Genomic DNA, 144,179 nt, shown 5'->3' with positions numbered 1-144,179 from the left:
AGTGGAAACCAAACTAGCCGAGATAGGCTTGGTTGCTAGTGAATGCGCAAATTTATAAGGGATCCATAATGAAGACGCATCTTTCAGCCAGCATTATACAAATTTAGTTGTTTATGCCTGTATGCCAGGAGGGGTTTGCGAAGCCCATCGCCGAAGGCTAGTTTCGTAGATTACAACAGTCCAATTTGCTTAACTTATATCGAAAACATTTTGTATTGTATTATAGGACATAGTAGCCTACAGTCGACTATCATGCGATACCGCTTTAGCATTCACTGCGACTGTCTTCGGCAGTGTTGACATCTAGGTTTTTTTAAAAATAATCTAGATGAAGCTAAAAAAAAGACCAGAATAAACCAAATTGAAGCAGAAATAAACTAAAAAATAAACCAACATACAATACTGATGAAAAATCGCATTACGACCAACGAAGCTAAACAAAAAAGACCAGAATAAGCCAAATTGAAGTAGAAATAAACTAAAAGGATAAACCAACATACAATACTGATGACAAATCGCATTACGACTAGGGATGGTAGAAGTATTTCATCGCGTCCTCTGGGCTTGCCATCTTTTTCCCAGTTCTTCCTATCAACTCTGAAGAAGGTTTGTAGGACTGCTGGATTGACATTGCATGGAAGTCGTCCAACACAGTAATGCAAGAAGTGCTCTCCGCCATGCCGTTAAGTACCCTTACACACTGCTCGATTTCGTGGTTTGAATCTCACATAACATTAGATAAGACGTACCGTACCTTACCTCGCCTGGGCCTATGACAGCTTTGGTCTGTCCCTTAACCAACAATTTCAATGGATAAGTCAACAGACATGGGTTATTTGTTTCAAACTCGAGATTGCAAAGAGCCTATACTACCTGACTTCACATAAAAAGCACGTGCAGCAAGATCGAAGCTGCAAAAAAAACCTCCTTCCTCTAGACAGTGGTCAGCAACCTGCGACTCCGGAGCCGCATGCGGCTCTTTAGCTCCTCTGAAGCGGCTCCTTCCAGATTTGATATGATTTTGTATAGCCTATGCGTTCTTATTCAAATAGAATTCTTTGGTATATATATATATATGTTGCTGTTTATCTTTTTTACTGATTAAAATTGTCGATTAATATCTCTTAAACTCCACTCACAATTAATTCATTCAGTAGCATGGTAAACCTGCTTAGTTTGTTTGCTTTTTTTTTTATTTCCTTTTTTCCTTTTTTGCATAATGAAAACATGTGTAGCCTATCTTTATCACCAAATGCTTGATTTTTTTGTTTATGTGTTTGTGTATTTACTGTATACGTATATGTTATTTAGGCCTACATCACCTAGCTTGAGGTGGCTGCTGACTAGATGACCGTTTGGTCTTTTCGCAGTCTCCTCGTCATATGACACACAACCGATTATTGTATACTTTGTATTCTTTTCATGTTTGTGTTTGTGACAAATAAATGAACTGACTGACTGACTGACTGACGTTCGACTGTGATAATGAAAATAGAAAAAAAACGTCATCAAAGCGTTTACTAGTTGTGCAAGATGATGCAGCAATGAGCCAACTCTGATCGAGTGATACTCTATCAGAAAATAATATACTTTTTTTTACAAATTTGTTATTCAAGTTTTGACTTTATCTGGTCAGTTTACACTGTCTGAATGCTATACTAAATGCTAAAGGCCTGTAAACTTTACAGCTTTTGGCGTGAACACTGAACAGCATACCTTTTTTTATCAGTAGCCATGCGCAAAGAAAAAAGAGAAAAGTTTAGGTGAAAACAGAGATGTTACTCAACATAGACAATTGGACATAAACATGAACTTTGCATTCAATGCAAATGATGTTGGCATATCTGCATGCTTAATAGCCTATGTGGGGAAAAATCCCAAAATAAGTGACTTCAAAAGGCACTGTCAGAACAGCCATAGAGCATCAATTTTGCTGCACATTATCCCATTTTGGAGATTAGTTAAAGTAGGTAGTTGTCACAATCAAGGTGCAAATGCCTCGCGATGGCTTGCTTTGTATCTTCAACGAATGTGCTATTTTCATTATGGAATTCTGGTGCGTTGTGTTATTATCGGTTATGACCTGAAGTAACCTCTGATTGAGAAATTTGTATTATGTAACGTATTTCTAGAATCATCTGTAAGCATGCAAATCTAGAAGGTTCTGTTGTTTTTCATGATTTCTGAGCGTCGTTTGTCATGACGTCATAAGGTTGTTTATCAGTAAATGTCCGATTGCGAAATCGTTATTATGTAAGAATCTTCTTGCGAACGTGACCTTCTAGAGACTTCTGTTGTTTACCTTTTAAATGCTACGTGACCGAACGATGGTTCTTTATGATGTAACCTTCTCGAAGTTACTGGACTGAACAGCCAACTATACATAGTGGTGTAGTTTGTATTTCTGATTATTCTGAGATTATTATTATTCTGAGTATTATGATGATTATTATTGAGTTGGTTATGAGAGTTGTGCTATGAGTTGTGGATTGGTAGTTGATGCAGAAATTATAGTTATTTGAGAAGCCGTTCGTTAAAGTTCTTCAAGAAGTCAGATTATCATTTCGCTAGTAGAATTATTCGACATTTAATTGACTGCTTTTCGGTTTAACCCATTAAACTACGTCATTGAACCTTTCCAAGTCTTTTTCCTGGTAAGAGATAGAAAGAAATCGTGACAGTAGTATTGGAACTTATGCAAAGATCGGAGCAGAGTAAGGAAGCTTTCAATAAATGGAAAACAGCCCCATGCCCCACACCAATGCTGCTAGTTTTGAGGCAGCTCAATAGATTGTAAGCGAGGAAAGCCGTACACAGATAGAGATGACGGCATAAAAAAGAATTGTTCGGTAGCAAAGAAACTGTGGTCTGATCTGCTTGAAACACATATATTACGTTTTGTGGCTCTCAGCTGGTCATTTCTGCCAAAATATGTAACAGAATCGCTCTTTTGTTAAAAAAGGTTGCCGACCACTGCTCTAGAACAAACACAACTAAAGGACTTGCAAAAGTGATTGTCGCTTCGGTCTGACTCCAACTGACGTCATAATCCGCGTGTTGCGCAATGCAATTCGCCATTGCAGGAACGTGGCCAAAAATACAAGCGCGTGGAAAACCGTACCCTTATCTAGAAGCCATGTAGGCTATAGGGTGGGTCGTTTTTCAACTTTTTTTCCTAATCGCTTATTAATAGCGCGGAAAAGCTGTGCACTGACATTGTAAACACAACACAAAAAAAATTTTCAAAAATTTTAATATCTCGGGTTGCCCCAAAGAAGTTGAAATATTAGAAAAAGTGGAAAATTTCCAAAAATTTTATTTTTTGTTTTAGTTTTTAATCGCTTGTTAAGAGCGCGGAAAAGCTGTGCACTGACATTGTAAACACAACACAAAAAAAAAATTCAAAGATTTTAATATCTTGGGTTGCCCCAAAGAAGTTGAAATATTAGAAAAAGTGGAAAATTTCCAAAAATTTTATTTTTTGTTTTAATTTTTAATCGCTTCAGAAAATTTCCGAAAATCAACATTTCCTTCGCATTGCTGATCTCATTGTTGTCTGTATCCTATTTAATAACATGAATATTCACCAACGTTTGCTGCCTTCCCCTTAGTGCGGGCCTTTTGTGTGTTATGTGTAGGTAACACAGTACACACTTGACTTACTGCAGGTTTCAAGCTGTATCTCTCTCACGCAGCTACACGGATCGCAAATCGATCTCATGACGACGACCATAACTCTAATTTCGTCCCACCATACTAGACCACCAGACCTGTAGCGTCTGCTGCATTGCACGACCCCAGTCAGTAAGGGTTCTTAGGGCCCACATGGGATTTCCATGGGCATTCGTGGGCTTGTGGGCTTAAGGTGAGTTTATCTGATGTTTCCGATTAGGCCCCAAGTGCGCGGCCTACTTCATAGTTTTTTCTTTACAACCGATTCCCGACATCTTTTATTGAATTTATCTTAATAATATTATCATATCATGAAAATGTATCTGGGAATTTATTTTCATTTCAATAAACTTTCTGGGCTTTCTGTGGGCATGAAGTGGGCTACCCACCATGATGAAAAATTATAAAATATACGTTCGCACCGGTCCATTATGCTATATTAAAGTGCAATAATCATAAAAATTGAATATATACAACGATACAATGCGACGGCGGTTTACATTTGAATAATGGTTTCATGGTGGGCTGCCCACCCATTAGACGTAGGTGGGCTGCCCTCCTGGGACATTTCTGCAAACCGTGGACACATAGGTACTGGGGCCCACGCAATACAATGTGGGTAACCCATATGCAGCCCAAGTGGACCCCACGAACCTTTGCTGACTGGGACGTAGGTATCGTAATGGTTAGTGCTGATAAAACTGGTATTATTGATAGAAACAAAGTTCGGAGATCAAAAAGTAGAAATCGAGAAGAATTGCAAGAGTCCAGGTCGGACGTTTTACTTGATTTGTATTTTGATGGCAGAAAAGACAAGACACTAAAGATTGAAGTAGACGATCATGGGCTGTCTCACAGAAGATCTGTTGTTGAAGAGAATTTGTGTATTATCACCGAACCTTGATCTCAGTATTTAAGTCCAGCCGCAGGAACAGCCAGAAGCATTGCCGAATCCATAATATCAGTAGTTCATGATAGAGGAACAGACACCAGCTTAATAACAGCCGTGGGGTGTGATGGTACTGTGGTAAATACGGGTCATGCAGGCGGTGTTATCCGACTGTTGGAATTAGAGTTTCAAAAACCGCTGCAATGGTTGGTATATCAACTCCACGCAAACGAATTATCCCTGCGGCATCTTTTTGAGTTTTGGGATGGCTGTACAACTGGTCTTGTGGTTATTCCGGACAGATTGGAAAGGCTTTACTTACATGTGATTAAATGCCTATCCGACAATTTGAGTCAATACCAAGTAGTTTTCCTCATATGGGGGTGACTGATTTAAGCACGGACCTAAGATACCTCTGGGACATTTGTCATTGCGTTTGTAGGCCTACAAGAGAAATGTCCAGTTCACTCGCCACAAGAAGTCCAGGTAAGTTTAATCCCTCACGCTGGCTAACTGCGGGGAATCGCATTCTACGGTTGTACTGTATATAGGGACCACAGAACCCTCTGATAATTGAAAAACGTTGCCTACCTTTGTCATAAAGGTATATGCTCCTGTGTGGTTCGAAACAAAGTGCAATTCACTCTGTAGCAGCAGTGCTGTTCATCTATGGCAAACCATCAGCAAATCTCGCTACCTGTAAGATAAACTAAAGGCCATTGTCGATCCTGTCATTCAAAGAAATGGGTTTTTTGGCCACAGCGGAAACATACTTTTATCAATGCTGTTTGACAAAGAATCACAGGGGTGTGAGCTGGGAATACGCCGTATACTGTTTGCACGAGAAACTCCCGTTTACGCTGAAATCCGGCGCTTCAAACTGCCAAAATTCAATTTTACTACTGTCAGTTATGTTGATAATGATAATATGCTGGCAAACCGATAACGACCACAAATGACAACAGAGAACTTTGGTCGGTCAAAAACATCAACACAAGACAACATTTTCTTAATTTTCCCAGCTACACGCAAGCAGTCGAGCGAGGTATCAAGGTTGTCACGGAGGCCTCTGTTGCAGTATGTGGTGCCGCTAACCAGCACAATGGATTCATCAGAAGTCGGCTACAGTCCAGGAAAGACATGCCGCGTCTTAATACAAAACAAGATTTTAGATTATGTTCTTAAAAGGTTTGCGTATCCTACATGTAGCCTACTTGTAATTCTACTTGTAAATATTCATTTTCTGCGTAAATACAATGATTCGCGGGAGGTAGTGCAGTTGCAAATGTGTAAAAATGAAATTTTTAAAAATTTGCAATTTCTTTTTGAATTTTAAACTTTGTTGGGGCAACCCAAGATATTGATTTTTTTGGAAATTTATTTTTGTGTTGTGCTTACAATGTCAGTGCACAACTTTTCCGCGTTCTTAATAAGCGATTAAAAATTAAAACAAATAATAATTTTTTCAAAACACAAGAAGAACCTTTCGTGCGGAGTTTGATTAGTGGCAGTGCATAGTAATGATCTTACGGAATGTAGAGCGAGAGGTAGAACTTGTTCCCATTGTTCTTCTGGAATGTCATCACAGCGAAGAAGTAATAGTCTTCCATATCGTTTGATTAGTTCTCTCTACCTGTCCATTTCCTTGTGAGTGATAAGGCGACGAGTAGCTAGTGGCTATGCCGCGTGTGGTCAAGTACTGCTTAACCTCTCGGCTGGTAAAGGATGTCCCTCGATCACTGTGAATGTACGAGGGGAAACCGAACAAGCAAAATAGAGATGCCAAGTGGTTGATCACTGTTTCGGACGTCATTGATTTGCAGGGAAATACAAATGGGTATCGGCTAAATTCATCAACAATCACAAGCAGATATGGTCGTGGACCGTTCACTGGGCCTTTAAAGTCCATAGCAAGACGTTCCCATGCCTGTGTGGCTTTGATGAGAGTACCAGGATCTGGACGATGAAACCGAGGCTTCAGTTCAGCGCATACTTGACATTGACGACAGATAAGCTTGATTTCTTCACTCGTGTATGGAAGGTTTCTTGTTCTTATAAAGTGGAACAGTCTGCAATAACCCGGGTGCCCTAGTGACTCACGAAGAGATCGAAGATCCTCGCGAGAGCCTGTGCTTGCGCAAACTCGCGAAAAAGCATCAGCAGCTACGTTGTCGACTCCTGGCTTGTGTCGGATTTCGTAATGATATTGACAGAGTTCGAGTCGCCAAAGCTGTATTTTATTGTTTTTTATTTTTCCTCGTTTGGTTTTGTCAAACATGAAGGAAATCGATCGCTGTTCAGTCACAAACGTGAAGGTCCGACCTTTTAAAAAATGGGCCCATTTTCGGACTGTCTCGATGATGGCAGTCGCCTCTTTTTCGATAGAAGGATACTTTTGCTCACATTGGTTGAGAGTACGAGACATAAAGGCCACAGGTCTTCCTCCTTGTGACAGAATGGCCGCAATCGCATAGTCAGATGCATCACATTCCACTTCGAACGGTATGTGTTCATCAATGCACTTTAAGCTCGCCTTTGCCAGATCCATCTTTAAATTTGCAAATGCGTCGCAGGCAGCTTTTTCCAAAGGAAAATTGGTGGCTTTTATAAGTGGGCCAGCTTTAGCAGAAAAGTTCTCGATCCACTTAGAGTAATAAGCAAACATGCCAACAATTCTTTTCAATTCTTTTGCAGTCTTGGGAAGAGGCATGTTTAAAGGTGGTTGCAGTCTCGAAGAATCTGGTTTTACTTCACCTTGTGAAATTTCATAGCCAAGTACGTGAATGTTACGTTGGCGTATTTTTGATTTTTCTTCATTGAAGATGAGCCCTTCGCAACGAGCAGCTTTTAACAGAGCTTCCAAATTTCGATCGTGCTCTTCTTCATTTTCTCCAGTTACCGTTAAGTCGTCCAGGTAGGCGTATACTTTCTGTAAATTGTTACGCTTTATGAAGTTATCAATCACTCTTTGGAACGCTGAAACTCCATTTGTGACGCCAAAAGGCAGTCTTTTGTATTGGTACAAGCTTCCAAGAGCCTCGAAAGCCGTAAAAGGACGTTCTTCTTCAAGAATGGGAACTTTATGATAAGCAGACCGGAGATCCAAAGAACTATAAACAGAATCCTGGCCCACAAGATTTACGATCTCTTCAATTCGAGGCAAGGGATAAGCATCCAGTAAAGTAAATCGGTTTACAGTTTGCGAATAATCAATTATTACTAATCGTGATTTATTACCTTTAACTACAAATGTTTGTGCTCTCCAAGGTGATCTGGATGACTCAATGATATCAGCGGCCAAAAGTCTTTGGATTTGTTTTCTGATGAAAGATAAGTCTTCTTGGCTGTACCGGCGCGTGTGAGTTGCAATCAGCTTGTGATAGGGCTGCATGAACTCGAATAGGCGAGGGGGTTTTACCTTGGCTGCAGCTGAAGCAGAGATTGTTTTATAGACAGAGGGAACTACCAGACATTCTTCGGAGCCTCCAAATTCGAAAGTAACAGCTTCGTACTTTTTCAAGAATTTTTGTCCCAAAATGACATCAGCACAAGAATCTTGCATCACATCCAAGGAAACATTGGGATAGTCTCTTTTCAGGAGACTAAGAGCTGCGCTTACACAACCATACGTCTTCAACTTTAATCGAGTGGAGGCCATTGTCACATCAGAGATTTCTCCTTCAAGGTTAAGGTTTAGAAGGTCAACAACCTTTTTGTCAATGAAGTTTTCAGATGCCCCTGAGTCCGGTAAAACTTTTACTGGATATCCTTCGAGAGTACCGTCGACAACCGTGCGATGAAGACAGGTCGGAGCTCCAGCTGCGACTTTAGTTTTGTTACTAGAAAGTGAAAGCGTAGTCCTTGGAAATCGTTTATCCAAATCATCCGAGCTATTCGTGGAAGCTGTTTTTGCAATGTGCATTTGACGACAGACTTTCGCAAAATGGCCCCGTTTTCCATAGTTCAAGCACGTCTTAGTTCGAGCTGGGCATAAGTCTCTTCTGTGAAAAGATTTATCACAAAAATAGCACGGTTTAGCGCCAAAATGAGATCTCTCAACTTCAAACCTGGTGGATGTTGCCAAAGAACTTGTTTCTTCATGGTTTGGAAAGCATTGTGCATCAACATTCAGTGACGACGTTGTGGGTTGAGTAGCAGCAATCAAAGGAATAGAGATGTTCTTGCCCATCAAGTTAGACTGAATTTGTGCCTTCTCTAAACTGTCGGCCAGTTCTACAGCACGTCGAAGATTAATAGCGTCGTATTTTAGAAGACGTTGTCTGATAGAAGGAGAAGTGAGACCATTGATGAAAACATCTCGGGTTAGCTCATCTCGGTACGTTGCAGCAGAAACGTTTTGAAATGAACATCCCTTTGCCAGCAAGGTTAGAGCTCTGTAATGAGTCCAGTACATTCTCAGAAGAAGCTTGATGACGGCTGACTAAAAGATGCCTAGCGCGTACACATTGTTCTTCTTTTTGATATATAACTCTTCAAGTGTAGTAACGATAGTATCATATTCTACAGCTTCTTCCACATGAGGATATACTTCTGGTGATAGAAAACTTCGAATAATCCTGGCTTTTTTAAGTGCAGGTGAATGTTCAGTTCGAAGCTCGTCTAACGTAGCGATATAATCTACTTACTTGAATGCTCTAGATGCCTCAATAGAATTCGGGTCGACGTTGAGATCTTTTGGTCGAGGGATGTGCCTATCCATTCTTGATTCTTAAGTTTAATAAATTGAACTGACCATAACAAGCTCAAGAATAACATGCATTAATTAGGCTTTATTAAACTTAGAATTGACACATCCATAACACAGCAGTTCTGAAAATAAGAAAGATATAGATATTAATACAAAACTAAATAACTTACAAACTAATCTGGCAGACGCTCAAGAATTAAGTTAAGCTAAAACTAGCAGTTACTAGGACTGACAAATACACAATAGAACGCTAGCGTTGTAGAACTAAAGCCTGGTCTACACTACAAGCCCGAAAAGCTCAAACGCCTGCGTTGTCCAGCCTCGACTGACTAAAAACTGTCTACACTGGCAAATTTGATCTTGTGACCGTGTGCATTCAAGCGCTAACAACGTCACTTTTTGCTTGGTTATCCATCATTGTGCTGACACAGTGTAATAGGTCAACTGAAAATAATCCAGAATAGTATTGTAGACCTAGAGCTATCCTATAACTTGTTGAGTTGAACCCTGCAATCAATGCAAGGCTAGCAGGTAGGCCAACCCAAGTTTGACCAAAAGCCTGGTGAAGTGCTACCTGAACCTGACCAACAGCTAAAGATAGTTTGAATCAGTCTAAGAGGTAGGACTACCATACTAGCTGGAAGGCCAACTTTAATCATACCAAAAGCCTAGTGAAGTGCCACCTTAACCAAACCAACAGCTAAGTAGGCCTATTGATTGACATTTATTTTTTGTTGCGAGTATAAATACACATATTCAGTAAAGTCGGATAAGACAAACGATAATGTAGAATGTATGGATACTGCAACGGGTGGCTGCGAAGTGACCTGGAAGGTCTTCTAGTCGAGCAGCCACCCTCAACAAAAGAAAAGGTAACAAATTAAGACTATGCAAGACTTTTTTTTAAATCTAACCTTTTAATTTTTATCTACACACACCAACTAACCTATTAAGTGAAACAGAGTAGCCTACCATGCTTTCAAAAAACTAAAACTGCCTTTCCACAAAATGCCAAGACCTGAGCTCAAACTAAATTTTGAGCCAGAACCTTGGTCAAGCGAATCTCTCCAGAGCGTAAAAAAAGCTCGCGATGACCAGACATTTTCAGGCTGACGGCGGCGCTGTTGCCGACAGAAGCTTTGTGTTAAATAAACAAAGAATGAGCCACGCTCAGCTCAAAATATTTTGTAGTGCAGACCAGGCTTTAGAAAGGAAGGCAAAGCGCTGAAAGCACAAACGCGGTGCAATGATTGGGCGTAAACCTACAAGCAGCGCAGTGCTCTATAGCACGAGTTAAATAAGTCACAATTTTACGACAAGCAGATATGAACATAATCCATAGGGGAGACCGGGGCAAGTTGAGCAGGTTTTTTTTTTAAATCTAATTTTTTTTTTTTTATTAACTTTTTCGAAGACTCAAGTATTGCATTTCAAAAACATGCTAATAAGCCAAGTTTCAAGACAAAAACTGGTTGGTTTTATTTGTTATTTTGCACTGTATACAAGTTTAAGTAACGATTGCGCAACTTGCCCCGGATTATTTTTTCGGGGCAAGTTGTGCAACACCATGTTGGGCAAGCTGTGTAGCACCATGGGGTAAGTTGAGCAACACCAGTGCCAGGGGCAAGTTGAGCAACATATTACCACCATATTACAGTTGCACAACTTGCCCCGTCATCAATTGCATAACTTGCCTCATTCACACTTTTTTTTAAAGAACAGAAAATTTCAAGAAAACTAACAAATGTACAAAAAGTTTTTACCTGCAAAAATACAACTACATCACATGTCTACTGACCCCTACTATTGTGCATCCAAAAAATCAAAATTTCGTTTGCATCCGAATTCAAATCCCAAGACCTAAACACCTTATATCGTTGATCAAGCCTAACCTGACCAAAAAACTGATAACTGCAATTCACGTGCTTCAAAGGCATTATAGTTAAAATATAATAATGGCGTTAAAGATTCATTACGCTATTTATTTCCTTACAAACGGGGACTTGCACAACTTGCCCCGTTGCACAACTTGCCCCGGTCTCCCCTACTTGGATGGCGTTGTATCGAGCTTTAAGAAAGCGAGATGCAAAAAGAAACTTCAACACAACAAATCTTCAAACATTTTGGTGCCAACAAATGGAAAGTTATCCTCTTATTACAAAAGTTGCCCTTGAAGTTCTCATGCCATTCGTAACTACTTATTTATGCAAGCATGCGTTTTCTATTCTGGTAGATGTTAAAGCAAAAAAAACGAAACCGCGCGGCTTGCATGCGAAAATGACACGAGAATTACTGTTTCTGAGGTAAGGCTCGAATCTCACTGTTGGTCACAGAAAAAACAACAACTGAAGTCTCATTGACACAATAATGTTTTAGGCTACTATTAGCCTAAATGTGGTAAATTTTTGTTTTTGTGATTCAGCGAAAATTTGGGGTTCAACGAAAGCTTGTAGATTAGCGTAAGGGTTCGGCAGGTTAGTAAAGGTTAAGAACCACTGCAGTAGGCTATAGGCTATTTAGACCCAGCTTCTGCAAAAAAACAATTTACCTTATCATGCAGGTTGAGAATTGGTTGAGAATTGATCGACGCTATCAACGACATAGCATGGTAAACGTTGATTTAATGTTTGATTGATTGGTTTATTTGGTTGATTGGTTTATTTTGTTCTGCAATATTATAACAGCAAAATCATTAAATGATGCAGCACGCTTAACGAACACAATTGAAACAAAGAAAAATACAAATGTACACTGCATAGTCTGCATCTTTGAAGTAAATCACAACGGGAAGCTGCGAAGTGACCATGACGGTCTTCGAGTCAAGCAGCCACCCTCAGCCAAGTCGATGATAAACATCTAATAAACATTACACTAAATTATCTACACTAGCAACAAAGAGTCAAGACAGAAACAAACTTGCATCCATGATATGTCAAAATGTCAAGTTCCAATATTAGGTGTTGATAGTCATAACAATTAAAAACTTAACGAGTATCGATCCACATTAGTAAATTACACTGCATTCAACTTTAACCCTATTCGGACTAACGGGTGGACGGGTTCTGTCCATACCTAAAACTTTCATCGATTACATAAAAGTTACCGGCTCAAATTAGCTGAAGTTTTATGACTTTTCCTAAAAATTATTCATCTTTGTTTTAGTAATAAAATGACATTTTTATGTGGTATAGTTTTTAGTTATCAGCAGTTTTTGACACCCTACTCCTAAAATTGCCAGGTCATCTGAAAAACTTTATCATCTTGTACAAGCAAGTTAGCAAACATTTGTATTGTTTTGTGCCTTCCAAGATTTACTGCGTGACCTACATGACTACTGACCATTTCGGATTACATGCATGACTGGACCGTGTGCCTTTAACGAAGATATTAACGATTTCAAGGAGATTATGACGGAGACATCAGAAAATTTTTAAAAAAAATGACTACTTTTAGCAAAAAAGCAATAGCAAATAACTGGTAGAGTATGTGTGTCCACTTAAAATTTTAACCAGTTTGTCAATAATTTTGCTTTAACTTTGCGAAAAAAGCAACCTCGTACCGTTTTTATATCAAAAGTTATTAGCAAATGAAAGTGTGGATGGAATAAGTCCACACGTCAGGCCATTACCTCACAAAAATAGCTTAGTCCGAATAGGGTTAATATTCTGCAATTAGATAGTTTTTGTAAAGTTTTTTAAATAAGTCAAAAGATTTTTTTTATATCTAGTGGGATTGAGTTCCATATTTTTACTCCACTATACTTGATGCTTCGTTGAAGTTTTGAAGTAGCATACAGAGGTACGAAGTAATTATCATTTTTGATTGAACATCTAGTTGAGCGATTATGAACGTTTGATGTTTTTTTGAAGTAATTCGAAAAAGTACACGGGGATTGATAGTCATAACAAGCATTATGGTTATATTTAAACATTAATTTAGCAATCTCTAGTTTGTAAATGTCTTTTATTTTTAGAACTTTTACCTGCTTGAAGTAAGGCGTAACGTGTTCTGACCACAACCCTCCAGCAACTATTTTTATTGCTTTGTTTTGCAACTTTTGTAGTTTCTCGATATATGCTTTGTGTGTAGAGCCCCAAATGGCTATTCCATTCATAATATGTGGGTGTATGAGCGAATAATACAACTGCAGTCTAGCATTGAAAGGAAGAAAGTGTTTAAGTTTCGACAAAATACCAACAGATCTAGCAAGTTTAGATCTAAGAGCATCAATGTGAGGTTCGAATGAGATCTGTTTATCAATTATTATTCCAAGATACTTAGCGTGGTCAACGGTTTCTAGCTCAACAGCCCTATAGAGAACATGGAATTCATCGAATTTGTTGTAGTCTTTTTTAGGAGGAATTACTAATAGATTGGATTTAGAGGCATTAATGGTCAATTTGTTGGCATTAATCTAACCTTCTACAGCAGCTAATTCAGCATTAAGTTTGGTTTGCAATAAATTTAAGTTATCAGCTTTAACTATGAGACATGTATCGTCCGCAAACAACCTTGGCATTGTCGACATGCTGTTTGGTAGGCATTTATGTAAATTAAAAACAAGAGTGGACCTAGAGTTGAACCTTGAGGAACACCATACTGGATAGATTGCTGTGTGGAAGTATCTTGGTCAATCGCAACATATTGTTTACGGCCATTCAAGTAAGACGAGAGAAGATCGTTTGCAACTCCACGGACACCATAGTGGTCAAGCTTCCGCAAGAGCCGTTTATGGCATACAGTATCAAATGCTTTTTTTAAGTCGAGGAAGGCAAGTCCTGTGAAATCATTGTTCTTTATTTGTTCGTAGGTAGTGCTTATTATGTCAAGGGCAGCATGTGCAGTTGAGTGATTGGAACGAAATCCATATTGTGTGGGTAAGAGTGAAGAATTTTTATTAAGAAAGCTGGAAATCCTTTTGTAGATTAGTTTTTCTATTATTTTTGAAAAACACGATAAAAGCGAAATAGGTCGGTAGTTAGTAATTTCTTGTTTACTGCCAGACTTATAGACAGGTATCACCTTGGAAATCTTTAGTTTTTCCGGAAATATTCCATATAGAAATGAATAATTAATCAATGCTGCAAGCGGAGGGGCAACAATATTAGAAACAGGTCGAAGAAAATACGGGGAAATGTTATCACAGCCAAAAGCTTTATTTATATTTAAAGCATGAAGCTCATTGATAACTTCGTTAATATGGGCTGGTTCCAGGTAGATCGAGGTAGGGACATGGTTCCTTAAGTAACTGAGATAACCGTTCTCGTCCCCAGGTTCAACACTTTCAGCTAACTTTTTACCAATATTACAAAAAAAGTTGTTAAAATTATTGGCAACAAGCTTTGGCTGGGATATTTGCACTCCGTCAACATTAACACTATCGATAACTTGTGTTGACTTGTTTTTGTTGGGTAACAGTGAATTTATGATTTTCCAAGTTTGTCTGGCATCGCTTTTGTTTGTGCTAAGTTCGCGTTCATAATACTGTTTTTTAGCTAAAAATTTCAGTTTGGTTATTTTGTTAGCATATTTCTTATATAGAAGCTTATTTGCTTCGTTGCCTATTAAGAAGTGGGTTTTATACATTTTTGTTTATTTTTTATGGACACGTAAAGTCCTCTAGTTATCCAAGGTTTTCTTTGTAATTTATTATTTTTACGAGAAAGTTTTTTTAGTGGAGCGTGGTTATCAATTACGTTTTTTATTGCATCAATCAGTTACAAAAATTTGTCATTTAAACCTTCGGGGGACACATTCGAAAGAGAATACATGAATTTGTGCATGCTTCCAGTTAATTCCTCACAATAAGCAGCTAAGTCGAGATTCCGTTTATCACGGTAGTAGCATGTTGAATACTTTGTTGGCACCCTAAAGTCTGAAACAAGGCAGAATACCGGCAAGTGGTCTGTGATGTCATAATTAAGAACACCTGGGGTTACGCGGTGGGTAATATTGTTAGTAAGGATGTGATCAATCGTGGTTGAAGAGTTTTCCGTAATTCTTGTGGGTTTGGTTATTAGTGAGTGAACACCATTACTTTCAAGCATGGTGAGATAACTTTTAGAGAGGGTAGAAGGGTCAGAAACATTGATATTAAGATCACCTAGGATGAAATATGTTTTCTTTTCATTGTTGAGTTTAGTCAGAGTAGTGTCAAGAGCTTCAACAAAACCAGATTGATTTGATCGGGGATGCCGATAAACTGCACCTATTATAAGTTTATATTTAGAATTGTTAAGATCAATGGATATCCATAAGTTTTCACAGTCGTCGCTATCGATTTGAAAATTGTTTATGACTTTAAATTTGTAGTCCTTTGAAATATATATTAGAACACCGCCTGCAGAAATACCAGAATTTTCATAGACATAATCGTAGCCCTGTAGCGATATATTAACAAGAGGTTTTTCCTTAATGCGCGTTTCGGTAACACAAATAATATCAGGAGCATTTTCAAAAGTTTCAAGGAATTCATGCAGAGTATCAATATTTTTTTGAATGGACCTAATATTTATATGCAGTGCGAATAGCAGGTTATTTTGATTATCTCTAAACACAGACGAATTAGGTTCGTAATAATCACACAATCTTATATTTGAAGATAAACAGGATGCAAGCGATTCATTCAAATCGAATTCATTTTCAGGATTGAGGGTGACAGCTTGACTCGTTCGCTCAGAATGTAGAACGCAATTATTATTACAATGAGACAATATAGGCCGCTTGTGAATTTGCGCCATAAAACAGACAAGAGGTATCGCAGTAACAATTGGTAAGAAGAGTGAGATAATAAGGGTCTGACACAGATTTTAATCACAGCTTGATTAAGGTCAATAATTCAATAAGCGTCAGTTTATTGAGGAAGCGAAAATCTACCAGACGTCTGGGATGCTCGATTATTCACAGTGTGACCTCGATTAGGTTGACCTCGTTCAACGTTGACTGGCCCAGTTAGCAACAATTGGCTACCTCACACCAATCCATCTTCAGGAGGTGTTGGATCCATGCACTTAGAAACCAACCCCGCCAACCGGGTTTTAAGTAGATATAGACTTCTTAAGATTAGGCATAGACAAAAGACAAACATTTCAACCAAGCTCAGACAAGTAAAATAGAAAAGTCATCATCATCAGCCGTTATCTCCGCCTGCGGCAGATTGCGCATCAACATGGCTTATTTGTTTCCAAGAGTGGCGATTTTGAGCCAACTCGCCCAGTGTCGTCAAGTGGAGTCCGGTCCATGATTGAATGTTGTCTTGCAAATCAATTCGTTTGCCATCCACAATTAGATTTATGTCACCATGCGAATTAACCCACTTAAAAGTTTGCCCGCTTTGTTTGGCTGTTTTTACAAATGGTAACAATTGTTTTTTTTTTGTTATATAACAATTTTGGCAAATGCTCCGAGAAAAACACTCGGCTGTTATTAGAAATATTAAAATTTTTCAAAGATTTTAACGATTTAAATATCATTTCCTTCTGCAGCATGGTTCCAACTTTAAATATAATCGGGCGTGTTGTACTTACACCAGTTGTACGTCCTTTCGTTGTTGATCCCAGACGATGACAATCGACAATGTCTATGTCGTCACATTTTAGTGTATTATTCAGTAGATTCTTAACTTTTTCCACTGTTTTTGCTTTCGTTTCCCATGCTTCTTCTTTGATTCCATGAATGAGAATATTCATTCTTTTGCTGTATTGATCTTTTTCTAGATTCTCCTTTTCGATTTTTTGTTTGAAGTTCTTTAACTCCTCACGAACGTCATCATACTTTTGTTCAAGATTTTTGACAGTATTTTCTTGTCTCTCAACTTTCTTCTCAAGTAGTTCAATCGTAGAATTCAATCTTTCTTCCAAACCGTTTAATTTGGTTTCTAACTGTTCGAACTTGTTGGAGAGTCGATCTTCAATATCTTTTATTGCTTTAAGTATACTTTCCAGAGTAACCTGATTATTAGACGTTGACGTTTGCTTTTTTGAAGGTGACATACTATGATTTACTTGCTAACTGATTCTTATAATCGTTTACCCTTCTCACTGCTCACCAAAGCGTATTACTGCATGCGCTCTAGAAACACGTCCGCTCGGTAGAATGCATTTAAATAGCATTCGCCTGTCTGGCATTGTACCTAGGCAGGGTTGGAAGTAACGACTAGTTATTGTCACTATTCGATAGCGTTATTCGTTGCTTTCACAATATCGAATGCTTATACCCTTTCCTTTTAAAAATAAATATCGAATGCGCGTTATTCACTGCTTTTTATGCAAGCAACGAAATCATTATTCGTTTTTCACTAATCGATATTTAGGAGAGCTGCTGAATCATTTTTTGTTGTTCACTTACCTCGTCGTCAAAACAAATTTACGAGATTTAGTTTTTGGATTACTATTCGAACTTTAAAGGATTAAGGAGAATTTTGCGGCAACTTTTTTCTCGATTTTTCGTATGTTTTTTAGTTTGCAGATTGCTTGTTTTTGGGCTTCTTTTTTGGCCAGTCAATTTTTAGTAATTGCTATTCATTGCTTTTTTTAAGTATCGATAGCGGAAAGTCATTGCTTTTTTGGGCACTATCGAATAGCGAAATAGTCATTGCTTTTTCACTAACGACTTCCAACCCTGTACCTAGGCCTATATACAGTATTTGTGTGGCGTAGTAATTTGTCAAAGCTTTCGCCGCATCCTAAAAGATAGCTCAGCAGTTGGTTAGCGCTTGATTTCTGGAACGAAGAAGTAATTCCCCGGCAACAAGACTTCAACAATCGGAAATTTCTCTCTGTCAATCTCGGTGACCGGTCCACGAATTTTTCTTCCCACCAACTTTTGTCTCATTTGCATATTTCTGTGAGTGTAGCCACTACTGGTTACCGCGAAGCGCGCGTGACTGTTTTTACCGATTCATTTTTGTCTCTCGGTTTTCTAAGTCAGCAGCTAAATTTGAACTTGAAAAATAATGTAGCCTGTTGGAGACACACCTAGTCTAGACAAGTTTAGAAAAGTTGAGAAAAGAAATTGATTCTGGTCACTCTAAAAGTAAGATTTTCCTAATTGATTAGGAATTAACCCTAACCCTAAGAATTAACCCTAACCCTACTTGTTTTGAAAAGCTTTTGTGCACCGCAAAAGTTAATTTAAAGAAAAAAAATTGACTTCGATGGGCGTCGAACCGTTATCCTCACGAACATAAACCAAAAGATGAAACCACTGAACCAAACACGCCAACGAAAGAGGTTTGCATTCACACGGTGCTATACTCGGACCGACAAAGCCTTGATAGGTTATTCCTGGTAGTTTCGCATACTTGTAGAGGCTCTTTGATGCATGGCTGGTTACCGAAATTGGCAGAGTGAAGTTTTCCGATTGTTGAAGTGCTGTTGCGGAGGAATTATTCCATTCACTAAGTGTCGCTGAATGGAGAGCAGTCCTGAAATGCGTTGCTCAAGCGCACACCCCGAGAGTCCAACCAGCGCAGCAGCGCATTGAGGACATATGGGACTTTTAGACCATGACACTTTTCTCGAAAACCAAAAGGAACTGAAAATTAAAATTTATCTTTAAGATCGGAAACCCTGTACTCTTCCAGGTCAGGTTTACCAGGAGGGAAGGAACTTTAACATGCAGATATCCAATCCAACCACGAACCAATGAAATGCTACGTTATTATCTGTACGTTATCTAGGTTATCTGTTATTGTGACCATTCCAGCATTCAGCCAGAGAATTAATTATTACTTTGAACTTTGTTTGGTAATTACAGAAGAAAAAAGAGCTATAGCAGAGGTGGGAATCAAACCCACGTCAATGTAATGACTACCACCGCCCTAACCCAATGCGCCAAGTCAACCGATGGCAAAGCATTGATTTAATTTAGCTAGAATTTGCGTTTTTCTTTTATTCTTTCTAGACGCAACATTGATGACGTCATGAACAGCGTAGCTTCTGATTGGTTCGTGGTTTATTAGAAATCTGCTTGTTAAAGTGCCTACCTACCAGTACCAGGAGGAAGGCACTTTAACATGCAGATATCCAATCCAGCCACGAACCAATCATATGGTACGTTATTATCTGTACGTTATCTTTAAATCACAAATCACTAACGAAGAAGTGTGGAGACGCTCTGGATGCACCCTTGGCGTCCTCATCACAACTATCAAAAAATACAAATGAAATTTATCGGGCATGTCTACCGCAAACGCGGAATTGAACACTCGGCAATGATTTGCGATTTTCTGGTCAGAAACACTAGGGGCGTGCACGCTTGGAAATCTTCAAAAATCTTTCAACATGGACAAACCGAAATTTTGAAACCCTAATCGTCGTCGTCGTCGTCGTGTGAGCCTCTGGGGCCGAGGGTCTATCCTTTTACCACCCCAGATTCACGATGTTCCCGGACTACACTGCAAGACTACTAGAGAGCAGCCAGTCTTTGGTTTCATCATCCATGACACGCAGACCTTCCACTCCGTTAGGTGGCTCGAAGATGGAACAGTCATTAATGATGTGGTCTGCGGTCTGTTCCTCGGCACCACATTCACAAGAGGAGGAAGAGGCCATTCCCCATTGGTGCATGGGTGAGTGGAAAAGCCCGACGCCCGTACGGAGACGGTTGAGGCGCACCCATGCCTGTCTTGGTAGTGTCAGGTCGATGGGGCGCGTGTCGGCGTTGGGGATGAATGAATAGAGTCTGGTGGCGCTTGACTTCCATTCAGAACTCCATTTATGGTCCGCCCAAGTAGCTGCAGAGATGTCTTGTACATCAGCTTCGTTGATGAGAAGTTGAGCGGCTGGCACGAATGGGTGTCTTGATTTCGACGGGGTGCTCGCTAGGGTGGATCGAAAAATCCAAAATTTTTATTTTTCTAAGCTAGTATGTGAAAAAGGTGCGAAATACCCATAATAACATACATGCAAATTTTTTTTTGGTTTTGACAATTTTTTGATCGCCCCCCGTAAGGTTTTAATTTCCCTAATATCGGGTTGGAGAAAGTCTCCCGCAAAATTGGTCAAAAGCATAAATACTGTGTGACTCACTTATGCGCTTTATGATGTCATAATAAGCGACTTGTGTTCAAACAGATAGGCTACAATTGACCGTTTTATCACCATTGCTAAAATACTTGGTTGGGTATCTCAACAATTAGCTGATGTAGTATTTGATTCTTCAAAAGAATTCTAGATATAAAAGAAGCTTTATAGTACAATTATTGGAATTTGCTTGCACTGCAGGTTCCACAAAGTTTAATAAAAGTTATATGCGCTTCTTACAGATTAAAAGGCAGTTTACTTAGACTAGTATGGGTAACTCTTCTGGGCGATGGCCTAGTTTTATTATTACTTGGTACTCCCTTCATCAATCTTCACCATTCAGTTTGACTGCACTGGTGAATGTAGCATTGATCTGGCGATGCGAAACCCAGGATGCTTGAATCCCTCAGACACTCACGATGGCTGACTACAGCTAATTAATAGAAACCTTAGATTATATGTCAGTGATAACAATCCGTATGGGAGACGGCAAGCATTGGTTATGTTCATTATCCGTGTTTATGCTCCAATGTGGTTCACAATAAAATCACATTCATCTTGCAAAGATGGAGCTAGACACATTCACCAAATGATAACCAAATCACGATATCTTTGTCAGAAACACAATAAAATTATCGACCCAGTTATGCACCGCAACTCATACTTTGCTCATCCGGAAAATATAATTTTGGCTATGATAACTTACCATCGACCACATATTCGAGTACTAGGCCTGCGTGGAGTGATGAAAGCTAGAGCTGCAAAACCCAGGGGAAAAATAAAAAAATTTAAAGTTCCCTCAAAGCTTAACTTTGATGCAGTGAAATAGCCTACTTCGAATTGATTAACTGGACAGATCTTCCTATCACGGAGCCTCCTGTAATTAAAACAATGACGGATGCTGAGCTCCTGCAATTCATCATGCTCACTTCAATTTGTAAATGTTTGTAATATTGCTTGCAGTCTTTGTATGCATGAGCGCATAAATTAATAGGAAGTGACTTTGCCAATGGGCCACCTGTCAAATCTATACTCGGCCATCTGATGGTGATGGTTAATAGGCGTTTACCTGTTGGAACCGCGGGTGGTCCATCAGCCAAGTCACTTTAAAATTAATATGCTGAAAGAGGGTGAAGTCAAAACTCTTAAGTACACACATTTTCATTGTATTTGGTGTTACATTAGAACCTTTTGCCATGTCTGCAAAGCGAGTTAAAATCGAAAAAAAATTTGCCATGCAGTTCTTGTATGTATAAGTGCCTAAATTTGTATGTCGCGGGAGGAGATCAAAAACTTGTTCAAACCTCTTCAATTTTTTACATTGTGTTATGGTGATATATTGGCAACTTTTGCCATATCTAGCTAATTAAAATTGAGAAAAAAATTTTTTTTGCCATTTTTGATCCACCCTAGTGCTCGCTTGGGAGAGCAGAGATCTTGTTGTGGAGAAGGTGGTTAGGCTCCAGTGCCCGTCGACCGAGGGACAGAGTGGCTTCTTCGCGACGAAGCTCAGCAGGTTGGATACCAGCGAGAATGGGAAGATTGTCCAATGGTGTGGGACGCAGGCATCCGGTCACTGTGCGCAGGGCGCTGTTTATGGCAGTGTCGATGTTATGGCAGTGAGCACTGCGGCACCAGACAGGTGCACAGTACTCTGCTGAAGAGTAGACAAGGGCTAACGCTGCTATACGCAAAGTATCAGCCCTCTCCCCTCAGCTAGAGCCTGCCAGGCGCTTGAGTAGCGCAGCGCGGGATGTGAGTTTCTTGCGCAGTGACACCAAATGGTGGCGGTATGTGAGCGATCTGTCCAGTGTCACCTCAAGATATCTTGGTTCGGGGCAGAAGGACAGAGATTTTCCGTTGTTCTGGACGTGTAGCTCACGATCAGCTTCCCGATTGTGGAGGTGGAAAGCTGCTGCCACAGTTTTGGTTTCGCTGAGTTTCATTCGCCAGTTCTGGAGATGGGCTGAGAGAGTTTTCATGTCCTGGCTCAAAGTGTCTTCTAGATTTTCCCACGACTTTGTGGAGTGGAGAATTGGCAGGTCGTCCGCATAAGCGTATTTTGCGGAGACCGTAGTTGGCAGGTCGTGGGTGTAGATGTTGAAAAGAAGTGGAGCCAGGACCGATCCCTGTGGGACGCCGTTTTTCAGGCGTCTCAGTCTGCTTCGCCGTGGGATACCGGTGGTGAGGGTGAAGCTTCGATTCCTGACGAGTTCCATAATCATATGTACCATATGTCGGTCAGGAAGCAGGCGAAGCAGCTTGCAAGTAAGGCCGCGATGCCATACGGTGTCATAGACAGCTGTGAGATCTAGAAATACAGCACCGGCCTTCTTTTTTGCCTCAAAGCAATCCTCGGTGTCTTGGGTTAAGAGTGTGACCTGATCTACGGTGGATTTTCCGCGCCGAAACCCAGCTTGCTCTTTTGGAAGGAGCGGGTCGATGATTGGGTTGACGCGGGCATAGATCAGTCTTTCGAGGATCTTGAAAGGAACACAGAGGATGGATATCGGACGATAACTCCTTGGGTCCTCTGGTGGCTTGTGAGGCTTAGGGATTGCAACTACTAAAGCTCTTCTCCAGATTTTTGGGATTGTAAGGTGGTGCAAGCAGGAAGAGAGGAATCTACGTAATCAGGACTTCAAGGCATGGCCAGCATGGAGCACAAGCCCAGGGCAGACCCCATCCGGCCCCGGAGACCTGCGCGGCCTCACCAGGCGGAGGGCGGCGGGGAACCCCCCGGAGCGAATCCCCCAGAGACCGTGTCCTCCCGTGATGCCTCTACACACCACAGGGCAGACACCCCCCGGAAACAAGGCGGGATGCCCCGCGGTCCCCCGTCCCGCACACCCCGCCCCGCACAAGCTGGGAAGCGATATGGCACCAGCAGAAACGGGGAACCGACGAGGGGAGCCCGCCGAGCGCCCAGCGAGGCCGCCGACGAGGCCCCACGCCCCGCCCCACCGCCCATGCCCCCCGCATCCAGCCGCCCAAGCAGTCCGGCGGCGGCGGCGGCGCCAGAAGCAGCACCACCCGCGGCGGCCAGGCAGGAGCGACAGAGAGCCCCACACCCAGAGCCCCAGCACAGTGTGCAGCCGGCCCGACGGCCAGGTGGGATTGTGGCCTTTGCCGCCGTTATTATGGCATTGCAGAAGTCCTGGTATGCCTCGTCTGCGTTGCATGTTTCAGTCGATGGTAACTTTGCAGCAGACTCATTGGTCAGGAGGCTGTATTGATTCCAATCGGCTTTTTTGAAGTTCCATCGCTTTACCGGAGAACTCGGGACAGCAGCCACAAGTTTTGGGGCGATGATGAGGGACAACCGGTGTTGGGACCGCGGGAACTTCTCAAGCGCACGTCTGTCTGGAAGAGAGCTGTCAACACTCGCGAAGGCCAAGTCAGGGTTTGTCCCTGTTCCCCAGCGGCCGGAGTGGAAACTGGCTGGTTTCTTTGGATTGAATAGGAGGGCAAGATGGTTTGTAGAGGCCCAGTCAGCCAGCGATTCTCCGTCGCTGCTTGTGTTGCTGTAGCCGCAGTCGATGTGCTGGCAGTTGAAATCGCCAGCGTAGAGACTGGGGGAGGGGAACGTTGGAAGGGATGGTGGCAACATTCGCGAGGGTGGGGGCTTGTAGATGTTGACGATGTTGTAGTCTGATATACAAATGCACACCCACTCAATCTTAGCATCAGTTGGAGATTGGTCGACAAAGGTCCACTTCAGGCTCTCATGCACAAACGTGGCAATGCCGTGCTTCCTGCGGTAGACCCGGCTAGCGTGTAGTTGGGAATAGCTAGCCTATCTGCAGAGGTGCAGTGGGTCTCTTGGAGGAGGATGACGAGTGCCCGGTTGGTATGGACAATCTGCTCCACAACTTTGATCTTGCTTGTTGTGTAGCCTACTATGTTGAGCTGCAGAATGGTGGGGCGTCTGAACTTGTCCATTGCCCCTTGCAGCTGTGCCGTCCGGGTGGAGGCTCTTTGTTAACAAGTTTCGTTTGGCATCTCTGCTTGGATGCAGATGTTACTCACAGGATGGGGCACGAGGAGCCACTTGTCGTCCATCCCTAATTAGAAGTATGGACAATCGATCGTTGTGGAGACTCACGGTAGCCGATGCCTTATTCAGGTATGGCCGATGATGATGATGATGATCTACGTTATCTGTTATTGTGACCATTCCAGCATTCAGCCAGAGAATTAATTATTACTTTGAACTTTGTTTGGTAATTACAGAAGAAAAAAGAGCTATAGCAGAGGTGGGAATCAAACCCACGTCAATGTAATGACTACCACCGCCCTAACCCAATGCGCCAAGTCAACCGATGGCAAAGCATTGATTTAATTTAGCTAGAATTTGCGTTTTTCTTTTATTCTTTCTAGACGCAACATTGATGACGTCATGAACAGCGTAGTTTCTGTTGGTTCGTGGTTTATTAGAAATCTGCTTGTTAAAGTGCCTACCCTACCAGGAGGATAGGAACTTTGACATAGGACAGTTTTCCTTGCGAATGAGTTGATTTCAGTCATGCGACTCAGCACGTGATATTCTGACCGATCTACTCGAAAGATTTTTGATACAAAGAAAATTAAGTGAATGTGTCGCCACAAGCAGCGTAGCCTAATGGGTTAAGTTTAGGGCAAGGGAATAGTCATTTCGATTGCGTGGGTTCGATTCCCACCCTCTGCTAATGTTCTTTTTTCTTCTGCAACTGAACTGAGTGCAAGAAGGATCTTAGTTGTAATCTTGACCGTAATCAATTGAGTTTATAAGGAAAATTTTCCTACCTTTCTTAACCAATGCGTCGCGGCGCAATGGTGGTAGCTGGTTCGCACGGAAACCTGTCCTATGTTAAAGTGCCTACTTACCAGGAGTGCTTAAAGTGTCACGGCAGAAAATTTGTTTTGACAGCGTAAAAGTAATTTTTTCGGATAGGCTACATTTCAAACTTAACTAGTTCAAAAATGTAGCAAGTACTTTAGATATTTCTATTTTCTTCTCAATTCTCCATCCAAGCATTTGGGATAAGACAGCCACAGACCAGGTCGGGATCTGACCAGATGCTCACAAGGTCTAGGACTCTAGGCCTTGTGAGCATTTGGTCAGATGTGTTCCCCTTACGACCATCAGCACTCTTGATAACGCACCATGGCCGATCTTCATAGCAACTGTCCATACAAATCTTCAATATATCAGCTAAAGCTATGTGGGCTAATAAAGCTATAGCTTAAATATATGTTGTTTATTTGTTGTTTTTTTTTGTAACTTTTTCTTTTTTTATTTTCCCTTTATATCTTAAATTTTTCTGAAGGTGTTGCGACCGTGCCAAATTTCTTTCAACTCAATAACTTACTTCGGTCTCAAGCACGTTTTAACGTTCGCGTTTTGTCGCTTCTACCCTTTTCTCGACCTTTGCTATGTTGACGTGTATTGTTTTGATATGATGGTCAGAAATAAAAAAACAACTGAACTGAAGTGGGCTACCATAGAAATTTGCTACTTTTTGCATAATAACCATCAACATGGGCAGCATATTTACAGTAAAATGCGATTGAAAAATTTTTTTTACCTGATTAAAAACAAATGTTTGCATTATTGAATTCAGCGGAAAAAAATGATTCAATTTAAGAATCAATTAAAACATCTTTATGCTTATCAAAAAAAATTTCAAATGCAGCACAGTGCAATGTGTGCTTCGTCTTACAATGGGGTAGCCTATTTTGGATTGTTTCGTACTCATTAGACCGCGTTCAATTTTCGAGCACGTAGCCTAAAGATTGACTCGCAACCTATGGAATCTCAATGAATTTACAGTGATGGACCTGAGTTGTAGAACTGTTGATATCATATTGTGTGGAATTTGAGTTATCACCAAAAACATGCTGTAGCCCATGAACATGCTGCAGTAGACCACAAACATGTTGTAGTCCGCCCCGATAGCTCAGTGGTTAAGCGCCGGCTCAAGATCACGCGGCGCTGGTTCGACTCTCGGGGTGTGCGCTTGAGCAACGCATTCCAAGGAGTGCTGTCCATTCAGCGACACCTAATGGATGGAATAATTCCTCGACAACAACATTTCAAGAATCGGAAAATTTCACTCTGCCAATCTCGGTAACCAGCCCTGCGTCAAGAGCCTCTACAAGTATGTGAAATTACCAGGAATAAGCTGGGAATCAATTCTGCTATCAAGGCTTTGTCAGTTAGAGGGTAAAGATTCAAAACCAACCAACCATGATGGTTAAAGTCTTCGAGCAAAATTGATTTAAAAAATGGCTTAATTTCGCTACAACACACGCTGGTGTTTGCTTAGAAGTAAAAGACTATACGACGTTGAAAGAACTTCAACTTGCTTAAAATTGATATTTTAAACGTATAGTTCTTCAAGTCATCAGGCTTTTAATTTCAATTCGTCGAACTCTACTTTCACAGTGCCACTCGTGTGTTGGTTGGTTTTGTTTTGTGTGCGAGCTTTGATCTCCAAGGCTGTATGTTGCTGGGATTGTCATAGAGCAGCGTTTTTTAACCGGGGGTGCTAGCACCCCTTGGGGGTGCTGGAATAGACTGTAGGGGGTGCTAAATGCATGCAATATACAGTAATACCAAAAAATTCCATTTTACCTTTCTGCATTTTTTCATCTTTCTGCCAGTATCAGCAGTTGTCATATCAATGATTGCTGTTTCGAAGTAGCCAACTTGATTTGCTGTTATTGTAGTAATCTCCCAGTCAAGTACCCAAATTGATCCTGAGTAGATTGTGCGAACTTACCTGGTGGGTGCTTTTTTGTAATATTGTTGCTCATCTCTCGCTTCTAGAAACCACCATGGCCAAATGCATTCCCACAAATCACTCGCATCCAGAGTGGATACAGCAGCCCTTCTTGGCAGACATGAGTCATGATAATTGATAATAGACTAAAGGAGGAGCTGATTAGCCTGATTGACGTGCAGGTGAATCGGAGTTGTTGGACAAAATTTCGTCCTTCCGCTTGCTGATTTATGGTGTGATCAGTTGACAGCATATCCTGCATTGGCACGTGCAACACTGGAATTGATCATTCCATTTCCGACCACCTACCTGTGTGAAAACGCGTTTTCCACCATGCTCCAAATAAAAACAAAGGAATCGCCTTCAACATGGGTTGCTCCACGATATGAGAGTGGCTTTGACCAACACGAAGCCTCGAATAGAGAAATTGGTCACACAGTCATAAGCAACAACAGAAATCCCATTGATACATGTGTAACTAGTTACCCAGCTGGGTAACTAGTTGTATGCTTAAGTTTGTCCATGTTTTTTCACTATTCTCGGGTTTTCTTATTTCTTTTATCACCAATGACGACAGTAGTTTTGAAGAATAAACAAAATGATCAATTTGTACATCGCTTTCCTTTCAATAGTGCAGGCCAAAGTTTAATGGCGGTGCCGAAATTTTGACATGCTTTTTGATCGCTGGCGGTATATTTTGTATTTTTTTGTCGCCTAACAAACTGTGCTGTTGTTTTAAGAGAGTTGATTCACTTACATATGATTATAATTGAATTTCTGTTGGTGAATGGAAGTCAAATACCAAGTCCTGCACAGTTTGTTAAACAACAAGAGACTTCATTACGAAATATATCACCAGCGATCTGAAGGCATGTCAAAATTTCGGCCTCTACTAAACTTTTGGTCGCACAGTAGCAGTCGTATGTCAAAGATAGTTAGGGGGTGCTAGACTGGTCAGGCCTGTTTACAGGGGTGCTAGAGTCAGAAAAGGTTAAGAAACGCTGTCATAGAGCATAAAGAACACTCCTGTCACAGTCAAGTATAATTTATTGATGCCAAAAGAAGTTCAGCATTTGATGAGGCATACAAGAGAGATGAATAATGAGAAATTGATCAATCACCAATCGGTTGCATCGCCTAAAGTACGATTCAATGGAAATGGATTCTTCTTGAGGCCAGTTTTGAAAATGCAATAAAATGGAGTTGGAATAATCAGTCAGTTTTATGTATGTACTGAATATAGGCTACTTTGAACAAGCTTATAAAATCTTAAACACGTAGGCTACAACAGTAGCGATAACAACAAGGTTATTGAAGCATGAATTAGTGCTGGTTGAAATACAATCCTGATAAATAATAATATTTAAATAAACAATCAAAACAATGCAAAGACGAGGAAGCTCAGGTTTGACGTCCTATTGATCGTGTCAGCAACTGATGGTTCTGTCACAATGATAGGTTAACTAACTTCTTGTGTTAGTGGATTCGTCCTAGTTCTTCAAAATGTGGGAATTGGTTTGCAGAGAATAATCTGCAGAAGCGCTTGATGCCACCTGAAGTGTGGGATTTGCTGGAGCTGGCTTGCACTCGAGTGGTTCCTCCACATAAGGCTCAGTTATGTTGATGGCAGGTATGTAACGTTGTACCTGCAAATTATTACAAACATATTTTAAAATTCGTTTGGTTTTGACAAAATATTTTGTCTTAGCATTAGAGGAAGATTTTATTTTAAGTAGTTTCCATTGTATTTCTTGTGTATTTTGGGTTGTTTTCGTTGAAGCAATGTAGGCTACCTTGCTTTCGTTCCCCCTAGGTCTTCTCTTTTGCATGTTTGTTAATCAGCGCTTCTCTTTTTGTTTCACAGTATATTTTGGGTGCACGCCTTTTGAAAGCATTCTTGCGATTTTGAATACAAGTAGAAAACTTTTGTATGGCCTTTGTTGAATGATTTAAAAACACAACAGTGTTCAATCCTATTAGATTCTCCTTACTGTCGATTGTCTTTAACCCGAATCGCAACCTGACAGACATCCACTAACATCCAGTCCTCCAGGGTTGACAGACCAACTGACCTTGGTGGAGTAAAAATCGGGCACTGGTAAAGGACAGTATATGGTCTGCTGTATGTTCCTTTGTGCCATAGTTGCATGTCGCAGATGTTGATAGGCCTCATTTGTGCACCAAGGATGCAAAGCACCCAGCACCCGTGCGGAGGCAGTTCAGCCCTACCCAGCAGGCAGGTCGGCTGAACTCCTTTCCTGGAGGCATGGGTTAGAATGATTATGGAGCTTGTCTACAACCGTAGCTTCACCTTCACTACCGGTCGCGGACAAACAAGCAGGCCAAGATGCCAAGAATGGCGTCGCCCAGGCATCCGTCCTGGCTTAACTCCTTTTTAATGTTTACATCCATGACCTTCCACGAACAACATTTAAGCTGTAGGCTATGCCTACGGCGACGACCTGGCTATGGTGCATAACGCTTCGGAATGGCCTCCACTGAAAAGGAATGTAACCCACAGGACATGGCTAAGATGACAGACTACCTCCACAAGTGGAGACTCAAGCTCAGCAAAACTAAAACGGTGTCGACTGCTTTCCATCTCAACAACAGGGAAGCAAAGCATGAGTTGAACATCTACATGAAAGACATCTTGCCCTGCTTACCCAGTCGCATTATGACGTCACAAAGACGACGCTATGCTGGATATAATAGATTATGCTTTAAACAAGAGGTGACGAACCTGCGGCCTGCGGGCCGCATGCGGCCCGTCAAAGAATTTTGTGGGGCCCCCAAAACAGTTTGACAATCGCTCATGCATTAAAGACAAAACATCTCAAAGCTGTTTTATGTTTCACTGGTAAGTTATACCTTTCCTTTGCTATTTTCTTGCCCTAAACACTAACATTCAGGGTTTAAAGTTAGAAAATAGGAAAGCTATAATAAGGTTATTGATAGCCTATCCGTCCATTTACCTATTTCAGTATTTCTCTTATAGCGACGAACCATTGTCAGAATTAAATTGTGTAGGCCTACCGGAACAATATAAATGAATGCTGATAAATATTTCAGAATCATGAAGGCTAAAAGAGTTATAAACAAAAATTCAATGAACAGAAGAACCACAGATAATTTGGACTTCTAAAGTCTCATGTAGCCCTAATTCACTGTCTCACTTTGCCCTCTGTCCCACTTTGCCCCAAAGTATAGCCTTTAGAAAATAACATCTCTGCTGAAACCTGTAAAGTTTTAGGTAAAAGTTGCTTTTGTTACCAACAAATACTGTCTCAATGTCTGAGATAAAAACAAAGCCACCAACAAATTCGCATATGCTAACGAATGTGGTAGCTATTTTTCCATCTCTTTCTTATAACAAACCATGCCAAAACACATTTTACTTCCTCACGACACGCGTTGTGCTCTGCCAGTCGTCATTTTTTCGCAGCAAATACAGTTTATAGTTGCCTAACTAGTGCTTCCAGTTAGAGGGAGCCAAAGAATACAAAACGTGAGAAATCGCAATGTCCCGCTTTGCCCCGCGTCCCACTTTGCCCCGTCTTCCCCTAAGATAATTTCAACTGTGTGGGTTTTATTACTTTCATCTGCCGTTTGTTGAATAACATCTTGAGTCGCTTCTAAAAGATTTCACAGTAGGTTACGATTAAAAAGTTGTGTGGCCCGATAACTCATGTGTAATTGACAAAGTGGCTCGCGACCGCAAAAAGGTTCGTCACCCTTGCAACACAGGCTGTCAAAGATTGCGATGCTAATGATATTAATAGTTCTTTTTTGTCAATTTATTACAAAAACAATGGTTGGGCTACCAAGTTTAACAAGAGAAGCGATACGGTCCGATGGGAATCGGTGCCTGAAGACATTGGTAAAGGGTTGAAAAAATTATGGCTAACTTAATCCCATGCAAAACCAAAGTAGCCTACTGTACAAAAGTATGCTCAATAAAACTTTAGAAAATACTTAAAGTGCCTCTGACAGAAAAATAAATTTGCGAAATTTACCTAAGATACCAAAAAGGTGACACTAACAAACTTCCCTGACCAGAAAATCGTAAAAAATATCAACAGGCTACTAAGTTACACGCTTGCAAACTTTCGTTGACATCGGCGAATCTGACACTCATTCTATTGCGAAAATAAAAACGGCAACATCGCTGTGACGTCACAGTAAGCTGGAAGGATACAATCTGTGGTGACTGGTGACTTGGTTAGGTATAGTACGGCTACTGCAAAACGTGAATGTGTGGGGCTCTGTTGGTCTAAAGCATGTGCAAATTAAGAATTACCGAAATAGAAAAGTGAACTTACTATTACTACCAGGTTTTGATCAAATAGGTTGAGTTTATTTTTATCAAACAGCATCTCAATTCAATTGAAATTGCAGTTTCATAGGGCTACAATTTTGATACTTTTTTATTTGTCCTAATCTGGCTATAGCCATTTGCAGTGTAACAACAGTATCTCACAAACAGTGGGCTACCTTTAATTTATGGTTGAGGCAATGCTTAAAAATTGCTGTTCATGTGTATTGTTGTATTTAAAAGTATCTATCCCAAATTTCCTTGCCAACTGAAAGTATTAAATGCAATAATTCTCATTGTTCAGATGCTTCTCATGTTGCCTCAATAGACTCTTTCTATAATATTATAACTGATGCTCTCAAAGCAGCTTCTGATAAAATCTCTGTTGGTGTAAAGAAGAAATGTAACATATTTTCTGTTCCTGGTTGGAATAATCATGTTAAGCAAGCTCATGCTACTGCCAGAGAAAGTTACATCATGTAGGTGAAAAATGGGAAACAGTGAAATGGTTAACTATATGAGTTGATGCAGAGCAAACGAAAAGAGTTTAAAAAAGCCTTTCACCGTTGTAATCATGCCTCTGAACAACATAGAGCAAATGTGCTTGCCTCAGCACTCAACTTGGACAGCTCACATAGGTCATTTTGGCAGAAAGTAAAAAAGTCTACTTGCAAAAAGAGTTCTCTTCCTGTAAATGTTGGTGGAGCACAAGGTCCTGAAGCAATTGCTGAGATGTGAAAACATCATTACAGTTCCTTGCTAAATTCTAGCAAAACCAACACTGAAAAAGAATTTGTTAACTCATGTATTTCTTCTAGGGATAAATATTACAACTTTTGTTGCAACATGGACACAATTGGTTCCTTGCTTGTCAAACTGCCATAAACCGCGCTGCTGGTGCTGACAAAATTTCAGCTGAACATATTGTTTATGCTGATTATTTGTTTTTATATTAGTGTACTTTTTAATATATATGTGTCTTAGTCATGGCACTGTACCAAATTCTTGCTTGAACACTGTCTTAGTCCCGATTGTAAAGAATTTGAATGGCGACATTCAAGATTCAGGTAACTATAGACTTATTGCTCTAGCCACAGTAATCTCAAAACTGTTTGAACGTTTTATGTGAATCATCTATTGCCTTTCTGGAATACCAGTGACAATCAATTTGGGTTTAAGTCTGGTCATAGTACTGAAATGAGTGTTTTTTAATAAAACAACCAGTGTCCTCTTATATCAGTCATGACACTCCTGTATATTCTGTCTTTTTGGATGCTTCAAAAGCCTTCGACAAAGTCAATCATCATTTATTGTTTAAAACGCTTATCACACGTAACGTGCCTACTGCCTATCTATTTTATTCGCTTATTGGAATACTGGTGACCTTTGTGCCTTTATAGTAAAAAAACCATGCAAGTGAGGTGGGAAGGTCACCTGTGCCAATCATTTACTGTGTCCAGCGGAGTCTGACATGGTGGGGTGTTAAGCCCGTATCTTTTTGCCGTATATATATATTGATCAGCTTTCTTATCTCAATAAAACAAAAGTTGGTTGCTATGTTGGCAACTCTTGTCTAAATCATGTTATGTTTCCTGATGACATTTGCTGCATCTCGCCTAGTTTGTGTGGCTTACAAAATTTGTTAGATGTTTGCCACAAGTATGCTGTTGAACATGAAATTACTTTCAATTCTAAAAAGTCATTTGGTATGTTATTCTCCCCAAAAAAACTTTTATCTTTTACGTGCTCCTCTGCTACATCTAGGTAAATCTGAAATTGTGTTCACAGACTCTGTAAAATATCTGGGTGTATTTATTGATAGTTCTCAGATGAAAATTATATTTCAAGGCAAGTACGCTCTCAGTACTGTGCTGCAAATAATGCAAAATCTCAATTTTTCTAAATGCTCACCCGCTGTAAAAAACAGTTTATTTCGTTCTTATTGTATGTCGTTTTACTTATCCCAGTTGTGGAACAAGTTTAGATCTTCTAGTATAAAACGATTACGTGTTGCTTACAATGACTCTTTCAGAATATTGCACAATTTGCCTCGTTAGGTCAGTGCCCGTGAATATCAAGTAATGAATAATGTAACTACGTTTGATGCTTTATTGAGGAAAAAACATGTTTTCGTTTATTAACCGATTGCATACACTCCTCAAATCGCTTTATATCAGACATGATGTCATCTGATTATTTTTATCGTTCTGAATGCTTTCAATTCTTTCAACGCTCATTATATGTAAATTTGTGACAGTAGATAGCCTATTTAGTGAGCTTTTAAACCGACGGCATCCAAGGTGGCTCTCTGTGATCTTTGTGCATTTTCAGTTTGTGTATTACAGTATTTCGTTGTTTTGTTTTCGATGTGGACAGCTTTGTCTGACGCAAATAAATAATAAATAAATATGTGACAGTGTCAGTGACAAAGACCGTGTGGTTTCTTTTTACGCTTTCCCACAAAACAAGGTGCTGAGAAGAAAATGGTAGAAGTTTTCTTCAAGTGTTCGAAAGTAGGATGGGCCATACAAAACTAGTCATATATGTTCTCTTCACTTCATTGAAGATGATTTTGTTAATACCACTCAAGTAAAAATGGGCTTGAGCAAACTTTACATTTTGAAGGAATCTGCCATAGGCTACCATCTATAACAGCAAAAATGCAACCAGTTGCTGATGATGATTTCAGCACTTCTAAACAACAACGTTTACAAAAACGTACCCTTGTACAGGTAAACTAGGCTTTTACATGTATAGACTCTGCTATGTACGTACTGAGGGCACATTATGAGGGAGAGAGAGAGAACTTTTATTTATTATGAATAGTGATGATGAATTAAATATGAATGATGATTCGTACAATTTCTTCATTTTTCACTTCAAGTATATTTTAGGTTTTGTAGGAACGTATCCAGTACAGTTTTATTAAACTGTAAAAAACAACAGATCTTTGAAAAAAGCAACCGCTTGTACCAACTCCGACTAAACTGTGATCCAGCAATCACATCTAGGAAACGTATGTTTCATCTGTCGCTAAGAACGCCGACTTACAATGACGTAATACCACCAAAGTCGTCCCAGAGCAGTGAAATATGGAGTTTCGCCTGTGGTGGCGCTGCGGAGCCGTCGTTTGATGTAAATTACGCCCTAACCAGTCGAGCTACGAGGTTAAGGTTAAAAAGTTTGCTAAGTATGATTCTGCGCAAGGAAATGCTTTAAAAAGTTACTATACTTGGATCCAACCTGTCAGGGGCACTTTAAAACATTATTTTTGAATACAAAACGGCTTTAGAGTTGTATCAAAAGTAAAATCTCACCTGACCAAAACAATATAGCCCGTTCCTGCATCTAAGGGTCAAAACTGAACGACTGCGATGACTACTGAGACTTTTAACGTAGAAACATAACCGAACTAACAATTTTAAAAGGAGAAATGTGATAGTTGGGGAACACATAGTTCTTATTGGAAAAAATAAAAACGATTGTAGTCTTCTAGAGATCCAAACGAGATAGCATGTATTTTTTATGAGGGACAATCTCGTCTTCTTTTTAGCTACATTTCCCCCTTATTCAACTCACCCCAGGTATATGGTTCAATTGACTGACACAGAATTGCTCTCGAGGCATATCGCGCAAGTCTACACTCAACTGATCAGCTGTCACTTGATTCCATTCCATCTGAAATAATATTTTGTTAATAACTAAGTTCCAAACGCTTTCGTATTTTGCTTTCTCTCCAGGCCTACCAGTTCAATCGCAATTTGGTTTCCCTTTTTATTGAGCCACCTACGAGAAGCAACGTCAATGTGGTAAAAGGCAGATATGGTTTGTTGGTACACAGCGCATCTAAAGCATTTAACGCCTCCTAGAAATTACAAAACTTACAGAACAATAAATTTTCCAACGGGACAGTGAGGTTTTCTTCCTGTGCGTGTAATTCATTTAAAAGAAAACATTCTCGGATGAGTAACCAAACAAATTTAGAAAAAGCAACAGTTTCAAAGTTACGAAATAGGCTTCTCACCGAATTTAGGTACTGGCCGAAAGTTTGGCCGGTAATATTTTCAGGACCTGTAATTATAAAGTCATCCAGTTCCTCGTTTATTGTCATTGGATGATACAAAGACCTGGAACAATCGGGTTCAATCACTGAACGGTTTATTTGTTATGAAATTGGGAGTGTAGCCTATGTTACAGCAAATAAGTTGATCGTCTTTTTCCGAGTTTTTTAAAGTCTTAAAAGTTTACAACAAACATATGATAATATGGAACGCAAACGGCTTTATTATCATTATCGTTATTATTATCATTATTATAAAAACAAATTGAAGAAGTTGGAGCTGCACAAATTGCCAACAAAGAAGTCACATGATGTATGACCGTTGGTTATCATGAAGCCCAAAACGAAAACGATTTCTTTAGGGAGAGGGTCATCTTGTCGTGACCACCCCTATGAGTAGAACGAACGCACGAAAGGAAGAACTGCAACGAACCTCGGCTCACAACGTTCAGATTCCTTCATTTCAGATAGCAGCAGTTCCACAGTCAACAAATAACGTTGTTGCGCAGTTCGTTCAACAATAACACGCCGTTTAAAGCGCACAACAGAAGGGAATGAGCTACAAGCATGCGGTTGCTTAGTTAGAGATCGTTACGTTTAATGTGCAGGGAAACTATGCTTTAAAAAAACTTCAGAAAAACGAAAAGTTTAATTCATGAGAAGACTGCAGGGCAAACTATTTTTGGTTTATTTGTCGTTCTGTTGCAAATAAAAACAATAACTAACTTTAATTCGTCGATTCCAAAGTATTTTGCTAAGTTTGCCGTTCGAGGAGCTGCTTGACAAAAAGCCAATGGGATTTTAGGATAATAGAAAACAACACCGAAGCACATCTCTTCAGTAGTCTGAAGTCCTCCCTAGATAAATCAACACAAAATAATGGTTTTTTCCTGATTCACATCACAGGAATATCCAAACATCGTAACAATTCGACATCGTAACAGATTTCATACTTGAAACGTGGAAACTAGTTTGCAAACTGTTGCAAGAACAAAAAGAACTAGAGTTGATTTTTATTGCTATGACCAGATAAGTAGCAACAATTAACGAATGACGATAAAACGTTGAAAAAAAAACTAGGAGGTTAAAATGAAACCATTTTAATCTCAATGTTGTGGTTCAAACATGGTTAGTGAAAATGTGGCTTCAAGCATTGTATTTGTATGTGTTCTATAAGTGTTTGGCGCAGACTACTTGTACGTGTTCATTGCTTGCATGTGTTGGTCGTGCAAAGAGATAAACAAAGAGTGGTGAACACAGCCGCGTATCGAGAGGTTTCGATAAGCAAATAAATTTATGACTGAATCGGGAACCCATTTCAAGTTTGGAATTCAAGCTAATAAGATTCGTAAAATTAATGTATGAACCTCAATGCTTGCATATATTAACGGTATGTCCTCAATAACCGTAGCCAGGGAGGCGAAAGAAAACAAACACTTTGTAGTTCCTTGAAATCAAATATTTGGACTTCTTAAAATATTTGTTTTTCTGGCTAGGCCACTGTAATGCTTGCAAGAGTTTACAATGTGCTTGCATGTATTTTTGTGTGCTTGCATGTGTTCTCCATCTATTCTCCACATGCTTGAAGTGTACATCTTGTTCATGCTTTCAATTTGCTTGCATGTGTTCACTATATGTATTCGCCGCATGCTTGAAGTGTGCATCTTGTTCATGTTTGCGTCGTCGTCGTCGTTCGTATGAAGTTCATGTTTGCAATGTGCTTGCATGTGTTCACTATATGTATTCGCCACATGTTTGAAGTTTACATATTGTTCATGTTTGCAATGTGCTTGCATTTGTTCGCCCAGTGGCTTAGCCAGGAATTTTGAAAGGGAGGGTGGGTTTGACGGCCGATCAGGGGTCTGGGGGCCACATCTAGAAAATTTTGAAAAATTACTTTGAATTTGATGCATTCTGAGAGCATTTTCAACAAAAATGTGGGTATAATTATTCCGGTAAAATGGTGCTGTCCGGTGGCATAGCAAAAGCATAAGATCATGTTTTCTTGGGTATTTTTCGGTGATAAAGCTAAGTCTCTATGTTTTCTTGTTGCTAATTCCTGGCTGAGATATTTGAATGTTTGGTATTGGTAAAACTCGCTCTTTTAATGCAGTTTCGCTTAAAATTAGGCAAAATTTGTTTTAAAGACATAAAGAGACTGAAAGCATCATTCTCAATATCGTGACGTCACACGCGTGCCAAAAGGGGTGGGGGAGTGAAACCCTCTCCCCCTTGGCTACGCCACTGTGTTCACCATGTATTCGCCACATGCTTGAAGTGTACATCTTGTTCATGTTTGCAATTTGCTTCATGTGTTCACTATATGTATTCGCCGCATGCTTGAAGTGTGCATCTTGTTCATGTTTGCAATGTGCTTGAATGTGTTTACCATGTATTCGCCGCATGCTTGAAGTGTACATCTTGTTCATGTTTGCAATGTGCTTGAATGTGTTCACCATGGATTCGCCACATGCTTGAAGTGTACATCTTGTTCATGTTTGCAATGTGTTTCATGTTTTCACCATGTATTCGCCGCATGCTTGAAGTGTGCATCTTGTTCATGTTTGCAATGTGATTGAATGTGTTTACCATATGTTCGCCACATGCTTGAAGTGTACATCTTGTTCATGTTTGCAATTTGCTTGCATGTGTTCACCATGGATTCGCCACATGCTTGAAGTGTACATCTTGTTCATGTTTGCAATGTGCTTCATGTGTTCACCATGTATTCGCTGCATGCTTGAAGTGTACATCTTGTTCATGTTTGCAATGTGCTTCATGTGTTCACCATGTATTCGCTGCATGCTTGAAGTGTACATCTTGTTCATGTTTGCAATGTGCTTCATGTGTTCACCATGTATTCGCTGCATGCTTGAAGTGTACATCTTTTTCATGTTTGCAATGTGCTTCATGTGTTCACCATCTATTCGCTGCATGCTTGAAGTGTGCATCTTGTTCATGTTTGCAATGTGATTGAATGTGTTTACCATATGTTCGCCACATGCTTGAAGTGTACATCTTGTTCATGTTTGCAATTTGCTTGCATGTGTTCACCATGTATTCGCCACATGCTTGAAGTGTACATCTTGTTCATGTTTGCAATGTGCTTCATGTGTTCACCATGTATTCGCTGCATGCTTGAAGTGTACATCTTGTTCATGTTTGCAATGTGCTTCATGTGTTCACCATGTATTCGCCGCATGCTTGAAGTTTACATCTTGCTCATGTTTGCAATGTGCTTGAATGTGTTTACCATGTATTCGCTGCATGCTTGAAGTGTCCATCTTGTTCATGTTTACAATGTGCTTGCATGTGTTTGTTGTATCTCATCAACTGACCGATGTAAATTTGTCTCGAACTCCCTTTGTCTTGAAATTGCAGACTGTTTGCAGGCTATCACCTGGAAGAATGGTTCGTTCTTCAGACAATGCTCGTAATTCTTGGTAATTAAAATCATAACCTTCATCTTTGACCAAATATGGAAGTTCGGTGGTTCCCCTGAGATACAAACAATAATAACGTCATCAATGAAGCAATTATAACTTCACAATGACATGACACTTCTGGTGTGATTTTCCAAAAAAAAGGGGAAAAGTGCAACTGAGATTGTAGTTTACTTCGGTTAATCGGACCACAATCAAAATGGCTTTAGACAACGCCATCATCAATATCTACATGTCCCACCACTACTGCCACCAGATATTCCACCAGTTACACGTTCTAAACGGTAACCAATCCCAATAATTCTTAGTGGCCTCACCTGATGTGTCTCATTGCCATGCCTTGCGCCAGCAAGTGACTGTGAAGAACCACGGCAAAGACGTTGATGTGGTCCACCCCTCCGACATCCATCGCCTGCATAGATGGAACTTTGAGACTTTGTAACAAATACAGCGCTGGGGGGGAAACTTCATGGTTTAAACAAATATTAGGGGAGCCATAACAACATAATGATCTTTATGACATTTTAGTCGTAACAATGCCAAACCCAGCAGTAACTAACAAATTCTTTCAAACTTCTCACAGCTGACAAGCATTGATCAGAACAATCCCCGTAATCATAAAAGGATTCCGCGTTCGGTGGGATGAGGTGTTCTACAATAGTGACAGTGTGTCCGACAACAGTGGCTCCCGCGTCATACTCGCGCAGTTGCTCGGTGTATGTGAACCGAAACCCCGAAGAATCGGTCGCTCCTGGAATAAACAGCACAGTTTAAAACTTTCAAAATTTACAAGATAAAAAGACTCATAGATTAATTTTAAACCTGGACTCAGCAAGTGATGCGCGAGATCACTTCGAGAATGAAAACAGTCTCAACGGAATGACGTCACAATATGGGTAACGTTTTGTGCAATGGAAAATCGGCGAGTAAACTTAACACAAATTTTCTGTGGGTAAAACCCAGGGATATCTAGAACAAGGGATATCTAGAACTTGTTCTAGATATCCCTGATAAAACCAGGGAAGCCCCGGTCAGTATCTTGGCTATCACACATGACGCTGATATATGGCCCAAGTTTGTCTAAAAAAGCAAATCTTCAACAAAGATTGTAACAATCCTTTTGCTTGGCAAAGGCAGTGGCGGGACTAATTCTAGTCGTTCATTCGAAGTTCTATTGACTTTATGTGTTTTTCAATAACATGTATGATGTTACACTGTTCTGGTGCAAACTAAGCTAAACTATCACAAGATGTATAAGGTGATAATCTGCTTTTATTCCGACGGTTTGTCAAGCAGACACAACTGACTTCTTCAGGGGGCTAGATGCTGACTGAACTTCATACAATTTTTAGCACATGTGTGTTATTGTGATTTATGTGTATCAGTGGCATATTACCTTATTTCAACGCATTACCGTCTTTTCCTCTTTTTATTTTATCAGTATTTTCCTTTATCCTATAGATTCAGAAGTAGGCACTTTAACGTAATAAACTTTCCTAAAATAATAACGCAATCATGCGTGACATAGTTTACAATTCCTTGCGAATCAGCTGATTACAGTCATGTGACTCAGCACGTGATATTGTGAGCGCTCTTCTCGAATTTTTTTTTGATACCAACTAAACTAAGTGAACGAATCGCCGTCACCAGCGTAGCATAAGGGATTAAAGTTTGGGAAAGAGATATAGTCATTTCGACTGCTTGGGTTCGATTCTCACCTCCTGTCTTTATTCTTTTCTCTTCTGTAGGCTAACTGAACTAAGCGCAAAAAGAATCTTTGGCTGCAAGTGGTTCCAAACATCACTGATGTCATAAGCCACGCATGATTGCGTTACTACTTTGGGAAATTGCAATACGTTAAAGTGCCTACCATATTCAGACACCATTTAGCAATGCAATAACTCCTATAACATGTGATGCATCATTTCAATAGTCAAATGCGTTAGGTTTTGTGCTTGTACAATGTACATCTAAGTTCAACTTGAAGTACAGTCATAGTGAAGACCAACATGTGCCGTGCCAATAGTGCAGAATTTGATTTATTGACGCGTGAACATGGCACTACTATTTTGTGTGAAGCACTGAAAGTGAGTCGGTAACATTTCGGTCAAATCTAATGTTTAGATTTGACCATATCTTTGCTGTAATAGTTTATGATTCTTTAGTATTTCTTTTAAAAAATATTTTTCTTATGGAGTTGAAAAGGGCTGTATAACTAGCCGAAAACGTTTGCTTATTGTTTTTTGTTTTTATAATGTTAAATTTAGTGTTGTTGCTGAGTTACGTCTGTTTATGGTTTAAAAAGTTACTTTTCTACTCAAATTTCTTCATGAATATGTTTGATGTATAACTAAGATGCCGCAATCGTATTCTTCAAATCTTTCTTCTATCACAATTTTTGTCAAATGACGCATCGCTTTGTTTTGTTATTGATCAAGATTCCATTAAAAAATTTACCTGATATTTCTTCGGGGTTGTTATAATGGGTTTCAATCCTGATGTGTTTTGGCGAGTCTTCCTCACCAAGGGGAAACCCCGCTTTCACAGGATAGTAAAATGCCTAAACAAGAAATCTGAATAAGAAAACAGACCGTCTAGCTAGAAGACAACACAAACAACAACGTTCTGCTTGCGTGCAAAAGATTAGTCTCTGCGATGTTTGGAAATTCTAAATGGCCCATGCGACTTTAAGACAAAAAAGCTTCACCCTTGAAAATAACAATAAGGTCTGCTCAGCACCACAAGACTGTTGGGTGAGGTCCATAACCTCATCGGGGCGTGTCAGCATTAGATCGGCCAACATCTTGAGTTTCTACCAGAGATTTGATTCCTGAGGATCGCACGTGGCTGAGTTGAATTGTTCGAGAAGATTGGAGGTGACTGATGCAAATTGTTCAAGAGGATTGCAAGTGACCGGGATGATATTGTTAAGCTTCAGCCGATGTTGCCAAACATCGCCATGATGCATGAATGACATCACAAATTGCATCGGTAGTTATGTAGTTATGACACCTTTTAACATACAACCTTTATTGAACCGACTTACCCCTCCACCAGTAGCCCAACCGTAGAAGCCCACGTGGCAATTCTCGAAGTCTGCTGGCATGTGGCCATTGTAGCAACGGACGTTTATTCCAATGCTTTCGCTGTGCTGGAAAATCAAACTTCATGTAAACTACAAAATTTTGAATGAAGCACTCGACAAAACAAGACTAGTGAGACTTTTTAATGTTTTTCTGATTATCTTTTTCACTTAGTTAACTTAAAACTGAAAAAAATCAAAAACCAAAAGTTTACAATAGATCCCACATTGCCACAGATGAAGAATACTGAAAAGTTTGGGTGTTCATCAAGATGATTAATTTTCGTTTCTAACAGTAGTTGCAACGTTCATCTGATGAAATTGAAAGTAAAAGCAACAATAAACAAGATGGTTTATTGCTTCACTGACGTTTCGCGCACCATGACAATGCGCATCCTCAGAGCGAATATCATACAAAATAAAATTTCACAATGTTATATACTGCAGTGCGATTGAAGGCAAGAAACAAAAATATAAAATACACACAACATTTTAAAGATTGGCCAATGATGTGTGGGTGGTTACTTTCCACATTAAATTGCCCACACTGCTTCCAACAATGTCTCACCATTTTAGCGTTGGTGCATTGGTAGAGCACCATATGGTGGACAAAGCGCTCATTGCCTGGTGTGATGATGGGCTCGATCTGCAAAGCAACATTAATTCAACTTTCAACAAACTAAAAATATCCCAAAGTTTAGTTTTACTTGAGGGGGGTGCAAGTTTCAAGGTTGATGTGCCGTCATAATGAACGTCATAATTTGATGTGCCGTCATAATGAACAGGAATGTAAATAATTAATTCGCTTTTTGCTTGGCATTGAGCACTTTTTGTAGCCTAGCTTTAATAAGTTTAGTATTTATTGTTTGAATATAAATATTAGATTGTTATTGTAGAATTAGCCCAAATTTTGTAAAGCAACAACTTTTATCGGCACAAATGTCCCGAAATGTTACAAAAGAAACAATTCATCTCAAGGTTAGTAATTTGAAGCGAACATACAGATACTTGCACCACGCGATATTCACATCTAGCTATGTTCACTAACGACACAAGAGGATTTTTCCCATATCACCTTGACGACATGTTGCTTGGTGGTGAATGTCGGGAGCTTGAACAATCTACAGTTGTAATAAGTTTTCTCCGATGGAATCTCAAAATCCGAGTTCAAAAGATCAAAGCTCGAATAAATTTCTCCTTCGGGTAACTCCGGGCCCCCCGAAGGTTCCGCATCCAAAAGAATCAAACTTTTAGTCCCTAGAACACGAAAATATGACTAAGTAGCGACACAGGGGAAGACACATTAAATATTTAACACTATCTGGACGAAACGTAGTTTTTACAGGAAAAAAAAACAAGAAACAAGATGGTGAAGTTTATTGGAAATGTTTTGTTAGGGGCAAACCTGCGCGGAAAATTTCCAAGTAATAAAAAACATTTCAAAATAAACATAAAGTTTATGTAATCCCGACATGAATTTGAATCAATTTTATGAAACAGAATTACTCTGCTCCAGTTTGTGCATCACTTTGGTTTGAAAGTATCAAAAAACCTTCTAAAAAACTACGATCAAAAATCTCTCGAGCCACCTTATGCACTGCGCCTGGCAAAGTGCACCGGACAATCTTCAATTGTGAAACTTCCTGTCAAGTACCGAGATGAGCGACAATACATCGCTTCATTTCGTTGTTGATCGTGCGTCTTCAACAGAGTTTCCTCGCATTTTCCAATCGAACTACCAACAAATCCAACAAACAAAAGATTATCAAGCGGCGCTGGTTCGACTCTCGGGGTGTGCGATTGAGCAACGCATTATAAGAACTGCTTTCCATTCAACGGCACCTAACGGATGGAATAATTCCCCGGTAACAACACTTCAACAATCGGAAACTTCATTCTGTCAATCTCTGTAACCGGCCCTGCGTCAAAAGCCTCTACAAGTATGCGAAACTATCAGGAATAACCTATCAAAGGCTTTGTCAGTCCGAGGATAAAGATTCAAAAACCAAACCAACCGTTCTTCCGTTCCTTTCATTTTTTCCTACCTCTGTTACTTTGATAATAATCGAACTCATCAAGGTCGTCACCTTCTGGATCTTCGTCTCCAAAGGCGTAAATTATCTTCATTGTGTCTTTCTGCATAATTGAATAAATATAATGTTTCACAAGGACCAAGAACCGATGGCTTGTTACGTTCTGCAGCAGAATTTAAGCGATTTGTTTCAGTGGGGGCCAGCATAGATTCGTAGACTACTTGACAGCAGCCAGTCGTTGATCATATCGTTTGAACCGGGTTCGAACATTTGTTGGATGAAAGTTGACACAGTCTGTTAGCTTCAGTCAATTGTAATATTTCAATCCTCATAAACATGTAAACTTCTGCTTTGAAACTGAAACAGATTCAAACAACTTTATAAGTTTATGAATCACAAAGCACTCACAGTGATATCACAAAACACTCACAATGATATCACAAAGCACTCACAGTTATAGGAAGATCGTATCCCGGCTCACAGGAGGCAAGCTGTCTTCTGTACTTGATCATTGTCCATCCATCCTTCTCCTCCCCTGCAAGCAATTCCACATTCTGTTGGGGATCTTTGGAGGGGTACTCGTTGTAATCCGTTTCATATCGATCCTGGAAGCGAAGGGGTTGTTTGATCATAATAATGATAATAATAAGCGGAAGGCTTTCCGTCAAGGATCACAAATCTTAGTAACAACTAGCAAAAAAGTCTCGGAGCGATAAATTCATGAAACGATTTCAAAAAGACATAACAAAAGTTTAGTTTGAAAATATGATACGTTCTTCCATTGTATTCAAAGCTAAACTATCACAAGGTGTTTCAATGGAAAATGTCAGTCGTGTCTGATTGACAAAACGTCGGAATGTAGTAGTAGTCCAGTTTTAATCCGGTGATGTCCCCGTTGCCGAGGGTGGCCGGATTCACCTCAAAGTGGAGCAATCGCCTTTACACCCTGCCTCCACATCGATCTGTCTAACGCGTCCTCTCTTGTCAAGCCCGCTTTGCTGCTTTCCTCCTCAACTTGCCCTTTTCACGTTTTCTTGGGTCTTTTTTGTTTTCTACGACCCTCCACTTGTAGCTCCAGCGCTCTTCTCAAAACATCATCTTCATCCCATCTCAAAACATGCCCAGACCACCTCACTCCATTGTCTTTCGCCAACTTATCAAAACTCTCATTCAACCCAAGCAAGTTCATAAGTTCTTCGGTATTCCTTTTGTCCATCAGCTTCACACCACACATTGCTCTCACCATCTCTCTCTCAGTTCTTCTTAAAATCGCCAATTCGTTTCCTCGTAAGCACCACGTCTCACTTACGTACAGCATTGCAGATCTCACACAACTAGTATAAAATATCGGAATATACGCACATTATCACCTAAAACATTTTGTAATAGTTTGGCTTACTTTACATTATAACGACGTATCATATTATTGAACTAAAGTAAACGTCTGTTTATTTCATTCTGGGTTTAGTCTACAGGTTTAGTCTGTATGATAGAAGCCAGCCATGAAGGTTTTCAAAGATTTGTTTTCAAAACTGCATCATAAGCTGCCTCCTTGTCTGTGGGTTCAATCTTCTTGCAAACTGCGGGTCACATTTTCACCTTTTCTTGTCTTTTCCAACTCGTTACTTTAAAAGGTTCTTGTCTAAAACTAGCCTAGCGGCTGAGAATTGTGAAATTTATAATTATCTACTGCCATCTTACGGTGATATAAGCATTTCCATCTTTCACCCATCCCACCACCATGTCTGACTCCTCCATGCCCCCGTTAGTCGAGATCCCCATTCCCAACCATCCTGTTGTGTTAACGTGGAGCTGGAATGTAACAAAGCATCCTTGAATGAAAATAAATTTATGCCAAACTAAACTTCCCGAACATAAGAGCACAAAATCATGTTGTAAGTTTCCTGCATTAAATTGAAATAAAACGTTTAAACTTAGACGTTAAAATTAGGGTTGCAAAACCTTAACAAGCATCAAAAGTTAAACATAATGTTGAAGAATAAGTTCATGCTCTCTCACCAGGAATTGAACCAAGGACCATCGCATTACCTCAAATGTGATAGTGTAGTCTTCGACTTTCCAATATAACTTCACCATGGAATTTGGATCCAATATGGCGAAGGTGGTGTAAGTTTCAGTTGGGGGGATATCCCCGGCGACAATACTTACCAAGCACAAGGCTAGGGCTAAACTTAACATGGTGGTTTTCCAAATAATAAACAAATTCTGTAAAAAGTTATTTTCTTTTAAATTTTTTTAAACCGGCTGCTTTGGATTAGAAATTTTTAAATCTTCAGATAGTTTCTGTGTCTATTCTCACTTGAAGTCCTAGAATATGCCTTATCTGACCTTGTTCAAACCGAATCCTTCTTGAGAGATCAGAACAAAGATTGAGACAAAAATATCTTTTTAAAATAGTTCTTAAAATAGTTCTTAAAAAATAGAATTTTATTGCAGCTCAAAAGCTGAATACGAAATAACATGACAAAGACTTTGATTGAGAGTCCACTGGGATGTCCAGTTGTTCAGATACAACAAACAACTGTTGAAAGATTGAAAGCATAAACAAGGTTGTTGTGAAAGGAATTGAGAATGTGATCTGGAAATGAGGTTTCACAAACGGAAAGTGGTTGAGGAGATTTTGATTTTTGATTGAAATAATAAGAAGCAACATCCATTTGATTAGTGGCACTCTTCAACATGATGAATCAACAACAAGTACACAGTTGCATGGAAGATAAAGAGAAACGAAAATAAGAATATTAAATTCTGAGATCAAAAGGATTAAATGTGGCGAAACGAAGAGCAAACAAGAAAACAGGGATAAGTGGAAGAATCAAAATCTGTCGAGTAGCAGAGGATTATCTGGTTATACCTTGCTGTAGCGCACCCAGCATGGGGCTAAAGGGGCTCAAGTCTCCCCCCCAAAAAAAAAACCTTTTGCTTACAGGTTAGATATGAATAGGACACAACAATACAACAGGGCTGAGCATTATAACAATATATTTTACATATTTACAAATAGTTTTAACAGTCGAACGTTTTCGGTTTAACTTAAGCCCTCATCAGAAATCTGAAAATATTTATAAAAATCCAATAAATTTCAACTTCTTGAAGGTAAAATTACATTAGGAAAAGGCAACTACATAAATAACTACAAAAAAATTTGCACCACAGGGAACGTGATACATCAAGTAAATGTTGAGGAGAATGGACGCGCCTCCAGCAAATAATTGTTTGCTTAAATTTGGGTTGTAGCGTTTGATTAACAGTGCTTCCTATCATAACAGTGAATTTTGGTGTCAAATTGGGATTTGTTTTTGCGTAAAATTTTAAATGAGTCAGCAGAGAATTTTCGACCAGTGCAAAAAGAACTCTCCATGATATGGTCTTTGATGGCACTTTTCTTTAACTCTCTAAAGTTCAGATGCTCCCGTACTCTCGTGGTCAAATGTCTAGTGGACATACCGATGTACCGTACGTCAATGCCGAATCACACGGACCTGTAAAACTGTATACGACATTTGAGCAGAGAGACGAAGGCGTCTGGGACTTTAGTTGAAAATACGAACTAAATTTGAATGTTTTGTAAGTAGGAAAAACGCCCACATCAAAATATGTAGCCTACTGCTTACAAAATTCGTGTTTTGTTTCAAACTGTTTTTGTGCTAGTTGCTTTTTTCGCACTTATTTGTGTTGGCAAACGGAAAGCTAATTCTATTTTGTCATACATGACAAAAAAGTCGAGATCTATAGAAGATTGCGAGGATGGACGTATGGATGAGGATGCTGATGGTGCTAGTAGCATGGGTAGGCGCAGATTTATGGAGAGGGCCCAAGACCCTCCCAAAATTTTGTGAGAAATTTTTGAAATTGTATGTTTCCGCATCAAATGATTTGATATGCTGCTAAACAGCTGATCTTAGTCCCACGGCGGACTTAAGTTATCCCACGGGGGGGGAGATAATTTTTTGTTATTATTATGGTTGAAATTATCCATCGATCAACTCCGTTATTTTCTTTCGTACAACTTCAAATACACTTTAATGGCAACATTTGTTGAAGATGACACAGCTGACTGAGCTACCAACGTTGAACCAAATGACGTCAGTTGAAACAATCTGAAACCTTGAATGGCTGTTTTATAGTTTTTAGTCTTCATTATAATTTCAATCAATTACCATATAAGCCTGCAAACATACAAATATCCAATTGATCATGGACAATGTATACAGGGTTTTAAACAAGATTTCAAGTTTACTTTGCATGCTTGGCAATTTTTATTCAGGCAAAATTTATTTTTTAAACATTCACAATTGATGAAAATAGCTGTGTCGTAGTATCATTGTTCATATCTGGTTTATCTTTTTCTTTCTTTTTAATTGATTTTTAAATTTTCTGCCCCCGCCCCCCCCGAAAAAAACTCCTAGATCCGCGCCTGAGCATGGGGTTCACTAGGCCAAATTCTATTCTGATTGAGAGAACGCATCCTGATGTATCGGCAACCGGTGGATTGTAAGTGCTTTTAAATACCGCATTAATCAAAGGGATGGGTATTGACCTATTGTCACTGTCACTATTGTCGCAAATCACTCGGCCTGCATTTCTGAATTAGCCCCCCCCCTAAAAAATTTTCTGGGTGCGCTACTGATACCTTGTCTATTGTGACAACATCGTTATACTGTACCTTGTATATTGTGATAGCATCATTATGATTTTTTTTTGTTATTGTGACAACACACAATACAATTTGGTTACGGACGAAACACACCAGACTGCTAGAAGTTGTGTAGTGATCAAATTAATTACTGCTATTTTGTGGTATCTGAACATCTGTGCAACGAATATGAATGATCGTATCTCCATAGCGGAGTACTTCCTGTGATTGCTGCAATTTCTTCCGATTACTCGTTGGAACATAAGGCCAAGAAAGCACTCCCACGACACTTATTGCGGGTTCTATTCATTATCAACATTATTGTAAATCAAACAGTGGCTGTATGAGAATCCATCAGCACATTGTTGTTGTTGTTATGCTCAGTCATTCCATTGCATAAACAAACATTTTATTTTTTGCTGATATGTGAAACAGTTCGGAAATATGCTTGAGGTGGGTTTGGAAAGGTTGGTGTGAACTGTATTTATGCCATGGAGCATAACTTCTCTGAGCTTTGCAAAGTTGTTAGTGTATTTAGTAAATAAGTATATGTTCTGATGTGCATGTGCAGATTTCAAAGATGATGCAAGTGCGAATAGCGGAATTCACAGAGTGTTATTGTTTTTTTTATTAGGCTAATTATTTCTTTTTAGGTTGGAACATGTCATAGTCAATGTGCAAGGCCTCGGGACGGGCTGCTTTGTATCTTGACCGAACGTGCTGTTTTGATTGTGGAACTCTTGAGCGATGTGATATTATAGGGCTACCATATGTCCTCTTTTAAGAGGATTTGTCCTCTTTTTTCAAGAAAAATGAATTGTCCTCCGAGGACACTAAAAAATGATCAAATGTCCTCTTTTTTGACAGTTTGGGTTTTCATGCTTATATTTTCAACGGGATCATATTGCTTGATGACATTTCAGCGACGGCTTGTAGGCTATTTGTTTTCTAAGCACTTTGTATAATGCATAGGCCTACCAGTAATAGCATGCTGATTTATAAATTCTACAAGAAATTGGCGCATTTTATGGAACTGTTGTGGAACGTTCATTGCCTGGTTCACTGTAAGATATTAAACGACATTTTAAAGGCCATGCTCACACTTTCACAAAAATTATTCTTTTACCTACATACGTTTTATATTGATACAACGTTTGTAGACGTTGTTGATTACCAACTCAGTTTGGTACTTGAAACAAAAAGAAACGAATGTCTAAAAGTGCAATGTGTGTAACACTTAACCTATAGTAGAAGAAATCGTGGCATGGATATTGCATATAGGGTACAGCTTAGCAAGGAAAGGAACAGCTTTTAGTTCACGCCATTTTTAGCATCGTAACGGTTATGTGCAGCCCAGCAGTGGCGTAGCCAGAAAAAAAATATGGAGGGGCCAAATATTTGATGAGTTACAAAGTGTTTGTTTTTAAGACACCACCACCTGATGTAGAAGCCTATAGACGCAAAAACTGATAAGGGTTGATTAGTGGGCAAAGTAAGCTGCAAGCTTTTGCAAATTAATTAGTTGTTCAATTCAGACGCACAGTCCATATAAAAATAATTCTATTGCGGAAAAAATGCAAACCAAATTAGGTACCGCTACCACATTTCGGAATGCCCAGCACAAACACTAATACATATTACGCTGAAAGCGCAGAAAAAAAAAACTTGACTGGTGAAACCCATCAACACTTTTGATAAAAACCATCCAAACATACAGCAAACGAAAGATGATTTAAAATCATTCCTTGACCTTGTTAGTATAAAATCGACTTTTTGAGAGATTCAAAAAGTAATTTCAAACATAAAGCAAAATGTATTTATTGCATAATCAGAAAATGACAACATCGCGATTAAAAGTCTATTCGTCGCCTCCGCCAGCCATATGTGTAACAACTCAATTGATCTTCTTCTCACTGATCCTTTCGCGATGGCAATGAAGTACCGTATACTGTCACAAATCTGAGAGGCCATCGGAAGTCATTGTTGAGCGCAGGGGTGTGCAACGTGCGGCCCGCGAAGAAAAATTGTGCGGCCCGCAAAGATGTGCCAATTTTGAATTGTGTGCGGCCTGCAAAACGTCTTTATAATTTAGTTTAGTCTGGTACGTGTGAACAATTCATTGTGGAGTGGATTATTATAGATTTCGCATCTTCTGTTAACCATTTTAGAAATCTCCCACCGGCTACCGCTAATCCATTGTGTTAATTATTTGGAACGTAAAAATGTATGGTCACATAAAAGGCTTTATGAAAAAATTTCGACTTTGGAAAGCTCACATACAGAGATAGAAAATATTTTCCACTTTCCAACTTTGAAAGACTATGCCTATGGAATGCATCCTGAGAAGAAAACTAAATTTGAAAAATTGTTGTATGAATTTTTGGCTCGTTTCAAGGACTTCAAATCTCATGAATATTTGTTTGGTATATTCTCTTCGCCATTCGACACAGTCATTGACAAAGCACCAGCTGATGTCCAACTTGAACTGATTGATTTTCAAGAAAAAACGGATTTGAAAGCAAAGTATTTAGAAATGAATCTTGGCGATTTTTACGGAAAACATCTCAACCAAGATGACTTTCCACATTGGAAAAAATCCATTGCTTCAAAAATGGCTCTTTTTGGCTCAACATATTTGTACGAACAATTTTTTTCTAAAATTGGCGTCATGAAATCTCCCTATCGATCAGTTCTGACAGACGAACACTTGGAAAATGGATTTCGAATTGCGAACACTTCCATTAAAGTACGGTAAATTTGGAAAAAGCGTCGGAAAAAGAAGCCAACTGCAAATTTCTCACTGAACTCGTTTAATAGGACGGTGGGACAATAAATTTGAATAGCAGTTTTCTTCAGAAATTTATGCGTCTTAACTTATTATTTCTGCAAAGAGATAACCTCTAATAATGCCATAAGATTAACATGAATAACAAAAAAAGTACTGTTTTGTGCCTGCAACTACTAGAAAACATATGTTAAATAAACGTGCGGCCCGCGGTTTCACCCAGTTATTTATATCTGGCCCTCCTGTAATAAAGGTTGCACACCCCTGGTTGAGCGTATAGCCAGGTCTTGACCCTCTTCATGCATGAAAAAGACCTTTCAGCCTCAACTATTGTTGCTGGCAAGGCCAGGATGACTCGGATTGCACTGTGCACGCTTGGACAATACTTACCACTCAAAAGAAGTTCTTGTAAACTTTCTTGGTTGACTTGAGAAGTCAGAGAAGACTTCCAGAGAATTACTTCGCTCTCAAGGTTATCTAAAGAATACAAATAATGCTCATTCTCATCTATCTTGGTTGGTTTGTTTCGTGGAAAGATGGATAGCAACGCAAAAAATGAAGGTTGTCTCTGAATCGTTCCAGAAGAGAGTTACTCAATCCGTCCATGTATGGGACATATACTGAACGTTGGAAATACTGGGAAATCGATTCAGCACAAACATTAGCACTGTAAACCCCCACTATTCTGGGCATTGTCAGCTTGGTTGGTTTGGTTTTTAATCTTTATCCTCGGACTGACAAAGCCTCGATAGGTTATTCCTGGTAGTTTTGCATACTTGTAGAGTCTCTTGGCATAAGGCCGGCTACCGAGATTGGCATCGGTGAGTGAAGTTTTCCGTTTGTTGAAGTGTTTGTTGCTGGGGAATTATTCCGTTCACTAGGTGCCGCTGAATGGAGAGCAGTTCTGAAATGCGTTTTTCAAGCGTACGCCCGGAGAGTCGAACCAGCGCCGCCTGATCTTGAGCCCGGCGCGCAACCATTAAGCTGACGGGACGTCATCTCTTGTACTCCGAGTACTTCACATGGCTCTCTGTAGCCTATATGCTTCAGCAAAACGTTCAGGTCGTTTCAGTCATGGTTGAGAACGCTCTGTAGAGAAGTAATCAGGCTTTTCACGCAAAGCCGGAATGTGACTTAAAAATAGGCCTACTTTGTTCATTTGGTTTTACAAAATTTATGGGTGTCTTTCTGTGTGTCTAAAACAAGTTCTGGCGGGTGTTAATTGCCAGATGTCTTGAAAAACGATATGATTTTTTACAAATTTTATTATATTTTCAACAAAAGGCTCAACTTCGGAATCCAAACTTTGAAATTTTGTGAGGGGCCAAGGCCCCTTTCGCCCCCCCCCCCGGCTACGCCTATGGACTGCAGCCTACTGTACTGTTTTAATCATATTTCTTGCCAATAATTTAACAATTTCGAAGCCTTGGCTACCTGGAGATCGTGCCTGATTTGTCACATGTTGCAGATTTTTGCGATCATTGCTGAGACTGAAACTGTCTGAAAATTAGGTATTTTTTAACTTTTTTGCTGACTAATAGTATAGTAAGTTATAGGCTAAAAGTATAGGCTAAAATCATTTGTTGTCTTAAGGAAGCACTAAAAATGAGAAAGAATAAGTTAAACGTTCAGTCAATATGTTTTCTTGTTTTTTTTTGGTAACTTTTGCTGCGTAGGCCTATTCTGTAATGATCTAAAAAGATGTAGGGCCTAAAAGATTTTTCAAGCTTAAAATTCTACTTTCTGGCGAAACGTGTCCTCTTTTTAGGCGATGAAAATATGGTAGGCCTAGATATTATCTGTCACTGTCTTGTAGTAACCTCTGATTGCGAAATCTTTATTATGTAACTGCTTTCAAGAACATTCTGTAACATGCAAACCTGGAATACTCTTTTGTTTTTCACAATTGCCAAATGTTGTTTGTCATGACGACATAAGGATGTTTACTAGTAGAATTTTGATTGCAAAATCTTTATTATGTAACGTATTTCCAGTTTGTGAACGTGCAAGTCGGGAATGTTCTTTGCTTGATTTGCCAGGTGTTGGGTGTTGTGACATCATAAAGATGTTTGCCAGTTGTAAAATTTGACAAAACAATGCGTTATTATGATGTAACGTTATTGAAGTTATCGAAGTTATTAGAGTCCAGGGGTGGCGAACCTTTTTGCGGTCGCCGGCCACTTTGTCAATTACACATGAGTTATCGGGCCACACAACTTTTTAATCGTAACCTACTATGAAATCTTTTAGAAGCGACTCAAGATATTATTCATGAAAAGTAACAAACGGCAGATGAAAGTAATAAAACCCACACAGTTGAAATTATCTTACGCAGAATCGAAACATACAACAGTAAAAAATAAAAATAAATCAACTTGAACAAAAAGGATAGAGCAACAGTACTTGCACTGATAATGAAGACAGTTTAATTTTCGAAGCGTTTGCTTTCATAAGAGTATGATTTCTTCTTTTTTGGCTCTATTCTTTTTGCTCAAGTTGACTAAATGTTTCGACCATTATGCTCCGAAACAAATCAGCTAATGAAATTTCTTTTTTCAAACAACAAACAAAAACCCATGCGAATCATATAGCTAAAGCTATCTAATGCAGCATTGAAGCATAAAATATTAAAAAATAACATTGAAGCATTGAATTTTTTTGCTTAGTGGGATTTTTGGAAAGTTTTTTGCTTGACTAAGCGTTCAATATTAGGTCGAACAGATGATGTGGCAACTCTCAACTGCATAATAAGATTTTCATCTGTCAGCCTCGACCTGTAACGACTTAACAAAGGAAAGGTGTACCAGTGAAGGCATAAAACAGCTTTGAGATGTCTTTTATCTTTAATGCATGAGCGATTGTCAAATTGTTTTGCGGGCCGCAGGTTCGTCACCTCTGTATTAGACCATCAAACCTACTATAAATAGTAGCGTAATTTGCGTAAACTATTATTATGAGAGATGATTATTATTGTAGTAGCGGTAGTTGGGCATAGACGCAAAGATTATTGTTGATCGAGAGTTGAAGTTATTGAATACGAGTAAACCAAAGCTGATGCTAATATAATTTCTGATTGAAATTAGAATCGTATGAGAAGCTGTGAGTGGATTACGTTAAACTCGATTAATAGTTGTAAGCGTTGGAATCTATTGCTGTTCACTGTTATTATTCCTTTGATTACTTGCTGGAAGTGCTGAACCATTCGTTAAAGTCCTTCAAGAATTTTCAATATCATTTCACTAGTAGAACTATCCGACATTTAATTGATTGCTTTTTGGTGATATCCCATTAAGCTACGTCATTAATCCTTTCCAAGTCTCTTTCCTGGTAAGAGATAGAAAGAAATCGTGACAGAACATTTTTAGGTTGGGTTATTTAATCTGGCCCGCCTGATGTTGTACGAAGCGAATGCTTTAACCCAATTCATTAATATTTTTTCTAATGCACACACAATCATTTCATCATATTGAAATTTTGTTATATAGGGTCTATGGTTTATTGTTCCGTCACAGTTAAATAATTGTTGCAAATTTGTTTAATCACATGATTGATCTGTCGTAGCTGGCAATATATAGGAAATGTTAAACAATAAATGCTATTAACAAAAAGTGCTCAATGCCAAGCAAAAAGTCAAGCGAATTACATCAAATATAGTGACTATATTCTCTAAAACCTCTACTCTACAGCCTGTTTCACCCTAAAAAGGAGATCATTAGAAGGTCCTTTGAATAAGTTAAAACATATTAAATGTTATATTTGAGCATATTAAATGTTACACGTAAAATTACAATCCGAAAAAATGCTGCACAAAGTTAATATGCTTGGGCCTCTAGACGAAGGTTGGCCCCTAGACAGGAGTTTGGGAAGCATTAAATACGACTTGCAATCTCTGATTATTGCTCAGATCTATCAGTCTAACTGTTCAATTTCTCATCGGGGTCATCATCATCAAAGATCATAGAAAACGTGAAGGGAAAATTCAGTCTTAGATCTCTACCATAACTCACTAATTGTGACAGTACATCACGATATTAGCGAAATTTCCTAATATGACTTACAGTTTATACACATTGCAATATCCCTCTAAGGAAACGGGAAGTAGTTATGTGACTGATAACAACTTTCGCTGCTTCCTGTTTCTTGGGTTATTGGGCTTTTATGGCTCTTGCGTTTCTTGCACCTGCAACAGATAAAGTAAAAAAAAAAAAAATTTTCCAGGCGTCGGTTCAATTGAAAAGCTCTTCTGTACGAGAGAAGCAGACCGATTGCTTCATCTTCATGAGAAGCAGACCGATTGCTTCATCTTCATGAGAAGCATACCGATTGCTTTATCTTCATTCCATGAACCAGTTGCTGTGTTGCACTTTTCATGCCAGACTGGGTGATGGCTATATTTTTATATTAGCCTACTTAATAATTTCAGTAAAAGAGATATTTAGAGTCAGAGAAAATGTTGTCCCACTGCTCATGCTGCTTCTTAGTGAAGTGTTTCTGTAACTTTCTTTATCTGCCTTTATTGTGCATTCCAAATTAGGAATCCTCATATTTTACTAAAACAAAACTCTTCTTCTCTCGTGTTGTCGCTATATGTCAGGGCCAAGGCCGGATTAAGGGCATTGTAGGCCTAAGGCTGTTTACTAGAGAAGGGCCTAATTTTGCACACCAAGCTACCAAAAGTAATAAGAAGAATACTTAAAATGTATTGCAGATTTAATTCCTGATGAGGACACATGTACGTGTCGAAAACGTTTGAGTTTATTTTATTTTAATTATGTTATATTTTGTGTGAAAGAAAGTATGCTAAACCCGCTAAAGTTACTATGTTTTATTTCTCTATGGTTTAATAAGAATACATACATGAAAAATTGAAATTATTTACTGCAAAATAACATAAACGTAACAGAAAAATGGCTAATGATGGCGCGTCGGCCTAATTGGTTTTGGAAACACACGCAATTTTTAGTGTCAAATTTGAAGCAGATGGAAAAGATTCTGGAAAGAAAGAAGTGGATGGTAGGTATCTACTAATACTCTACCTATTTACACTCTAAACCAGTGGTTTTCAACCAGGGTTCCGCGGAACCCTAAGGTTCCACCAGTAAGTCTAGGGGTTCTCCAAGTTTACATTCAAATCCGAGAGTCTATTTTATTATTATATGCAATTATGCATATTGTTTAAATATAATCAAATATTGATTAGGTTTGCTACCATTAACAAATTTGATCCTTGGTTTGCCGCTATTAAGTAATTGTCCAGAAATTGCACTACTAATCTTGAACCACTTGGACACTTTGTTAATAAATCTTGAAAAATGTTTTCCCTCGATATCTGTTGACCAGTATGACTGGGTGAGAAACCCATTTGTCGAATTTGAGCCATCTGAAGGACAGTTCACATTAACAGAAGAAGAAGAACTTGCCAGTGTTTCAAGTGATAGAACATTAAAGTTGAAGCATTGTGAAATAAGTCTGGATGCATTCTGGTTGTTGGTTGAAAAGGAGTAGCCTATCCTGCGATTGCTCAGAAAGCGCTGCGACTTGTTATGCTGTTTCAACCTCCTACTTGTGTGAGTTTGGATTTTCAGCTTTGACAACCATCAAGCACAAGAGGGGAGCACAATTGCTGTCTGTGGAAGATGAACTTCGTGTGTGTCTGTTAAACACACGACCCAATATTAAAGACTTGTGCAGGAAACACCAGGCTCAAGTTTCTCATTGGATTTTTAATAGAATAAATGTAATTTGTTACAGTTTGTATTTTTATTGTACATAAATAACTCTGAACATGAGTATTTTAATTTCATTTTATTAATCAAACCATGTTTTTTGGATAAGTCAATTAAATTATTGAACAGGGGTTCCTCGAGCTTTTGGAATGTTTTATTGGGTTCCGTTCCACCAAAAAGGTTGAAAACCACTGCTAAACCATGGGTTTTCAACCTTTTCCCCACCGCAAACTCGTCAGGGCAATCGTAGTCTTGCGACTCCCCATAAAAGTGTTCAACAAAATCATAAGTTATTTGATGCAAAATTTAACCAAATTTGATTCATTCCGACATCCAGTTATGTTTAGTTTTGCTGTTTTAACGTAAACTTCCGAAACGAAAAACGTTTTTTTGCGATGTGATTACGGCTTTTATTACATTTGCTCCTATTGCTATGACCATTTTCTATGAAGCTTAGCAAGATAATAGGAGAAAAAATAATGAGAATAATCTACGTTTTCGCACTTTCACCGGTCGAATTTATTGCATTTTTTTATGAATTTATTTACATGTATTTCAGTTTCAGTGAGATGGTTGGTGCTGCATATTTTTAACTATTAGCCTATGTTTGTCAATGCGTGCACCTGTTGCTGAAGAACTTTCAAACAAAATAGCCCACACTAATATTTTCAATGCCGTTGAAAACGATAGGCCTACTGAGAAATCTATATTTTGCATAGGATTCTAAAACTTACATAATTTTGCTTTTTTACCATAGCGTGGTTAGCCTACTGGTTAACTTTAGTCTGCACAGAGCAACGTAGGCTACAAGAAATTGGTGAAAAATATCGAATGCTTTCCTGTAGTTAAAGCCTTGCAACGTCTGAAAGCTTAAACAATATAATAACCTCAAGTAGAGGAATGGTCGATTGCGAAAAAAACACAGTTTTTAATTTTTTCTCGCAAAAAAGAATTGAAAAGAATACACTGGAATTTCAAGCGCCTTGCAAACCTCGGAAAAACGGCTACGACCCCTAGGTTGAAAACCGCTGCTTTAAACTCAATTTCTGTAAAAGTGGCGCCTACGTGGTTTGGAAAATGGGCTCTAGTCTTCATATGTTTTGACTCAACTCAGTCATTCGTTTTTAAGCAAAAACTTTACTATACCGGTACTGGATCTATATCACTATCAGCCTTACAAAACTTTAACCTTAAAAAAATTGAGAGCCGAATTTTTCCAGGGTCTAAGGCTATAGCCTTATTAGCCTAATGGTTAATCCGGCCCTGGTCAGGGCATCCGTTGGTTAGCCACTGCCTGGTGTCGTCATCTATAGAAACTAGGCCTTCCATACCATGAGGTGGTCTGTATAGCCGGCAATCCTTGATAATTTGGGCCGCCGTCTGCATTTTACCACACTCACAAGCAGCACTCTCTGCCAAACCCCAGCGCAGCATGTCTGCACCATAGCGTCCAACACCAGTGAGCAAACGGTTACGCCTTGATGAGGCAAGTCTAGAGAGGCCATGGCCCAGCTGGTTCTCGGGCGGGGATCTGAATACTTGGCGAAGTGGGGATGTGCTGCTTGACCATTGTTCACTCCACGCCGCGTGGCACCACTGTTTGCTAGGGCTTCCACCAGAGGCTGTCAGAAGGTCTTGTGCAGCGCGTACCAATGGCTTTCTTGATTTTAGCCGCTGCTTTGGTGGACATCTCAGCGTGGTTGCGTGTAGCAGATGGCCGGGGTTTAGGGCCTTACGGCTCAGGGAAAGAACAGCACGTTGGCGCAGCTGGCTCAATGTTTGCAAGGACAGGCAAACAGTCAGTTGGAGTTGGACGAAGGCAACCTGTGTCAGTTCGCAGGCAGTTGTTGATTGGCACATCGACAAGGTCAGCATGGGCGCTTCTGCACCAAGTAGCAGCACAGTATTCAGCAGGGGCGTAGACTAAGGCTAAACCACTTGTTCTGAGCACTGAGGGGCTAGCACCCCACCTTGTACCAGCAAGACGTTTCAAGAGAGCAGAGCGAGCTGTCACTTTTCCGCGTAAGTGTTCTAGGTGTTTGCGGTATGTAAGAGACCGATCAAGTCGAACCCCAAGGTATGTGGGTGTGGCTTCAAAAGGAAGTGTCCGGCCGTTATTTTGGATGTTAATTTCCCTGTTTGAGTCTTTATTACATTGGTGGAAGGCAGAAGTCACGGTCTTCGCTTCACTCAAGTTGAGGCGCCATTGGTGCAGATAGGAAGATAGAATGTCCCAGTAGCGCACCCAGAAAATTTTTTAGGGGGGGGCGAATTCAGAAATGTCGGTCGAGTGATTTGCGACAATAGTGACAGTAGGCCAATGCCCATCACCGGCCATCAGTGCCGGTTTTTGGGGTGTGCAAACCGTGCGATCGCACAGGGCCCGCAATTTACTCAGAAAATGCAGTAATTTTGTTATTTCCAATGGAAAAATTCAACAAAGTGAATTCAACAAAGGAATTAGCAACAAGAAAACATAGAGACTCAACGGGTGCAACCTATTTTGTCCCCTGAACATTTCGTACCCTGAAAAGATTGAGAAAAAAACAACAGAGCCGAAGTCGCTGATCGGAGTTGCAGCAAACATTTCAAAAATTTTCTCGATCTTTTCAGGGGACGAATTTGGTCGAAATTTGATTTTGTTACTCCAATTTCAGGGTACGGAATCGGGGTAAGAATTTTTTAGGGGACGAAATAAGTTGCATCCAAATCAACATAGAGACATAGCTTTATATTTCCGAAAAGTGCTGAGGAAAGCATCATCTTATCCTTTTGCTATGCCACCGGACAGCACCATATTACAGTAATATTCATACCTAAATTTTTGTTGAACATGCTCTCAAAATGCCACAAATTCAAAGCAATTTTTCAAAATTTTCGTTCTCTCAAATCAGATTTGAAGTTGGCCTAGTGAACCCCAAGCTATTAGAACCATCAGCACTCTCATCCCTACGTCCACTCTCGCAATCTTCTATAGATCTCGACCTTTCGTCATGTAGGCCTATGACAAGATAAAACTTGCTTTCCGTTTGCCAACACAGATCAGTGCGAAGCCAACAACTAGCACGAAAACAGTTTGAAACAAAACACTACTTTTGTAAACAGTAAATTTGATGTGGACGTTTTTCCTGTTTACAAAACATTCAAAATTAGTTCGTATTTTCAATTAAAGTCCCAGATGCTTTCGTTTCTATGCTCAAATGTCGTAGGCCTATACAGTTTTACATGTCCGGGTGATTCGGCATTGACGTATGACGGTATGGTACATCGGTATGTCCAGTTGTCCACCAGACATTTGACCACGAGAGTACGGGAGCATCTGAACTTTATAGGGAGTTAAAGAAAGGTGCCATCAAAGACCATATCATGGAGCGTTCTTTTTGCACAGATCAAAAATTCTCTGCTGATTCATTTATAATTTTACGCAAAAGCCATCCCAATTTGACACCAAAATTCAGGAAGCACTGTTAACGCTATACGCTATACGCTACAACCCAAATTAAACAAATAATTATTTGCTGGAGGTGCGTCCATTCTCCTCAACATTTACTTGATGTATCACGTTCCCTGTGGTGCAAATTTTTTTGTAGTTATTTATGTAGTTGCCTTTTCCTAATGTAAATTTACCTTCAAGAAGTTAAAATTTATTGCATTTATTAATTATTTTCTGATTCTTGATGAGGGCTTAAAATTAAGCCGAAAACGCTCGACTGTGAAAACTATTTGCAAATATGGAAAATATATTGTTATAATGCTCGGCCCTGTTGTATTGTTGTGTCTTATTCATATCTAACCGGTAAGCAAAAGGTATAAATGGGCAACATACAAAAACTTTATTTTTTGTGGCGAGTTTTGGGGGGGCTTGAGCCCCCTTAGCCCCATGCTGGGTGCGCTACTGGAATGTCCATATCCTTAGTCAAGGTGTTCTGCACTCTTTCTCATTTGCGGTGAGAATAAAGAGTAGCCAGGTCATTTGCGTATGCGTATGCGTATTTATTATAAACAAAACTCAATGCACAGGGATGGGGATCCCAGCATCCTACAAGTAGACAAAACTCAACGTTATGTACAAATCAACAAAAAGCTTTTAATTGTCTTTCAATGATGTAAGGGTATTACAAATGATAACTTCTATAAAAAAGGCGCCCACACCACTTGAGTTCATTTTAGTTGTGACGTCACAGTTGGGAAAACAAGTCCTGCTATTCCCGAATAGTTTTTAGCTTTGTCAATTCAAGTCACATCTGGCCATCTTTCACTGAGCAATGAGAGTCCTGCAGGAAAGGCGGAGCTGCAACTGTTAACGAACAAGAACGTCAAAAAAATATCGAAAAAAACCCGCATTAATAGTTTAATCTAAGTATTACGAGGCTTAGACCAGAAATTAACTTTGGAGAATTTTCTCAAATGTGTTAAAGTTGAAACAGGGTTAATAGGTGTGCATAACTTTTTAATATCTAGTTTCCCTGGCTAGTTTTTTTTTTTGAACTACTGATAGAATATGGAATGTTTTATTTAGTGAAATTATTCGCTACATATGTTTTCTGCCTGTTATAGTCGTCATTTTATTTACGTTGATATTATGTAACTTGTGACCTGCCACACTACATAATCACATTCAGCCAGGGCCTGATTAACCATGAGGCACAGGCCTCAGGCCCCTTGGTTTTGGGGGCCCCCAAATTTTTTACATTAGTACCGTAGGCAGGGCCCACAAGAGGGGGGACAACCGGTGCATTGCACCGGGGCCCGGTGAGTTCAAGGGAGCCCAACAAAATGTCTAAATTCACGCAATAAAAAGATTGATTTCAACGATTTTGCATAAAATATTGTTTTTATATTGGTTCCGTATGTCGAATGGGCCCCTTCATGGGTAGCCTAAGCTATGCCCTTTTTTTAAATTACTGAATTTTCAATATTTTGAGTTTAGGGAGGCCTGACAAAATGTTTAAATTTGCGTGCTCAGGTCAATTTTGCATAAACTATTGTTTTTTATATTAGTTTTGTATTTTGATTGGCCCCCCTCATGGGTATGCTCTTGTTTAGAACAACAAAATTTTCAATTTTTTGCGTTCAGGGGGCCCGATAAAATGTTTAAATTTGTGTGTTAAGGTCAATTTTGCATAAAATGTTTTTATATTTTGAAGTTAGTATTTCTTATATGAAGTTGGTATTTCTTAATGTCGTGAATAATAGCAATACATTCATCCTAAGTTTGCTCCCCTAGTCTCTGCAGATTTCAAGGTCAGAAATGGTATTGTATGTTAATGTAAAGCTGTATGCACACATATGCAATGCTATGTCAGCCATGCCGGATAGTATTGCAATTTTTATCTTCGAAATGGCTGATTTTATCCACTTGTTGCCATGGTTACAATCAGGTGTTGCCAGAGTTAGGATTAAAGTTAAGAAAGGTTAAGGTAAAAAGGTTAGAGTTAATAATAAGGTTAGGGTTTTGATCTTTGCCCAAGACTAAGAAAAATTTCCAAAATACAAGTTTTTGTTTTCAACAGCTATAAACTCTTCCTCAAATTAGGGCAGAATTCCATATCTGGCAACGCTATTGAGGCTATATTTACACTTGCTTTTAGTTTTTAATTGGTTAGCTTGTTCGTGTTACTACAAGGTGTTACTGCCTACTGGTGTTAGTGATTTAAGTGATGTTTAGTTCCAAACCAGACAACCATAATTAATATATATATATACTTGCTATAGAATTTTAAAATGCCGACCTTCCATCATATATAAAAAAGTCAATACTTTGATAGGTTTCAAGGAACCATTAATAAACTCTGCTAGTTCAAATTCAAGTGTATATTGTGCTAATGTTTCCAGTATGAAATGCGCTCAATTTCCAATCTGTTAGAGAGATTTTTCATCCAATAATTTTTGTAACAAGTATAAGAGTGTTTATACCATTAGAAAGTTGTAGGTGAATTGGCTAAATTAATATTTATGAAGTTATAGTTTTGCTTGAACTATTTGTTAACCCATATTTCATCATTCGTACAGAGTAGCCTACATGGCATTGCATCGAAAGCAATTGCCAATAGGGGCCCCTAAACTTAGCTGTGCCTCGGGCCCCCGTGAGCCTTAATCAGGCCCTGCATTCAGCGTTTTATGTTACAGACGCTGGAATTGATTACCACCGCACTGCGCGTGTTATCAATAAAAGCATTCTGTAGCACATTCCTCAGTTGATTGTTTTGCGTTTCTTTCTTAATATATATTGCGTTGATTTTATACACTGAATAACAATACCAGCAACCAGCTCAGTGGCCGAGTGGTTTCGCCTTCGGCTCTGGTGCTGGTAGATCTGAGATCGATTCCAGGTCGGGTCAAACCGAAGACTTTAAAAACGGTACCGATTGTGTTCTATCCTGCGTAGCGCAGTGAGAATGAGTCGGGTAATAATGTGATAACATCGTAAACCTGATACAAATTAAAAATGAGCCCTGTCGCTAAAAGACCTTAGCTGTTGTAGAGCGACAATAAATAAAACCATAACATTATTATTATTAACAATACCAGCTCACCAGCTAAGTGGCCGAGTGGTTTCGCCTTCGGCTCTGGCGCTGGTAGATCTGAGATCGATTCCAGGTCGGGTCAAACCGAAGACTTTAAAAACGGTACCGATTGTGTTCTATCCTGCAAATCGCAGTGAGAATGAGTCGGGTAATAATGTGATAACATCGTAAACCTGATATAAATTAAAAATGAGCCCTGTCGCTAAAAGACCTTAGCTGTTGTAGAGCGACAATAAATAAAACCATAACATTAACAATACCAGCTCAGTGGCCGAGTGGTTTCGCCTTCGGCTCTGGTGCTGGTAGATCTGAGATCGATTCCAGGTCGGGTCAAACCGAAGACTTTAAAAACGGTACCGATTGTGTTCTATCCTGCATAGCGCAGTGAGAATGAGTCGGGTGATAATGTGATAACATCGTAAACCTGATATAAATTAAAATTAGCCCTGTCGCTAAAAGACCTCAGCTGTTGTAGAGCGACAATAAATAAAACCATAACATTATTATTATTAGTAAGTAACAATCACCAGCTAAGTGGCCGAGTGGTTTCGCCTTCGGCTCTGGCGCTGGTAGATCTGAGATCGATTCCAGGTCGGGTCAAACCGAAGACTTTAAAAACGGTACCGATTGTGTTCTATCCTGCAAATCGCAGTGAGAATGAGTCGGGTAATAATGTGATAACATCGTAAACCTGATATAAATTAAAAATGAGCCCTGTCGCTAAAAGACCTTAGCTGTTGTAGAGCGACAATAAATAAAACCATAACATTATTATTATTATTAGTAAGTAACAAGAGGTAAATGGTTTTCTCCTTTGGTTGGCTACTACTGTTATTATTGTTTATTTTATATTAAACGTCTGGAAATACAACACTGCCCCTTCGCGAAACTGCTTCCTTTGGATTTGTCCACAGCATCCACTTCGTACATATGACTTGCTACACCAATGCGACTATAATGTTCACGAAATCCTTGGCAAGAACATTATTGGTTAGAGAACGGGGTCTGTCTGAGGCCCGTCTTTCCACCAAGACAAATTGTAAGCCAGACCAACGTGTCTTAGAACTGATGTTGTTTACATATCTTCGATGTAAACAACTTGATAAATTAGTGCCCATTTTCCTGCTAGTGTAAATGACATGAGAATAGTTTTTCTCTCCAGATTCTTTCCCTCATAGACACAGTGCTGGTGATGGACGCAGTGCGGGTTATACGCTAGTTGTTTTATGGCGTTGCGGAAGAGTTCTCATCCGATTGTGATCAAATAATTGTACAACACATTATTAAAGGAGACATCGCCTCATATGTCGCAACTTTTCTATGTAAGTGCATTCATTAATTAGTTTGATGCAAAAGTTTCTCTTCGACATCTGAGATGAAAACTGAAGGAATTTTACAATGCAACAAAGTGGTAAAATTAGTAAGATTGAATAACATTATTCAAATAATACAAAAACAACAAACATGGTCAATGCAAACGTTTTCGACAAAACCATAAACCCTCATCATTTGCATGTCACAATATGTTGTTTATATAAAACCATTCAATCATTAAATGCATTGTCTTCTGTATATTTGAGACAACACAGGGTGAGGCTGTAGGTATGCCGGTGTTGGACAAATTGTATTTCTCATTGCGACCAGTGCAGTACGAACAGCTCATGATCGAGAACAATGGCGCATTGTATCCAACCCTCAATACGAGTAGGGAACATAATGATGATGACGGTGAGCGTATTTGTCATGTGCAGGTTGCTGTAGCAGATGAGGTTTATTAACCAATCAGAAGGCAAGATCTATATCAGCTGATTGCAGTAGTGTAACTCATGCACGTTAGAAAGTAAATTAATAGAGTCTTTCGACGTCGCCAGCGTGGCCGATGGTTTAGGGCCGAGGGGCCAAAGAGCAGTCATTTGGATGGCGCGGTTTCGATTCCCAGCCCTGTCATTACTCTTTTTTCTTCTGTAATTACCTAACAATGTTCAAAGCAAGAGTTAAATCTCTGGCTGAATGCTATAAAGATCATAATGACTGCAGTCAGACGGTTCATCGAGAAAATTGTCCTTTGTAGCGTTTACTGGTTGAAACAAGCAACCTGCAAATTGCAAATACCCTGACTGTGATCAGGAACAGTGACGCCACAAGTAACTCAATTGCTGACAGGTCAATTAAAGACATTCCTCATAATCAAAGTTGATATGAATAAATTAAAATACAAAATTAATAACTATTAAAATTACAAGATAAAGGTACACTAGCATAAAATATTAAATCAATACTAAAATTTGATTAAAACCGTTTCATTTAGTTGTTTTCAGACTAGTCCACTGTGATATTTCGTAACTTCGTCATCATCAAACTTAACTGCACTTAAAAAAAATTAACGTAAAAGGCTTTCCACACCTCTCATAACAATTCTTTGCTTAGAATGAAGGAAAGATTTCGTTTAAAATTTCAATTTGTTGAGAAACCTCAAGAACAAAACAACTTCAGCGAATTGTAATGGAAGATACTTATTAAGAAATATGATTCAAAGATATTTATCAGAAGTATAATCTTTAATTGTGACAATATAATGATGGAGCAATGATATCAGAACCTCTTATTTCATATGTGTGCATTGTGCCACCAGGTTATGCGTCAATTCAAAGCGGAAAATTCAAGGCGGTCAGTTCAAAGCCGATAATTTATTTACGATAAAGACAATAACCCTAATCCTAATATTAACCCAGGGATCTCTGAAGAGCAGAGATTTCTTCTTTAGAGATCCCTGCCTTAAAATTTCGTCTTTGAATTGTCGGCTTTGAATTTTCGTGATACCGTGCAACCAGCGTGAAGATATTTAAATTAAGAAGATATTTGTTTGAACTTGTTCCTTTGTTTCTGTACAACAATGAAATTGTTGTAACAATTATTCGCTCATAGATTGGTGCTCAGTTGAAGCACAATTTTGAGATCAGACCGATTAGAACAACACAAAAATGAGAAAGCTCAGGTATGACGCCACCATTGGTCGTGTCCATAACTGATTGTTCTGTCACAATAATTGGATGACTAGTTTCTTCTATTACTGGATCCATCGTCATTGTAGGAAACGTGGCGCGATTTGTCGTCCTGGAAGGATGTGTAGAAACGGTAGAGGTGATCACATGAGGCGCTGAAGTCACCGGTGCTACCACACTGCAGTTGAGAGGTTCCTCCACGTATGGAACATCCACTTTTATGGCCGGTAAATAATAGTTTGTCTGGAAAAAAAAATAAATAAATAAATTTAAAGCCGTTTCTCAAATAATCAAAAACCTCATTTATTAGCAATGTGTGGTTTGGTTACTTCCTTGGCTTGTTTATAAAGCAGTAAGAAGGCTCGTATCTTAAAGGCATAGCAGGATTGGTATCACTAGTTTATTCTTTTTTCAGACTCTTGCAGCAGTTGCAGAGTCTGGCACAAAACGGGAGAGAATGGACAAGTATGGATTTTGCGAGAAGAAATAGTTTTATTATCTCAAAAGTAATGGCCAGTAAAGCATTTTATCTAATCCCCACTTACTCCGGGTATGAAGCCCAGATGACCGGCGCAATATTGAATTCGAGGCATATCGCGTAAATCGACGCTCAATTGATCAGCCGTCTCTTCATTCCATTCCATCTGAAGAACAATTTGATGACAATAAAATGAACGTAGTTTCGATTATTTCATTCTCGAATGTCACTTCCTTTATTGTATTTTCAAAATTATCTTATATGAAAGTTTACGAGTCCATGTATTTTACCAGCCTTCCCTGTGGTTACTTTAAGTATCTATTTGATTGTGAAGCTTTAATGTTCACTCTGTTGCTGCACAAACGTATAAGAACAAGTAACAACTGGATACCACCACAGACAGACGATTGATAACAACTTGACGCGAGTGGTTTCCAATTATTATCTTTCATTCTTACTTCATGTTGCTTTATGTGTCACTCTCGGCCCGCGGTCCACATCCGGCCCGCGATGTAACATTTTTGGCCCGCAGGATGGTATTAAATTCCTTTTAAATCTTGCCCGCCGATATGATTCATCATAAACAACTTCAAGTTTTAATGAATAATAAACTGTCATGACTAAAATGAACAATAATGAAGTTATACGTGATTAAAACTTTATAAATGTTTAGTTTATAAATACTGTACAGTGCATGTTTGCACCAGCCAAAGTCCTCAACATGCTTCATCAAGTTAATGTTTGGACAATAATTTATTGTTTACGTAATAATCGATCAAAGGACATTCTGGGTAGATAAATGAGAAGCCAAGTATCGGGGTTAAACTTAGCGTTACAAATGCGCAAAGTAAACTTTCATGTAGGTTTTTCCTTGCTTTTTAGATGTGTTTTTCTTTTTAGATGTGTTTTTCTTTTTAGATGTGTTTTTCATGTTTGTGTTTTTCGGTTTTAGTTTGAATATTGTTTTCTTTCGCTGCTCTGAAAAGGCTGTACTGAAAGCCATAAGCAACCAGTACAACTGATATTTTTCTTTATTTAATTGCCCTATCTTGACTTTAGATGACTTGACCAGAGTTTACTTTTTTAAACTTTAATCATGTTTCGGTAAATGCGCATTGCGCAACCAATATGCTCAAAATTGCTGGCAAAACCACCTATTTATTGCAAAGTCGGAAGTTCCTTGAAATAATTAATTAAACTACCATTCAACGTTTTATAGGCAGAGAAAACTTTTTCTCAAACCATAGAAAATTTCATTATCAGATCACCGCTTCAATGCGTGATGGAAATCTACAGATAAATCTGCATCAAGCATTGCAGAGTGCAAAAAACAGTGTTGCAGAACGCGTTTTCGAATATTAAATTCTCACTGATGAGAATTTAATATTCGAAAACGCGTTCTGCAACACTGTTTTTTGCACTCTGCAATGCTTGATGCAGATTTATCTGTAGATTTCCATCACGCATTGAAGCGGTGATCTGATAATGAAATTTTCTACGGTTTGAGAAAAAGTTTTCTCTGCCTATAAAACGTTGAATGGTAGTTTAATTAATTATTTCTGAAAGTTCCTTGGTTTCATATTATCCTTGAAATAAATTTTGCAATAAAGTCATTTATTCTTATTGTTTAATTGAGAAGAATTTAGCTATTTCCTGACGAGGGCAGAAAGTCTTTCCGAAAACGTTCGAAGGTAATATCTTGTTATTTTGTTAGTTTTATGTTTTACAATTATGCAATTCAATCCTATCAAGCTGTTTTCAATCATCTTGCTATGGTATTCAAGAATTATTTTCTACCAAAGCTATACAACTGGATACAGTGAGGGGAAGTTTTCTCATAACTTGAAGCCGCAGTAGCTTACCTTAATCTAAATTTTGGTGAGATATTTGTGGATTAAAGGAAAAAAAGAATATAAATTTTGGCATAATTTCAAACTTGTCAAGTTTACCAAACTGGCATTTTTTGTAGTTTAGCATACAATGGAAAATTTAACTTTTAAGTTTTGCCTATTGCTCACTCACCGAATTCAAGTAATGTCCATAAGTTTGACCACTGATGTCTTCAGGAGCAGTGATGACGTAATCATCGAGGTCGTCGTATATTGATGCCGGGTTGACCAGACCTCTGAGATAGTGATTTGATAATTTAGTAACAAACAGGAAAGACTTAAGAAAGTAAAAAAGACTGGCAACAATTTCATAATGAAAAGTGATCAAGTTTTGTTTTGGAAAAGTTTCACAACCGAAAATTTTGCAAGTTGTTAAGTTTTTTAAATTTGCAATAACAATAAAAAAATAAATCCTAGCAATACCGATAATACTATTATCCCTATAGAAGCGAATCATAACGTGGTGTTATGTGGAGGAAACACATTTTGGGAAAGATCTTTGTATGACCTCACAAGTGGCATTCTAACTACTGCCTTTGCTTGAGTCCTACAGCATGGCTGTTGTGAGTTTATGAGGACGTCATCATAGTAATTTGACTTCATACATTGTTAACATTGATTGTAATCGTAATGACTCTGTCTGCTGATTGCGCTTTTTTCAGTTCTAGTATTCTTAGTTGGAGGAGGATTATGTTATTTCATTCTGCTTCGCCTGCTTCCTGACCGACATATGATCATGGAACTTGTCAGGAATCGAAGCTTCACCCTCACCAACGGCAACTCACGGCGAAGCAGATTGGGACGCCTGAAAACGGCGCCCCACAAGGAACGGTCCTGGCTCCACTTCTTTGTAACATCTACCCCCATGACCTGCCAACCACGGTCTCCGCAAAATACGCTTATGCGGACGATCTGGCAATTCTCCACTCCACAAATTCGTGGGAAAACCTAGAAGACACCTTGAGCATAAAACCCTTTCAGCTTGTCTCCAGAAATAGCGACTGATACTCAGCAAAACCAAAACTGCAGCAGCACCTATCCATCTACATAACCGGGAAGCTGATCGTGAGCTAAATGACCTGATTAACGGAAAACCACTGTCCTTCTGCTCCGTAGGCCTACCAAAATACCTTGTGACATACACATCGCTCACATACCGCCAATATTTGGTGTTAGTGAAGCTTACAGCGCAAGTCGTCTCGGCTTATAAATGGTTGTCATTGTTTCGCAAATAAAACAGGATGTCATCTGACAGTGGTCTTATCAGGAATTCAAAAGAACGGGATTTCCAACTAGACTACATTAACTGCCAAGAAGGGTAGGCACTTTAACGTAGTACACTCTTCGAAAAACCTACACTCAAATCAGCTGACTTCATTCATGTGACTCAACACGTGATTATCTGGTCGTCTTTATCGAAAAATTTTGATACAAAGAAATTTAACTGAATGCATCCCCACAACCTGCGTGGCCGAATGGGCTAGGGCAAAGGAGTAGTAATTTCGATTGCGTGGTTCGATTCCCACCTTCTGCTAATACTATTTTTTCTTCTGCAACTGAACTGAGTGGAAGAAGAATCTTAATGACTGCAATCAATGGAGTTAATAAGGAAAATTGTGACTGAAATACCAGTGATGTCATATACGTCACGCATGATTGCGTTGTGGAATTTGGACAGTGCACTATGTTAAAGTGCCTACCGCCAAGAAGAGGGTGCTTTAAGAAAAAGAGTTGCCAAATGTTTTTTAAATTGCAAGCAGAAATGCTATTTCAAAACCGTCCGAATCTTCTCCATTCAAAATAAGTTAAAAATTTCAGGTTAAACAAATTAGTTCAAACCAATTTATAATCAACTCATCTTCCAATATTTGTGAGTTTACTTTTAAAAAGAAACAAGCTTGAAACTATTTGTCTCAGCCTTTGAAACTAAAAATATCAGAAAATAAGAACTACGCTTAAAGTGTATAAAGTATCATGTATGTGTCAAAATATCAATATTGTAATTTCTTTCTAGTTTCAGTCCTGTATTTAGATTGAATTTGAAACATCATTATACTTTGACAAGTGTGGTTGCATGGGACAATTGCTTTAAAATAACTTTGGAATGGTATGTGCAAGGCTTGGGCTACAACTACTGATGTAAACTAACACTTTTCACGAAATGTTTGAACGACATCAGGCAACACTAAAATTTAATAGACTTTCTTCTTGGCAGGTAATTAACACTAGGCTACTAGAAGTAATTGAGCCTTCTTAAGACACTTACTCCATTGCTTCGATTCCGAAGTATTTTTCTAAGGAACTTTTGAGAGGAGCTGTTTGACAAAAGGACAATGGAATCTTGGGGTAGTAGAACACAAAGCCAAAGCACATCTCCCTGGTAGTCTGAAGTCCTCCCTGAAAAAAGCAATATAAGTTAAACCAGCAGAAGGTGCATTTTAGTTTGCAAAAGTAGCAATGTAGACGACAAAACAGACAACAGCACATAATACATACTTTACAAGAATACGTGTACAGTAGAATTTGTCACCTCAAAGAAACTATAAGTGACGAATTAGGCGAACTGACAAAATACGTAAACAGGTTGAAACCATTACAGCTAGTAGACATGGATGATTTGTTGTTGACGCAGTTAAAATGACTTATTTCTTGCTTCCACGTTATAGGCATGCCCAAGATTATAAACGTGAAGCAAACAACTTGTGAACATTATAGTTGTTTATGAATGTCAGAACTACATGCACAGTCCATAGGATACTGCAAGCTGAGTTCTGTGCCATAAATACTGTGCTAGCTTATCAACTTAAAACATGAGAGTTGATATGTTAATTGCAACGCGACAAGTAAACAAGTTAATTGTGAGAGTTGATCTTAGTTGTTGTGGGTATGTTAAGTAACTGTAAATAAATAGTGATGGGTTTCCGACGTTTTTTTCGTAAAACAATTGTTCGTAAAGCATTTCTTCGTGCGTGCAATTGACCGTAATACTAATTGTTCGTAAAACAGTTACAATTCTTTACGAACAATTAATTAAGGTAGCGTATATACTAGAGATATGCTAGATGTGACGTGCTGTAGACGAGCAGACAGAGTGGAGAGCCCCTGATTCAGAATGGCAGCGAAAAAGGAAAGCCAAAACTTTTGTATGGTGTCCAGCTTTATTACAAAGATTATAGTGCACTTAACGCACAAGGGCAAGAAACTACTTATTGGAAATTTGAGCATTTTCAAAGGAAATGTCCTGCACGAGTAACAACAGGGGCGCCGAAACAATTTTTGACTGGGGGGCAGGACTATGAAAAAGGGCACTTTTGTTGCTGAAAGGCCAATTTTTTTAAAACTTTTAAGATAAGACATAGCGATAATGCTCATCTATCAGCTCACTATCGAGTAATGATACAAGTGTCCGGCATACGAAGAAGGACATCATGCTATGTTATAATGATGTAACCTACTGTGTTGCAGAATTTGTGCTGTGAATATTATTTTGAGCATTTGATTGAAAGCTTTTGATTAACGATTCAAAAATATTTTCATTGTCGAATATCTCAAAAACTAGAGCCAATTCGAAAAAAACAAGTGCATTTTCGGAATCAGGGGCCTTGAAATACTTTAAAATGACTCTCACCTTTATTTTTGCCAAATTTTTTTGTTGGCCTGTGTTATAGTTAGGCTAAAAGCGAATGGCAGAAATTGTTATATTGCAAAATGTGCAGTAGCTTACATGACTTTAAAAAAGCACCATTGCCCCTTGTCCCTCCATGATGCTCCCCTTGCCCCCGCTTCCGGCGCCCCTGAGTAACAACTGAAAAATTGTTCACAAACATTTGACCTATCACCTGTTTACGAACAATTCACTATACGAACAATTGATGTATACGAAGAAATGATTTACGAAGAATTGTTTTACGAAGAATTAATTTTACGAACAACTGTTTACGAACAATTCACCTATGCAGAACAATGACAGAACAATGACAAAAGTTACCAACAACAACAAAAACAAATTATGAACCCGATTTAATGTCAATGCTAAAGTTCCATTGAGTTTGGAGGAAGAGCGTCACTTTTGTTTGTGTATTTGTTTTCTCAGTGTTTGCAGTCTTTTCGTGTTCTTGTTCACGTTGTTACTGCATGTGTTTGCTGTTCTCGTTTGTGTTGGTCATGTCGGCATAATTTTCAACCAGTGTTGGTGTTCCGTACGACCGTACAAGACTGTCAACTGTTTTGCAAGAAATTTATTAGTTTCGAAAATTCAAATCACAAAAATTTAGAGTTTGTCTTTCTGCAATTCTTTTTCGAATATCAGCTGTTCATCCAAGCAGGGCCAGATGTCGCAATGAGGAAACTGAAAGTGAAGAAATTCTTGTTGTGTTGTCTATTGCATCACTATATAGTTTCATTTGTTAATGTATAAGTATTCCGTAGCTCAAAAAGGTTGCAAAACACCGATGTAAGCTATTTGCAACTGACCGATGTAAATTCGTCTCGAACTCCCTTTGTCTTATAGTTGCAGACTGCTTGCAGGCTATCTCCCGGGAGAATGGTTCGCTCCTCAGACAATGCACGAACTTCTTGGTAATTGAAATCATACGCTTCATCTTTGACCAAATATGGAAGTTCGGTGGTATCCCTGAAATCCAAAGAGCAATGACGTCATCAATGACGCAGCTGCAATGTCATGATGTCATTTCTGTCACTCCTCTTGCTAGTTTTACGTGTATAACTAACAAGCTTTACGTTGAAAATCTAGCAAAACGCAATTTACCCAGAACACCACTTTATCTGGGTAGTTTATAATAAAATCAACTCCACTAAATATAACTCAGTAGGACCACTGACTGATGGTAAAATATTGATTAAAAATTGCATCTATGCAAACTCCCAGTGTCACTTCTAAACATTTGTAAAGCATTTCGATCTTTTAGTGTCATGCACTTCCATTGTGTTTGCCTGTAGCTGTTTTTTTTACTATTGGGAAGCTCTGTTGAAAAGGAATATTACGAAATCCAATAGAGGTTGTGGGCTTATAAGGATTATTGCATTTAAAAAATAAATATCATCAATGTAATTAACCATCAATGAAATTAAACAGATAGCCACTCTGCTTACAAACTCCCTTCTGCTCCTCAACAATGCTAGCTATTACGCAACAGTGTCTAGCGGCCTCACCTGATGTGCCTTACTGTCATCCCCTGCGCCAGCAAGTGGCTGTGAAGGATGACGCTGAATACATTGATGTGGTCAACTTTACCAAACCCCATGGCCTGCAAATATGAAACATCCAGCACTGAAGAAGGAAGTAACACGCTCATTACATGAAAAGGAGCTTTTTAAACTGCAGAAGAAAACTAGCTTTATGACGTCTTAGCAGTAATTATGACGTCTCAGCAGTAATTATGACGTCCCAGCAATAAAAGTTGCAATCAAATGTGCATCCGTCAAAATTATCAAACTTCTCACAGCTGACAAACATTCTTCAGAACAATCCCCATAGTCGTAAAAGGATTCCGTGTTCGGTGGAATGATGTGTTGGATCGCATTGACGTTGTGCCCAGCCTCGATAACTCCCGCATCGTATCGACGAAGTTGCTCGGTGTAAGTGAAGCGAAGTCCAGAAGAATCGATCGTTCCTGAAACCGACGCCAGTTTTTTACCGAATGTTTTTAAAAGTTTTGAAAGTAATACGATATTACAGTTACAGTATATTTACAGTAACTTTTATTACAGTTACAGGACAAGGCTTGTTGTGTTATATTTTCTGTGTTCTGTTAGGTTGATCATTGGTCAATTCTTCGTTTATGTATTGCGCATTGTATTATAATTGTAACGTTATAAACATTTTTTATTATTTTACCCGATTTTTCTTCAGGATTGTCGTAATGCAGTTCAATTATGATGTAGTTTGGAGAGTCTTCTTCACCAAGGGGAAACCCCGTATGAGTGGGGTAATAAAACGCCTAAAACGAGAAAATTGATGGAAAAACGTCATGTTAAAAGTTATTTACGAAGACACAAGCATCATGAACAGAATTGTTTATACCTTATGTTGCAACAAAGCATGACGCGGCGCAAGAATGACATCACAAATTCCTTTTTTAGGGTCGATTTATTTTACAAACAATCTTTTCGAAATAATAATAATAACAACATCTATATAGCGCCACATCCACAGTGCAAACTATGCTCTTGGGCGCTGTACATGACAATAGTGATAAATAATACGGTAATGTTCACCGAAATAGAACGTTTTCAAGCGAGTTTTGAATTTATGTAAACTTTCAACTTCTTTTACACAAATCGGCAAACTAAAGTAAAGAACGAAAGTAACAAACCCAGCACTTACCCCTCCCCCAATGGCCCAAGCGTGGAAGGCCGCAGTGCAACTCTGGAAGTCAGGGGGCATGTCACTACCCCAGCAGCGTGTGTTTGTTCCAACGCTCTCATTTTCCTGGAAAGTTGGAATTCAAAACGTGACGTCACAATATGAAAGGGTTGGGTTTTGCTTTTTTAACCTAAAACTACAAAAAAATAGCCGAACATTCTTATATCTAGAAACGTTTATGACAATGTTTATGACTCACAATGATGGTATTTGTGCACTGATAAACGACCATATGGTGGACGAAGCGCTCATTGCCTGGTGTTATGATGGGCTCGACCTGCAAAACAACATCTATTCAACTTTCAACAAACTAAATATATCCCGAAGTTTTGTTTCAGTTGATTACGCAGTTGAAGAGTGCCCAAGTTCTAGGGCACACAATTGTGTCGTCATAATGGATATAAATGTGAAGATTATTTTGTTTATCACTTGTAATAGAACTTACACAAGTCTTGAAAGAAATAGAAAACAATTCATCTCAATGTCAGTAATTTGAAGCGAACATACAAATACTTGCACCACATGATATTTACATCCAGCGCAGTGTTCACTGACGACACAAGAGGATTGTTCTCATCTCACCTTGACAACATGTTGCTTGGTGGTGAATGTCGGGAGCTTGAACAATCTACAGTTGTAATAAGTTTTCTCCGATGGAATCTCAAAATCCGAGTTCAAAAGGTCAAGTGTCAAATGGGTTTCGCCTTCGGGAAATACAACTTCCTCTCCTGGCTGTGCATCCACGAGAATCAAACTTTTAGTTCCTTGGTAATAGAAATGTGATTCGTTAGTGAGACAGTCTGAGCTTTAATGCAATTTGTAAATGTTGAAATTTTGTCTCACCTCTGTTAGTATAGTGATAATCGGAGCCTTCAAGATCTTCTCCTGTTGGATCTGCGTCTCCAAAAGCGTAAATTATCTTCATTGTGTCTTTCTAAATGAAGAAAAATATTAAAAATCTAATTGTGACATTTCAATCTTCACAATCATGTAGACTTCTGCCTTGAAACTAAAACAGATTCAAACAATCTTATAAGTTTATGGATCACAAAGCACTGGTCACAGCGGTAAACCATAATCTCTTCGTGGGAAAATTGTAACATAAAGTTCCCGGATCCGTTCGTCTGTATGTAATGACCGACCAATCACCCTTCTGAAAACGTCTATTCGAGAATTGTACTTCTGTAAAAAATAGCCCACTGGCTGTCGAAATTGGAGTGCAACGCGATACACCACTAAAACTTGTCACTACAATGCAAATTACTGAGATAAACACGGAAATTTTGTACAGCTGGCAAGTACTAAGCAAAATAGTTAAATATGCGACCAATCAAGCAACAAACAATTTTAAAATGACGAGAATAGATTGCAATATTTCAAATGCAGGTAAGCAGTTTCTGTGACGTACTAATGATAACCATTATGAAGCTATTCCAGCACCTGTTAGATTTGGCTTACATCTCGTAATTCAAGATTTAACGATGATGTAATGTTTCAACAGGTGTTCAAACGGTTGTGCAATTCAAGATTTAACGATGATGTAATGTTTCAGCAGGTGTGACAAAGGGTGATGCAATCTTTGCTTATTTCTAGCAACAGTCCATGACGTAAGACGTCAGGTTTAGTAGACAACGGTTCTATGTGACGTTTGATATGAAAATTGTCCGTAACAAGCACTCACAGTGATATCTCAAAACACTTACAATGACATCACAAAACACTCACAGTAATATCACAAAGCACTCACAGTGATATCACAAAACACTCACAGTAATATCACAAAGCATTCACAGTGATATCACAAAGCACTGACAGTGATATCACAAAGCACTCACAGTAACATCACAAAGCACTCACAGTGATATCACAAAGCACTGACAGTGATATCACAAAGCACTCACAGTGATATCACAAAACACTCACAGTTATAGGAAGATCGTATCCCGGCTCACAAGAGGCAAGCTGTCTTCTGTACTTGATCATTGTCCATCCATCCCTCTCCTCTCCTGCAAGCAATTCCACATTCTTTTGGGGATCTTTGGGGGGGTACCCATTGTGATCCGTCCCATATCGATCCTGAGATGAAAACAACAACAAATTGTCTTCAGAAATGTCTGATGCCTCCTTTGTTCGTTGGTTTAATCTGCTACCAACTCGTTCCAACTCGTTTACCTTTATTGCAAACCAAACCTGACCAATATGAAATCTAACGTCTTCTTACGGTGATAGACGCATTTCCATTTTTCACCCATCCCACCACGATGTCTGACTCTTGCATGCCCCCGTTCGGAGAGATCCCCATTCCCACCCATCCTGTTGTGTTAATGTGAAGCTGAAAAATAAAAATATTTTTAGTAAAAGTAAGTTTGTGTGAAACTAAACTTTCTGAATGTTAGATCTCAAATTCACAAAGATCCTTTAAGAATTGCTTGCGCTCATTTGATACAAAATCGTTTAAAGCTAAACTTCAAAGAAACCTTAAAATACATCAAGAGCTGCATGATGTTGAAGAATAAGTTCATGCTCTCTCACCAGGAATTGAACCAATAACCATCTCATTACCTCAAAAGTGATATTGGATTCTCCAGCTTTCCAGTATAACTTCACCATGGAATTCGGATCCAATATTGCGGAGGTGGTGTAAGTTTCGGTTGGGGGGATATCCCCGGCGACAATGCTTACCAAGCACAAAGCTAAAGCTAAATTTAACATGGTGGTTTTCCAACTAATAAACAAATTCTGTAAAAAGTTATTTTCTTTTTGAAAAATTTTAAACCGGCTGCTTTGGATTAGAAGTTTCTCAAACTTCTAGGTATCTTCCAAAACAAAACTTCTTCAATAAACTTTTCGTCAAATCTTCTTATGACATCACCGATCGTCGTCGTCGTCGTTCGTATGAAAGATGTTGCAGTTGAATTAGAAGGGTGGCGTTGTGTGATAAATAATTTAAAAAAAGTAGAGACTATCACACTAAATCGGCAGATTTAAGTTTATTAAGTAGAGCTATAGCTGCACAAGCTAACCCTAACCCCGAGAGAGACTTCTAGCTAGAAGGTCATTGATCTTGTCAGAATAAATGAAACAATTTGTGATTGCACAATCCTTGATCATAAAGGATTACGTCATGACCGAACGATGATCCACAAACTCCAAAGCAATAAAGTTCAGTCTCCTGCTTGAGATGGCGCCGTGGTCGCCTGCAAAATGCTTTTTTTTTTTGCATAATTTTTCTTGCTCTTTTTGCTCGCCCACCACATTGGTGGCATTGGGCAAGCAGGGTTATCAAAGTTCCAAACCTGTTTTGGTGCGTGCTCTCTTTACTGACTTTGGTACTTTTCATTTCTAATAAAGAACGGCTGGAATAGTGAAGCTTCGTTTTTAAGATGACTCAGATTGTACGATATCAGTGTATGAGGTAAAATGCGCCTTGTTCGAGATAAGGAGTAGGCTAATAATTAATTTGACTTTAACCAACCCATCGGTGCCAACTGGTGGGGCAAGAAGAAAAGTTGCAATGGCTTATAACAAGATGGTTTTTATCAACTCACCCAAAGTTCTTTGACGTTTGCCCAATCAATAAGATTAATTAAAAGATTCTCAAGTTATTGAAAACAGAATATTTGTAATACTGATTTGTAATCAGATGATAGCTTTAAACAAATTTCAAGCAGTTATTACAATTTATCACAAACAGATGACTGATAATAACTTGACAGGATTGCTTTATAGTATTGTAAAATTACTTCTCTCCCAAAACTACATCACAATGAACTTTGATGCAGCATCCTTGCGGCTTAAATGAACATTTTTGATATTTCCTCAACCATTGACCCTTCTCCTTTTTCCTGATCGACCACTGCACGACGCTACCAATTAGCGGGGCATGGATTATATAAGCCCGTGATGTTTTATGGCATGAAATCACTTGGTGCTTAGATTGCGATCACCCTTTACGCAAACAACTGTACAATTATTAACTACCAAAAGTTCATTTTGGCATGGGTGATCACACGAGACTCAGTGAGCTATCTCGCCCTGTGAGCCAATTGCCAGCCGTGGAAACAACCCAGAAGCAAGTTTTGATCTTTGCAAAACGGAAGTCATTATAATTTTAACGAAGAACAAGAACTACTTGCAAATGATTCATAGCTTACAGGTTGGCAACTTATTCGCACACATGCGGTCGTTGAGGAGATCTTGCGCTTGCAACCAATCAAATCCTCTTGCTCTAAAACCTCAAAGAAGACATTCTCAAGATGGAAACAACTAAGGGACTGAAAAACAGGGAAATATCAGCGGAAAATTTAATAAAAATAAAGTTTTCCCAAAATTCAGAAGTTGACTTTAAAAGAGAATGGACTGGATGCAAATATATAATAATAATAATGTTAGTTTTTATATAGCGCTGTATCCATCGCAGAATACGTTGCTCCTCAGCGCTTTACAAAGCAGACATAATGTAATAATAGAACAAATGTTTTTTTTCAAATTTCAAAATCCTTTAGATTCGTAGCCAGTAAATTCATTTCGCGCTGCCATGGTTGAAAAGCCCTAGATTCGCCTGTCACGGTTGCATGACGGCCAATTGCCTCCACACGTGGTGATGAAGTCATCATCGGGGTTAATAACTTTTGAAATTGCATTTTTTTAAATCTGTAATAGTTCGCTATATTTATAATCCAGTTCCTGAGGTTGTAATGATTTAATACCCAACAGAAACGTGCCTTGTTGGGAGTTCAAGTCCTCAATGAAGGAAGCCGAATCAAGGTTACGCTTGTCTCTGTAGTTACGCTTGTCTCTGTAGTTCGGTGTTTTGATGAATAAGGGTATTCAGTGAATTCATCTGGTAATCGCCATAGCAATAGCACGTCATCCACAGAGTGTAGACTCCTCCATTTCACGTCATCCACAGAATGTAGACTCTCCATTTCATTTGACAAGGAAACAACTATTACCGGGATTTTGATTTTCTCTTTGTTTCACTGCTATGCAAAAGTTTAGTGCAGTTCTGAGTTTTAATCCTTGGAATAATTCCCCTCACATGAAGATTTTGCAGAGAAATTATGTTTGGTCCATTCCATGAGCCGACAGAGTTCACTTCAAAAAGCAATCAGTTGCTGTGCTCTACTCAGCAGTGTCCAGCTCGACCTTGGCCAACCGACCTCGTGTGTCGCGTCACAAGACGATGAGCGCATGACCGTTGTTGATCTAACAATGAAAACAAACAAACAGTGCTCGTGATGGCAAAGACAAACATTGCAACAGCTATTTGATCACAAGCAACGGAAATGTGAACATAAGTTATATTTTGAGACTTAGACACAAGTTAAAAATAGCCATATATGCTTATTAGGTTTGCTGATTTCTGAACTGTGTGCAGCAACGTTTACAGGGGTCCAAGGAATACTTTTGGACCAGGGATTATTTTAGTAGCCAAACACTTTTTAGGCAGCCCACAAAGTGAAAGAAAACACCGTGTATTCTTTAAAGCTGTTTTTTTTTTTTGTAGAGGAGCCGTATTTAGTGGACCCTGGCCTCTAATTGGTACGGAGCCAGAATCATCCTTTAAACGCCTAATAGAGTGCAAGGGTTGGAGTGTTACAAGTCTCGTGACAGCTTTAGCTTAGTTTTATTGCTGATACAAAAAACATAGCCGTCTGTCACACAGGGCCGTAGCCAGACCGCAGAGCAAGGGGGGGGGCAACTTTTTGTTAGGGGGGGCCAAAAAAATTTAAATGATTTTGGCATTTTAACCTCTTAAATACCGGCATCCACAAAAATTGCAATATATCAGATTAGTGTTAAGACCAACACTGGTCTCTTATTTTATCCGCAAGTTAAATCACGGCAACCATATTGCAATGACCAACATAACACAAAGCAATTGTTGACTTGTTGTATAAATAGCGGTACTTGTTATGAGCAAAAAGTTTAACTGGCTCGAAGAAGCTAGTGCCGAGGATTTTCATATATATGATTAAATTCCGCCTATAGGCTACACCCGTGAGCTAGTCTATTGCAATTGCAGTCGCGGATGTTTGGATGCAAACCGTCTCACAAACAAGTCTAAATCGATAGATTTCGATACAGAATGTTCAAAGGCCATAAGCACCAAGTTTGCCTGTCTTGGTTGTAACATGCTCCGTCTAGTGCAGGGGTTCTTAAACGGGGGTCCGTAGACCTCCCAGGGTTCCGCGGACTAGTTTTAGGGGGTCCATGAAGGCCCAATGGAAATCTTAGTGTATAATTCTAAAAATGGAATAAATTTTTCAAAAGAAAAGAGATTAAGTTCAAACAACGCTGATGATTTTCCTCCGGTCATTGCTACTGATTGCTTTTTACATCGCCATGCATTAGCATCGAAAACTCTCCCAACAAATTTGAAATAAATTTTGTCTGGTAGTGTGAAAATCGTTAATTTTATCAGAGCTCGTGCTTTGAACCATTGAATATTCAAGAGGTTATGTTAAGAAATGGGAGCGGAAAATGAAGTTCTCCTCTATCATACAGAAGTTCGCTGGCTGTCAAGAGGACAAGTTTGAAGCGCTTTTTCTTTTTTTCTTAGATACAAAAATATTGAACTCTCAAAGCAGTTTAACAGTGAAGAGTTTATTTAAGGGTTAGCTTACTTGGCGGATGTTTTTACTCACATGAAGGTAAAATATAGAACGATTTACCTCATATGAGGAAGGTCCTGCCGTTACAACTAGCTTTTCAGGACAAGTTATCTCTGTGGAAAAGGAGATTGGGGACTAACAACTATTCTAATTTCTCAACGTTGGAAGAATTTATGCTTCAAAATGGAACTGCAGTTTGCAATGCTCTACCATCTTCTCTGCACACAGACATGTGCAGACAAATTGGAAGCATTGCAAAACTCTTTCAGAGGTTACTGCTTAGCCGCAGAGGATATTAAAAATGCAGCATGGATAGTGGATACGTTACCCTTTCCTCGTTGAACTGGAATCTATCAGTGATGAGGACCTTGCAGAAGATGAGTTCATTGAACTAAGGGCAATGAAATCATTAAGAGTGTCCTTCAATTCAAAAAGTATTGGCGATTTGTGAAGTTCGTTGACGCAAGCATATCCTCTTTTGGTAAAGAGAGCCATGGTTGCTTTAATCCCTTTTGCGATTACATAGCCTATTTATGTGAGTCAGGATTCATCATTGGTAACTATCAAAACAAAGAGTCGAAACCGGTTGGGTGCAAAGGATGACATGCGTGTTGCCCTATCAAAGACGAAGTCACAATTTCATGTTCTTGTTGAAAACAAACAGCAGCATCCTTCACATTAATGAAATTAAATCGAAGATATTGAAAAACAATCTGCATTCGCTATTTTTTAAATTTAATAAAACGTAAATTTTGTTACCAATTCATATAAATTTTATGGCGTTATGTCTAATTCATGCTGATCAAAAAAGTTTCTCGGACTAGGCCGCAAAGAGGTCCACGCAAACCAAAATTATTTTTAAGGGGTCCGTGTTAAAAAAAAGTTTAAGAACCCCTGGTCTAGTGGGAGCGTCAACCCTTGTTAAAACTGAGAATCCACACTCACAAACGGCAGTGCTAGATCCAAATGTAGCAATATCTGCTGCAAGGTTGAACACTTCACAGATCAGAAAACTAGAAACAAAATTTATTTACACTGAGTCTGATTGGATTGAAGAGAAAAATTAAACACTGCTTAAAAAATTACGGGTTTATATTTTGTATGCGTTGTCTTCAAAAACCACTTGCTTTACCACTGCACATTTTGCGATTTATCACTGCACAAATTTGGTTTATCACTGCACAAATTTGGTTTATCACTGCACAAATTGGTTATCACTGACCCTTAGAATTAGGTATGGTACCGAGAATAGCGACAGCTGATATTAAATAGCCTAATTTGTACCGGTTTGTAGGCCTGCTGGAAAACCATTCCCTCTTTGTTAGGTTATCATTCTTTCCCAAAACATTTTCATTTTGCACAGTTTCTGACAAATTTTCTACCAACCTAACACGTGTTGGCCTTGGTTGAATTGAACATGTTGAGGTTGCCAAAGGAGGGGGTAGGGGGAGGGTAGCGAAATTGTTTAATCATCTTAGCTGTTAAATAAACAAAACAATTGTAGTTAATTGGGCCTAGGTTGGAGCTCTGCAACGGGAAAGATGGGCAAAATCATTATAATTGTAGCTGTTGCTCGAGAATGTTGAGATTTTTCCAGGGGGGCAAATTTTTTTTCAGGAGGGGCGAGGCCCCCCCCTGGCCCCCGGCTGGCTACGGGCCTGCTATCACAACATTGATTTTACTTTATATTGCAGGTAATCGGGCCAAACAATATCTCTGTTTGATGACGTAACAATGGGGTGCATTATTTATGTTTGCATTGTTGTTATAATTATGTGTGACATCACACAAGCGTCTACAATTCCAACCATTCATCACAAGAAAAAGGTAACTATAAGGTCTTATAAATGAGCTCGACCATCTCATAGCTGGTTGGGCTACTGTTGTCGAGTGGAAGCTTTGTATGCCAGGTAGTTGAAGATGTGAGCCTGTATGGAGGGCAAAAAAGCCAACTTTCGCCTCCACGCATGTCATTAAGTGTTTTACTTGTCCCAATGCCAACATTGTCTTAATATTGCAACTGGAAGTCAAAGATTCCGGGGGCAACCCTCGATGGGTTGCGGAACAAGAGAAGTGGTCTGACATTTCAGTGACCCCCATGGACTGATGGTTGACTAATGACCATACTTCTCCAACCCATGACTGAACCCGTTTGATGTTGTGAATTTCATCGCCATCCAACAACAGTGCCCGCTTGGCCAGTTCCAACTGTTATTTATTGTTACACGCATAATCGTCCATAGAAAAGAGGGTGTACAAGTGTGAACAATAAGTTATTTCAACTTTCCAATCACTGTGATGTTGTTCATTTGAAAATTGTGGAGTACGAGCAGGGCCTCCGTGAGAAATCACGACTGGTCGGGAAACAATACGAAAATTGGGCTAAAAAACGTTTTTCAGCGAAACAAAGTGTTTGAGTTTGTTGATACATTTGTTAATAAACTACTAACAGTTAGCGAATCCTTTGCAACATAGCGTATGCTGGTAGATTAAATTAGGTTTGTATGATTGAGCTGGTGAAGCGAAGTTGTTGGAGCGTTACGTCCCCAAAAAAATAAAATATTTTTTTAATTCGTAGGCTAGTTCCTACAACAACTTTAGCTTGCGGGTAGCCTACTCTTTCCAGCTTTAATAACTAACTTCAGTCACAAGCACGTTTCAACGTTCGCGTTTTGTCGCTTCTACCTTTTTCTCGACCTTTGCTATGTTGACGCGTATTGTTTTCGCTGGGATGGTCAGAAATAAAAACAACTGAATCGATGAGAAACATTTGAAGTAGCATCTGCAATGATTAAAAAATACTTGGAACTAGACATTTCATTCAAAATTTTGTTCATTTTAAGTTAATAAATTTTTATTTTAGTAAGTTAGTAAAAATGGGCCCAAGTAAAAATTGACAAAACGAAAAGCTGCTCGTTCTTTTTTTACAATATGTTATGCTAGGGGGAAAAGCTGCCCGACTTTTTCCCCTCTCGGAGCCCCTGAATACGAGATAGACGACACAACAGCGGTTGCTGTTTATGAGGGAACTGTTTTATTGCATAAAATTAATTAAACCAACTCTTCTAAGGTCGCACGAAAATAAATGTGGAATTCCTTTCGAAGCAACAGAATTCCTTATTCGCCTACAAAAGAATTCACCCCCATCGGATAACACCGCCACATATACCTAATTCTAAGGCGCAGTTATAACCAAAATAGTGCAGTGATGAAATCAATGTTTTTTAGCCGAATAATAAACAACGCACACAAAGCAGACTTTTTTTCAAACTAACCAATGTAAAATAATGTTTGTTTAAAGTTGTCTGATCTATGATGTAACAATGACCGTCTGAGCTTTCATGCGATCATTTACGCAGTGAACGTGAGACCACTTGCAGACAATGTCAAACTACCAAGCGCTTTGACTGACTTAAAAAAAATTTAAGCATTTTTTAATGTTTTTCATCTGTTTTAAAATTTACTCATCAAATTGCAACTTGATTTAAATCGCCTCTCCTCAATTTCACAAAAAAAATAAATTTGATATTTGCAAAGTAGTTTAAATGAAACTACAATGCATAGCAAGTAAAACCAAGAGCGAGATAACCGGAAAAGCCGCTTTTGCTTAAAGTTTGCAATTTCATAGTTTTCATGCCATATGGCATTATGTAACTGGTTTTTAAGAAAATGTGCAGTGATAAAAAAATCCTTAGAATTAGGTATTCCGCCACATCCTTCTTGTCATATTATATAACTAGGGATGCGAAACTTCATCCGCTTTTGGCTTATCCGCAACACTAGAAGGGTTACGTTTTTTTGTAATTTACAAAATATTTTACTTTTTATGGGTTATATAAGAAGAGTGAAGTTGGTTTTAAAATAATTTAAGGTTTTTAGTTGAAATGAAGCCTGCAGTAAAGCGTAAAAAAATGTCAAATTGGCAATTGACCCTTCTAATGTTGAAGGAACAACGGAGTTGCGCGTCCCGTAATGTACCGTCCCTATATATAACACGCGCCGAGGTACGCTTGTTTCCAAATTGCGTGATCTTTATCTAGGAAATGAAGCTATACAAGGAGAGGGAAGTAGCCTCGGGGGCTTGGGAGGCAATCGCTCATTAAAATTTTATCTTGCCCTTCAAAAAGGTTTTAATAGTCTACGATCACAACGTTTCAATGCCATTCACGTTGGATGACGCACAGTGGCGTAGTTAGGGAATGTGCCGCCGGCGGGCGAAGCCCGACGGCGTCCTCGCCAAAGACGACACCCAGCGGCGGAGGGTCTGGGGGGCCTCCTCCAGAAAATTTTGAAAAATTACTTTGGATTCGGTGCATTCTGAGAGCATTTTCAACAAAAATGTGGGTATAAATCCCTGAGTATAAATATTCCTGTAAAATGGTGCTGTCCGGTGGCATAGCAAAAGGACAAGATCTTGTTTTCTTGGGAATTTTTCGGTAACTTAATAAAGCTAAGTCTCTATGTTTTCTTGTTGCTAATTCCTGGCTGAGATATTTGAATGTTTGGTATTGGCAAAACTCGCTCTTTTAATGGAGTTTCGTTTAAAATTAGCCAAACTTTGTTTTAGGGACATAGAGACTGAAAACATCATTCTCAATATCGTAACGTCACATGCGTGCCAAAGGGGGGGGGGGGGTTGTAACCCCCAAACCCCTCCTCCCCCTTGGCTACGCCACTGTTTTGAACGTTGCCATTCTGTTTGCTTTTATTTTCCGTGTACTTTTGCATTATCAACAAAAAAAACAAAACGTCCTGTCTAAAAGTGCCGCCCGGGGCGGTCCGCCTCCCCTAGCTACGTCACTGATGACGCATGCCCTCGCAACAGTTGCCCCTGGAGTTTTCTTTGCAGCTGTAGCCTACAAGGCTTCATTTTCAGTCTGATATTTAAACTAACTTCACGTCACTGATAATAACCGGTCGATTGTTTTCGTTCCAGGAAGACAAAGCCTCCGGTGTTTCCTCACAAACACTCATCGCGGGACTGCGCTTCTTCAACAATGGTCCTGGACTGGAAAAAAAGGAAATTGCGCATCGCGTCGAATATTCCGGAATTAGCAACACAAGTGGAACGAAAGAAACCGCCGCGAAATGTCAAGACAGTCACCATTGCTCACTGGTCAATTACGTATTAGACGCAAACGGCTTTATTGCGTCATCTCAGCGCCCGAAGCATGACATGTGCTGGTACTTCCCCTACATGGGGGTCATAGGTTACCAGAGCAACTTTTACTTTCAGCACTTCTGCCTTGGGCGTGATTCCTCTCTGACCGTGCACTCGCCATCTTACTTCGATTACAATGTCACTTACAGAGGTTGCAAGAACACCGGCTACTACTTCTGGGTTCCGCGAGTCTCCGACCTCTATTTCCGCTTCCGCTCCAGGAACAACGATGACAGATTTAACGTCACGTTCGAAACACCGACACCTAGCGGAATGAAATCGACGAACTCGTCTGACTTCAAACGCTTTGCTCCACCAAGTGATGAGATGATTAAGAGTTCTGCAAATTCCACTTCATCCTGCGTGGATCACCACAACTGCTCTGTGGTTCATTACCTCTTCGATGCCAACGGTTCGTTTGTGACCCCACAATATCCCAAACATTACCCGCGGAATGCAAATATTTGCTGGTACTTCCCCAACAACAAGATGAGGAACAATGGATACAACTTTTCCATCGTCGACTTTTGCCTGGATGACCGCGCGACCCTGACAGTCAACTCGAATACATACGGGGGAGTGTTCGCGTCGTACTCGGGGTGCAAAAGGGGAGGGGGCGAGATTAGTGTTCCTTTGTACCCCGACTTGTATTTTAATTTCAAATCTAACGGAGCGGATCAACTTCGAGGGTTCAACATTTCCTTCGTTGCAACATAACATCCGGGTACAAGCGCAAGTCATCCAATCACACTGATTCATGGTTGTCACGTGTTGCTTGTTCACTCAATAAATTGAAATTGTGAATCTCGGTGTTTCGATCAAACGACGCTGGTTCGCCTCTTACACAAAGCAGCGATAGAGCTTTCACGAGTAATATATATTCTTAATTTATTTCACAAATAGAAACATATTGCAGGGGGCACTACACCGTCGCATTCTTCTGTGGGCCGCCTCACCGCCCATCAGTCACGACCTCATTGTGGCGTCATGATGAGGGGAGGTCATCACATTAACACGCGATAGAAGTAATTTTACGTCACAAACGATGTTAACACGTCAGAGGCGCATTCGGTCGTCGAGAATCAGGCCGTGACGCAACACAAGTTGCAGATCAGGACTCACGTCATCGACCAGAAACGTCATAATCATCGACTTAAAGTACGCAAGCTCTACGTTGCTGCCACGAAGCAACATAATCTCAAATCACAGTCGATGCTTCGTCCTCTGTCTACTCATCAATCACGTGATGGGGACATCTGGGAGGTTGTCCTCATGTGGGGTGGAGAATGACGTCTGGTGGCGCTCATGAGGCATCGGGTTTATAGTCGTCCCCACGTGGTCATCATAAACGAGCGCCTCTTGTGGCGGGATAATTATCCCTCATGCGTCACTTCCGGTGGGAGTTTGAAAAAACTTTTATGAGTCCGTTAAAGTCGGCGGAAATGATGTAACTGTTCGCTCCCTTCTTCCCGGAGAGTAATGACGTCTTGCTTCCGGATTCGCTTTTTTCACTATTTCTAGCCATCAGGTGGGGATAAGGAGCAAATATCGCACACGTCACAACTGCGTCATGAGCTGAAAAAGCAATATGACGTCATACTTAGTAAGCGTTAGTTAGATATCAATCACTGTGGATCTAGAGGAGAACTTGATCACGTGCCCCCCTAAAAATCGAAAAAAAACGTGTAATTTTTCTTTCTTTAAACTTGCAAAATCTTCTAACCTCACGGGAGGCGCTAGACACGCAGCTGTCACCGGTCGATATAATGAGTAAAATATTTTTATGTGCGCCTCAAAAACTAAGAAATAATGAAATATTCAGAAGCAAACATTATGCTCACTCGACTAGGCAAGCATTGAATTGTCCTATTCCAGTATTAGTGGAGGGCCCACTATGAGGTAAAATGTGCCCCTTGTATGCTATAAAAGGAAAGGTAGGGACACCTCAGAAAGATTTTCCAATTTTTTCTGAAAGACTTCATAACATTGTTCAAACCTTCAAGAAATAAGTTATTGAAACATAAGTCCGACGTATAACAACGCAATGTGCGGTGAAACCTGAACCTACTGTCCTCCCACTCACCTCTGATGCTCTCCCAGGCATCGTTTCGATCGCGTCGGAATGACGATAACTTGGTGACGTCCTGGGGAGGGTTGGTCCGCCAGATATAAACCGACTTGTCCTCAGATCCACAAATTATGTATTTCGAGTCGTGACTGGGAAAGAATAAAAGTCATGGTCGGTGGCCTGATTATGACGTCACGCAACCGCACAATCCGCCTCTTCCGTTCACCCACCGAGTTGGAAGTGGTTGGTACAAACAGGGTTGCCAGCTAACGCCCCATGGTCGGGTGAACAAACAGAATTCTTACGTAAACGACAACGAGTACTCAGTACAGTCTAGATCTTTGCTATTGAAAGCGAGTTGCAGTCATTGCCGATCTCGGATCAATAACCAGAAGATGAATGAACAAGATTCGGTGCCAGCAAACACAGAGGTTGAAGCCGCATAACAAGCTTCAAGTAAATCATCCGACACAAACATTTCATAAGTTGTTCACCTGAAGCTGGCTTTGATCTGGCTGCTCAGGTTGGTAAGCCCTTTAAACTTGCAGGTGAGCGACAAGTCGCGCAGGTCGTAGAGACGCACACGCGAGTCGTTTGACGTCACCTGCGCAATAACATGAAGCGTTGACGCACGAACTAACACGCAATATTCCTGAAGATGCTGCGGTCGAGCTGGGTAAAACGTAAGTGACTACAACGCAGACGTTCATAAACGACACTGTATGAAGGCGATGCCACTTCGCGAAGTGTTAGCTGCTTTATAGATGAACGCACAGATTGTAGAACCGGCAAGATCAAGTGATGCTGGTTGACTCTCAAGGAGTGCGCTTGAGCAGCACATTTTAAGGTAGATAGATGGGATTATTTCCAGGAAACAAAACTTCAGCAAGTGGTAACTTCACTCTGTCAATCTCGATGACGGGGCATACGTCAGCGGTACAAAGCCTCAACAAGTATGCGAAACTGGCAGGATGAAGCTCTCAAAGAAGCTTTCCCAGTCCGAGGAAGTTCCACAATCTCACCAGTATCTTCTTCTCTCCCGGCAGAGGTTCGATCCCAGTGATCTTGTGGCCTTTGTTGTTGCGTCCACGAGAGGAGCGGACATGGATCTGCGTGTGGTACTTCAGATGCTGGAACAACAAGAAGGTGATGCAGGTTGGATGGGAACTTCAACTCACCTAACTACAGCAATTGTGACAGAAGGCAATTGAAAGAGACGCGGCCAACGCAAGGCACCGCGGATGAGTTACCACCGCATATGCATTATGCAGTCACCGCATCCAACACAATATTTACAATATTACTAGCATATTAGCGTCGCGATGGGATAGTTGGTTGGGATGGGTTGGGATGTTCACACAACGCTCAGGAACGCATACACATAAGCAACAGGAAAAAGCCGCAACATTATGTTCAAAGTTGGATAAATGTAGTTTGGTGCTTTTCTCAACTCAAGTCCTCACAAAACTTGATGCCAAAAGCAGATAAGCCCTTGCTGCAATTAAAGGTTTTCACTTGGCCCCAGACACAAGGTGCGACGCTCGCACTGGGACGGTCACTATTCGATCAATATCCCAATGGGGGAAATACCTCGGTGTCGTAGAACATGCATCGTCCATCGTAAGTGCCACACACCGCGTACTTTCCGTTCTCACAGAAGTTGACGGTCGTGATGAGAGCTCCTCCACCTCCGGATGAAGACTGGAAGATTAAGATCAAATTAATCATCATTTGGTATCAACATTCACTGAATGGGTAACTGAATCCTGTCGCATTTCGCTCTATTCATCAACCATTCTACGTTGACAACTTACCGCGGAGACTGAGTACAAGCACAGGACATTGGTTCAATCCTAACGTGCAGTGGGACAAAAACGGTCAACATCGGTCATCGGGCCAACGCCAGTGGTTCAAAACCTTTCGACTCGAGGGATGCTCGTTGCTATGAGCAGAGGCTTGGTGGCCACGGAGTTCTTGTAACAATATTTGAGAAAATCGCCGATCAATCGCTCGGGCAAAGTGAATTCAATAATTAACAAGCAAGCGCAACAACCTCGACGTTGAACTGAGGCTTTAAATCAATATCCCTACGTCACTTCACTGACCCCGGCCGACGAGTCCGGATAGATCTCGTTCCACAGAGCCACCTTCTTCTCCGGGATGTTCCACAACCGGAGCTTGCTGTCCAGGGATCCACTCAGGAAGTACCGATCATCCTGGAACGAAAGAGAGTGAAGATAACTGAAGATGGTAAGGAAAGGGGAATAACCGAACTTCAACAAAATACAAATAATAAATGAAAGTGCAAAAGGATGTTTTCTGACCAAATGAAGGGATCGTTGGACCTACCTTGGGATGGAACGATATCGCGGTGACGAAGTCGATGTGTTGGAAGCAACAGAGACATTCCTTCTGCGAGACATGCCAGAGTCGGACCGTCTTGTCCATGGATGAGGAGAGGGTGAAGTAATTCTACAAACATCAATCCATGATTTACTGAAGATTACTGAGAACATAGCAGTGATACTGGAAACATAGCAGTGATACTGGAAACATAGCAGTGATACTGAAGGCGGTAGCGACACTTGCTATGAAGACAAATATCAAGGGTATGACATCACGAACACAACGCCATTGAGTGGCGCTGGGGTGGTGACGTCATCGCACAAAGAGAGGTCTCAACTGATCTTAGTTGTTTTCAGTTCTACGGTTTAAGTGAGGGGTTCCCAACCTTTTTTACACCGTGGCCCCCTTTGAAAATTTTGAAAAATCAATGGCCCCCCTTATTTTTTCAACCTTTTGAAAGAATTAAGAAACGTCAGTTTAATCAAAAAAATTGTTATTTTTGAAACAACTGGAAATTAAAGAACATTTCATGAAGATTTGGGCAAAATGTGCTACTGTAGTATTTTTATTAAATTTTAATTTATATTTATTTAGTTATATAGTGTTGGAGTGGACTTAGAGATGATAAACTAAAAAAATTATTATTTTTCAAATTTTTCCATGGCCCCCTTGAAAAAGGCTCATGGCCCACTAGGGGGCCATGGCCCCCAGGTTGGGAACCCATGGTTTAAGTGATTGGAGATTTGTCGTAAGCATCGGTCGCCAATCAATTGGTAACAAAAGTAAGAAATATCGGACCTTGGACCAGGCGAGGTCCAACACATCAGCAGTGTGTCCGACATAGGAAGAGAACGGAAGGGAGCGGAATGGAGCATCCTCTTCATCATCTGCTTCATCTTCATGGATGGTTCTTCCTCCTATAGAACCTGACCTTTCCTGGCTGAGCTCTTCTTGAGAGCAAGGAGGATCCATGCTGTTGCGAGGAGGAGTTGCAAAGACCGCTCCGCGTTCTGCAAAAGATCGATCGCTTGTAATCACTTATTCACACGTCACAGAGCATGTAGCGCTGTGATAGCACACTGATCTCCAGATGGAGGCGTGGGTTCGAATCCCACTTCTGACACCACTGTTACGCTTGTAGGTGCTGCAGAATATCTACAGAAACCCACAAACGTAAAGGAATTGAAAAGAGGTCTTAACACGAGTAGAGCTTTGTGTACAAGTGACAAATCACTGTGTAGTGGTTACCAAGTCCTGCTGCCGTAATTACAAACTACTCACACCCACAGGGAGGCACGACGTAATCAAGCGCACGTGACTCGGTGCAATGCACTAAGGCAATAATCATAACGCAAAACTAACGTTCCTGAACTGCATCACCTTGCAGACAACACACACAAAGCAACCACGCAACCTCAACCAACCTTTGCCGTCATATTTACTCCGCAGGTTGTTGAAAAAGGAGAAGTAATCCTTGAGGACCCAGACCCAGATCACGTTGTTCTGGCCGGCAGTGGCGAGGAGTCGGCCGCAGTGGCTGAACTTCATGCTCCACACCGCTCCCTAGTGGCGACATCATTACAATGAAGAAGATGATTAAACCACAAGTTAGTTTGAAGGGAGCCTGTAGATTTGTGTCCCTGTCATATCACCAAGAACAGTTCTGCAAGAATGTTGTGAGGAATTTGCAACAACTGAACCTAATAATGAAGTTTCTTTCTAACAAAACAAGTCACGAACTATCCGCAGCAGAAGCTACTTTGCAGAGTCACAAAATCATTGTCAATTGTGAAAGTTTTCTATAACAGCAGAGCAACTGTTAGAGACAACAAGATAATGAGCATTGTAAGTGAATATCACAACAGTGAGCTATTTCAGATATATTAACTTACTCATCAGCTGACATATACTTTCTTCCTACAATAACCCATCATTTCTGGACATCTTTCGGCGTTGCAGTAATTACAAAAATCCTATTTGGCCCTACAAGGCTATTAGGTTAGTACAATTTTGGTAAAGAGGTCACTTTCTTCAACCACAGACATATACAACAGACATTTACCATCATTGGAGTCGTTTAGAATTATGCGTAAATGTTCCACCGAATTGGACACTAAAATCCACGAGGCTTTGCTAATAAAATCATACAATCCTCGCATCAATACACAGTTGTTTGCCTCAGGTGCTTCTTATTTACTCAACGTCTTTTCTTGATACGTCATATGATGCGTCTTTGCCTCGCGTAATTTAAACGCCATGTGATGTGCCTTTCTCCTATGCTCTGCCGTTTCATTTTGCATTTCGTTTTTCAATTCAGTGTTTAGATCAGTTATTCATTTTCATTGTAGATATGACAAGCAGTTATTTTTTGTGTAACTTGATAAGGGCTAACGTGTGTATGGCCGAAAACGTTTGTAGCTTATAGTTTATGTTCAATTTTAATGGATTATGTTAAATGCCGTGTGGTTGCTTGTTTGTATATATTAGGTTAGTGGTAGAAGATTTTCAAACATATTTGCGCAATCATAGCCTTAAGCGTTGCTTATGTACTGTAGACTGGCTCTACCAACGTGCGAGGCTGCAAGTTCACTTCATAGATCGCCAGGAGTCAAATCTACTGTTGGGTAGCAACTTTCCAAAAGGTATCATTAAAAAATCCCTTTGAACTTTGTTTGGTAATTACAGAAGAAAAAAAAGCAATAGCAGTGGTGGAAATCAAACCCAGGTCAATGAAATGACTACCATCGCCATAACTATCAACTCACCACATGGACAGCAATGTCTTGGACGAGCTTGGGGCGAGAGAAGTGATGCGCATCTTTGTTTGAGGAAGATGACTTCGTTTTCACAAAAGAATTGGTCATTGAATTAGCAACATCTTCATCACTGGAGACATTGAGGGAGTCGCAAGGCATGTTGTCACCTTTCGATTGCTTCACCTTGTGCACCGCTCGCTCCATCTGGCCACCAGCAACATTCTTCATCTTCCTGGCTCCTTTTCCAATGAACGACTTTAATCTTTTGCTCTTCATCCTAAGTTTCCTTCCTCCATCACTAAGCGTCCGATTAGACGCAGCATCCGCTCCTGCAAAGATCAATATCGTTTAAGTCTACATCACCACCAGGATCAATATTGCCACACGAAGGTATCTTTAAATCATCCATACCTATCGTGATCTCATCGCTGGCCACCGACAAGGAATCCTCCTCTAGAGAGACGCGGGAAAGCGGACGCGGTTGCTCGGGCGTCTGCGGCTTGTGTGACGTCACAGCTTGCTCTTCAGCGCCGGCAGTGGCACATGCAAACTCTTTGGTCCGACTCATGATCTGAAGGGCGAGGGGGTTCAAGCACTGCGATACCTGAATGATGAGGAAAGATGAAAGTTTAGAGAACAACCACTAGGGTTGGTGCATATGTGATGGTCCATTAAACTTCATCCGGAAAAGGTGCAATCAACCGTGACATACGACTTATGAAAACTTTGTTCAAACTTATCACCGCCTCACGACATCACTGACGTCACATAAATGTTTCACACAAAGAGATAAACCATAGCAACTATCGCTCATAGCAACCATGACTAGGACAACCATAAACTTAGATGTGGTTGTATTCCAGAGTTTATAGAAGTCACCGACACTCTACGAAGTTGCACTAGCTGCGTTATCTCAAAAGTAAACCATAAAATACCTTGCCATTTTTAATAAGTTGAGCTTTTGTGCAGGTAACTTTGTTTATCTTTTCAACGAGTTTAACGAAGTTTATCTCGCCTTGATCATATTCCTGTACAACGCAAGTCACTCACATGCCACGCTTAACCTATCCGGCAACAAAGGCTCCCTGACCGTAGCAGAGAGGGAGATGGAAATAGATTTACTACATGAATGAAACTGGTCTTTGTGATAAAACTTGGTAAAATGTTACTTCGGATTTGATGTTAATATTTTAAAGCCAATAACATCACAAGAAATATCGCCGGCTCCCTTCCACAAACCCCAACCCCTGCATTGCTTCCAACTATCAACCTGGCAACCCTAACATCTCGATAAAACATCTGTCGCTGCGTCAGTGATGGGAAGGACAAGTGCTTTGCAATAAACCACATCAACCAAGTCCATCCTCACCAGCCACCACCGCAGGGAGGATTAGGACTCATTTAGGAGGCATTGGCATATACAAGTTGACCGAAAAGATGCGCGGAATCGAATTCTTCCTGGTAACGATAGACGACTTTCATCCAAAGTTACAACACACAGGGTAATCACCTGTTCAGCAGCGACACTCAGCGGCATGGTTTGACCAGTATCTAGGTTCCGGACAATGACAGTAGAGAGGATCTCCTGCGGGAGGGAACGCGTGTTTAAGCTTCGCCAAAGACTTTGCAACAAGTCACTCCAAGTAACAAACAAACAGATCAAGAATCGATGACAACACAACGGTTACATGCGCAGATGATGATGATTATGACTCAAACAAATAAAGAAAAGACTTGATTACAAATCCTTCGCAACAAAGTGTCAGTTGAGTTACTTTTTCAAATTGTTGCAAAGCAAACAATTTATTGAACTGATCAACAGAAACAAGTCTAAGATTGCGTGCAATGGTTTGAAGCAAGGACAGAAAGTGCAAGTGGATGAAGCAAACATTATGCAGGCAAGCAACAAAGCTACAATCTACGCATGCAAGTGTTGCCGGCAATCACCTTCCTCAGATGAACACCAAACCATTCCACAGCAAACCACCTGAGGAAGGATGCCCAATTGCCCAGCCCATATTGCTGTGGCACAATTCATTGTGATGAAAGTGCAAGTAGTGAAAGCACACAAGGTTGAACAATGAACATGCATCAATAGTTGAGCTGGTAGGAAAGGTATAACGAACACACCTTTAATGATGATGTCATTCATGACGTCATGTATAGTTGCGACTTGCGATGATGATGTCGTGCATGACATCATCATGCGGTTGTAAAGATGATGACATGAATGACATCATACGAAGATGCTATGATGATGACATCATGTTTAATAGCAGGAAGAATTAGTTCTTTAAATGCTTTTAAATGACGTAGAGAGTTAGGACGTTGGTGATTTAATGTCACGGAGTTGTTAAGAAAATTAATTTGCTCTACAAAATTGCTCGCTAGGCACCGATTGAAAACAACTATCATGCTAGATCACCGAATGGCACCAAATCCAGAAGGTAAACCTACTAAGCCTGGGGAGGAGTCGATCGTCAGCACTGTCTCCTTTCGCATTTCAGACCATTGTCTCTCCTGCACGTGATTAAACGTAATATCAACAACATAAGGCAGTTGGTGCGCCACACCTGCATGCACTTCCAACAGTTTGTTAATGTTTGAAACCACCACGTACAAACATGGAATCATTCAACAAAACAAGCCAGAACTCAACTGAAGGACGTTGTATCGAACTGCCGCAACATTTGGCGGAAAACTGTGACATCACAGGGGCTGTAGGTGCAATTTGTGACGTGTCATGTTTACTGCTAAAAATGACTGCCCCTGTGCATATGCGCAATGCCCATATGCGCATGTTGCCAGGGCAGGGTTCCACCAATCAACCATGACCGAACAGGGGCAATGGCATGGTGGGGACATATTTTGTTCCGCCTCCATTCATTAAATAAACGTGATTTTGTGCAACTGCGCCCCCGCTTGTGGCCAGTACTACAATGATCCACCCGCGTGATTGACAGAAGTAAATTGAAACTAAACAAAGAAACAAGAGACCAGTCAGCAGCCATAGCTTTGCAGTTGTGTTTTTTAATTCAGTTTTTATAATAATTATTGTAAATCGCTGTTGCTGCTAAAATGCATGAAGTGATTGCAAACGATACAAAAACAAAAAATGCCAAAAACAAAGAGTAAAAAAAACGTTTTTAACATCGCTATAAATAGGAAAGAGAACTTGTTCTTCACCCCATTAGCGACCTTGAGAAAAGGAATTCGCGTTGATTGATATTTCTGCCTGAGTTAATTTTGACAAAAATCATGTTCCCGTCTTCAAAAATCCTCCCACACTGCGGCACTATCAGGTGCAATGAGGCACACCTGCCACCTCATAATCGGATGAAAACACAATGTTCGAAACATGACATTGATGACGTCATAATGAAGGGTGTTTCACCCGCTGGTAAGCAACGCGGGAAAGCAGCACTTCTCGTCGGGGTTTCGTTAAATTGCCCAACGCTCCCCACCTGCCACCGCAGTGCAGAGGCTCATACAACGACATTGAGCGATTTGTGTTACAATTTCAATTGTCAACAAGCAGTGACGTTCGGTGGCTTAAACCGTTGGGAAAGCAACTTGGAAATATGCTGCAGCAAGGTAGTAGGCACGAAGGGCGTAACCGTCGGGCGAAGCCCGAAGGTGTGTTGCCGAAGGCAACACTTCCAGCGGGGGGTCTGGGGGGCCTCCCCCAGAAATTTTTGAAAAACACTTCCAATTTGGTGCGCTCTGAGAGCATTTCCAAAACAAATCAAAAATAAAAATCTGTCAAATTGTGCTTCGCCTATGTCGTGATCATACATCCATTTAATGTTTAGAAGTCATGAACTATCTTAATTTTAACGTTGCAGGACCAAAATCCAGTGTTAGACATGGAATAATAGTTGTCTAAATATTTAATTCGTCATGAATGTTCATTCTCAGATATTCAGTTAGGCCTACATTACAAAAACTAACACTTAGGCCTAAACATTACAACCGCAAGCAATTTGTACAAAAAGCTGGATAAGTTTGCCTCCTGCGTATAGAAGCTTAACGAACTAAATATTGCATCCGCACCTGAACGTTCATTGGCGAAGTAACGTTATATCAACGCTGTAAAAAGGGCAAAGGCATGACTATGAAAGCTAGTAGGCTAGAGTACATGGCGAGGAGACATAAAAAAAACAGCAACAATTATTTCGGCATTATGATGCTGCGCTCTGCACCGTGACGAGAGACCATTCTGACGAGTTAGTCTAGCCGCTCTTGCGAATGTTCGCATTGACGTCACTGGGAAAGCACAACTAACCATACCATAACTATAACACATCTGATTGGCTAAGCAGCTGGTGACGTTTTGCAAAACGAGTGAGGATTGGATAAAACGAAGGCGTTTTTTGACATTTTTGAATCTGGGAAAGCAAGTTTGATAGTTGCTTACCTGGAGCCTCAGTGATTGTTTCTGACAGAAGCGTTTGCGTTAATTGGCATTTATAGGCAAGACATGCGGTTTGGTGAGGACTTAGACTACTCACAAGCGTTACGAGTAATTCTAGTCACGAATACAGTAATTTTCAAGTTAAAATAGACGTGATAAAAACAATAAGAAGTTAAACCTAGAATTCAGTCATTATATTTTGCATAGTTTTCGCTCAGGTAAGCACTGCTTTCCTTGCTTTCCCTCACCGATCGTCACTGTGGTCTGACACCGTTTTAATGAGATGAAGAACTGAGTTTCATTCCTTAACCATGATCGGTGCATGCGAACTAAGTGTTTGTAGTGAAGGGGCAACCGCGATAAGATGATGTTAGTGTGACGTCACAATGGCCAGCGGACAATTGGACGGAAACGATCCTTCCAAGTTGTAACAAGCAAGATCACCAGGCGGGGAGTGCGAGACAAATGACTGGTAGTTGTTGCATTACAAAATGAAAAGAATCATCCCTTTTAGTTGCCAAGCAACGAGGTAAACAATTCGAATGCACAAAACGTTCATGCTCGATTCTGCACCATCAGGCAAACACAATAAATAAAGTTCTTGAAATATAAACATCCAACTTTATAAACTGGGGAAAATACCCGATCATATTTTACAATCTGAGCAAAATGGCTTGATGACTTTTTGATTCGAAACTAAATGTCAACAAATGTTTCCGCAAGCAACGGACCACCTACCCATCAAGCTCGGTTTAACTTGGCGATAGTAGGAGTTGGTCACTGTGCAAAGATTGTCAAACTAGGTTTACAAATATTATTGAAGTCAAGACCTGACAACACCTAATAAACGGCCACTTGGGTGCGCCAGACCAGTACCCACCTCGTCCAAGCAACCGCCTCCGCTTTGGTTCGACAGTTTCCGCGACAGGGAGTGACGTTTCAATGGAAGATCTGCAACGAATCGTAGATGAAACTCACAATGCACCAACAAAGAGATGTTCCAAACATTTGTCAGAACGATTGCACCAGATACGAGTACGGCAGATGCAGTTCATTGCGCAAGCGACAAAGATCTGAGCAACAAAGCTTTATACAAATTACGTCCCAGCCTCTTGCGATGTAAATCTGACCACGCAAACATAAAACAACATCTAACTAACGACCGCAATTGATGCTCTGCCGTCTTCAACAAGCCTTCATGATGTTTATGCTTTGTTTGTGTTGATGTTTTGAAATTATTTGCAACAAGGTGATACCAAATTTCTAGGAATAATATTAGCTCGACCAGCGATGGGTGGCAGCTGTGCACGACTGGCATTCGACAACAGGAAGCGAGACTGGCAAGTTATCATTGAACCAACAACCTTAACATTTCAAGTTGTTTGTACCTTTTCTCTTCTGTGTCTGGTCCTTTGTAGACTTGGCTGGTGATCGTACCGGAGTGGGCCTGAGGATGGTGGATGGTTAGAAGACATAACCAGGTATGTGGGGAACTGGGCAAAGAACGTGTCAGCTTGTTTTGAATGAAATGGACGCGTTTGAAATTACACAAAACCATTTACTTATACTGAAGAGCCGTAACGATTTTAGAACATTCACAAACAAGATGTGGATCCTACGGATGCAGGAGATCGTCGAGGATCATCGGATGCTTGCGGAACTTACTCGGCGGATGAAGATTCCAAAGGGTTCCATGTATCTTCCTTTCGCTTGGTGTCGCTAAGTGCGGCGGCAAACTCCCGAGTGATGTTGTCCACAGTGGAGTTGGGTGTCAGCAGCGCGTCGTCGTTTGAGCTGCAACAATGGTGGTGACACGTGACATGCTGACGTCACGCGGAGTGACCAAAACTCTGGTCGCCAACTCATTTTAACATTCTAGCAACGTTAGTTCGATGAAACTGAAGTAAACATAAAATGGCAAAAATGTTTCGCACATCACCATGGCAACGTGCATCCTCACTGCTGGGTTTTTTTTTCGCTGAGACTTTTCGGTCATTTGTCCGAAATGACTTGAAAAAAATCGGTCATTTTTTATTTATTTCGGTCATTTTTTTCTAATGAAAATATTTCCTTTCAAGTAGCTGATACAAACCAAAATTTGCACTTCCTGACTGGCTACAACATTAAGTTTCGCTGAGAAACGCTGTCGTGTTTTATCTGAGAAAAGAACATTTTGACCAAATTGAATGACTATTAGGGTGGGTCGAAATTTGGACTTTTTATCCGATTTCATTGCTACAAACTTTTTTTCTTGCGAATAGTCATAAAACGACATTCCTGAAAGTTTGAACTTGATCGGACATCGTCTTCATTTCTAAAAATCGCGGTTTATAAAGGTACCTGCAGCGATTTTTTCGAGGCTTGAAAATGCATTGTTTTTAATAGGAGGTTATTTTCACGAGATTTGAAAACGTCATAACTTACTTAATTCTTATTGTAAAAAGATGATTTATGCGTCAACAGATTGAATATAATTAGGAGAACCCAATTCATTGTGTAGGCCAGGGTTGTCCAAACTTTATGGGACGCGGGACGCATTCGGCAAGGAAATTAGATCGCGGGCCGCAGTTGACATTTTTCCTCTTATACACTGTCTCACCGTACCAGATGTAAAGTAAAACACGTACATGTGTAAATGAATCTTTATATTTATCATAAAAACATATTGGGGAATAGATTAAAGAAGCTAAGATGTGAATACTACGAATAAGAGAGTTTTGGAAATTTTAAGCAACGTCAGTAGACCAGGAAACCTTATAAATAACTGACAAGTATGAATAAGAATAAACCATAAATTTATTCGTAAAAAATATTTAAGGAAGTACGTAAAACGGTACAGTTTACTTAAAATTCAGTGAGATGGGTGTGCCTGCATTTTGGAAGCCAGCTCCTTTGTGTCAATGTCAACTGAGGTTAAGGCTAAACGAAGGCAGGCTTCGAGAGATGTTTGTTTAAGTAGATTCCTCTCTTTGGATTTAATCGACTTCATTGCGGAAAATGCTGCTTCACAAAGGTAGGTACTGCCAAACATTGACAGCAAGTGCAATCCAAAACGGCGTAAATTAGGATAATGCTCTTCAGAAAGAAGAGGCCAAAATTGAGTGATTGGCAGTGTAGCTTTGCTTAATAAAAACTGGTCACTTTGCAAGTCACACAATTCAAGCTGCAAATCGTCATCGGCTTCTGATATAGTTATAGTCAGCGGAGCACTGAATACATTGAAGTTTTTTGGATTTAGCCATCAAAAGTGATACATCATAAGAAGCAATGGTTGTAGAAGACGAAGGCTTCACTAATTGAAACATGTTTTCTTGACGCTTACGCAGGTTTGATTTGAGATCATTGAGTAGGGCTCGCCGCGCCTCACCAGTGTATTTATCATAGCCAGTGACATGAAGAGTGCTGTAGTGTCGTTGTACATTGTACTCTTTCATAACAGATATCATTTCATTACAAATTAAACATAAAACTTATATGCGGATTTTTATAAATTTACCATTTTAAGGTTTTTTTTCTAGGGTCGGCTTATATGCGAGGATATACGGTAATTTTTAAAAGCTTTCTAGAAGAGACGGCGGGCCGCATTGAAGGAGGTCGCGGGCCGCATGCGGCCCGCGGGCCAGGCTTTGGACAACCCTGGTGTAGGCCACTGATTCCGAAAAATGATGACGTCATCAATAACGTCATTAAACAGTAATTTGCAAATAGCGATAAAACTGATAATCCTACATGCTTCATTTCTAAGTTATTTGATAATGAATTGATGTACTTTCAAAACATAAACATCATGCTGGTATTTGATGACGTCATATAAATTATTAATTACATTTCAGTATGATGGCTTCTGGAAAATATTGCGTGTTTGTGATAGATAATGGATCGTTATCAATTAGTTATGATTCGCTTGATTTTAAATAACAATATTGCTCTTCAAAGATTTGTTTCACACTGCCTTTCCGGGTGTGCAAAATAAGCATTCTTTTTAACATATTTTAACGCAATGTCTCGAATTTTATCAGGCAAAAGTGAACAGCACTGCAATGATTTAAGGATATGCTTTGGTCCGTCTTTGTACAGTGGTTCACATTTTATATTGAACCAACATGGGGCATATTGAATGACTATACGCGCAACAATTATTTTCAAGTTTTCTGCAATGTCACTTGGCAATTTGTGATCACTGATGTACAGTTTGTAGCAATGTGACGCGAAAGTTAGCCACCACGAATGATTTAACGGACCAATCTTTGCGTACATCAGTTTAGATGAAACATAGCCATTCCTAATGGCATTGGTAATCTCGTACAGATACCTTTGATCAGTCGATAGATCTTTTACTATGTGCTCCGGTAGCAAACGATTTCCTGGCCCCATCTTCACAGGCACAAATAAAGGGTTGACTTCTTCAAATTCAACTCTACTTAGAAGCTTTTCTATTGGCCCTTAAATGGTGTGTCACCACTGGTAGGTCCATCTAATGTAGCGAAGACGTGTCGAAAGGGTAACTCATTGGCTGCAACATGCATATAAACCAACTCACACGATGACCAAGGCGTTGTTTCAGTCCAGTTATCACACCTGATTTAAATACAGTGTTTACATTCACGGAATCACACCCAAATACTTTGACACAATGCACCATATTATATTTTTTGATACAGTCCATTAGAGTATTTGTAATATCTTCAGCTGTTCTTGATATTAGACTGACAGCAGTTAAATACTGATTTCCAGGTTGCTGAACAACACTGTAGAGTTCTACGCGAAAAAAAATCTAGCCACCTGTTCTTGATGTTATCTTAACAGTTTCATCTTAATGATGTATGTGACGTTATCAAGTACCAGCATGATGTTTATGTTTGGAAAGTACATCAATTCATTATCAAATAACTTAGAGATGAAGCATGTGGGATTATCAGTTTTATCACTATTTGCAAATTACTGTTTAATGACGTCATTGATGACGTCATCATTTTTCGGAATCAGTACACAATGAATTGGATTCTCCTAATTATATTGAATCTGTTGACGCATAGATCATCTTTTTACAATAAGAATTAAGTAAGTTATGACGTTTTCAAATCTCGTGAAAATAACCTCCTATTACAAACAATGCATTTTCAAGCCTCAAAAAAATCGCTTCAGGTACCTTTATAAACCGCGATTTTTAGAAATGAAGACGATGTCCGATTAAGTTCAAACTTTCAGGAATGTCGTTTTATGACTATTCGCAAGAAAAAAAGTTTGTAGCAATGAAATCGGATAAAAAGTCCAAATTTCGACCCACCCTAATGACTATATATTTTTTCGGACATTTTGACCGAATTGACTATATATTTTTTCGGACATTTTGACCGAATTGACTATATTTTTTCGGACATTTTGCTAAAAAATCGGTCAATGACCGATAAATGACCGAAAAAAAAAACCCAGAAGTCAAACAGGACTGTGGAGTCATGGAAGAGACTTTGAGGTGTCCGGAGTTGGCCAGTTATAAACCGAGGCGTCATAGCGGCGTAATTTTCGCCCGACTCCACAGCCATGTCCTCAGAGCAAATAGTTCACGATTTGAAACTAAGGGCCATCGCTTCGACCGTTGAGATGGCCGCGATGACTGAACCTTCATTATTCTGTCATCGCTTGTAACATAAAGCAGACTGGAATGATAGAAGACAAACATTTGTGACACAAAAAGCATAATTGGGATGCAGCAAGGAGGTCCTTAAAAAATCACTTTAAAAACGGTTTCTGTGGTCCGCCTTTAGGCAATGGGGGGCGTTTAGGTGGGGCTTTCGGTCTCGGTGGGGGTGGCCTTTTGGGGCGGGCTGGAGATGGGTGGGGCACATGAGGAGGAGGCTTCTTTTGTTCCGAGAGAATAATTTGCTCTGGAAAAAAAAGTTGTTGTTAGCAGTTGCCATGGAAACACGACACGCATGACGCACTTTCCAACACATAGGTGAGACGTAAGTTGCAAGTATTCCGCCTCATGTGTCGCACAAACCATGAATGTCGTGACAAAATATCGCTTTGACAGCAAGCTAACATATTGTGATGTCATACAACGTACATGAGGTTACTTTCAAGTTCAACGGGACAATTTTGATTTCCCAGGTAACCATGGCAACATATTGACAACATTGATTGATAAAGTAACTGAGTTGTTTGATGCATTGTTCGAGTGAATGTGGGGCCACATGCACTGCTTTGCCTTGCAAGGCTTAGACACCTGTTGACATGGCACATTAGACAATACCAACCAACTCTCCAAACTTGTAATAAACCTGAACCTATGATTGAAGCATACAAGCAGGCGACTCACCATGAGTCAGCTGGAATGACTGGACCCCGGGTAGGTGGGAGGGTCGCTCTTTAATGGAAGCCACAATGTCTGGCTGATGGTAGGAAGATCGCTTGGAAGATGACTCCGACCAATTCCCATCAACTTTTGATGACGTGTCGATGATGTCATTACATGGATCGACTTTAGTTTCGGCTGAAGGTTCATCCAAGGGCAGGGAAGGCAAGACAGAGGGCTCTAACTTTGGGGGGTCACCATGAGAAGGGGCATCAGCTGTAGTGTCTTCGACAGCTGCTCTCAGTAAAAATTCTGTGACTTTTTCAGAAGGGACAATTTGTTGTTCTTTGCAAATGTCATTACTTTCTTGAGTAACCAAGTCATCCACAAGAACTGGAAGATTCTACAACAAAAAAATAAGGGAATGATTCTAATTTTCTACCCATGGACATGTTCTCGTAATGAGACAAACTTTTTACCTTTTTTTGCATCTTTCCAGTCTGGTATTTAAAAAAAAAACAGAAAATGTGATCAGATACCTCTTCCACTGTCAGAATCACTTCAGCTGGGGCAGACAATGCATCAACTGGTTCCTGGTTTTGATCATGAGAAGCAGATGCGTCATCAGTAATCACGACAAGTCGCTCATCAGTCGAGTGGATGAGATGCTCCAAAGACAGATCAGCTCCAGATCTGCATGGTGAGTTAGGATTCTTTACCTGTCGTGGCCAATATAAGTTTAGTTGATGAAACATAATTTATATTCAAATTATATGAAATTAGCCACACAATGAAACTTTGCACCTAACTTTTTATAACTTTAATAAAAGTTGGCAGACATGCTGTCTTATAAGATAAATTATGAATCAAATACAGGATGTGGCAGGGGCGCAACTAGGGGGGTCGTCTAGTCGGCATGACAGCCCCCTTTAAGATTTGCAACTTCAAGAAGAGGGACGACTAACTAGACTGAGACTTATGTACTACTTAACGTATGTCAGCTCAAGCTACGTCCTATGCATACCAAACTTGTTTCACGCTCAAGTCACATAAACCGCAATACAAAATATTAACAGACCGTCATTTATTCTCGCAAGCTATCACTCAATCAATCATTTTATTTTTCGTCATTAACGCGTCCGGGACGAAAAAGATACTAACTACAAAAATCGATATAGACCTACCAGCACGTTAACGAACGGGAAAAGGTGGCAAAACCTTGAAAGGTTTAAAACGTGCCTGAATGAAAAATTATGTAGTAGGCTATATAAATAGTTAGCACGGCCACAAAACCCAAAAAACAAATAGCAAAAAATGAAACAAAAACAGAGAGAAGCACACAACACATGTAGTAATGAATGACAGCCTAATGAAAAGTGTTGTGGATTGAATTTGCCAGTTCCAATATTGATGTGGATGACCAGTCATAATAATAAACTTGTGTCAATGGTCGAATAAAAACAAATGTAAATACATTGTACCTCTGTAAGGTTGGGATTAATGTAGCGAAAACACAGGAATATAAAGAAGCTCACACAGTGGCTAATCTAATCATGTTTTAAATATGTAGAGACCGTTGATCTAACGTCAATTAGGCCTATGTTATATATGTATACTATAATGTAACATAGGCCTAATTGACGTGAGATGAACGCTCTTCATATTTAAAACACGCAGGTTACATTTGTGCTTATCGACGTGGAGCATCTGCAAGAAATTTATCAACCAATTGTTTGTAATCAACGGTCACTTCTCTGTGCAAAGCCATCATTGCAATTCCAGTCAACCTCTCAGCACCACAACTGTTTCGAAGATACGTCTTTACTCTTTTTAAATCAGAAAAGCTTCTCTCCACTGAAGCAGTGGTGCAAGGTATTGTGAGAAAAATCTTCAAAAATGCACGAACGTTTGGGTAGGATTCTTGCTTCGCATGAGGGAGGGCTTCGTCAATTGATGGTGGTGAATCAAGGAAGTTGGTATCTTTCCACTTGGCAGCCCACATGAATATCTCTTGAGACACAACGTCTACTGAATGCGACAAATCGATGTTGTACATGTCAATGATATCATCAAAGTGACTCTTCGCGTCACTAGGACAAGTAATATTACAGTTCGCGATATTTACGGGAATAAGATTGGACATTTTAGCTACTTTCCGGAAATGTGAATTAAAACGGTCGGAAAGTTGAGAGATTACAGATTCCAGAAAAGGCCGGAATACATTGTCATAAAAATGTCTTTCAACATCTCCGTCCCTAGGATTTGAACGGAAGTTTGTACTAGATCGCACAATAAAGTTTTCATCTGCGATTTTACAAGCTTGTCGGTAAACGTCTCTAAATGTTTTCTTTTCGTTGTCTGCAAGTACGCACTCAAACATGCGCTTGATGTCTTGTATCAACTCACAGACCGAGGGAAGGTCATTGGTTATCTTCTGTAGTGTTTCTGAAAGCGTTATCAGAGCTCCAGACACAAATTTTATAATCACAGCAGATACAATAAAGTCAAAAGATTTCACCCTACAGCTTAGCAGTTCCGCTTTGTCAGAAGTGTTGGTGTCATGGTCATCTTCTAATGAATGCAAACATTGTACAATTGCGGGAATCAGTTCTATAAAGCGCACCACAGCATCATGTCTTTCAACCCATCTCACTGTGCAAAGGGCAACCAGAGTGGTCTTGTTGTAATTCAGAAAAATTACTTCAATGGTCCTGCGTAGTGCTGTTGTACGTTTAGGACTGGAACATAAGAACGTTATGCAATCTTGAATTGTTTTCATTGGACACCTTATAGTTGAAATGCTACTGGAAGACGACAAAGTCAGGTTTAAGCAGTGGCAGGCACAGTGCACATAGACAGCTAACGGGTAATGCCTAGATATCACAGCTTGCACCCCATTCATTTTTCCGGCCATTGATGCTGCACCGTCGTAGCCTTGTCCTCTAAGTTTATCCAGTTCCAATCCCCATTGTGTAAGAAGTTGGATTATCTGTTCACTCAAACCTTTCCCCGTTAAATCTTCAGCTTGACTGAATCCTAAAAAACTTTCTTTCAACACTGACATATTATCTGGAAGATCTTGGACGTATCGCACTACCAGGAACAACGGTTCGGAATTAGTGACGTCGCTCGTTTCATCTACTAATATTGAGAAAATCCCGGCTTTCTTGATGTCCTCTACAACTTGTTCTCGAATTTGATTTGAAATTATGTCAATAAATTCGTTTTGTATTTTCCAGCTGAGATAAATCGCATTTCTGGGAGCCTGTTGTATGTATGTGATAATCTTGGAATCTCCTCTTGCTACCAATAGATTGAGAATGGCTTTAAAATTGCCCTCATTTTCTTTTGCTTGCGAATCCAGTGAAAGCGGTCCACTATCACGGTGATCGCGAAAGGCAATATTTTGCCTGCCCAACAGGTGTATGACAGTGGCAAATCCTTCCAAATAATCTTTTTTTGACTTTAGAAGTCGCTGACTGGCAGTACTCAAGTTATTGACCACTGTACCAGTACTTAGAGTTACAAGAAAACTTTCTGATTTAATTGCAGCCGTTAAGTGATAACATTTGCTTGCGTGCTCACGTAGAAGTCTCCTCCCAACTGCACAGTGTTGTGCTCCAGAAAGTGCTACTTCTACGTGTAGACGGAGATCTGACCCTCCAACAGATCTTGGTGCAAATAGCACACAGAACTTACAAAAACTCCCCTGCTTCACGGCACTGTATACCAACCAATTAAATTCTCTCAACCAATCACGTTGGAACGATGAAAATTTATCTTTTTCGTTAACTTTTCTTGAATACCTAGGGAAATCATACTGAAACGGTGGTACCCACGGCTTCTGAAGCAGTTCTGCTTTCAAACAATGTGATATGGTAAACCTTGTTGCAATATAATTACCAATGTCGAGTCTGTCATATGCTGCCAGCAGCTGATTTGCTACAGCGGGAGAAATATCTGAAGCTTGTAACCGAGACGTGTTTGGAGAACTATCCGCAGGAACGGTTTCAGGCAGGTTTTCTTCTGTTGAATCACCAGCTAAGTTGGACTTTCAAAAATATGATGTTATTTTTCTTATTTTTTCGAGCGGAGGAGGCATTATGACTAAAAAAAATTTTTTCTCTGCAACATGAAAGGGTGAAAAAGATAAAATACCGTTTTGTGATGTACCTGATAGCACTCGTGCGACGGTTCAATAAACCACCTTCGATTGAAGCACAGAGTGAGTTACCAATAGAAAAACAATTCAAACCCTGGGTTTTTTTTTCGCTGAGACTTTTCGGTCATTTGTCCGAAATGACTGGGAAAAATTCGGCCAATTTAACTGATGAAAATATTTCCTTTCAAGTAGTTGATTAAATACGCACTTAATATATTAACGCACTTAATATATTAACGCACTTTGAACTTGGAGATGAAGGCAATATAAAAATTAAAAACTGAATTACAGTCCAAAGCAAGGAAGAAAATTAATTATGATGTCATAAAAACAAAATGGCTGACTTTCCAGGGTAGTAAAACTTGAAGTGCAGGAAACCGGCTCAGCTTTGAAAAAAAACAATTTAGTTAGGCCTATAAATTACACAAAACAAACATTAAAAGATTATATATAACAAATAGACGAAACATACAGTAAACATTAGAAATAATATTAGAGATTGTAAATATTAGAATTTTCTTCTTGAATTAGTATCGATCGCTTTAAAATAAATGCAATCAAAGCTAGGCTAGAATAGCTAATCCTTTGTCTTGATTGGGATTATGAGAATGAGGGTGGAGAAACTAAAAGGATTTATTTTCCTTTCTTTGAATTTGGTTTCTAAAATTTGGTAAACTGGCTAACTTAGGATGCAACCTTATTAACCCTCAAAACGAAACTGCAGCTGGCTTTAGGCTAGTCTGATTTGTAATCTTCGTATGGTCGCAACTTCACACATTCTTAAACCAATAATATTGGTATCAAAAAGACGGCATTTAAATTTTCTTTACAATCTTCTCAAACTTGACGTGTATCCAGGCCCTTAGTTTCTGTGGACTACTTTTTAAAATGTGGGCCTGGAGAGCAAACAATTTGCTGCCTACTTTCGAAAGCGCGGGAAACTTTTTTTGAGAGTGAGTAGCAAGTGCAGACAGAGCGAAAAAGGTCGCTTCGCACGTCACAGAATTGGATCATTGCGCTGTCAATTTACACTAGGCTAATATTCTAACAATCTACAGTAACTGCGATATATCCGCTTCCTCAAATAATTGTTAGTTTTCTCTCTCGTTGCCGACCCCCTTTGATTTTTTTCTAGTTGCGCCGCTGGGATGTGGTGTCAAAAAACTTTTCAGACAAGATCACACAAACAAAAAATAAAACTACTAACCCCTCCAATACCAGGATCCTCACTTTCGTCAGTTATTAGCAAAGGCGACAGTGAATCCCTGGAAGAAACAATAACAAAGAAAATGTTGAGGTCATACTAGAAACACACCAGTACTTTTTATAAAAGTCACATCGCAAACATTTCAGATGAGAATCTTTCAGTGAATTATGAGATATTATTGAATAAGAATCATAATACAGTATAATGAAGCCCAGTCATAACATATAACGTTCAACATATAGTTCAACATACTTGTCGGGTTCAAGGTCCTGCTGTGCATCATAAAAGTCATCAGAGTCGCTGCTGTTCATTGCAACACACTCCAAAGAATCTTTAAGTAATCACAATACGTTTGATAAACTGTTTTCAAAAATATACTTCTCAATTAAATAAACATTATGTCTGAAAATAATCAAATTGATCATCAGCGATTAGTCAGTATACATACAGTCTTCGAAATTAGCCTCGGCAATTGCCGAGGTGATTGCCGAGGCAGATGCATAAATGGCACATTAGCCTCGGCAATAAAAATGCCGAGGCCACACGAGCGCTTGTAAGGACCACAAGATTACAAAAATAACCTTAATTTTCTTAGACCACACCAGACTAGGAGGTTGATTCAATCTTACTGTTGCTTGATGTTTTTATTTGGGTTACTTTCTACTTCGCCGGCGCTAAGACACGTGCCCAGCCGGGAGAATTGAATCTTTTATAGAAATATCACCCTATTTGCATTGATTCAACGCCAGTAGACGTCAAATTATTGTAAGCATTCACTCCTTATTGCGCTTCGCCTTCCGTTATCTCGTCCAGCTGTATCAGAAACGATCGCGCCGCTTTCACAACGAACCACACAACATCAACAGACGTCGAATACATGTAAGTAATAGGTTAACGCGTTAACCTTTAGAGTGAGCTTTGTTAATTGCGGTTTGTGATAGATGTCTGGTTGCGTAACAACAACAATTTCAATTTCATCAACAACAACAATTTCATTGAATGCTTGTTCTTTACCAGTGTCATTGCCAATATAAATCATGGTAAAGGAAGAGGCAGTTAAAAAGTGGAATTTACCTGCTGTAGGTTATGAAACACAGTGAACAGAAGGAAAAGTTAGTGCAAAATTTGTAGAAAATTTTATGACGAAAACAAATCGGAATTAGAAAAGCTACGGGGCCCAGTTAAAAAAGTAGTATGATACAAAATTGGATAAATGGAACTTCGGCAGTAAAGAAAAGTAATGCTTCCGATCATATTCATATCACATCGCGCATTCATGAACGGGCAGTTTTGCGTCTTCAAGCTTAAGCTTCAAGCGTCTTAAGAAATGACGTCGTCGTCGTCATTTCTTAAGGGGCATTGTTAGGCAATACAACCGGTCGGGAAAATTAAATCGATTTGTGCTGATTCGAACGTTGAATCAACCCAAAATTAACATACTTCCCTCCCTCCCCGTGAGTTATTTAACATGAATTAACGTAACAGCGTGCGTACTGCGTTGCTCGCTTTATCGCTACTTTTGGTATTATTACATCACAACAAATCAAACAATGCGGTCTTACTCTTGATAGACTACTCTATTAAATTTTTCGCTTCTCGTTTTACATGTTGTGGTAGCCTACAGTTTTTTCGTAATAAACGTTCACAGCAATTGCCGAGGCAATTTCAACTTCTGCCGTTTGGCCTCGGCAATGTTTTTGCCGAAGTAAAAATATGCTAATTTTGAAGACTGACATATATATATAAATCATTAAATCAAGATGCATTGCTAATGCCGGGTACCGGTACATCAATAAAAAGTCACTAGAAACTATGTTTGTTTATTTAAAGTCAAACTGTCATATAAATAAAACCATTGAGACAAGAGAAAGAGAAAAAAAAAACTTTTATTTTGTCTGTTGCGAGAATAGTATAATATGAAAAAAATAGCACTTGTAACAACAAACTACACTCCACAACAGACAGAGAAAAGCTGTCATCGACTCAGCTGCTGGAAATTGAATTGTGTTCATTCATTAATCAACATACTTTTAAGAGTTGCAATCACATACTTAAAGGACTGCACCCAGGCCAACATAAGCTCTGTATGTTGATTTAAAAAAATTGTTCCTCTGTACAAAACCTTTAAAATCAGTAGATATTTTTCGCTGAAATCTCCCGTTCCGCAGTCTCTTTGTTCCAACAATTGTCTACAAATTCACTTGTTCGTGCAACACGAACATGACATACATAGGTATGTCCACAAGACACTTGGTAACAAGAGCAATGGAACACCTAAATTTAACAGACATCAATAAACACAGTGCAATCAAAGACCACATTTATGACTGCAGTATTTGTTCCAACATCAAATTTACATTAGATTCATTCAAGATAATTCGCAACTGTCAATCAGAGTTTGAAACTAAAATTCATGAGGCACTCCAAATAAAGCAGCACAACCCCAGGCTCAACAAACAAATAAAAAAATAGTTTACAAAACATTGAGGTTCTTAAATACAGTGATAAGAAACTCATAATTATGCAAGTCATTAGATTTTTAGTTTGTCATCTTTTGTATTATGGCAAGTAATATTTCTTTAATGGTCGGAAATAAAACATCTAGAAAATGTACTTTAAACTAACAAGTATTAGTCATCATGGTAGTTTGACTTATTGTTGGACCTGATATTCAACGATGTCCATTGATTATCTGATCATAGTGTCCATCTGCGATTTCTTATCTTAAATTTTTTGTGGGTGTATTTTGAAGCTCAAGAACGTGTACCTATCTTTTTGTATTTGAAAAATGGTCATTCCCACAGGATAGCAATTGACCTGCAGACCGTATGGTCGTCCTGGAAGTATGGAAATTTGCACAACTTTTTCATTGTGATTATTATTTGCATATTTCAAACATGTGCTATGGTATGCTCCTGCTTCTGACAAACAAACCATTGTAATTTTGGAGTCCAGGGTTGAAAGACCAGAAATTCAAAAAACGCCAAATGCCCCTCAAAAATACTAAATCAGGAAAAAAATACCAAATGTTATTTTAAGCCAGTCAATCAATAAAAAAAGTGTCATTGTCAGATAATAGTGTTGGATGCTTTTTTTTTCGATGCAAAAATAACATGTGGGAGCAATCTACCATAAGCACCGTACTTGACATAATATAGAAGACTGAGTATTGTGCAGTCACACTCACTTCAAAATCAATCAATCAATCAAGTTTATTTCGGCATAGCTCCACATTCATTTTCAATGTACACATCAGGAGATATGACAAATAGCTTTTTTTATATGGAAACTACACGATGGAGGCACCGAAAAAACATGAGGTTATCTAAGTCAAGGTGTCCCCACATGAGATGTTTTACTGGATACAATATATAATTGGATTAATAGTACAGAAAAAACGAACACAAAGAAAAACAACAACAAACAAGGAAAAAAAATAGTTATCAACAACAGTAGCCTAAAGCAACAATATAATCACAGCATGACACTTAAATGGGTCAGTAACTAGTAGCCTAGGACAGTTATCAATGCCAACAATGTAAATAATGCCAAAAATCAGCTTTTCATTCATCAGTCGTTATCTCCGCCTGCGGCAGATTGCGCATCAACATGGCTTATTTGTTTCCAAGAGTGGCGATTTTGAGCTAACTCGCCCAGTGTCGTCAAGTGGAGTCCGGTCCATGATTGAATGTTGTCTTGCCATCGTTTTGGTTGTCTGCCATGTTTTCTTTTTCCTTCTACTTTGCCTTCTGTGCAAACTTTGCTGATTCCGAATTGTGATCTTTTAGTGTGGCCGAACAGTTTTAAAACTTTTGATTTTATTATTGCTGCAATTGGATGTAGTTTTGTCATAGTTAGAAGATCTTCTATTTTTTAGTAATTTGAAAGCTTTGAAATTTGAAATCAGCTTTAGTAATTTGAAATGAGTTGTTTTTTATATTCCTTTTTGAAAGAAGAAAACGACAACATTGTGATTTGCTTTGGGATATTATTCAACAAGGTTGCTCCAGCATATTTAATGCATTTTTTCTCAGAATTGGAATTTTATTTGCTGAATATATATAGACTCTTTCTTAGCACTTCTGGTTGAATACTTGTGAATGTCTTTAGATTTTGTAAACATGTTTTCAAAATGATTTGGTAACATATTATGGTGGATTTTAAACATAAATTTTCCTAGTGAACAGTGAGCAATTGGTAACCACACCAGTGTTGACTCCACAATAGCCATGGAGACTTATCTAACCAACAAATGTTTCTCAGCAATCAAGTGTAGCAAAAATGGAGTGCAAATGACTCTCATGTTATGTCAATGACGCTCCGCTTACCAGTATTGCACAACAAATTCATGCAACAGAGCTCTAGTCATCAACTTCAAAGGTGTTCCTATTATCTTAATAGGCTATACCATTCAGTACAGTATCTTCTCAGTAACTTACACAGCAGCTTGCTCTGAACTGAAGCAATGTCAAAGCAATGTCTTTTCAAGCGTCTCAAGACATTCTTCCCACTTGGCCAATCAGCCGACACTTAAAAATGTAGCCATACTGCATGCTTGGTAGCTTAAAACAACGTAACAAAAGCTGCATCAACATTTCACTTGAGCCATTAATTTCACAGTGGATGCACATTGCACAAGGTCAGAGTTAAAATTTTGCAACATATTATCTGTCACAATAAAATTGGAATGTACGGTACCTTTGCTGTTATCAGTTACAGTCAATCATCCTGCTTCATGCCTTAACAGCCAACATGGGAATACAAAAAAATCAGTTTGGCAAGCAGCAAAGTAATGGGATCAGGGAAGATACGATTTCCATTTCAAACTTGATGTTTGATAAATACCGGTAGTTAAGTCAATTTATTTTGTTTTAACAGCGCCATATATTATCAAACAATCAGAGTAAAATGTAATTGTCAAAACAATGCATTGTACAACTGTTGGTTACGGTAGATTATGGCGAATGACGCAATCAGGATGGTAGCGAAAGACCATACGGTAAGTAGTCATCTCGTCAGCAACCACCCTATCACAGTAAATCTAACTACACATTTATACACACTAGTGTGCAGAGGCAGGCACACTACTTCATTGAATAAAAAGGATTTGCACTGTCACTGTTTGGTTTGTCACTGTTTTTTTTTTTTTCCCGCGCTTTTACAAAGCAAGCAGCAAAGATTTTCCTCTCCAGGTCTAAATATGTAAATTAGATTAAAGAAAAACTTAGGCCTGGAGAATAGCTAATTTTAGACAAATTAGGAATGGAATTTAATTGTGCTCATTTCAGTCCAAAAATTTTCGAAATGGATAAAGAATTCGCAAAGACAGAACAATTCAAAGAAACCCATATCAAGAATCCAAGTTTGCGGTTGCCGCATGTAGCAAACAAGCAATTGACTCGCCAGCCTCAGCTTTGAAAGAATAGGGATGAGGAAAGTAAATTATTATCCAGTGAAGCAAATGAAGTACAGTACGGTAGAAATTTTATCAAACAACGATTAGTAAGCCATGTGGATTAATTGTTTTACATTCTATTGTGTAACATCTTGTTTGCTGCCCATTATCAAATCGGTTCAAAGTTTGTCCTAAAATTTTTTATTTTAAATTCAGCTGTTTTTTAAACTTTTCTGGATTAGTGTGTGTTGTATCTGTATAAATCAATTTAATTAAACCAGCGCAAGAGTTTTAATGATAAATTACTTAGTTTTTGACATAAAAATCGAACGTTGGCCAGCAATCAAGCCTAGTCAGTTTTTAAGCAGGGCTGCCAGACAAGTTTGGATCAATCGCACTTAAATCGACAAAAATGCTTTTTTTTCTTGCTTTTATTTCAATGCGAAGTGTTTGATTTTTCTTAATTGAATTTAAATTTTGTTGCTTTATGTCGGTGACACATTTGGGCTCAAACTTTGTAATGATACGTTGCCTGGATTTGATTTGTTAAATTTCGTCTGAAGAAAACATTATTGACCTATTGTGTTATTCGGTTACACTCAATTATTTCTCATTTACATTCTATTCAATTTGTTTGTCAAATTATACAGTCACATTGCGCTAGTTTCATGCAGCCTAACAGGTCACACTGAGAGTCACTCAGCCATTTCTTTTATGACAAAACAATAGGTCTATACCTTTTTTTAAATTGTGATTATTTTTGTTTTTGTAATACTGTTACTGAAAATGTTTTTAATCGTAGCCTTGTACTATTTATTTTATTGGCTTGAACTTTTCTTGGTTGCAATGAAGTTTAAATGCCCTTGCTACAAGAGTTTATTGATTTCAAAAATTTTTCCTATTTTAGTCACCCGAAATAAAGTTTATATTTGAATAAAACCACAGGACTTCACTTGAGGATCGCAGCAGCACATGATTTCTTTTCTTTCATTAATATTACTGAACATCAGCCTATCTTGTTTCAACGTAATTTGACGATGCTTGACATTTGTCACATTAAGAACTGGGAAGCAGCTGACTCGATGACTGATATAGTCTTTCGCTGCTTCCTGTCTGTTGTGGTATTTAGATAGCTATGGTACTATTTTATTCGTATTGTGTATAATTGTACCGTACTATTGTCGCAACAGACAAAATAAAAGGTTTTTCTCTCTTCTTCTCCTCTCACTGAGATTGAGAAACAACTGCTGTTGGTTTGAATCTCCATTCTCAGACTGAGTAAGCCGAGGATGAAGATTCAAACCAGCTACCAAGAATTAACCAACGACCAATAAGTGATTGTGTGCTATAGCACTTGCGAAAGTTTTCCTGAAACAGTATGAAATTCTTGGCAGTAACAGGAGCCGGAGTCTGATTTTTTGTTAGTCAGTTGCTGATACTTTTAATATGCAAATATTTACGCTGTTAAGCCTGTTCTACTTGGCGCAGCTGTTATTTTGTGTAGACTAAGCCAGGGCTTCCCAAACTGGGGGTTGCGTAACGAACTTCAGGGGTCGCAGACTCGCAGAGAGTATGTACCAATTTTATAGTCCGTAGTGCATATTATCACCACCATCATTTAGGCAGAATAATTTTTCCGCTTTCCGCCTAAAAAAATTATCCGTGAATAAGTGCGAAGCAAAACATGCGACATGACATACGTTCGAAAAATCTTAAATAAAACTATAATCCGCAACACATGCCGCTTAAATTTTACATGCATCGGATTCAGTATTAAATTAACTTTCCAGGGATGTGCACCAATAGGATGGCATGTAGAAGGAACTCCCAGCAGAACGCTTCAAAGATGAAGAATATATTTACGATAAACATTAAAATAATAAGATTTTTGCATAATTGACACCTCTTCAAACATCTTCGAATGAAACTATAATCCGCAACACGTGCCACTTAAATTTTACATGCATCGGATTCAGTCTTAAATTACCTTTCCACGGATGTGCACCAATAGGATGGCATTTGGAAGGAACACCCAGCAGAACGCTTCAAAGATGCTGGAGGATATATTTACGATAAACATTAAAATATTAAGATTTTTGCAGAATTGACACCTCTTCAAACATCTTCGAATAAAACAATAATCCGCAATACGTGCCACTTAAATTTTACATGCATCAGATTCAGTATTAAATTACCTTTCCACGGATGTGCACCAATAGGATGGCATTTGGAAGACCACCGTCATTCTGGCGGAATAATTTTGCGCGATCCGCCTTAAAAAATGGTCCGTAAAAAATTGCGCGGTTAACAATGCGATGAAAGCAGCAACACTCAGACCACAGTCTCTATATTACAATATTATTATTATTATTATTACTATATTAAGTATTATAGAGACTGTGCTCAGACGCTGATAAAATCACTTCTCGTTACCAAATCAAAGCAATTAATGTTATATTGTTTCCATAGAAAAATGAACAGTGAACACAGAAATTTAAATAAAAAACTCGACTTGTCAATAATAAAGCAAGTGCAATTGCGAAAAGTAAGACATAAAATCGTATATTAAAACTGCTGTACGTGATGTGGCAAGAAAAGTAACCATCACAAAATCGTCTATAAAAATACTTTCCCGAAATATTTTTCGAATTTTTTTTTTTGAATCGTGTTCAGAATTAAATTTCCTTTCCAGGGGTGTCAATTTCGTGGTGCGGCAGACGAAGGAAACGCGAGCAGAATGATTTAAAAATCGGATAAATATCTTAGGTATTTAAAAATAAATAGAGATTTTGACGTTTTGACACGCCATCAATTAAGCGTCTATAAAAATATTTTCCCGAAATATTTTTCGGACTTTTCATTTTGTATCTTGTTCAAAATTAAATTTCCTTTCCAGGGGTGTTAATTTTTGTGGTGCGGCAGACGAAGGAAACACGAGCAGAATGATTTAAAAATCAGATAAATTTTTGACGTTTATAGACGCCTTCAATTAAGCATCTATAAAATATTATCCCGAAATATTTTTCGGAATTTTCTTTTTGAATCGTGTTCAGAATTAAATTTCCTTTCCAGGGGTGTCAGTTTCGTGGTGCGGCAGACGAAAAAAACGCAAGCAGAATGATTTAAAAATCAGATAAATGTCTTACGTATTTAAAAATAAATAGAGATTTTAACGTTTATAGACGCCTTCAATTAAGCGTCTATAAAAATATTTTTCCGAAATATTTTTCGAAATTTTCATTTTGAATCGTGTTCAGAATTAAATTTCCTTTCCAGGGGTGTCAATTTCGTAGTGCGGCAGACGAAGGAAACACGAGCAGAATGATTTAAAAATCAGATAAATATCTTACGTATTTAAAAATAAATAGAGATTTTGACATTTTGACACGCCTTGAATTAAGTGTCTATAAAAATATTTTTCGAATATTTCTTTTTGAATCGTGTTCAGAATTAAATGTCTTTTCCAGGGGTGTCAATTTCGTGGTGCGGCAGACGAAGAAAAGCAGAAAAACACAAAACACAAGCAGAATGATTTAAAAATCCGGTAAATCTCTTACGCATTTAAAAATGTTCAGGGTACAACTTAATTCGTACCCTGAACAGTTCGTACCCTCAGTTCGTACCCTGAAAAGATCGAGAGAAACAATTAAAGAAAAAGCTAAAGTCGCTGATCGCAGTTTCATAGCACAAAGACGAATTCGCTGATCGGAGTTTCTTTGTCAACTACATCAGCGATGCCACTGCCTGCAAAGTGTTTTTTGTAGCGATTTAAATACCATACCACTTCATCAATTCACTGATTTTCTGTTCTTTCAGGTTAAAACGTAATTTAGGTGAGATTAAGATAACTTTAAAGTTGTGTTGGTACCTCTTTTGACTTAAATAACGTCAAAAATAACACCAACTTATTCAATGAGTGTATCGATAAAGGTGTATATTCTGATGTACTAAAAGTCTCTCAAGTTACACGAATCTTCAAAAGTGGCTCCAGGAAAAATTGTTCCAACTACAGGCCCATATCACTATTGTCCCCATTCACCAAAATATTCGAGAAATGCCCTTATGAACAAATGTAGGCTACAATTAACTTATCTAACAAGAAAAGACCTGATCAAACCACATCAGTATGGCTTTAGACCACAATATTCTACTTCGTTAGCTGTGTCAAACGATTGTGATAACATTTCAACTAACCTAGATAATAAAAATACAACTTGCTCTGTATTTCTTGATTTAGCTAAAGACTTTCACACAGTTGATCACACTATTCTCATACAGAAACTGCAAACATATGGTTTTCTGGGCCTTCCATTACAATTGTTAAAAAGCTATAGGCCTATCAGCAATCGTCTACAGCACACGGCCGTCAATGGAATCTCTTCAAACTCAAGACAGGTTACTTGCGGTGTGCCCCAAGGACCGACATTGGGACCCCTTTTTTTCTTACTTTATGTAAATGACTTACCAAATTCAACAAGCATGAAGGTTAAACTATTTGCAGACGACACAAATCTTACGATGGGTGACAAATGTGAAATAAATTTGCAGAACAATGTGAATGCCGAAATGCAAAAAGTTTACATCTGATTGAAGCTTAATAGATTATCGTTAAATTTCTCAAAAACTGAATACATGCTAATAACAAATAAAAAACACATAAAAAATTTTAACATTAACATTGGTAACACAACCATTCAACAAAAAGATCAAATAAAATACCTTGGCGTTTACATAGATAACAAATTAACATGGAAATATCACATAGATAAAATTTGCGGAAAAGTAGCAAAAGGTTCATGGGCGTTGCTAAAACTCAGAAATTATGTCAACACAGACACTTTAAAAGATGTGTATCACGCTTTGATTTACTGTCATTTGCAATATTGCATGTCAAGTTGGGAAAAGGCCTGTGACAGTGTACTGGATCCATTAATGAAATAAAAAAAAAGGTTATAAAATAATTACGAAACAAAGTTACTATGCTCACACTAATTTTTATTTTTCAAAATGAACACCTTGAAACTAAAATACATAGCCTACATAACATTGAAATAAAAAAACATATGTAGCCTACAAAGTTCATATGAATCAGTATTCGTCTACGTATTGTGATTTATTTACAAATGCTTCATCCATTCATCAGCATAACACAAGATATCAAACAAGCAAAAATTATTTTATAAATAGATCAAACACAGAACTTGGCAAAAAGTCCAAGCAGGTATTGGGACCAATGGTCTGGTCAGAGGTTCCGAGTAGGCTAAAAAACTTATCATTTCATTGTTTCAAAAAAGAGATCAAAACGTTAATTTTACAAAGCTACAGTGCATCGTAAGTGATATGTTATGGAAACCAATTTGTCATTTGTGTTTAGGTCTACGTTATCTTAAATACGTTTTTTTTTCTTCTTTTTTTTGGTGCGTATGTTGAAGTGCGGGAATGTTTTAACGTTTTATTTTTATTTTTCTCTTGTAAGCTTATTATGGCAAAATCGTCATTTCCGTAGGGTGGCAATTGACTAGTAGACCGTATGGTCGTCTCGTTGTCTCCCTGTCGGTATGGGAACTTGTGTAACTTTTACATTGTGTATATTATTTGCATATTTCAAACATGTAGTCTACCTGTGTCCCTGTTACTGACAAATAAAACATTGATTGATTGATATGAAGGAAATTTTTATATTGATTTCGTACTGGGTTGGTCTGTGAATAAGTTTATTATAAAAGCCTACGACAACACATTTCACTGATTTTTGAACACTCCACGTTTACTTCTGATCCGGTTTGCAATACGCAAAATGCTACAGAACGACAGGAAATCTTTGCATTCGTTTATTTTTGATTTTTTAGATTCGTGGTTTTAAACTTCTATACATCAAATAACGAAATAAGTTTTGATGTGAGTGAAGGCAATATTTTATATTGTTATTGCGAAATTGAATTTTATACATTCTTTAGTTGATACAAACAGTGTTTTATTTTAATAATTCTTCTGTAGTCATGTATAGCCCTGAAAATAGTTTCCAATCCTGTAGTTGAAGACATCGCTGGTACATATACTCAATAAGACAAATTCATGCTTATTGCTTAGCTAGATGTTCCGAATAGCACTGTTCATGAATTGAAGTAATAGTGGTTTCTAGTTTATCTGCTACTACAGTAATTTTTCATTAATCAAATTATGCAAACAAACCGGTCATTATGCTCTGACAGTGCTAAATTATTATCTGTCATATTTGATCGTAAAATGGCATTTTCAAAAAATTATTTCAAATAAGTTGTTAGCGTTTATTTAGGCTTAAAAGTAAATAAAAAATTTGGCCTTTTTTTGGCCTTATTTTATAATGGATTTAGCCTTACTATAGCTTGAGTATCTGGCAACCCTGTCAAGAGTGACAGTTTGATGTGTAGCTAAGTAAGGTACCGGTAGGCTAGGTGTAATAATCAGTGGTGGGCACTAGTTACTTTCAAAGTAACTGAGTAACAGTTACTTTGCTCAAGAAGTAACTAGTTTCAGTTGCAGTTACAGTGTTTTAAAAAGTAACTAGTTACAGTTACTTTTCAAAAAAAAGGCTGTGTACCGTACTGACCTACAACTACTCTTCTTTGCATGAAATACATAATAATAATAATAAGGAAGTGGCTGCATTTACGACGCCGTAAATACAGCCGTTCCATGCCTTTTTTCTAGGCTGTGGCTATTCTTACAACATATTGTAAAAATAGCCTCAGAGGCTATTCTTACAAGCACCACTCAAGCATTACGTTTGACATCAATATGCGCTCATGCGTGATCTGGAACTGGTATACAAGTAGCGACCCTGGTTAAAAAGGAGATGACGTCACACAGGAGGAATCCACCATAAAATGGTGGAAAAGTGGGGTGAAATTAGTCAACCATGACAAAAAAAAGCGTGCAAGTGTCCGCTTTTACCTAATAGCTATGTAACACAAGCCCGAAAAACACCACATATCTCCTTAGAAAAGAATTAAACTTGACCAAGTTTAACTATTTATCCGAAGAATAGCCTACTTCTAAAGATACCAGCATTTAATCAATAATATATCTTTGTCGTTTCTGCTTCGATTTTTACAATTGAACCATTGCTGGAAAGCGCAAGCTATCGTTTATCCAAATGAAGGTCAGCCAGACTCTAAAAGTTAAAAATATTTCTTAGGTAAAGAGTTGAACTTGACCGACTTTAACCATTTATCCCAAAAATACTTGTAAAGATACCAGCATTTAATAAACGCTAATCTAAAGAACATATCTCTGTCTATTGACAAGCAAAAGTTGAGGTTGATAGCTTTTTCACAAAGCGAGCAACCGGGCTTCAAACACAAGCAAATAGCGCCCGATGACTCGTTGCATTTCCGAATCGAAGCAAGTATACAAGTCTCCCCGGTCTGCGATCATTATATGTCTTTATTAAATTAGTTGTAAGTTGCTTGTTTCTGCTTCGATTTTAACAATTGAACCATTGCTGGAAAGCACAAGCTATCGTCTATCCAAATTAAGGTCAGCCAGACTCTAAAAGTTAAAAATATTTCTTAGGTAAAGAGTTGAACTTGACCGACTTTAACCATTTATCCCACAAATATTTTTAAAGATAACAGCATTTAATAAACGCTAATCTAAACAACATATCTCTGTCTATTGACAAGCAAAAGTTGAGGTTGATAGCTTTTTCACAAAGCGAGCAACCGGGCTTCAAACACAAGCAAATAGCGCCAGATGACTCGTTGCATTTCCGAAAAGCTAGGCTATTTACAAAAAGTGAATACCGCACATGTTAAACAAAAACTGTACATATTTTGAGCACAGCACAGTAACTGTTAGGCCAGATCATCACCCATGTGTCCCTCCTCTCCTTGCCTAGATGAGACCTGCCATTTGTCCTCGCAACCCTTTTTGTTTCCCGACCAAACTGAGAAGTTTAGAGTTTCGTTATTTGTTGGATGCAAATAGACGCATGCTTACATTTTTGACCACCTTAAAACACTAAACCAGTTTCTGCTCGACATAGCCTACAGTGTTCAATTTTTGTCCCAGGAATCAACTCTTCAAGCAATACTTTCCCTACTTTGTGTGCACTAACATCCTAATTTATATGCCATTGTTAACAATTGCGATATTCGTGAATTCATTTGAGGCTTTGGGTACCGGAATTAATATACTTATTTGAACTAGCAAATTCAATCCACAACACTTTCCACTAGGCTGTTACTTAACACTAAGCACGCATATGCGCTGCGATTTGTGGCCGTGTTAGCAACTGAAAAAAAGCCTTGGTGTGAAGATCACTGAATTGTTCAAAATGTGAGCTCAGTAGCCTATTACTGTGCTTGCAACTGCATGGTGCTATCAACGTGCAAAACAACTCGGCTCCAGGTCCCCTGCGGTCACAGACACGCATATTATCCCTGAATAGGGGGGTATCGCGTTTGCCATTCGCTCATTGTCGCCTGGTTTGATTGCAAACAAGTCTGTTCTATGTAGTTGCTTTCCTCATTGCGTCTAGTATGTCAGCACAATTGCTTTATCATCGCGAACGCCATTGTCACTTTTCCTCATCCACCTTTCCCAGGCTTGTTCGCGATGAAAGGCACAGAGTAACACGTAGCAATCTGCGGAACAAGAAGTCGTGGGCACTGAGTGGTAAAGTACAGTAGCAACTTAACAGTGACGACACAAATGCATGAGCAATGGAGACAGCACACAAGCAACGAAAATGTTAATGCAATTCACTAACTTGAAAAAACGCTTTCGATGGCCTTGATTTCCGCCTCACATTTATCGGTCATGAAAAACGAAGGGTTCCAGTTTTCTGACCACCCTTTTACAACAGAAAGTGCTTCTGCTATGTCCGAAGCTTGTTCATTTTGGATAATAAACGTAGCAACAACCTGGTAACCAACATTCGTTCTGACGCAAAGAAAAAATAGAGGAAGGGAATACTTGGACGTCTTGTAAGTTGCATCCAAGAGGCAAATGCCTTGGCCGCAACGATGCAACAATCGTATTATCTTCATCTACGATGAGTTACAATCAACTAAATTTTCATCTTATGATAGTAGCCTACAGAAATAATATACGGTACTGTACGTAACATTGAAAACCACCAAGCCTACTACGTGAATATGGTAAAAAATAAATTGTCTCAAAAAGATTGGTTGTGACCCAAACCCTGCCTTTAGTTACCGCTGGACATGTCACTTGGTCCAATCAATAACACCACATAGGCGTATGGATTTGGCACACTAGATGGAAAAAATACAAAAGAGGTCAGTGAAGTAGGCTAGGCTACTTTGAATCAACAAAGCTTTTACACCTGAAAACTGAGTGTCTTTAAGAAACGAGATGAAAAGTTGATGAAACAGAACACATTTACATATGTTTATAGCATTTTTTGCAGTTAGTAAACCGTTTCCTCTTTTATGATGCCTAACCTCCACTTTGGTGAAAACACTGTGCTTTGCAGAAACCTTTTCAGAATCTTTGTCAACAAAGAAAAGGCTTATTATTGTAGTATGAATATCAACACTTAGTACACTAGTGAATTACAATGACAGGATGTTAAAAATCAACATTAACATGGCACCGTATGCTCGTTTCTGAACAACAACAAGCTTCGTTCCTGCTTTTGCTTCGTACTCTTCAATGGATCTCATGGCATCTTCAACTGAAGCCAACCACTTTCAACAATAAACAATTGATTTTTTACTGTTATAAACTTATGGATCTTCATCACCCATTTTTTGCCATAAGAAATCAAAGCATTTATGCCATAGCCTAAGATTACAGTGAAGAAATGTAAATACTACACACATGCAACAAATCTGGATTTAGCGAGTATAAGGTAGCTGATAGTTTGAAGCTCCAGTTTTTCTTCTTTCCTTCTACTATAAGTACTTCACCACATTTAGGTTTGTTTTATTCTGATGACAGCTCCTGATGAGTCAGTCAAAAAAAAAACTGCAGCTTCGAGCTACCTTTTACTTGCTACTTTCAAGTTCTGTACCACCATTTGCTATGAAAGAGTTCAACATACGTATACTAATTGTGTTAAGTTGGAAACAGTAAAATAGTTGAATATTAATGAACTGTTGAAGGTCTTGTTGGACCGTAGTATATTGCAGCAACTACATTACAAACCTGTACTAGTCCATGACTTTCAGCCAGCTCTCCCAAAGAATGTTAAATGTCCTAAATGCATCAGAACTTTTAATGCCAGGATTGGACTCATTAGTCATTCAAGAACACATCGTTAGCGTTTTATGTGAGGACCATTGAAGAAACGATTTTTATCAAATGTTACAAGTTTCAAGCATAACGCGTCAAGGCCAATAAGTCTTTTCGTAGTTCACGGTTTACATAACCTTGGTTTAATTGACAAAGCGAGATTGCAGTATCACCTGAACATTCAATGTCACTTCTCCATAAGGTTGCATTTCCTGCAGAACCAAGACTTCGTTTTTGGCGGCATTGTTCTACCAAGACATCTCAGATGGTGCCAATCCAGACACGAGTCGCACATGATGCTGTCGCCTGCATCAAGATCTAAATAACAGGAGATGCACAACCAGCGGCCTTTATTTCGCAAAGTGGTCAGTAGGTTCTCCATCAACGTCCAACCGTCAAAAGAAAAATGTCTTCGCACAGAAGCAATGGCAATGTTTTCATCTAAACACTTCATTGGAATTCTTTCGGGCAACGTTTCAATTTCATTTTCTTCGATCAGTCGATCGCTGAATGGACGCAAGACCTCTTCTACTACCTCAGAATCGACAAACCAACTGAGTATTGCTGAAAAATATGACCATGGGTGACTTTGTTTGATGTAGCCTACGTACGCTTTGACGTAGCCTATCGGCTAGGCAGACCCACAGAAGTCAAAGTGTAGTTTTTTAAACTAACGTAGGCTATAACAAAAATGAAGTCACACAAACATAAATGCAACAAACCTGCTTCTTTCTGAAAAGACGACTTCAGTCTGAATGGAATTGGTCCGCTCTTTTTTTGTCTCTTGCGTGGTAACCCAATGACTGTCAATCCAGCTCCTTTTGGCCTGCCACGTTTCATCATCTTCGGTGGAAATTTAATTGATCCTGCATCATCTGTTAATAAACACAACGAGAATCGAATATAGGCTACAACGTAGAAAACATCACTATTTCAACGTTTTTATTAAAAAATTAATAAACATAATGCATTATGCAATGCAAGAAAAAACAACTAATCAGAAATGAATGTTTCAGAAACAGCACATACTTGTAAAAGACTGAATAGAACTGGACGGTGTCTGCATCATAATCGCACTGGTATCAACGGTCGACAAGACGTCACCGGGTGTGTGCTGTGAACTACTACTTGAGACTGTAGGAAGTGCAATTCCAGGATCATTGCTGGAAGATGTTGCAGCAGCACTTCCAGTATCAGTGCCTGAAAAGGATCACCTCTGAGCAATGAAGAAACAATAGAAGCGTCGCACGAGTCTTTACTGGACAATTATTGGATGTGTTGCACTGTTGCAATGGGGGCCAAACTGACGAGGTTACGGTCCTGGGCGGAACATAATGTCGTATAATCGTAAATACGTGCACTGGCAGTAGATATTGTGATATACCGTATTTTGAGTTGGAAGCGAGCACTTGAGGTGTCAACAAATCTACATTAACCTTTTGAAAACAAGATTTTGTTGCAGCCAAAACATGCTTCTGGCGTGGTTACCGAATGCCAACCAATCCAGTATCTATCAAAATCTGCTAGGTGTTTCTCGATGATTATTTGCACAATGCTGCATCACCTGCCAATAAACTCATTACTTATCAAATAATGCAGACCGTGCTATAATCTTAAGAAACATGAAACGTAGTGTAAGCGCAGCATGCAATGCAAGAAAAAAAAAACAACTAATCAGAAATGAAGCTTTCAGAAACAGCATACTTCTAAAAGACTGAACAGAACTGGACGGAGTCTGCATCATAATCGCACTGGTATCAACGGTCGACAAGACGTCACAGGGTGTGTGCTGTAAAGTACTGTTTGAGACCGTAGGAAATACAATTCCAGGATCATTGCTGGAAGATGTTGCAGCAGCACTTCCAGTATTAGTGCCTGAAAAGGATCATGCAGTTGTTCACAAAAGCAGAATTACTGAGCATCTGCAACCTTGTATAATCGTAAATTAGTGCGCAACTGCGCATGCAGTACATATTAGCCCACATATTGGATAGCTCAACGCCATAAAAATCATTGCTCAAAAAAAAATTGACTGCAAAATCACGACGCAAGTTGCAGTAACTAACCCATATCTCTTCAGATATTTGAAAAAGTAGGCTAGTTTTTCTGATTTAGTAAATAGTGCTAGCATATAGGCCTACCTTTCTGAGTTTGACCCAAAAAGTTCACAACTTGGAATTTCTTTCCTTCCTGCAAGAACTCTGCAATTTGTCGTAAATTATCCAGGTTGTATTGGAATTCATCCATTCCTTGTTCAGATATCATTAACGCAATCTTCTGGGAAATATCTTGAACACGGCGATACTTTTGCTGTTCTGATAAAACACATCTTCTTTGAGGCTTGTTAAGAATCTCAACAGCTGGTAATGTGGATGCAGGACCGTTGTCCAGTGAGTTTCTTGTCAGGCGATGGGATTTAAGAAAATATTGCATTGTCCACCGTTCTGAACAAAGATTGGGATTGTACTCTGACATATGGAGCTGCCTTCTAACTGCTAAGACATGCCTACAAGGTAGCAGCATTGATGATGTGAATCCACAAGGACATGCTGTTGTTGTGACTGCCAATTCCCCATGGACACGAGATTTTACTATGGCAGAATCATTCAAAATCTCTGACATGACAACCTTTTCCGCTAACTTGAATTGTTGTTGCACATGAATATATGCAAATGGTGTCAGTAGCTGTTGGTATTGTCTCTCCGCCACACTTGAAATCGCATCAATTGGAACCTTAAGGAAAGCATTTGACGCTTTGTGGTCACGTTCGGTGGAAAGAGATTGGATACATGCCATCAGATCTTTAAAAAACATGGTCATTCCTGAGTATCTTGTTATGACACTTTTCAACTTTCCATTGATGGATTCCAGTCGATTATTAGTTCTGTTCAAAAAATTAGCTTTCAAGTTGCTCAGTCCATCCACCCATTGATGTCGAATAGCATGCCAGTTATCGTTATAATATGTTGTGACAGCAATTGGGACTGTGTCAACGAATTGGTTATACAGTAAATTATAAGCTGACTCATTTTTGGCATTTGCCAGTTTTCCTAAAATTTCCAGTGATACCTGCCTTTGGGCTGAAGAAATGCCTAATTTTTCCATGGAAACTTCTCTACGAAAAGTGCGAAGGGTATGAAAATAGCAAATTAAAATTTCTGCAGTAGGCAGCATTTTCATCATGGCATCCCGCTCTGTCATGTCTTTGTCAGCCATTACAACCTCCACTTTATCCCAAGCTGGATTGTGGAGTTTAAACTGAGTTAACAGCTTGCTGATGGTCAGTTTGTCTTCAGTGGCTACAAGCCACAGACACACAATTTCACTCTGACCTAAGCCATCAACATTCAGCATCACATATAATGGCATTCTCAAGTCATTAAGTTTGTAGGTTGCATCAATCAGCAGCATTTCGGGATATGCCGCAAAGGTTTCCCGCATGTCTTTCGTTTGAAAGTATATCGCCTGCAATTGTTTGTCATCATCTGCAAACACATCTACTGCAGCACCTAAAATGAAAATAAACTGAGGATTAGTATACCCTACAAAGCAAGAATCTTGACAATCCTGGGCCAGACTAAAATAGCGCAAAACAATTAGGCCTATTAGGCACTCCATCAGATTTAAAAGCAAAAACATCAACTTTTAGTGAAATTTGTTTTCTATTCTATGTTATTTTAATTATTGGCCAGAGGAAGGATGTTTAGGCCTTTGGTAATATTTACATCATATAATCAATGTTCCAACTGAGCGGTTGTATACCACTCTCACCCCATTCTCTAAAAGATGCCACATTGCAATGCTTAGGGTCCGTTAAAAGGATCCATTAGGAGTAAACTTTTACGTAGATTTCAAATTTAGCAATGTTTTCTATTTCTATCCACTCAAAGTAGAATTGTTTCAAGATATTGAAGACCTTTGATTGAATTCCTTGATCCCGCTTTCAATCTTACAATCCCCATAGCGCCTTATGTTGCAACAAAAATCTTTGGAGCATGAGTTTGGGAAAGTAGAATGAATTCTTATGAAGAAAATGAAGCAAAAAATACTCTCAATTGACCCTTTATAGCTCAATGTTGCAAATTTTCCACACGTTGTAGGGTACTGCTAATATTCTGTGTTGGTTATACTAGACAAACGTTTTCTGAATAGAAAAACGTCTGAAAATTAGATATTTTTCTTGTGTAGCCTACTATGATGTGCGTACTGGTAATCCGCAGTTTGCTGCAGTAGACAGAGTCTATTGACCGGTAAACCAGGCGGTCAACACTTTAAATTGAACTGGCAATGGTGAGATTGAACCCACGTCATCGAAATAATTCATCTGCAGTCTAAACCATTACGGTAAGAGGTCAATCGCGAATTGCTTAATTGACATTATATCTGAAATGGTTCAAGAAGAATGCTCACAATATCATGTGACACTCAATCTGCAGCAGCGACCTGTAGATTGCAAATACGCCTACGGTGTTGACCAATGTTACAGGCAACCTGGTAGCCTATTCTTGCATTGCTGCAGTACTACAATGATGCAAAAAATTAGATTTTTCCAAGGTCATGACCCTGACCACAGCTTGCACACACACATCCGGCTCTAGGCCGGAGTCACATCACCTCCAGTACGGAGCCAGAATTTGACCGGAACCGGAGCTCATTCTATCTCTACTTATCATACTGCACATAGAAATTAGAAAGTCATCTCTACTATTTAGCATGAACATATCTTGTACTGTATAACAGACAAAAAAGTTTTGTCTGTCGACTAACCTTTTTCTTTGTTCATTTCATTAATAAGTTCATCATAGGTGTTTTCATACAAAGGTCTCTGTTTTGCGGCAATATTATGCAGATCTTTAAGAATAACTGTTTTTCCTGTAGAAGCTGCAATGTGCTTTTGTACCAACTTTTTATTTGCTTTGGTGGCAAGCATTTCTCCGATCACACTGCTTTCTGTTTCATTTAATCTTCGTTGTTTAGGCATCAAATTAAATGCATTCTGAAAAATAATTTATATGCACATAGTCAAGAAAATGACATATCTTTTGACAGGTGTCCAACCCACAGAGATGGGCAAGATCACCAGGTTTGGTGAATCGGCGGCTTGAATATGACCAGTTTCGCACAAACTGGTCATATTCAGCATGTGCGTAGTCATGCGCGCAAAGTGAAATGACCACTTTACCGTGTCTTACGATGAAGTCAAGATCAGAAAAACTGTCTTGCAACATTCTTAACGTGTTTTAGTACAGTAGCAAACAATATTTGAACTTCAAGTGTCATAATCAAAATGCAATTATACACGAAAAGTAATTTTTTGGATAAAGGGGGTTTTGGACGGAAATTTCAATTTTTTTTACTAGTGGTCTTAGAATGTACTGTTGTATCCTAAAACCTGGGTTAAAATTGAATTTGAAAAAAAAGCCGATTAACCCCCCCCCCTAATGTTATTGCTCTTTTTTATCCTTCACATAATTTCTGATGAAAGCCTCCTTATCATATACAGGGCTAGTGTGACCATAGCTCAAAGGCTATGACTACTACAAAGGGTTATTTCCACTTACTTCATTGAAATCATGATTATGATCATTGACATTACTAATCTCAGTGATGCATAGCGCTTTTCCATCTGACGTTGCATTTACTTTGATTCCAAATGGACAACCTTTGATAAAAGTACTGAAAAACAACAAAGATGAGGTGACATAGGCCGTGTTGAATCACCCATAAGTACACCTAAATTAGCCATAACTCACGTTAAAGTAGCCTACCTGCAAGTCATGTCAAATTGCCCATAAGTTGCATCCAATTACCTATAAGCCCACCTGAATTACCCATAAAGTCACGTTGAATTACCACAAGTTCAGCCGAGCATTCTCATAAATCTAGTCGATTTACCCATAAGTGACGTCAAATTGCCAAAAAGCTGCGTTGAAGTACCCATAAGGCATGTCTTTATGGATAATTTCATGAGACTTACGGGTAATTCGACGAATTGTGCTGATGAGCAATTCGACGTAACATATGGGTAAATTGACAAAACTAATGGGTAATTCAATGCAACTTAGGAATAATTCTGGGCATGACAATTCAATGGAAATTACAATAGACAGCATGCGGGAATGGTTCAGCAGAATATATGCATTTTGCTAAGTTCTAAGCATTCATAAGGAATGTAGGCAATTTGCACTTATGCAAAACTCAATCTATTAGCAAAACTTATTACAATAGACAGCATGCGGGAATGGTTCAGCAGAATATATGCATTTTGCTAAGTTCTTAGCATTCATAAGGAATGTAGGCAATTTGCACTTATGCAAAACTCAATCTATTAGCAAAACTTATGCATATAGGCTACATGAGTAGCTCAACCTATGGGCACCAAGGACAAAACCATCATTACTTACCTTTGATTTGGTTATTTTCCTTGACTACATGATTTGGGTGTTCTTCCTCCATGCACACAAGCATACTGTATTGTACGATACTTCAACTGTTCATTCCAGGTTTTTGTGGATGTAAGTGCTAGACGTCGTTTTGCGCGTTCAATTGTTATGGAATTTCTCACATAAACATTGACAAAGTTTTCTTTTTCCCATTGCTTAATAGCCGAAGAAAGTGTCTCAAAACTGTAATATAATGCTCCCTTCGTAATCATGATGACGATGGATTCATTGACGTGTAGTTTCGATCAGCAAAATCAGCAACTACCGCGGTTCACTCTACGATCAAGTGTGCAGCACAAGCCAATACGCATGCGCGCGAAATTACGTATGAGCGTCGTCGGATGAAACGCCTGAGCGCATTAAGGTCTTGCTCGAGTAAACAACGTCTTGCTTGAGTGGTGCTTGTAAGAATAGCTTCAGAGGCTAGTTTTACAATATGTTGTAAGAATAGCCACTTCGTTTTTTCTAATCTTTACGTCGCTTTTAGTGCGCATGCGCGCTGTTGCTGAAAAAAGCTGGATATATAACTAAATTCAACTGTTTTTACCAAGTGGTTCAGTGGCGCATGCGGTCTGCGTCTGATTCGTACTCCCAAGGATATGAGTTCGATACTTCCAAGAGGAAGGTTTTTTTTTTAAGCTAAATTCTCACCTGAAGTGACTCAATCGTTAGGCTGCGCATTTTTGTGGCCGTTTAGTTTATTTTTAATTCTGAACATCACAACGAAAAAACAGTATATGACAAACATAGCAGAGATCTAGAAAAAGGTAGAAGTGACAAAACGCGGACGTTATGCCGTGCATGATACCAGATAGCCGAGTGGTGAGAACGTGGCGTTCGAAAGGACGCGGCTGTGTCTCGGTAAAGACACTTAATGGCAAGCCAAAATAAGGGGAACAGCTGACTCGAAGAGTAAATGTCACTTCGCTGCTTCCTGTTGTCTGTTGTATTGCATCTGTGATCGCAGTGTAGGCTACTGTATGTTATCGCAATGGGCGCAAATAAAAACACGATTATTATTATAAAGCAGGACAATCAGTTTAAAATATGGCGTCGTCGTCGTGTGAGCCTCTGGGGCCGAGGGTCTATCTTTTTACCACCCCAGATTCACGATGTTGCCGGACTACACTGGAAGGCTATTAGAGAGCAGCCAGTCTTTGGTTTCGTCATCCATGACATGCAGACCTTCCACTCCGTTAGGTGGCTTGAAGATGGAACATTCATTGATGATGTGGTCTGCGGTCTGTTCCTCGGCACCACATTCACAGAAGGAGGAAGAGGCCATTCCCCATTGGGCGTGTGTCGGCGTCGGGGATGAACGAATAGAGTTTGGTGGCGCTTGACTTCCATTCAGAACTCCATCTATGGTAGGCCTATCATATTTTCATCGCCTAAAAAGAGGACACGTTTCGCCAGCAAGTAGAATTTTACGCTGGAAGACTTTTTTACACGTTTTAGATCATTACAGTATAGGCCTACGAAGCAAAAGTTACCAAAAAAAAGCAAGAAAACAGATTGACTGAACGTTTAACTTATTTTTTCTCATTTCTAGTGCTTCCTTGAGACAACAAATGATTTTATATTTTTAAAAGTCAGCAAAAGTGAAAAAAATACCTAATTTTTAAACAGTTTCAGTCAGACAGCAATGATCGCAAAAATCTGCAAAATGTGACAAATCAGGCACGACCTCCAGGTATCCAAGCCATAACTTTTTTCAACAAGGAATGGTCAGCCTTAACGAAATTGTTAAATTATTTGCACGAAATATGATTTAAACAGTAGGCTGCACAATAGACCTCCCCAATCCCCGGACTTTCTTTTGTTTTCATCTATATTGTGACTTTTCTGCATGGGTTTTCAATGCTGATTTCAAAAATATGAAAAAAATTTTTTTTCGATCAACGTCTGGGAAGTTATTCGCTGTTTCTTGGCAACAACTTTTCATAAAAAGTACAAAAATCCCCTTTAAAACCCCTTTACTTTTAACCTAGTATACTGATATCTAGATTATCTGAAAGCATTTCTTCTACTGAAGAATTAAAAAAAAAAATTATTAAAATTGAACAATTGGTACCAGAGTTATGATCGTTTAAGTACCCAGATTACGCAGTCACGCATGACTGATTTTTGTTAATTTATTGCCAAATGATACTAGAAAAATAGTGAAAGTTGCTGTCAAGGGGTTTTTGGGGGTAAGGAGTTCAAAAAGTTTATTAAAAAGTGTCTCAGAGCAACAGAAAAAAAGTTATTAATAAATTGATACGAACAGTCACGCATGAATGATTTTGTCGCAGTCGCTTCATTCCTACAACGAGATGTATTCCTTAGGCACCACAAACGTTAAATGCCTTGAGTCATAAACAGTATAACGTGGAACCGATCATCTCAATGTAGCTAACATCTGGGTACCCATTGCACTTGATGTTAGAATACACGCTTCATTGCTCGGTAAGAGCTCTGATCAAGTGCAAGATGGCCACAGTCCGCCACAATTTCAATAGCATCTCTCACCCAGCATAATGTAGTCTATGTATCTAAATCATGTGGTAAAAAAATAGATTAAGTCAGCTGAACTTAACGATAACCTTCTGTAATGTATTTTAGGTTTCACTATTGATCAGTTAGCATTTACTACTTGTATCTTGTATGATTATAATAATAACGTATTGTATACAGTTCTACTGTCTAATATTCAATGCGTATTCATGTATCCATCATGGAGCTGAGGAAGAGTAAAATGAACAATGGTGGTTTGCTTGGTAATTTGCAGCCTTTAAAACATTTTAAGGAAGGACAATTTAGACCACCTACTGCAGATGTTCTTCAGAAATACATATATCATCTTCAATTAAATCCTCGTAACCACCAGAGTGGGAAGCTCGCAGCTTGGGATACAGCAGTATGTCTAGCAAAAGTATGGCAGCCTGCTTGCATTCCACTGATGACAAAACAAAATATTCAAAACAAAATTATTCGTTTGGTTGATGAATACAAGAAATACAAACATGCCAAAAAGGAATCTGCTGCCTTAATTAAATTTCGAGAAACACTGACAACACTATTTATGAAATCTGCTAAGAATGCCGAAAATCTTATTAACAAAAACAAAATGTTGCTACCAAAAGATAAGGCAGAAGATATACAGTTTCTTAAATTACTTGAAACAAATCAACCAGCATCTCTTGGACCCCTTGATAGAAAGAGGTTGAAATGCTTCAAGAATTATGCATTGAAGAATCGAATAAAGGTAATAAATTATGATGTATGTTTGTTCCTCAGTGCAGATTCGACTTAATTTATTAGGAAGATGACGAGGAGAGTAAATTAAGTCCTGAGGTAGATGGCTGAGAATCTGCATTTATCTGTAAAAAACGTCTTGTTTATGCATCCGTATCAAAAATTAATAGGTATGTTACTTTAAAAATCATTGGGCTGTTAAGCATACTGGGAACAAACATACATCACACTTTATTACCTTTATTCGATTCTTCAATGCATAATTCTTGAAGCATTTCAACCTCTTTCTATCAAGGGGTCCAAGAGATGCTGGTTGATTATTATTATTATTATGTATTTCATGCAAAGAAGAGTAGTTGTAGGTCAGTACGGTACACAGCCTTTTTTTTGAAAAGTAACTGTAACTAGTTACTTTTTAAAACACTGTAACTGCAACTGAAACTAGTTACTTCTTGAGCAAAGTAACTGTTACTCAGTTACTTTGAAAGTAACTAGTGCCCACCACTGATTATTACACCTAGCCTACCTTACTTAGCTACACATCAAACTGTCACTCTTGACAGGGTTGCCAGATACTCAAGCTATAGTAAGGCTAAATCCATTATAAAATAAGGCCAAAAAAAGGCCAAATTTTTTATTTACTTTTAAGCCTAAATAAACGCTAACAACTTATTTGAAATAATTTTTTGAAAATGCCATTTTACGATCAAATATGACAGATAATAATTTAGCACTGTCAGAGCATAATGACCGGTTTGTTTGCATAATTTGATTAATGAAAAATTACTGTAGTAGCAGATAAACTAGAAACCACTGTTTTCCCCAGATGACACAATAGGTTTTAACATCATCAGATGTTGAAAAACAAAGACAATTAAATTTCGAAGATTTTAGTCAGACTGTTAATTTTTCAATAACAGTCTGATTAAGCGTTTTTCAACTTGCTTTTTCTCATTTGCTATTGCTTCCCCAAGGCAACAAAAAGCTTTTATATCATTAGGAGACAACAAAAAGTAAAAACAGTTCAAAAAATGTCAGTCAAACCAGGTCAAACACTAGCAGTAGCTGAAATCTAAATCTGCAAAATGTGACAAATCAGGCCACATCTCCAGTTGGCCATGGTTCCCCATTTATACCTTTTTCTTACAGGTTAGGTATGAATAAGATAGGCTACAACAATACAACAGGGCTGAGCTTTACAACAATATATTACAATACAACAATAACTTAAGCCCTCATCAGGAACCTGAAAATATTTATAAAAATGCAGTAAATTTCAACTTCTTGAAGGTAAAATTACATTAGGAAAAGGCAACTACATGAATAACTACAAACAAATTTGCACCACAGCAGGGAACGTGATAGCCTACCTACATCAAGTAAATGTTGAGAAAAATAGACGCGTCTCCAGCAAATAAGTTAATTGTTTGTTTAAATTTGGGTTGTAGCGTTTGATTAACGCTGCTTCCTGAATTTTAGTGTCAAATTGGGACTTGCCTTTGCCTAAAATAATTTTAAATGAGTCAGCAGAGAATTTTCGATCTGTACAAAAAGAACACTCCGTGATATGGTCTTTGATGGCACTTTTAAGTAGGAAACACGCCCACATCAAATTTACTTTTTACAAAATTATTGTTTTGCTTCAAACTGATTTCGTGCTAATTTTTTTCGCACTTGTTTGTGCTGGCAAATGAAAAGCTAATTCTATTTTGTCATACATGAGGAAAAAGTCGAAATCTATAGACGATTGCGAGAGTAGACGTAGGAATGAGGATGCTGAAGGTGCTAGTAGCATGGGGTTCACTAGGCCAACTTGTAATCTGAGAAAACAAATCCTGATGCATCGGCAACCGGTGGGTTGTGGGCCGTGAGTGTCTTTAAATAATCACAAGGATGGGTGTTGGCCTATTGTCACTGTCACTATTGTCGCAAATCACTCGGCCGACATTTCTGAATTAGCCCCCCCCTAAATTTTTTTCTGGGTGCGCTACTGTGTAGGCCTATCCATGCCACGATTTCTTTTGCTGTAGGTTAGGTGTTTTATACACATTGCACTTTTAGACATTCGTTTCGATTGTTACAAGTAACAAACGAGCTAAACTCAGTTGGTAATCAACAACGTCTACAAGCGTTGTATCAATATAAAACAGATGAAGGTAAAAGAATAATTTTTGTGAAAGTCCCAGAAAGTGTGAGCATGGCCTTTAAAATGTCGTTTAATATATTACAGTGAATCAGGCAATGAACGTTCAAAAACAGTTCCATAAAATGCGCCAATTTCTTGTATCAGTAGGCCTATAGCCTATGTTACATTGGTATATGAAATGTTTAGAAAACAAATAGGCTACCGGTAGCCTACAAGCCGTCGCTGAAACGTCATCAAGCAATATAATCCCGTTGAAAATATAAGCATGAAAACCCAAACTGTCAAAAAAGAGGACATTTGAGCATTTTTTATGTCCTCGGAGGACAATTTATTTTTCTTGAAAAAATAAGACGTATGGTAGCCCTAATTTATGGTCCGCCCAAGCAGCTGCAGAGACGTCTTGTTCTCAAACCTTTAGTTAGGCTACGTTACGATTCAATCGTTAGGTCTCGCATTTTTGTGGTCGTTCAGTTTAGTTTGTTTTTAGTTCTGACCATCACAACGAAAAATCAGTTTAAAATATGGCACGGTCGTAAACACCTTGTAGGGACCCGAATGAATTTCCATTGTTTTTAGCTCTCTACAAAATGTAATTCTCACATAACATTTACGTTTCTTAAAAACTCACTGAACCCAACAGTGAGAATAAATAGTTGCGTTTCTTAAGAAAACTCACTTGTTGTGCACCGAGATAATTTTATGAATAAGTTATAGAATTTTAAAGAAAAAAAACTCACTAGCCTTTTTTTTCTCTTCTAAATTTATAAAAAAATTATTAAGGTGTTACGACCGTGCCATAATTTAAACTAATTTTTCGTTGTGATGGTCAGAACTAAAAACAAACTAAACTGAACGGCCACAAAAATGCGAGGCCTAACGATTGAATCGTAACGTAGCCTAACTAAAGGTTTGAGAACAAGACGTCTCAGCGGCTGCTTGGGCGGACCATAAATGGAGTTCTGAATGGAAGTCAAGCACCACCAAACTCTATTCGTTCATCCCCGACGCCGACACACGCCCAATCGGCCTAACACTACCAAGACAGGACGTCGGGATTTTCAGCTTAACCACGCACCAATGGGGAATGGCCTCTTCTTCTTTCTGTGAATGTGGTGCCGAGGAACAGACTGCAGACCACATCATCAATGACTGTTCCATCTTCAAGCCACCTAACGGAGTGGAAGGTCTGCATGTCATGGATGACGAAACCAAAGACTGGCTGCTCTCTAATAGCCTTCCAGTGTAGTCCGGCAACATCGTGAATCTGGGGTGGTAAAAGGATAGACCCTCGGCCCCAGAGGCTCACACGACGACGACGCCATATTTTAAACTGATTGTCCTGCTTTATAATAATAATCGTGTTTTTATTTGCGCCCATTGCGATAACATACAGTAGCCTACACTGCGATCACAGATGCGATACAACAGACAACAGGAAGCAGCGAAGTGACATTTACTCTTCGAGTCAGCTGTTCCCCTTATTTTGGCTTGCCATTAAGTGTCTTTACTGAGACACAGCCGCGTCCTTTCGAACGCCACGTTCTCACCACTCGGCTATCTGGTATCATGCACGGCATAACGTCCGCGTTTTGTCACTTCTACCTTTTTCTAGATCTCTGCTATGTTTGTCATATACTGTTTTTTCGTTGTGATGTTCAGAATTAAAAACAAACTAAACGGCCACAAAAATGCGCAGCTTAACGATTGAGTCACTTCAGATGAAAATTTAGCTTAGAATTAAAAACAAACTAAACGGCCACAAAAATGCGCAGCCTAACGATTGAGTCACTTCAGGTGAGAATTTAGTTTTTAAAAAAACCTTCCTCTTGGAAGTATCGAACTCATATCCTTGGGAGTACGAATCAGACGCAGACCCAGGGGCGCCGGAAGCAGGGGGCAGGGGGGCGGTCGCCCCCCCTGCCCTCAATTTTTCGGCAGATGGAGGGGCAGGGGGGGCAATGGTGCCCTTTTAAATTCATGTAAGCTACTGCACATTTTGCAATATAACAATTTCTGCTATTCGCTTTTAGCCTAATTATAATCTTTCATTTTTGCCTCAAAATAATATATACGGCACAACATTTTGCAACACAATTAACAGGCCTTAAAAGTCGTTTTACTTTCGGAAGCCATCGTGGCCTACCGGGAACTCCTTTTCGGCGGCCAAATCTGCGTGCTTATAGGCCAAAATACAAAATAAAAATAACGATAGCACAAGTAAATCGAATTAAACTTGAAACAATGCAAAAATGATCACTTAGCGTTGTTGAAGTCTGGGCCTTGGTGACGTATTACAATAGAATCGTTGCACCACGTAATAACTGCTTTATCGGGATTGTAATCCAGTACTGCGGGACTATCTAACGACACTCGCACGAGTGTCCCCAATGTGGCTGATTTTAAAGAAGTTTGCCACTCCCCTAGAATTCTGTTTAGCAACGAAAAATAACGTTCGACATGTGTTGACGATGACGGCAAGGTAATAAAATAAGTATTTCAATGATGTGAAGGACATTACTAAAAGAAGCATAATTTTTGCAAAATGTGATCAAAAAATGTTTTCGCCTCGGATGTCAACTAACCTAGTTCTCCTTTTTAATGTCCGACAACATCAAATCGACATAAAAACGACAATATTGCCAGCCGATGTAAATTAGCACTTCGGATTAAGACTTTGTTAAAATAAACGTTGGGAATTACAATCAAGACTTACAGCGCTGGTGATCGCAGATGGGTTGGATATCCTCTATCAATAACAAATACTCCCGCACAATGCAACAGTGGCGATTATGACGCGCTGACCTAATTTTGCGTCACTCTTTGATACTACATATTTTCGACAGTTAATCCACGATCATTCTATTGCGAAATTAAATAATTGGCTAGAAGAGACCGGCGGCCAAACTTGGCCCATTGAGGAGGTAGCACCGGCGGTCATTCAAGCACTACTTAGCGGCCATGGCCGCAGGCTGCTTTAAGGCTTGACAGTAGGTTACATCATTATAACATAGCATGATGCCCTTCTTTGTATACCGGACACTTGTAGGCTATCATTAGACTACTCAGCACATAGTGAGCTGATATATTAGCATTGTCGCTATATCTTAACCTAAAAATTGAAAAAAAAATTGGCCTTTTAGTAAACAAAAGTGCCCTTTTTTCGTAATCTTGCCCTCCCAGTCAAAAATCGTTCCGGCGCCCCTGCGCAGACCGCATGCGCCACTGAATCACTTGGCTAAAACAGTTGAATTTAGTTATATATCCAGCTTTTTTCAGCAACAGTGCGCATGCGCACTAAAAGCGACGTAAAGATTAGAAAAAAGGCATGGAACGGCTGTATTTACGGCGCCGTAAATGTAGCCACTTCCTAATAATAAATATTTGATGTTGTAAGCACCGAGGTGCTTTTTCATCATTCTGATATACATAACGCATTTTCTGTTAATTAGGTTAACAGCTAGTTTAGTAACTAATAACTCTAACCGTCAATAACATCTGATAACATATATAAACTTTTAGAAGACATATTAGTGGGACCAGAAAATAATACGGTGATATATACATGAAAAATACATACACAATAGTACTGTCACTTAATACATAACATCATAAGATGATTTCAAGGTAAATTTCAATGGATCGCTGCTCCAGTGCTTGTCAAGCCTTGCCTTGAATGCATTCAAGCTAAGTGCACTTATGACTGTTGGTGGTAAATTATTCCAGGCATTTACTACACGCACTGTGAAAAAGTTGCTTCTCAGCCTTGACATAGTTTGTGGCTTATGCAATTTTAAGTTATGGCCTCTTGTATCATAGGTAATAGGTATTTGGATTCATTTGAAATACTGTAATACAGTATAATTTACATCATAAAAACCATTTAAATATTTATACACTTGAATAATATCATGGCGAAGACGTCGGAATGCTAGAGTAGGCAAGTTTAATTTTTCTAATCTTTCAGAATATGACAAATGCCTTAATCCAGGAACCAATTTGGTTGCACGCCTTTGAACATTTTCTACTACAGCTACAGAGTACTTATATGTTGGGAACCAGATCAAATTATTGTGTTCCAAAATTGGACGAATTAATGCATTAAAAAGAGTGACAAATACTGTGGTATCAAAATTAGATATAGAACGTCGAATCAGTCCTACAATACTGTTAGCTCTAGAAACCATTTTTTCTATGTGTTTTCTGAATGATAAGTCCTGATCAATAACTACACCAAGGTCCTTGTAGTCACTCACAAATGTCAATTCCTTTCTTGAGTTGTCAGTATATATAGTCTTGAATCATGGTATACTTGAATGTCGGTGGGTTTTTTCCCATTCTTAAAATACAGGACTTTTCTGGGTGGAATTTCAGTTTCCATTTTCTGGACCACTCATTCAGTGCATCAAGATCATTCTGCAGTTTTAAACAGTTACTTCTGTCTGCTATTTTTTGATATATTTTTGTGTCGTCTGCAAATAACTTAATATTACATTTTACACTTTCGGTCATGTCATTAATATAACATGCAAATAATGTTGGTCCCAATACACTTCCCTGCGGCACACCACTTTTAACACTTCCCCAATCTGAGTAGTGTCCAACTGTCCATTCACAACAACTCTTTGCTTTCTTGATGTGAGAAAAGATTTTATCCACTGCATGGTAAAGGGCAAGATTATACTTTGTTCTTAGCTGTTGCCTAACTACAAAACAGCGACCATTCTGCTAGTTGTCTACATAGGCTACTATAATTCTTCTAAAAATCCATATAATCTAAGCCCAAAACGTTCGCCTACCGAATATAAAAAATATAAAAAACGACATGCACACTGCACAGGACAACTGTATAAGCAGTAGGGCGTGTCAATATTTTTATACGGGTATCTAAAATGAGCGAAGAGACTCAACATCAATTTCATTTCAGAAATATCAGAATTTCAAAATGTTAATTGCCAAGTCCAGCTCGCTTTGGCTTCAAATTGTCCTTTTCAAGAGAGAACAGTCTTTCAACAGAAGCACTGGAGGAGATAGGGCCGTATTATATTGCAAGAACAAACGCCTCATCACGTTATTGGGGAATGCATCAGTCGTAACCGTCTACGTTCAAGAGATTTATTTAAAAATTTTGCAGCACTCGCTTTCTTTCTTTTGTGTTTTCAAGTAACGGAGCATAAAGTCATTTGTTTCATGCTTGTCAACATCAGTGGTGCTGCTGCTTGCTGCATCGTCGATGTTGAAATTGCTGTGGCTCTGTATATATCATATATAATAGGTTAACCATTTTGACATGTAGAGCCGTCTTAATTTCTTCACCCTTTTAAAGCCAAGAATTGTGGGTGAAATGCAGCAGCTAGCTGGCAGTCACAATCATCAAAAACATGACCAAATCTGTTTTCCAATGATTCCAACAGTCTGGTAAGTAGCCTAATGGCAGGCAGACAGCCAATTTGTTGCAGTTCGAAGTTCTTGTACTCCTTTCCGCGTCATGCCCAAGGTCAGCAAAATGTGCGATAATCAAAACTAGGTCAGCAAAATGTGCGATTAGAGCTACGTATGGCGTTCTTAAAGCAAAGATACTCGTTACTTGTAATGTGTGACAATGAAGTTGAAAAAAGATAAAAGAGAAGACATTTTATGATCTTAGTCACAAACATAAATATTGCCACTTTGACTTTCAACATTTGCTTCGATTTTTGTGCCAAAAACATCTCACAATTGAAAAACTCAAGTCATGCAATGAAGCTAGTCGACGTATATACACACCAGAGAACAAGAACCAAAGCATTTTTGGCTTTGCCAAATCTCATAACAGATAGAATGTAATTTAGTTCAACAATTTAACTTCTATTTCCAGATTCAACCCAATACTAGAAAAAGCTAAAAATTTAATTGTTTTGATTTAATTTAAAGTTGGTTTTTAATTTTTGTTTAACTTTTGATTCGTATTATGGTTGCTGCAAATGGATCTACACCAAACTGGACTTTTGTAGGCAATGGTGCAAATGGAACAATTTCTGGATTAATATGGCGACATCGTGTGAATATTGTGAAAAGCTGCTTTCTTTTTCTTTTTGTTTCTAACATGTTGTACTTCTCCGTACGTTATGTTGAGCTGACAAACACAGTCCGGAGGTTAGAAGCCGATAAAGTTCGTTGTGAAAATACAGTTGACAAAACTCGAGAAAGTGAAGTGAAAAAAGCTGACAAAGCAGCAGAAGCTCCACAGCTTGAATATTCACAGGTCAGTTTGC

At 39.1% G+C, this 144,179-nt stretch overlaps 6 protein-coding genes and 1 pseudogene across 8 annotated transcripts in view; 2 read left to right on the top strand and 5 right to left on the bottom strand.

The window, feature by feature from the left end:
• Positions 1-28,092: 28,092 nt before the first annotated feature.
• Positions 28,093-46,189, bottom strand: LOC145776902 (DBH-like monooxygenase protein 1 homolog). Its single transcript, XM_082588121.1, has 15 exons — positions 46,040-46,189; positions 45,692-45,802; positions 44,443-44,595; positions 44,003-44,093; positions 43,033-43,214; positions 42,526-42,603; positions 41,922-42,026; positions 41,333-41,435; positions 39,457-39,626; positions 39,193-39,287; positions 38,771-38,930; positions 36,159-36,289; positions 35,397-35,499; positions 34,952-35,050; positions 28,093-28,703 (listed from the first exon to the last, which is right to left on the bottom strand). The coding sequence occupies exons 1-15, from the start codon at positions 46,187-46,189 to the stop codon at positions 28,548-28,550; spliced, it is 1,887 nt and encodes a 628-aa protein (XP_082444247.1). The 3' UTR covers positions 28,093-28,547.
• Positions 46,190-64,894: 18,705 nt separating this feature from the next.
• LOC145777131 (DBH-like monooxygenase protein 1 homolog) lies at positions 64,895-78,165 on the bottom strand. Its single transcript, XM_082588428.1, has 15 exons — positions 78,002-78,165; positions 77,661-77,771; positions 77,363-77,515; positions 76,283-76,373; positions 76,022-76,203; positions 75,639-75,716; positions 75,401-75,505; positions 74,912-75,014; positions 74,518-74,687; positions 74,227-74,321; positions 73,528-73,687; positions 71,321-71,451; positions 69,188-69,290; positions 67,233-67,331; positions 64,895-66,930 (listed from the first exon to the last, which is right to left on the bottom strand). The coding sequence occupies exons 1-15, from the start codon at positions 78,149-78,151 to the stop codon at positions 66,619-66,621; spliced, it is 2,043 nt and encodes a 680-aa protein (XP_082444554.1). The 5' UTR covers positions 78,152-78,165; the 3' UTR covers positions 64,895-66,618.
• A 5,589-nt stretch (positions 78,166-83,754) lies between these two features.
• Positions 83,755-87,934, top strand: LOC145777010 (uncharacterized). Its single transcript, XM_082588278.1, has 2 exons — positions 83,755-83,883; positions 86,993-87,934. Exons 1-2 carry the CDS (start codon positions 83,791-83,793, stop codon positions 87,932-87,934), a joined length of 1,035 nt encoding a protein of 344 aa, XP_082444404.1. The 5' UTR covers positions 83,755-83,790.
• A 78-nt stretch (positions 87,935-88,012) lies between these two features.
• LOC145777009 (WD repeat-containing protein 44-like) lies at positions 88,013-110,854 on the bottom strand. 3 transcript variants are annotated; one of them, XM_082588275.1, is made up of 21 exons: positions 110,718-110,854; positions 110,466-110,523; positions 105,636-105,815; positions 105,121-105,499; positions 104,536-104,686; positions 100,467-100,595; positions 100,190-100,248; positions 99,682-99,752; positions 96,845-96,907; positions 95,898-95,972; positions 94,799-94,991; positions 94,397-94,716; positions 93,056-93,194; positions 92,430-92,641; positions 91,635-91,757; positions 91,391-91,501; positions 90,876-90,986; positions 90,308-90,415; positions 89,780-89,889; positions 89,301-89,434; positions 88,013-88,792 (listed from the first exon to the last, which is right to left on the bottom strand). In XM_082588275.1, exons 1-21 carry the CDS (start codon positions 110,774-110,776, stop codon positions 88,605-88,607), a joined length of 2,973 nt encoding a protein of 990 aa, XP_082444401.1. In that variant the 5' UTR covers positions 110,777-110,854; the 3' UTR covers positions 88,013-88,604. The 3 variants fall into 3 exon arrangements, with proteins under 3 accessions (XP_082444401.1, XP_082444402.1, XP_082444403.1); XM_082588276.1 differs by lacking the exon at positions 96,845-96,907; XM_082588277.1 differs by lacking the exons at positions 95,898-95,972; positions 96,845-96,907.
• On the bottom strand, positions 106,787-109,198 carry LOC145777417 (52 kDa repressor of the inhibitor of the protein kinase-like; annotated as a pseudogene).
• Positions 110,855-125,880: 15,026 nt separating the features above from the next.
• Positions 125,881-132,841, bottom strand: LOC145777699 (zinc finger SWIM domain-containing protein 3-like). The gene is made up of 8 exons (XM_082589133.1): positions 132,507-132,841; positions 131,664-131,778; positions 130,870-131,098; positions 128,244-129,611; positions 127,807-127,977; positions 127,132-127,302; positions 126,825-126,977; positions 125,881-126,666 (listed from the first exon to the last, which is right to left on the bottom strand). The coding sequence occupies exons 3-8, from the start codon at positions 131,081-131,083 to the stop codon at positions 126,290-126,292; spliced, it is 2,454 nt and encodes an 817-aa protein (XP_082445259.1). The 5' UTR covers positions 131,084-131,098; positions 131,664-131,778; positions 132,507-132,841; the 3' UTR covers positions 125,881-126,289.
• Positions 132,842-143,788: 10,947 nt separating this feature from the next.
• The window catches only part of LOC145777307 (beta-1,3-galactosyltransferase 1-like), a 10,321-nt gene continuing 9,930 nt past the window's right edge, over positions 143,789-144,179 (top strand). Inside the window, exon 1 of the mRNA XM_082588659.1 lies at positions 143,789-144,169. Within this exon, the coding sequence (XP_082444785.1) occupies positions 143,876-144,169 (294 nt within the window). The 5' untranslated portion in view covers positions 143,789-143,875. The remainder of the gene's footprint in view (positions 144,170-144,179) is intronic.

This window comes from Aplidium turbinatum, chromosome 9 (assembly GCF_918807975.1).
Source record: "Aplidium turbinatum chromosome 9, kaAplTurb1.1, whole genome shotgun sequence".
NCBI lineage: Eukaryota > Metazoa > Chordata > Ascidiacea > Aplousobranchia > Polyclinidae > Aplidium > Aplidium turbinatum.
Note: the sequence above shows the minus strand (reverse complement) of the source record. Positions and strands in the feature narration are given on the sequence as shown.

What these genes read in the sequence shown, in the direction of transcription:
- LOC145777699 (XM_082589133.1), bottom strand. Translation starts at nt 131,083, where the DNA reads ATGCCTAAACAACGAAGATTAAATGAAACAGAAAGCAGTGTGATCGGA. An exon ending in TGAAATGAACAAAGAAAAAG is followed by an intron (nt 129,612 to 130,869) that starts GTTAGTCGACAG and finishes TTTTCATTTTAG; the next exon opens with GTGCTGCAGTAGATGTGTTT. An exon ending in GTCTTTTCAGAAAGAAGCAG is followed by an intron (nt 126,667 to 126,824) that starts GTTTGTTGCATT and finishes CATATTTTTCAG; the next exon opens with CAATACTCAGTTGGTTTGTC.
- LOC145777131 (XM_082588428.1), bottom strand. Translation starts at nt 78,151, where the DNA reads ATGTTAAATTTAGCTTTAGCTTTGTGCTTGGTAAGCATTGTCGCCGGG. An exon ending in CTTGGGCCATTGGGGGAGGG is followed by an intron (nt 75,015 to 75,400) that starts GTAAGTGCTGGG and finishes TTCTCGTTTTAG; the next exon opens with GCGTTTTATTACCCCACTCA. An exon ending in CAATCCTGAAGAAAAATCGG is followed by an intron (nt 74,688 to 74,911) that starts GTAAAATAATAA and finishes CGTCGGTTTCAG; the next exon opens with GAACGATCGATTCTTCTGGA.
- LOC145776902 (XM_082588121.1), bottom strand. Translation starts at nt 46,189, where the DNA reads ATGTTAAGTTTAGCCCTAGCCTTGTGCTTGGTAAGTATTGTCGCCGGG. An exon ending in GTTGGGCTACTGGTGGAGGG is followed by an intron (nt 41,436 to 41,921) that starts GTAAGTCGGTTC and finishes TTTCTTGTTTAG; the next exon opens with GCATTTTACTATCCTGTGAA. An exon ending in AATTGAACCATATACCTGGG is followed by an intron (nt 28,704 to 34,951) that starts GTGAGTTGAATA and finishes AATAATTTGCAG; the next exon opens with GTACAACGTTACATACCTGC.
- LOC145777010 (XM_082588278.1), top strand. Translation starts at nt 83,791, where the DNA reads ATGGGGTGCATTATTTATGTTTGCATTGTTGTTATAATTATGTGTGAC. An exon ending in CCATTCATCACAAGAAAAAG is followed by an intron (nt 83,884 to 86,992) that starts GTAACTATAAGG and finishes TTTTCGTTCCAG; the next exon opens with GAAGACAAAGCCTCCGGTGT.
- LOC145777009 (XM_082588275.1), bottom strand. Translation starts at nt 110,776, where the DNA reads ATGAACAGCAGCGACTCTGATGACTTTTATGATGCACAGCAGGACCTT. An exon ending in GAGGCGGTTGCTTGGACGAG is followed by an intron (nt 96,908 to 99,681) that starts GTGGGTACTGGT and finishes AATCACGTGCAG; the next exon opens with GAGAGACAATGGTCTGAAAT. An exon ending in CGATATCGTTCCATCCCAAG is followed by an intron (nt 91,502 to 91,634) that starts GTAGGTCCAACG and finishes CTTTCGTTCCAG; the next exon opens with GATGATCGGTACTTCCTGAG.